The 134,321-nt window shown below is 27.9% G+C and overlaps 7 protein-coding genes across 8 annotated transcripts; 2 read left to right on the top strand and 5 right to left on the bottom strand.

The window, feature by feature from the left end:
• Positions 1-1,297: 1,297 nt before the first annotated feature.
• LOC132939289 (beta-1,4-N-acetylgalactosaminyltransferase bre-4-like) lies at positions 1,298-45,311 on the top strand. Its single transcript, XM_061006376.1, has 7 exons — positions 1,298-1,511; positions 23,938-24,186; positions 25,028-25,106; positions 34,316-34,561; positions 35,938-36,121; positions 39,465-39,683; positions 42,136-45,311. Exons 2-7 carry the CDS (start codon positions 23,986-23,988, stop codon positions 42,269-42,271), a joined length of 1,065 nt encoding a protein of 354 aa, XP_060862359.1. The 5' UTR covers positions 1,298-1,511; positions 23,938-23,985; the 3' UTR covers positions 42,272-45,311.
• Positions 45,312-50,753: 5,442 nt separating this feature from the next.
• On the top strand, positions 50,754-59,718 carry LOC132939064 (heat shock 70 kDa protein cognate 4). Its single transcript, XM_061006076.1, has 4 exons — positions 50,754-50,910; positions 57,430-57,704; positions 57,769-57,917; positions 57,979-59,718. Exons 2-4 carry the CDS (start codon positions 57,497-57,499, stop codon positions 59,593-59,595), a joined length of 1,974 nt encoding a protein of 657 aa, XP_060862059.1. The 5' UTR covers positions 50,754-50,910; positions 57,430-57,496; the 3' UTR covers positions 59,596-59,718.
• LOC132938912 (uncharacterized) lies at positions 51,977-52,825 on the bottom strand. Its single transcript, XM_061005899.1, has 2 exons — positions 52,365-52,825; positions 51,977-52,295 (listed from the first exon to the last, which is right to left on the bottom strand). The coding sequence occupies exons 1-2, from the start codon at positions 52,823-52,825 to the stop codon at positions 51,977-51,979; spliced, it is 780 nt and encodes a 259-aa protein (XP_060861882.1).
• LOC132938913 (zinc finger MYM-type protein 1-like) lies at positions 52,844-55,723 on the bottom strand. Its single transcript, XM_061005900.1, has 6 exons — positions 55,329-55,723; positions 55,028-55,147; positions 54,656-54,757; positions 54,527-54,586; positions 54,254-54,451; positions 52,844-54,087 (listed from the first exon to the last, which is right to left on the bottom strand). Exons 1-6 carry the CDS (start codon positions 55,534-55,536, stop codon positions 52,844-52,846), a joined length of 1,932 nt encoding a protein of 643 aa, XP_060861883.1. The 5' UTR covers positions 55,537-55,723.
• A 7,103-nt stretch (positions 59,719-66,821) lies between the features above and the next one.
• On the bottom strand, positions 66,822-70,353 carry LOC132939383 (elongation factor 1-alpha). The gene is made up of 7 exons (XM_061006519.1): positions 70,194-70,353; positions 68,919-69,069; positions 68,510-68,857; positions 68,193-68,453; positions 67,845-68,120; positions 67,492-67,779; positions 66,822-67,408 (listed from the first exon to the last, which is right to left on the bottom strand). Exons 2-7 carry the CDS (start codon positions 69,060-69,062, stop codon positions 67,337-67,339), a joined length of 1,389 nt encoding a protein of 462 aa, XP_060862502.1. The 5' UTR covers positions 69,063-69,069; positions 70,194-70,353; the 3' UTR covers positions 66,822-67,336.
• Positions 70,354-74,889: 4,536 nt separating this feature from the next.
• On the bottom strand, positions 74,890-84,187 carry LOC132939084 (GRIP and coiled-coil domain-containing protein 2-like). Of its 2 annotated transcripts, none has more exons than XM_061006103.1 (17): positions 83,904-84,187; positions 83,695-83,773; positions 83,527-83,603; positions 81,804-83,238; positions 81,648-81,736; positions 81,441-81,584; positions 79,102-79,292; positions 78,795-79,020; positions 78,563-78,730; positions 78,120-78,326; positions 77,814-78,046; positions 77,572-77,752; positions 76,413-76,592; positions 76,265-76,361; positions 75,999-76,201; positions 75,824-75,932; positions 74,890-75,757 (listed from the first exon to the last, which is right to left on the bottom strand). In XM_061006103.1, exons 1-17 carry the CDS (start codon positions 83,919-83,921, stop codon positions 75,696-75,698), a joined length of 3,699 nt encoding a protein of 1,232 aa, XP_060862086.1. In that variant the 5' UTR covers positions 83,922-84,187; the 3' UTR covers positions 74,890-75,695. The 2 variants fall into 2 exon arrangements, with proteins under 2 accessions (XP_060862086.1, XP_060862085.1); XM_061006102.1 differs by having other exon boundaries at positions 74,906-75,757; positions 83,924-84,187.
• Positions 84,188-92,066: 7,879 nt separating this feature from the next.
• On the bottom strand, positions 92,067-131,446 carry LOC132939262 (uncharacterized). The gene is made up of 9 exons (XM_061006342.1): positions 130,928-131,446; positions 113,861-114,042; positions 99,823-99,927; positions 99,603-99,708; positions 99,364-99,497; positions 98,246-98,404; positions 97,975-98,106; positions 97,755-97,906; positions 92,067-93,186 (listed from the first exon to the last, which is right to left on the bottom strand). The coding sequence occupies exons 1-9, from the start codon at positions 131,155-131,157 to the stop codon at positions 93,061-93,063; spliced, it is 1,326 nt and encodes a 441-aa protein (XP_060862325.1). The 5' UTR covers positions 131,158-131,446; the 3' UTR covers positions 92,067-93,060.
• Positions 131,447-134,321: the final 2,875 nt, after the last annotated feature.

The following is a 134,321-nucleotide window of genomic DNA, read 5'->3' on the forward strand; positions in this document are numbered from 1 at the left end:
AATAAGGCCAATATATGAAATATTAGAATAGAGTCTGTAAATAAGCAATTCACAAATTTTACAAAAAATATTTATGAAAAGCTTATAATATTATGTTCGAAGTACCTCTAGTTAGTTTTTACACTGCTAAAACAACTATCCTGTGAATTATATTATATTATTATATAGTTAGGTAGGTACCTAGTTATATAAGATATTATAATATCATAATATAATATATGTTCCTATAAAGCTAAACAATATTATAAATATTTTCAGACATGAAGTGAAAATATGAGAAAAGAATTATTCATTACAATAGTATGATGGATATTGTATTTACCTTAGATAGTTCTTATTTTTAAAATTACTTCAGTACCTAGATAAAATGTTAATGTATTTTTACAGGTATTAAAATTGTAAAATGTTAACTTTTATTTAAGTAGGTATATACCGTAAATCGTATAAACTTTATTTTCTAGAAAGTCATTGAATACAATATATTTGTTATTGACGACAGAACCAACAATTTGCATGTTGTATTGGGTGTTTGAATAATATTATAGTGGTTTTCACGTAGGCATCAGAGGGCATCTATATGACTATATTCTATATTATGCAATTTCAATAACGTCAATATAACTGAATAACTGTTAATGTATAGCAATAGTACCTATTACTTTTATTTTATATTGTCGTTATTATATCCAACTTATGTAAGTATAGGTACATTTAATATTCTAAAAACGAAATTCTTTACTATGTAGCAATGTACTTACACAGCAAAAAACTAAGCACTGCAAGTCAGTTTACTCAATTGTAATTTTTTGCTCGGTGTTTGATAAAAAGTATTTTTTTTCAAAGGTATAAAATATAGTTTAAATAAAAATTCACGATACATGACAACGAGTAGGTTAACTCTTAAAAATCGTATTCAAAAAGCATTGGAATACCACCCCCCCCCCCCCCCCCCGAGTATATCGTTCACTGACGCAAAACAGCAATAATAGTGTGGTGCAGGCGCTCACTGCAGCAGCCTCGCCGAACGCGCTTTTCCGTGTGTCGTCGTCGTCGTCGCCGCCGCCGTCATCGTCGTTATTATATAGGTACCTACCACGTACATAGCCGGGTACCCCAAACATTAGCGCCGCCGCCGATGACGGCGCTCGATGGGAGGAGAGTGAAACAGAGTGAGAGAGAAAGATACAACCGCGCCGACGCTTATTACCCTTTGGGATTGCTGTGTAGTGTGTGTGTTTTTTTTTTCCGTTCCATGCCGCCGCCGCAGCGCTGTGCCGTTTCAGTGCGAGGCCTTAGCTCGCGTTCGGCCGGTGCGCGTGTACCTCCCTCGACTCTGACGACGGCTCCGACGACTTGCAAAGTCACGACTACGACGACGACGGCGGCGGCGGCGGCGGCGGTGGCGGAGTTAGCGTCATAACAATCATAGCATTATTTTTTTTTCACCCCCTCCGTCGTCATCGAGAATACCACTGTCGTATTGTAGTGGTCGCAATCGTAATAATTCGCAGGTAAGACCATAAAAGCATAATGAGACAATAATGTAATTTTTGTATTTAGCTGTATAAAGTCTTGTCCTTTAAAATCCACTGCAGAGTTTACTATTTATAAGTATCAAAACGTTTATTTACCTGTTTAAAAATGTAAAAAGCGATAATCGAGTACGCTCTAAAAACATTTTATTTATATAACTCATGTATATATCGTGGTTTATTAACGCAACGGAAACGTGCGCGGTGGAGGTATATAGGCGTGCAATATAATATATATATATATAGCACAATATTATACACATGTGGCGTGTTTTTGGGAGGAAATTTATTTCACACGTGGGTGGCTTTGAGACCCCGAGAGATGCCTAGATACGCGTGTATTAAATTGTATTTTGCTGCTGGACGCCGATGATAAGTAGAAAGTCCCACGCCACGAGTGATGCAGACGTGTCGGCGACGGAGATTACGTACCTGCTATTGGCTGCCGGCTGGTACATATTATTTTATAATGTATACTGAATAAAATAGAATAATGTGACGGTGAGAGTACATCGTCACATAGTATGCTGGCAGAGTGGAAAATTGATTTTCTCATCTTTGCGCGTGCTGACGATGGATGATGTGTGGGCGGGTGACCGTGGAGGGCTGATATGGTGAGTCCGCCGTGTGGATTCAAAATAAATTAATCGTTAAAACGGATGAATACGTGCCCGGAATGGGAGTCCACGAGAAAAAAGAAATTATTTCAAATATAAATATTAACCAAAACCCAGTTCTCGAGTAAGTGATATACAATATACTACACTTAGACCTATTAGTTATTATTATATTACATACATCATGAAAAATCAACTCGACGATGTCATAAAACAACATATATATATGCAATATTCTACAACTATATAATGGCATACGTGATGTATGTATAAATATTATAATATGATCATTAATTTATTATGACTTTTATTCATGAAGCCTTTAAAACGTTCTGAACGCTTTATAAATACACAATATTTTAAAAACTATATGCTCGTTGTACACAATTATGAGACCCGGGTATATAATTTAATAAAATATAGTAATAATGTTAATTATTAATCTCTTATCGGTCGTATCATATAAATATGAGTTCATATTAAATTATTGTAGGTAGGTATTTTAAAAAAAAAGGTATGTATGAAGGTATGAAGCTATAATTCTAGGTTCAGAAAACTGGGGACATTCTGTAGAAAATACGTTGAATAATTGATCGAAATATGACCTCGCAATGGCCACTCGAGTGACACATACTATACATACACACTTCACTTTTCTACCGCAGTACTTAAAAATCCTAGCAATATGAAAAAACTTATCTTGTCAAACTACCTGAAATTACATGAACTGTAGGTCAGAAACTTACAAATGTGAAGGTACATTATAGTTTATTTGAAAATCAGAACTAGAGTTTTATATATAAAAACCCTGAACGTTTTTAAATTAAAACTTTTTTAATCGTTTTTTTTAAATTTAACAAAAAGTATTTATAATTTATAGAGAACAAAAATACTAATACACACATATTTAACATTTTAATACCATGTATAATGACTAAACTACCTTCATAAACTCATATATTATATTATGGTTTTACATTGCACAGTTATATTATGCAGTAGGTATGCACACAATGTACCTACCTTTTATTATTTCGAGTAACTAAAATTTTTATGTACCTATTATATATAAATATAACTTCTTTTAATTTTGTAATAAAATGTACAACTTATTCTCAATTTGAAATGTTGAGAAGATTAATAAAGTTATTAATTTTATAATGATTTTAATTATTTTTTTATATGAACACGTTTTTAGTTTTAAAAAGTATTTTAAATGAATTATCTACGCATTTATTATTTATTTAATATTATTGTCTATATTAATTGGAAATTGGCCAAATTTATTGATGGTACATTAAAGAAGTCATTTTTAAAATACCTGTAGTACGTGGTTTTCTATTTGAGAAGGAAATATAAAAGGGTAATTTTTTAAACTGCCTATATAAATTCTGAAAAACACGAAAAATTAGTCATTTTTAAAAAATATATAATTAGTATAAAATATTTAGGCTTTAACATTTAATTAAAGTAACCTAGGTACTATAATATTATAGTTTTAAATTATTTTTTTAATGCAGAGATAAACTGTAAAATTGTCATGCACATTTTTATATTACATTGCTTTAGGAGATCAAAAGTAAAAAAATTCCCAGTAATTTTTCAAAAATCCAGAATTCCGACTAAAAATCAGGGAAAATAGGAATATTTACACAAAACTAGTATTTGACCAAATCAATTTTAGTTATTTTGTATGAATGTAATTCATTAACAATATTAATCGTTCGTAAATATTAAAGCCCTCCAGTGTGAATATTAGACCCTCCAGAATTATAATTAGGTAAGGTGAATATTTTTTCTTAAACAAAAATTTGCAAATTATTGTATACAAATGTATTAATGTATACAAAATTGTTCTTTTTAAATATAAGAATTTCATACATTATTCTTCCTTTAACAAAAAAAATTTCTCGGAAAATAAGATTTTTTATGAGCGTTTGAATTTCAAATTTTTTCGACATTGGATATTCACCATTAGATTAACTATATCTATCCTCAATCAATTTTTGGTATTTTGAAGTAATTCAAAAACAAATCATTGTATATACTTAAAATGTTCATCAAATGTTTATTTTATATAATATAACATTTTTAAAACAAAAAGCTTGAATAACTTAATACAAGGTTACTCTAAGTTGTTATTATAGCAATTTCAAAATATTTTAGATACTAGGCACGATTTTTTGAAAAATAAATGTCATTAACATAAATCATGTAAAGGGGAGTGTGGTGGCCTAGCCCATTATAATATGGGCCCCAATATAATTTATGGTTACGCCTATGTACCTGTTGCATACATACAATTTATAACTTATAATTCTTATAATTTATAAGAATTCAAAACTTCTAATATGTAACAAATGGATAATTAGTCAGTATAATATAGTAGGCTAATAACAATTATGGGCATTAATTTAGTGTGTGACCTAAAAATCAATGCTGACCTACAGATTCATTTGTCATGACCTACACGTAATGAACACAAAATAATAATAAAAAATATTAGGAAGGTACATTTCACATATATTTTAATACTAAATAATACATTTTAATTTTATAAATGAGACATGTTCATAAATAATATCATTCAAAAATCCATAAATGAATCAATATTTTTAGATCAAGTGTCTTTGTAACAATTCTAGAGTGGTGACGTGGGTAATGAATTTAACGTAACATTTTTGTTTTTAAACTGACTTCAATTGTTTGTGTATTTGCGCCTGTGTCAAGATTAACAAAATTTTCTGAATGGTTCACAGTTGATGATGTTATCTTGGGGATTGGGGATTTACATACGATTCCCACTTGTCCGACATACATTATAATTTTACCGGTTAAATTTTCTTTTTGAATTATTGCTAAGAGTGTAGGTCACTATAACGTCGTTAAACTATAAAAAATTATTTTTCATTAATATTATCGTCTTTTCTCCAACTAATATTTTTTATTTTTGACCCCCCCCCCCCCTCCAGTGGTGTATTGGTACGGGTACGCGGGTATACGCCGTATACCCATCAGAAGATTTTCGATTTTCGGCGTATACCCAATGTAAAATCTTATTTATACGCTTCCAAAATAACCAGAAAACCAAATAAGATTTAAAATTTATTTAATATTTCATATAGGAAAAAAAGTTATTCGTATTAATGAATTATTTATCAATTTAAGTAGGTATTGAATATAAGTTATATAACAATATGCGTTGTATTTAATGTATTTTAAGACTTTAAGTTCAATTTAGTAAACCCAATATTGAATTCAAAAAATCTTTGTGGAAAATTCTATAGATTGTACCTATAATAATAATGTTATTATAATTTTAATTTTTTTGACATTCGAGTTGATTTTGTTTTATTTTCTATTGTTACATTATACAAAAATTAATAAAATAATGTTAAAAACTATGTACTAATTGAACTGCAATAACGTTATATAATATATACGATGATATAATTTAATCGTTTAGGTTACATACATATATTATTGGTGCGTATACCCATAAATATATTTACCAATACACCACTGCCCCCCTCCCACAATAAGTACAAATTAAATTCACTTTCCTACCAGAAAAGATTGAAAGCATTTTCTGTCCCAAAAGATGATGACACAAAAAAAGAAAGATCACTTATCAGTTAGCTTTTGCTAAAAACTCTATTGAAAATAATCTAACCTGGCCAAAAAATTACTAATTTCATAATTCTTACATAACAGTGTGGATACCACAAACAATGCCACAAATACCAATAGAATTTATTGAAGAAAAAAAAATTAAATTCTATATTTATTTTTAACATATTATAACGTTCAACAAAAAACGAAAAATTGAAAAAACGTTTAAAAATTTAATAACGTCAAACGGAAAAAATCAAATAACGTTTCAACGTACAATAACGTTAAACATTAAAATTGTATAACGTTAAAATACCCAAAACAGAAAAAACATTTTTTTTTAGAGTTTAAGCCTTGATTTTACATAATATTATGCTTTATACAATATTGTAATACTGACATAAAATTTGCATTTCTTTACTAAAAGTTTTGAACTAGCCTTTATTTTTGAAATATGTATTAATACAGTTTAATAATAGCTTAGCTTAATCAATAAGCATAAAGACGCTGCAGAGCTGTTCTAGATACCTTCCGATGCGTCTAAAACGCATAATTGGTGTTGCGAATTTTTAGCTGAATAAATCAACTATGTTCACCCGCTCAACAGTAAAATTCTAAACATAAAACTAAAAAAAGTAATCCTTTATTTCAAAGAACCGTTTCTGGGTGGTGTATTCTATCATGTCCACATGTCTAATAGTATTTTATAAAATTATAATATTATTACTATCATATAACTTACTGCGTTTATGTAAGTACTTATGTATTTATTCTTTTACAATATTATATATAGTTATGTAAAAAAAATTGTATAATAATACATGTGCACTTTGTTTTATTTTTAAAAAATTGAACATTTATGAGTTATGACTAGTTAAGTTAATTATTTATATTTTGATATATTTAATAGTTTTCTACAAAAGTATACATTTTAAAAATGTTGAATAATTTTATAATATAGACTGATCGAAAAATTCATTGAAACATGTTCTGAATACTATATTTCTATTAAAATACTATTTTCTCATAAATTTTATTTTAATTTAAAAAAAATAGTACCATATTGATATTATTTATAGTAATTTGCCTTATTTCATGTGGTACAGTGGTAGGTACAGGAAGAAAAAAAATAGAAGTTACTAATTATTGATGTTTGAATAACAGCTTAATATGTTTCATAGTTCATAATCAAATTTTCAAAAATTAAATTTAGTAATGTTTCACAAAAAAAAAATCGTATCATTTTTTACAATCGGAAATAAAAAAATTCAGATTCCATAAATAGGTATTATAGTTTTTTTTTTTTATTTAAGGATTTAATCTAACCCTTGTAATGCGCTATTAAGTATTGATTGAGATAATATGTATGCACCAACAATTATTTGTTGATTGGTTAGCTTAACCAGATTACGTAGTATAATATTATATGTTGTACTTAACAGTTTACTACTACTAATTGTATTATCTGGATACGAACATATGCATGCAGTCTAAAAATTGCTTTTAGTAGGTACCATAATAATATGAACGTTGTCCATAAATAACGATTTATAGTCTGTAAGTGTAACCACCTAATAATTCATTCCAATATGCTCAATCCTAGTAAATCCCGGAAAATAATTAAAGGTCCATGTATATTGTATATTTGTATACTGCATAATTTACATATTTAATACAATATATGAAATTATATACAGTCGGGGCTAATCCCATGATTGGTATAGGCTATACTTCTGTAGCACGGATCATTTCTTATAGTTTAAACTTTTATAATAATTCTATTCGATTTCCATGGCTCCTAAATATCAATTTATCACTGTTTTCGATTCTTACCGGAGCGATGAATATAATATTGCCTTATTGGTCTTACAATGATCTGTGCATTTTTTTCCATGGTGTCTGCCAATACTTTTTGGAGTAGAAAATTAGCATTGAGAGTGGTTCCTTGTTTAGTTTTCAATAACGAAAAATAATTAAATGCTTGATAAATATATACAAAATAATAGGATAGGTAATTCATTACCTATTATTAAAAAATATCTAAATAAGGTAGGCTCTTGATATAATGAGTTTTAATATTCTGAATAGTTGAGCACTTCCACATATTATTTCTTATTGAAGAATGAAGATAGTTTTACGAAAATCTAAATTCAAGATTATAGATTAGTACAAAACACGAATTTGATTCATTCATTTTTAGTTACATTTTACATTTATTTAGTCGTTAACAAGCTTGTATTCTATTGTTACAAGTTGTTTTAATTATATCCTTTACTTCGATATTCTAAAATATTTAATTTGTTAAGATATTTTTTTATAATTGTAAAAAAAAAGTAAGTACAGTATTAATACAGTATTTGAAAAACAATTATATTCTCTTAGTCATATAGTGTATGTTATAATAAAAATAATAATAATTGGTAAGACTTATTATTATAATAATATTGTTAAGACATATTATATAGCGCCATCCATTATAATTTATATTTTCTATTGTCATTATAATCCACTAACATAAAATGCCTGTACAGTGTACAGGTTAGGTCACTAGGTAATAGGTATATGTATCAAAAGTGTCAATAAAAAATATAACACTCACTTCTCAAATTCTTTTTCTCTCACAATACTACAACAGTCTCAATAGTTATAATGTGTAAAAAATCAATAACACCTAACATCACACCACGAATAAAAAATATTATATTCAGTTAGTACAATTAACCCTGTACTATAATTTTAAAAGATATTTTTTTTTTATTGATTAAGCTGTGACAACGATGGCCATTAGCTTTTTAAATTACAAATACTTTAAGATCTTATACATTTTTACATTTTTTTGAAAACATTTTATAATTTAAGCATTAATTATCTAAGTAGGAAATTGATCAGTTGTTGCGTGTGTGATTCGGGCGTGGAGTGCTTCCGACAGAAGTTTCCGCATTTTGTCTTTCATTTTCGTCTTTCTTAAGCGCAAAAGTCGGTAAAAACATGTTTCACCGTAGGGGGTACAACAACTGGTACTTATATTAAATAGTATTTTATGTTAAAAATGTATATTATAATATTATTACTTATATTAAGTAATTTTGTTATTTTAAGCTGTGGGTCAACCTAACCTATTTCTAGAAATTGCATATGGGACACCCGTATGGCTTGTAATTCAGTAATTGGTGGTATTTGATTTGATAATTTGTAAAGGGACCATAAAAAAATTTAGTACAGGGGCCAATAATTTATGGTAGGTGGGGGTTGGCTGTTACCACATATCGTTGGAGTTTCCTCCGATTATCGATTTAGTGTCAAGTAAGATGAAATCTGTTAGAATAAAAGCCTCCGAGGATGCAATTACATCACGTGATTTTTTGTCCGTTCCTTTGTTGCCCAATACTTGATTATGGCTAGATATTCATATAAGCTTAATGTACTTAGTGAGTTGCTGAGTATGACCGCTTTGTGTATAATGAGTCTTTTTTTTATAAGGTCCAGAGCATTATAATTGCCACTGCTTTAGCTGTGTAGATAGAACTAACATTTGACAGTCTAAGAACAGTCTTGGAATAATACAACTGTTCCTACACCGTATTATCAATTTTTGATCCGGTCGGTGTACCTATATAGTATATAGGTACTTCAGTGAAATCAGGAAGTTCGGATATGATTGATTGGAGTTGTTGTTTATATATTATGGGTAATGGGTATGGTATTTTTCTTAGTGAGTTCACAACACTTAGTTGACGTAGAATGTAGATGTTTGATAAAGCGCTATATATGCGCCTGAATGGTTTTGTTCTTAATAACATCTAGGACCACTCTGATTTGCTTCATTACTTCGATATTATTTTGCGTACGTCTTGTGGCGAATATCATGAGTTTGGGTTCTTTTCATGTTAAAGGGTGATACACCTGCGACCTGCAATATTAAGAGTTCTGGATATCGAACTGGATTGGAATGCTCCAGTATAAGACCGGTGTATGAACGGTATCGATAATTTAGCATTTGTAAATAAATATGAATATATTGGAGCTTAGATAAAATAAGGGCTTTATATTATATTTTGAGTAAACTTGACGAATGGCTTCTCCATGATATTGCAACAGATCAAAATGTGAAATTATAAATGTAATATTGCCTTCAAAAACTTATTTTTAAATGATATTGAAAAAAACTTTACGGGGGAGGGGGGGATTTGGGTGTAGTATCCCCCTTCCACGACTTTTTTATTTTAAACTTGCGTACCATATTTAAGTACTTATCTTAATATATATATATATTTCTTCTCGTGTGTAAGTATTAAAATTCCTCCTAAACGGCTAGGTTAGATTATAGGAGAAATATTAGTAGAAATTAGTATTTATTTACTATTGGTTATTTGGGCAAATCAGGTACAAGCATGCATCAAATCGAATTTTCACACATTGCATGTCGAGGTGCATGCGAGTTACACCCAAAAGAAATTGAACAATCTCAATTTGTTTAATAGTTGCCATTTTTTACGGGCAACGAAGTGCGCGGGATCTGCTAGTTTAACTATAAATATTATTATATATAGGTACTTATTATTAGATATTTTATAGAAACAATACATAAAAAGCCGAATACTCTATGGCAGCTGTACATAACTAAAATAATATTACTTCGTAATAAACACTAATCAGTAATCATTAATCTATTGCAATTTCACAAATATATTGAAATATGGCTTACAATACAGTTTAACTCAGTCAATTTATCGAAACCTATGTATTTCAGTGAGTTAAGAACAATTTTTCAATCAGAATTTGTTATTAATCTGACGGTCGGACTTATAATTTCAAAGTTATAGGTTTATAACCTTTTGAAGTTTGCAATTTTGAGAATTTTACGCCTACGCAGATTATTTCATGAATCTAATTGAAAAATTAATTAATTTTAATGAATATATATATATTTTAATAATAAGTTTTCAAACTTAATAAATAGGTAGGTAGTATTTATTTTTAAGTAATTATTTATTTTAATGTGTGCATGGCGCATGCATTTATACACGAACCTACTTAGGTACCTTAGTTATTTTTTACATTTATATAGTTTTAAGTACTATTTGTCTAAATTCCAATCAATGAGAAACTGTACGACACTTCCTGTTGAATTAAACTCATCCTCGAGAGTTGTCATATCAATTCAAAATTATTGATACTTCTAAGCTCCTGTCATAAATTATTTAAAACTTTCAATCGTGTTAAAATTATGAACAATTAATATATTTCTTTAGGGTTTTTCTACAGTAGAAATTATTTTCTTGGATAATTTTTATTTTGTATTTAAAAGAGTTACGTAACTCATAATTTAATCGAATTAATATTAATGAATCGTTAACTTCGTATTATACTTTATTGAGACTTATTAAAATATATAATTACTTTTAAATTAATGCACTGTTTTTTTTAATTGAGTGGATATTTGTATTTATAACTTAAATATAAATAATATATATATATATTATACATCTTGAATCTCGTTGAATGTAATAATAATTGTAGATTCTGGGCGTAGCGATTAATGTAGGTATTGTATTTACAACGATGTGTGTTTTTTTCTGTCATCAATATTTGGGGTATTGAAAATGCTCCAAGTTTTTACATCAGCATCATTTCTGATAAAAAATTGAATCTAGTTCACATTCGTACAGAAATTCCCAATAGTTTTCGAAAACGCAAAAAAAAATAAAGGAAAAATAGAAAAAAAATGTATTTTATTTTATTTTAACCATCGTAGATACTTGAAATTTTCACTAAATATATATATTAGCATTTTCCATACATGGAAACATTTTTGAAATATTTTGACTCTTTTTGAGCAATGTATAGCTTTGAGAAATTTTAGAATTTTGTAAATTTTTGTAAATTATTGTTGATAAAAACTTTTGCACTCAGTAAAACAGCTTGAAAAGTTAATAAAATGTTCTTCGTAAACTTCTTCAATAGCATTTAAAAAATACTTAAGATATATAAGCAAGCCTATTTTTTATATGCATTTAAAGTTCAAATGTTGACAAAAATTAATCAAAATAGCCCAAAAATGTACAAATTATTTTTCAGTTGGAAATTCGTAGAGTTTTTTTTCCATAACCAACATTAGAAATTTTAAAAGAAGAATCCCTATAAATTTTTCTACATTTAACAAAAAAAAATGTTTACCTGAAAGTAACATTAATTTTTTATGGGCATTTCAATTTAAAATGTTTACGATATTTGATGTTTTGATGTAAATTAACGAATTCCCGAATTAATCAATTTTTGATATTTTGTTGTAATTCCTAAAAGAATAACAGTAGGGCGTAGACACTTGAAATTTTCACCAAATATTTGTATTAGCATTTTCCATACATAGTAAAATTCAAACTATTTCAAATTATTTTGACACTCTTTTTAAGCTATATGGGCTATTATAGCAATGAGAAATTTTTCAAATTTTGTTAGTTTACAGATAGAAATTCATAAAAGTTTTTTTTATAGCTAACATTAAACATTTAATAATATATTCCCTACAAATTATTCTACCTTTAACGAAAAAAAAATTTACTAGAAAGGTATTTTTAGCCATGAGATATTTTTGATTTGTATTAATTTTTTTTTAATTATTAAAATTAATTATTATTACAAAGATTATTTATAGGAGAATACAACGTCTCCGATCAGAATCGTTTTTCGTATGCACTATGCTATAATTTATCATTGAATTCAAATATAACAAGTCCATTACAAACACATACTCGACAAATACTGTATACTTATAACTTATTGCAAAGCAGTACACACTTGTCCACCTTTTTTTACTTAATCTCTTTTATATTTAAATACAACGTCAGTTATAATATATTGCAACTAAAAATATAAAGTTTTGTATCTATTTTTTTAATTTTTAACTAAAAATATGTTATTCTCAAGTAAAAAAAATAGCAAAAACAAATTAATAGACAGTCATATAATCATATACCTAGTCAAATACATCTATAAAATATATAATGGGACATAGAAAACAGAAAATGCTCTAAAGTTCGTCGATTTTACTCAGTAAAGTGTTTCACTAGGTCGCACGAGTCACGAGACTATATACATTGGTATTGATGTTTATTATTATAAATCTGAACAGTCAGTAGCCGAACCAACAACTTTTATCCAACTAGGAAATCCAGACTATTATTGAAAATACATAACATTATGTTTTTAATAATTTTCTAAATTATTAATTATTTTTATTATTTTTGACAAAACTTGTCCATAATCTGATATATAAAATAGCTAGGATAGTTCATTTAATTGTTGTTAGGTTAGATAGATTATGATCATATTATTTTGGGTTTGAATAGTTTATTGTTTATCATTTACAAAATAAACATGTGATACTACCAAAAAAAAAAGGTGGGTAAGTGGATGTCACTCTGCTGTACAGTAGGTTACAAGTGGGTCACTGTAATGGGTGGTGTTAAATTTGAATTCAATGATATAATATCATTGTATAAGAAAAACGATTCCGAGCGAAGGTCAGTCAGCCTATGATGTTACTAAGTATATTATATTTGATTATATTATTGTGAATAAAGTAATTTATATAGAACCTATTTACGTGGAGCCTTGTTTTAAATTTTCAATCCTTAGCTATAAAAGTTGAACATTTTATACATTTTTAACTACAAAATAATTATTAAATTATAAATTTGATAAATTTTGTCAAGATTTGAACTTTAAATGCTTATAAAAAAAAATTGTGCCTATGTATTTTTAATATTTTTCAACTGTTATTATAATGTTGTATCAGGAGCCTTATATTAAATTGTCACGCTTTGTTACCCAACAAATACAATTTTATTGATATTTAAAGACAAAAAACTAACTACATTTTTACTTTTGACCTCCCAAAGTACCAACTAGATTCACTTTCCTATCAGAAACAGACACAAAAATTAAAATTAAAATTTAAAAAAAAATTTAAAAAAATTTAAAAAAAAAATAAAAAAAAACACACATCATTGTAAAATCAATACATTCATCGCTTCACTCAGAATCTAAAATTAATGATGGAAGCGGACTAAATTATTACTCCTAAAATATTGTTTTGAATCTCACTTTCATAATTTTTAAAACTGTAAAACACATTTTAAATAATAGCTTTTTGGTATATATACAAATAACATATTTGGATTCAAATATAGAAAATACACAATAAATCTGTTAAATAAAATAACATAAATATGTTTTAGGAAAAGATTATTTAAAAATGATTTTATTTTTATTTACTTATACAGTATAATATAAAAGCTTTAAAACTTCGGGAAATGTTAATAATTAAATTTCTTCTGTTTAAGTGAGAAATTATTAATAACTTATGAATAAAAGTTTTGTTTTAGGAGCTGAAAACTTAATTTCTAGTAATTTTCAATAATAAATTTAAATATTTTGTATGGACCTAGAATGCTAAATATCATGACATCAAAATATTGTGAAATGTTGAAACTCTTATCTTAACATGACAATAATATACACAAAAAAGTTAAAAAAAAATGAGTTATAAAAACATGTTTTACAAATTAAAATATATTTCCTTATAAGACTCAAAATAAAAAATAAAAAACTACATATACATATATGATCAAATTAATATGAAACACAAATTATAAACATAAAATATGTTTGCTATTTTTATGAAGGTATATTAAAAACTAAGTAATATCCTAGAAATTCCTTAATATAAATATCTCTTTAACTCAGATGAATTAAAGATAATTTATAAGTGTACAAAGTAAAAACTAGACAGCATGGATATACAATAAAAGAGTGTACTGGAAACTCGATTTACTTCGCTTACTACGGCAACAGATACATATATTGATGCTTCTTATTTTTCTTCTTCGGGTACACGGTTGATAGGACCATCTCGTCAATTGTCAAACACCCATCTCTCCAGCCATCTTTTTCAGATGCTCGTTATTTCAAATCTGAACCTCCACCTACCCATATCGGTTGAAACGTGGATTGAGCGTTTCGTGAGGTATTATTACGGTATATTGGTATACCAATGCATTCGAAAAAAGATTCTTAGTGTGGAACTTGGTTAAAAATGGGCATGCTTAAATTTCTTTCATAGTATTGAATTTTTTTATTTATACTGCAATTAACTACTGAATACATTTAAAAATGGTCTGTTTGAAGTGACAAATTTATTTAATACATAATCGATTGATAACGTTTATAAGTATAATATATACACAACATACAACTTTTGGAAAGCACTGATACTATCATACATTTCGTCACTGTAAACAACAAATAAAAATATAATTTTAAAACCGATTCCATTCTTTGCGTTGAATAACATTTTAGCGATAATAATTTACTTTTAATTTGTGTAATTTGTGACGTTTTATCTATAACTTTTTTTCAATACCATACAACAATATTATAATATAATGTTATTATTTTTCGGTCATTATAATATAATATAAAATGTATACCAATTAGTTTGTTATTGGTAGAGCTCATAACAATAGGTATATTCACAACATAAGTTATTATGACGTATTGAATATCAAATTTAAAATTACCATTATGATAGGATTATTGTAATTATGGATTGTAATTGTAAATTGTAACGGAGCAAGTACCTACCTACCTATAGTATGTTATTAGAAATACTGAAATAAGGGTATTCGTTTGGCAATACGCGCAACCATCAGGGTAGGTAGAAAAATGTGGGGGTGTGCAAATAGTTTTAAGGATAAAACGAGACGTAAGAATATTGGATTCAGTCAGGCAAAAGTTAACCCTAAAATCGACCAGGGACACACAACGGGAAGGGCGAGTCGATCCCTCTGGATATAAGAATTTAGAAAAGAAAATGAGGCTTCCATTTCGTCTCTGATCAACGGTCAGACTAGTTGTGTTTAATATATTTTGGCGAACGAGTGCAGAATATATTATATTATATTTTCGTCACAGGTGGGAGCATAGAACCTAAAATAATGAATTATATTTTTGACGTAAGAAATACATAAATATAATATTATATAACTTTTTTTAGTGTATTTTCGCCATCTTCTTTTCGAAATAATGAGTTACCAATCTACCATCACTGCCACCGGCAAGCGTATACATTTATTTCATACAACACAATATTTCCCTTCCGAAATATCATTACATTCCAAACCGTAATCAATACAGACTTCAAAATAACTATTGTTAGCTACCTAACCAAATAAGTTGACACTTACAATTTATAAACCGAACGGAATAATGAACTAATTTATAATAATAACTAATTAATAATAATAATTAATGTAGGTTTAATCAGACATAGGTACAAGCATTATAATATGGTGATAGTATTAACATTTCCCTGGTTTAAATAATGACAATGCATAATGCTTTTTGTTTTTACTTTTTATACATAAAGGCCATAACGCCCAATGTGCGTTCCTGTAAAGTGTAATAGTTTTAATTATTATTATTTTTATTTACTTTACATCACAATACCACGTTGAGTTGTATGTACATGTTATTTCAAAAAAAACGTCTACATTTGTATTATATTTTATTACGCTAACTTTTGGTAAAAATTTTATATTTCATTAGAAACTAATTTTAGTTAAAAATCGTTATAGCATAGTTGTTCTAAAAAATTTATTTGTTGTAAAATTGAATAATAAAGTTCAAGTGTAAATAATATTTACGAGGATAGGAATATTTTATAAATTTATATTGGGTATTTTTACTAAATATTTGGCCGTATAAATATAGTAACTTCAAATTTAACATGTTTAAATTAAATATGATTAAAAAATTTCCTCTTATAATAAGGATCCACAGTTATAAATTTGTAAATTTGTAGTTGGTTTCCGTCAGAACCTATAACACGCTGCTAAACCAGGGGCCCAAACTTTTTAGTTTTTACGCTACGACCCATTTTGGAAAATTTTTAAATTTTGGCAACCCTTAATAACATACTAAATAATTCATTAAATTAACATTTTTTTGTTGTTGTTGTTACATTGATGATCGCTATCTTTGAGGTGACTTATTTAGTACAACAGCGTTGTGGTGACTCGTTATTCCGTCACTGGTACACTCGTAATCCTCGCGGATCATGATAAAACAATTCAGACCTAAACTGCATTTATATCAAAGTAATAAATTTAGGTACAATAGTTACACGGAAAATATTCGTAAATTGTATACATAAATTATATATTTTATTTTTTTTGTATATTATATTTTATAATAATCTAATATAAAATAATGAATATGGGATATTATAAAAATACATGTATATTTCAAAACTTTCAGCGACCTACCAAACATATAATTGTGACCCACAGTTTGGGAAACTCTGCCATAAACCATTTAAAAATCCAACACCTGAATAACCAACACCCCATATACTTAACCTTTTTACAACACCTGAATTATCCAAAACATCCAAGTTAACCAGACACTTACTAACAAGTAATTTTGACATTTTGTATGTATTTTTTGAGATTTGTTCAATTTTAAAACCGTGATTCGTGGACTGAAGGGTGAGTGTGTAGGATAGTTCTTCAAAAATGAATTAATATTGATGATTATCGCGACAACGATGATCTAAATTGCCATAATGTTATAATAACCATAGTTATCATGGTTTATCAGTAATATTTTACAAGTTGAAATAATAATCTAAGTATTTCCTATAAATTAAAAAAATAGGTAATTCATGTTTTTAAATTAAGTTTGTTCAGAATTGTAGAATGAAAGAAATGCCATTCAATTCTTTAAGCAAAATATACAAATTCTGGATAAACTTATAATACAATTTTTTCATCACTTTAATTATTAGGTATGTCATACAAAAAAACTAATTTTACTGACGTAACTATAAGTACACTAAATTTGTAAATTTCGTTTTACTTAAATACTATAGGTTATAACTTATAATATTTTAAATATATTTTTATTATTTTTATGTTATGTATATTATATAAGTAATACTATGGCTCAGTCACTAAAGCCAAATTTTATTCATGATCAATAAATTAAAAATCAGTTTTGCCTAGATCACTTAACAACCCTATATTAACCCGGACAATCATGTGTGGTTATAAGCACCCAAATGTTTGAATACCTGAATTCATCTGTAGCACCAGAAACCCGAAACTCAAATAAATAATTCTGATGCAAAGCCCTGGTTTCTACGTTTCTTAAAGCGAGCCGTATAGTTAGGAGCTAGCCGATTAATAAAACATATTATGTGAATATTTTGAAAGTTAAATTTATACTTATTTTTTTTTATTATATAAATATTTAATTCATGTTGAAGGAATTTTTTATATTATGTAGGTATAACTAAAATATATGATAGTATTAGTAAAACGATTAAATCGTGGTAAATTAAATGTCAATAATTTTGTCTAAATCCTAAAACAAATAAGATTGACTATAATTAATAGTATAGTTAGATAACCATCTGATTAAATTTGGAAATTATTCAATGGTTGTTAAGTTGAATTTGTAACTAATATAAGATCTGAAAATAATTAAAATTAATATTATTTCTACTAGCATTAAAATCGTTTTTATTTATTTATTGATCCATTAACTTGAATAAAATATTTAAGAAATACTTTCAGCACTCTAACTACAATTTTATACTGTATATTTCAGTAAATACATAAAAATAAATAATATTGATTTTTATAAGTAAATCGCAAATTCATATTTAATAATATACATAATAATATTGAATTATGTAAAGAGACAATTGTTTGTTTGTATGTTATTTAAACAAAACTACAGGTGCTATTGTACTAATATTATAATTTCCACAAAATACTTAGGTACCTATAAGAATTTCAAAATATAGTATCATATGCATAATGCATCTCACCTAATAAATTCTCAAATGTAGGTATAAGTTTTTGATGAGCAACGTTGATGTGACATCAGGGGTGATCCGCTAGGAACGGATAACTAATGCTGGAGAACGAAAAGTCCTTTTCTGGCATTTGTTATGTCCACTGACATATTATAGACACGGAGAGGGACAGACGGACAGTCACGAGATAGAAAGTGAGAGAGTTATGAAGGTTTGTAACATTAACGATGGACATAATGCGGAGGGCACACAGTGAAGCGGGCAAGATAATTCTGACTTACAAATGAGCAAAACACAAGGGTGAGAAATGAAGAGGAAATAATAGTAGGATGACAAGAGGAAGAATATTTTGGTTAATGTATTTCCTCAATTGGTTGTGCTCGTTGAATGAAAATTATTGATCCTGTGTCATTGTCTTTCTTTTTCTAATGACCGACCTATTGGCTATTATTATATTATTGTTTTAATTTCCATAAAATAAAATGTGGTTGTGTTTTTACTTTTTTCTATCTTCTTAACTTGTGAGGTGCTTCCAGGAATGACAATTATAAAGTATGTCTGTCTGATGAACATCTTTTACTCGTGTAATGAAATGTGACAAGACAACGTTAGTCCAATTATTACACATGTATTCCTATGTTACATTTTTTTTAAATCATTATTGTATAGATTTGTTGTTAGCCAAGACGGGTAGGGTGCAAATAGTGTATATAACGAATGACCTTATAATAAATATATGGCACATTATTTTCGAGAATTTATTTCTAACATGTCGCAACCAATACTCACGTGATAAATGAGTCATTTTCCAAAATAAATATTAAGTTATAAAAATGATTAAACAAAACTTAGCATTTATAACAAAAAAAAACTAATACAATTTAACTAAAAATACATATTACACTAGTAAGATTTGATATCAAAACTTTTAAGGTGATACTAAAATAATTAATTAAAAATCAAATTCATAACTTTTTTAGAAACTACATTTAGTTTACTAAGTAACATTTCTTATAAATAACAAAAATATTTTAATAGTAGGTATATAAAACGTTGACAGTTTTTAATATTTTATTTCTATTTCAATATCTTTAGTAGGGGTAGAAACTTTCTTGACTTTTATTGAATTATTAAATTATACGACCTTATTTGCTGTTAACTTCAGATCGAAAAGGAAAAAACTACGAGTTGAATATTTTATAACTGTTATTATCAAAGTAAATATGTAAATATTTTATACTTATTCATGTAAGGATAAATACAAAACATTTTTTTTTTAATACGTTTTGTAATAAATTAATACTTAACATGTGTCATATACTTTGTCGTATAAAGTAGGCCAAAGAATATTGAATTTTTGGCGATGGAAAAAAAGTCCCTTCAGAAATAATAATAAGCCATTCAGATTTATACATTGTTGAATGACCAGCACGAAGAATATAGAAAATATAGGTATTCCACTCGATTTATAATCGATAAGACTGAATGTAAGATTAAACTGATTGTATGCATAATTTAATCTTATATTTTGTATATTAAATTTAAATTATAAAAAAGTCAAACTACAAAATAAAGTTAAATATAAACAAGTTAGGAAATCTCACTCGGCGAGAGTGCTAAATACCTGGTTTTTAAACGTATTTTTATGCAACGCAACAAACAGAGCAATAAACTATAATTTCATATTATACAATTTAAAAATAATTATTCGGTAACTTTTATATTTTGGTACCTATTTTTTTAATATTGGCTACTATGAATCTATATTAAATACCTACTCATACTTTGTTATTTATTAATATTAGCTAGTATGAATTAACATTTAATAGAACCACGGATATAAAATCTTAGTACAAATAATAGTAACAATGTACTAGTTACTAACGGACGGACGGACACAAATGGGATAAAGGCAATTAAAACTTATGTTTATAGAAACCTAAAACGACTGTTATTTTATATTAAACGATAAGGAATTTATTTTCAATAAGTAAATTTTAATCCTGTGCTGTGTTTCAATTGAACATAGTAATGATTAATGATAAAATCATATTTGTTATTATATAATACTAAATTTGTCCGCGTGGCTATATTAAATTATTGTATATAGGTATGTATAATATACATCATTAAATTATGGCAGTTCTCTGATCATAATATTCAAAATTTGTGAAAAATAATAAAATATGTTTCACTAATACCTAGATAAAATGTATATAAAGCAACTATCATCACATGATTTATATACCTTGAATTGTGTAGTGGTATAATAATTGTCTAAACCGGGAAGGGTAGATAAAAAGTGTTCCTTATAATTATGTGTTTGTCTCGATTTAATTATTTAGGTACCTACCTACTTCAATAATTGATGGCAACGAATGTTAATCTTTGAAATGCTACAATACTAGTGCTTATATACAGTTACATATTACTATATTAGGGTAGTGTATGTAGATTGTAACATTTTATAGAATAATATAATCTACTTGGATGGATAAACGTGTCAATGTTGTAGATCAAATTGTATTAATTTAGTTCGGTAAGGTTACCGTACACATTGTCTGGTCACCACTAACTTTTACTATAATATTCTCTAGAAACATTTTAGAAATTCATTATTGATGAAGAAGAACCATAGTATAAAATATGTATAGGGAAGAAAAATAAAATGGGTTTGGGGAATTTTGTATACTCTATTGCCTCGCTTACCCCAACGGAAATCAATGTATTAGACTCTTGGTGGACCAAGGAATATTAAATTAACCTTGAAATATTAATGCATATGTTTTTGATATTAGTTAGTTTATTATGTACCTATGTGATTGATTAGAAGAATGGTTATGAAAGTTACATGATCCTACACTCAGCAATTGATTGGAAATTGGAGTACAATTAATGTTGTTTAAAAAGATTTTTATTTTACTTATTTAGTAGTTTACTAGGAATTAAAACTTTCAATACAATATTAATAATATGTTATTATTGACTTCTTACAAGAAAATCTAAAACTTTAGAGAATTGATTATAGTTTTATGAATTATAACTATATTAGGTAAGTATTATATATTATTGATAAAATATTTACATACCTAGATATTCATTTTGATAAAAATAAATATTTAATTATGGTATTAAAATATAACATTTTTCTTGTCTTGTAAACATATATACCTATTACCTATATAATATATATATTACATGTAAAATTTATTGTATAAGTTGATCAAGATTACTATTAGGAATTAACTATTTTTTTTTTTATTTTTCGTAACAAATAAATAAATTATTTTGGAGGATATGACGAGTGACGACTGATGAGACTATCGCGCGATGAATTCAAATGAGATAAAAGAGTATGGCAATCAATCTCAGTGGAATTCAATTTTATATTGGTACAATTAAACGGAAATAATTTAGTGTCGATTCAAAATGTATAAATTCAGTTTAACGCGAATCTTTGGAGTTCAGGCTACTTCGGGATCAATAAGTTTTTATTACCCCCAATAAATCATCTGAATATATTATCCAGAAATGATCAAAAGTTTCCTTATTGAATTGGAAATTTATCATAATATCAAAACTGATACCAAATAATGTGCAAGTGCTACATGAGATTTATATACCCTTGTATGGAATTATTATGCACATATTTATGTGTGTCCAACTTATACGTTCACCAATATAAGCCCCCTCAAAAGCTTATTTGTTACACTAGTACACTACCTAGTTAACAATGGGATTGCTAATTTTACAAATTCAAAACAATATAGACAAACATTATTAATCATTATAAATTATAATACTTTTATTATTGACATTTGACATCCAATATTTTATATTATTTATTGTTTATAAAATGTTCAAATTTATCAAACGTTGTATTGTAATACTATATAAAGTGGTAGTGGTTCACAATTATATTGAATATAATTTATAAATAAACGTATCTAGGTTTAGATAAAAGGAAAATTAAAGAAGTTATACTTATTGAAACATTTTTTAAAACTACTCAAAATAATTGTGTGGCTAATTTTAAAAAGAAAATGTAGCCTTTAATTAATTCAAAACATTTAATAAAACAAAATATTAGGTGATGATTAGGGAATATTTTTGATATTTTCATTTATAAATTTATTATAAATTATAATATTATAAAGGTAGTATATATGATAAACTTTTAAGAGAAATAAAATTATTCTGTGTCGAATAGTAATGAGTTATTACTTATAAGTAATTATAGCTTTCAACCACTCCATCATCATTCGGCAATGAACTTACATTTGGAAAACAAATTGGAATTATTTGTCGTGTCTAATAAACCTTGTCCTACGTGGTTTTCAACAATCACATTTACCGTTAAAGTATAGATTGTTAAAAAAAAATTAAACGTATTATATTAATTTTTATAAAGTATATTTATTACGTATTCAAAATAATACTAAATAGCAAAAATCTATAAATTGTATATAAGTAGTAGGTACACATTATGAAGAATAAACAGTTGCGTCTGAATGTCAGGTTATTTTATGTGTTTTGTTACCGTTTGAAGTCGACTGCTTAACCATAGTTCTATTTTATCATAATGTGTGTCTAGTATTTATGTTGCATTACTTAAATAAACCTTGTTTTGCAGTTAAACTTGTGGGTCACTTAACATAATGTTTAAATCTCGTACTAGTCTTCTTTTTTTATTCAATTAAAATACATATTATACAACTACCCACCAATTAAATAATCAATAAATCACACCTAGCTTTGCTATATGGGTGGGCCATGTTTTTAGTGTAGCTAGCTTAGAAAATTATAAGTAGAGCATTAACAAAATACATTTTTTTTGTCCATACGAAAGACTCTTTGAGGATTTTGAAATACAAGCTCTAAAAGTACAATTAAATGTGTATTTGATTTTCTACTAAGTATTATATGCATTTTGTGTAAATATGAAACTTAAAAAACAATTTACTTTAAATGTGTTTTCTAAAAGAATGAAAACACGTGACATTACTGACATTCCAAAACTAATAACCTCAGTAACCTCAGTCTGAAAGTAAAAAATAACAAAATATGTGACTTTGTACCTATTGGTTTTTATCAAACTGACAATTTCTTTAATTGTATATAAACCGATCATTTTTCTACATACAACCCCTCAAAAATATTAATTATGTACATTATATAAATATTCACACTGTAACCATTTAAAATTACATTATAAAAAAAAATAAAGCAACAAAATAAACACGCAATATAGAATAATTGTCGTTTAATCATCAAATGTATATTTATGTTTCAGTTATAAAAGGCCACCACATTAGGTTTTATTAATGTTCGCTGAACTATAATGTCCATATTACCACCCTCGCGTGGAAAAATTGTATTCGGACTGGGTATAGCCTATTTACTGGTGCAGTTTTTATATGTCAGCTATTACAACGAAACTCGTCGCTTCGACAATCTGATTACAACAACAACGCAAGAATACTTCCCATCGACCAACCCTGTGCCAATAACTCACCTCAATCTTTCCGGTATTCAGACTATGGTAAGTAAACGAAATATCTCCATGTACTGATATAGATACATTGTATAATAAACTTCACAGTAGCAATACTCGTATTTTTTTTTAATAATATAAAACACATCGAGCGTGTTCATACTATCGTTAGAACTTATCGCAGATTTGTTTATTATATGCCCACGTTACAATGTGTGACATTTAATGTATATTTTCTTTGATAAAAAAAACTTTTAATTACCTAAAATGTATTACACTGCAGTTTAGTGCTTATCTATAAATATTACATTTATTTACTTTGCGCATTACATCATCGTGTCTCCGCAAGTTTTATAATGTTTTGAAATCGGTTTTCAAATTCAATGATCAAATTAACTTTCAATTAAAAAACACTCACTCTGGTAGGCAATAGTCCATCTTATGTATCTTATTTTGTTTTTATGATTTTCCTTAAAATATAATTTGTAATCAAAAATTGCATACAAATAAAATATTGGATTACAAAAATAAAGTTTCTATTCTCAAATAATTTATGATTAAGACAAAATCATAAAGTCACTTTTATATACAGACTTATTATTAAGATGAGAAAGGATCATTAACATAAGCGTTAAAAAGAAACGAAAAAAAATCTAGAAATATTATTCATTCGACCGATATTAAATGCAAATTATACCCTAGAAATACAAAAACCACGAATAATCAGCAAAAAAAAATATTTTTTATAAATGTAACTTTATTCAAAACATATTTTACCTCCTCACTTTAATTACCTATTGCTTTCAATACTGCAAGAACTATGTTTGGTACCTACTCCATCAGACAGTACTCGTATTATTCACTTGTTTTATTTTAAATTATGTTACAGATTTATAATAATATTCAAACTAAAGAGATGAAAGACAAAAATCTTCTCACGCCGTGTCCACAAACTCCACCTGCTTTAAGTAAGTTTATGATTGTAATTTTAGATGCTGAGTGCAGCGATAAATGCATTAATTTTACAATGATTTGCGAGAGTTTTTTGTGTCTATCATTACCTATTGAAGCAGTAAAAATGCATAGATTTTCAACTTCAATGACTTTTTTGGTAGGAAAGTGAAGTGAATCTATTTGAAGTCAAAAGTAAAAATTCCCAGTAGGTACACTTTCCTTAATAATTGGCAAAAACAAAAAAAAAAATTTAGGGAAAAAAAGTATTTTTACACAGAACCAAATTTATTTTCTTATTTTACTGTTATTAAAAACGATTTACCTTAGATACTTTACATTTTCAACAAATTGTATAAACTAAAATAATACTTACCTAGAAATATATGCTGATGGACCGTCTTCACTCATGCTTTTTTTTATGGAATGATTTATCATTGAATTTAAATTTAACACATTCATTACATTCATTTGATCTACTCAATGTTTAGGTACATTCAACTCCTACTGTATAGCAGAGTAGTTACCTACTCCCCCCCCTTATTTTATCTGGCTGCATAGGTATAAAATCTAGATTAGAAAATAACCACATTATACGATTAAATTATGCCAAGAGGTTCAACGATGTAAAATAAGAAGTCTGTTAAAAAATAATGGCAATAGTTTTATTTCCTATGGAATATTATTTAGTTTGTAATTTGTATAAAACATAAACATTTGTTACGTCGGTACGTTTTTAGTCGGTACCTACTATTAAATTTTAATACTATACTCGAACAGCTACACGATTCAGTATGAATTCGTTTGGTATGTTATTAGTTGTTAGGTACATAATATTTTACAATGTCAATCAACTTATTGAATTTTAATAAAACGTCAGATTAATTTTAAATTTTAATTCTTCAGAGAACCTAATTTTTAATGTTACTTTTCATAAAAACTTCAATCCTCGTTTATATTTCTTTGAATCCAGAAAGTTTAATTTATACTTTAAAGGATAATTGGAACCATTTTACCATAATTTATTCATTATTTAAACATTTTAATTCATCTCAAATGATTTGAACAATTTAATTTAAAGTGTTTGCGCTAAATATGAACTCTGAGTATTTTATTTACCTACAAATATTTATTAATACATTTTTTTTAACCATAATTATACCTAATAGTTGTTTTAAATTATGAGTTTAAAATTAAATAAATCATAAATGAACATATTTAATGTTACACATGCGTAGAGTACCTGTATACTTCTCAATATCCATCCAGCCATTGCACCTTATTTATTTTTTTAACTGAGCTTCACAAAAATTATCTACCAACCCAATACTTATTACAAATTTATCTCAATCTATTTATACTAATGGATTTTAAATACTATTTTATGATTGATTTTAGTACTAACCTACTTAATAATTCTTATAAACTAATGAGTTATTTGAATCATATAATTATTAATTATTATCGGTAACTCTGTTTTCATGTTTTGCTTGCAACAATGATACATTTTGAACGTTTATTGTTATATACACAATACACGACACAATACTAACGCACGCAATCGTTTAATCACGTCCCAGTTATTTTGACATTTACATTAGGAAATTATGCAAAATATAGATAGCACATCAACTATCATTCAACAAATATGACGTATCTATAACATTATTTACGAGATTGGAAATCATGGGTCATAATATTATAACTATTTTTTTAACATAATTGCAATAGTAAAATAAAAATTTAACTTTTACTTTTACTATAATATTGTTACAGTAAATCCAATTAATGGGACATTTGTAAAATATAAAATATACTAATAAATATACTTATTCAATATACTTGAACACATTTATTAAAAATATTAAATCATAATATTATATAATTCAACGGTAAATAATCAGAAATGTGTAATATTATAAATAATATTTCAAAGTAACTATAATATATTATTATGGAAAAATAATTTATGAATATATTTTTTGAATGTACCAATTTCCTAGAAGTTGGTACATTTATATTTTACTAATATATTTTGCAATGCAGTGTTCCCTATTATCAATTTTAGCACAAACCATTTTCATCTAATAATTTTTATTAGACTTAATAATCATACTTTACGAATTCATGATACATATAAGATTGTCTATTATTTATTACTGATATTTTTTTACTTCACTTCTAATCAATTTTTTCATAATGTAAATGTAATTGTTATACTCGTGATTCATGGATAGTACTAATTAATGAATTAAAATACCTATAGATATAAAATATTAAAAAAAACGTATTAATACATTGAATGTTCTTATTACAAATTATTTTCTATTATTTTTTTGTAGTTTTTGCTAATACTTGCTATGATAAAGTTATAATTAAAATATTTTAACAAAAGTATAGCCGTATATAGGTAAAACGTCCGCATACGTATACTTTCGTACGATACCTGATAATATTCTTATCGATATTTATTATTTATGTTGAATTTTTATTATATTATACTTTAGTAAAAGATTAATAGAATATGTATAATACATTGTAGTTTTTTTTTGAAAAATAATCATTTAAAAAAACTGTGCGACATCACCAACTTTTTTATTTATTTTTCAGCCAATGTTATATGTTTTAATACCGTAACGTTTAAAAACAAAAATTGCATAATATTTTAATTTTTTCTGATGTTAAGCATATTATGTATACTTATCTTATCAGTTGTTTGTACGAGAGTATAATAATATGTGATTAAGAATTTATTAAATATTAATATTGTCATAAGAGCTGAACAAAAATAAAAAAGACATTCAGTTTAAAATTCGGAATAAACGAAGAATAGGTAATAATTCTAATAAAAGTGTGTAATCATACAAAAAGTACCCAAGGGCCAAAATAAAAATAAGTTAAAATATGAAATTTGTAGTCGTTTGTTATGATATTTATCTATATTCTATACTAATCTCCCATATATAAAGTAGAGACCCGTGTGGCGCTCAGATTCCGACTAGTATAATATAAAGAAGACAAATTGTTTGTTTGTTCGGGGTAATCTCTGGAACTACTTTAGTAACTGATTTTAAAAAGGTTTTTACCATCAGAAACTCAGAAAGCTCTACTACTATCCCAAGTATCTGTACTTTAAGATTCTATAGGATATATTTTATCTCGATAAGTGGCCCTTACTTTTGTGCTGCAAGTTTGAGAATTTTGTATAGATATAATATAAATAATAATATATTTAAGTTTATTATAGGGTTGCTATTGGTTAAAAAAAAAAAATAGTTATATAATCAATTATTGAATATAATTTTAGACCTGTATTTTATAAGACTGTTAAAAATCTTTAATGGAGATTAAGATGGGATAAATCCACGGGAATTTGTCACGGGAAGTTTTGAACATCACTACTCCCGGTATTATATTACGAATTGAACACACATTTTGAATCATATAGAGTTGGTATTGTTAACGAGTAACGAAGTGCACGGGATCAACTAGTTTATAATAAAGTTAAAGTTTAATAAGTATACAATTTGTCTTGAAGTTTCCATAAGCCTTAAACTCTGCTAGAGTGCTAGCACTCCAAATATATAAGGATATAAAATATAATTTCATAATTGATAAATTATACAATATGTAAACATGAAATTATACCTGGAATTTTTAACTATAATCTAAACTATAAACGTTATTTTAAACCTTACATTTGTGACTTGTGTACTTTTTACAATAGAAATTTTTTAAATTTTTATTTCAAGAAACTCTAATAAGTATTACGAAAAAAATAATTACAAATATTTCTAAGAATAGTGTTTCTATATTAAAGGTTGATTCATCTTCCTATTATACTTATTGTGAATTTTCCAACAATTTTTTATAACTGTATACATATACAGTTTAATTATCTTGATGATTTTCCTTTGAAATTTAAATAGAGTACCTAGTACCTACCTATTATTCAATAATTTTGTTTTAAAATTCTGTTTAGTTACTATAATAATATCTTATACTGACGTTTATTCATTAAACAGTGCAAAATGTAATCTTTTGGTTTAATTCCTTATGCCTCTTTTATGTTTTCGTTTATTATTTCTCCAAGTCCTTTCGGGGTTTTAGTTTATTTTAAGTATCATTATTCACGAATACTTATAAAATCAATTTAATAGGTTTCAAATTATTATGAAGATAGATATGTATATATTTCTTAATAATTACCTAAATATTAAAAGTCAAAACTATTCAAACATACATCGATGTATGTATATTTATAAATTAAAAATATAAATAATATATTATTATTCAAAATTTATTTTATCCTTATTAATAAAGAAAATCAACTTCATTAAAACTACTATCATTAAACAAGTTTATTTACAAATAGGTACCTACATAAAATGTTGTAATAATTTTCAAATAAATCGATCAACTCAACTCATAAAATACCTCTAAATAATTAAATTTTTATATAAATTATAATTATATTAGGTACATTATTACAATCTGTTAAACACAAACAATAAGTAATATTAATAAATAACATACAGTTCGATAAATGTGAAACACATGAAAAAGATTCAAATAGAACATTCGGTAATAGAACCTCAAGTCTTTATTATACTAGACTTTTATGATGATAGATCTCTGAAGCAATATATTTTAAGGGTCCCGGTGCCAGTTTTTCAAATTTTCCACAATTCTTTAAAATTTGAAAATTAAATTTTATATTTTAGTTGCCACATCAATTATAAGACTTTTCCACTAATCTACTACCCAATACCTACTTGATAGGGTGTATTATATCGAAAAAAAATTACGTTACGGGAATAACTCTCAAGCTTTGTAGAATTGTTGGATTTTGGTGACTATTTTTTTATCTGAAAGAAGAAGACTTCCTACAGCCCGCATCGATCTTTGATTTTGTATTTTATTTCAAATAATTGTATTAAACAATTTGTAAAAAATGCTTTTTATCTTGTATTTTTTTAGACATATTATAAAGTTTGAGAATAAAATATTGAAAAACAGAGATCGATGCGGGCTATAGAATATTTCCCTCTAACAATTAAAAAAAAAATTTGGTTGATTTTACAAGGCTATATCGATATTCCCGCACTGTGTATCTTTGAGGAAAATATGGCATCGGCACCGGGTGCCTTAAGACAACGGTTAGTGAGAGCCGAGATGTACAACACGTTATCAATGAAAGGGTTGGCGTGATGCCGTGGTTTGATAACTTAGAGTGTAACTTTTTAATGGTTATTGTAATTTTAGATCGGTGTGGAAATCAACATTTGCCCTGTACCAAATGGGTACTTGTATTAAATATATGAACTGAAATCCTTATATATTTATGTATGGTGGATGTTCTCTGGTTTGGTAGAACCCCGTACTTGGATCCCATACTTGGACAGGGGTGCCATTTGGGGTATCGCAGGGTATACATTGGCGGCCCTATTTTTCGCAGTATCATATAGGCCTACCTTAATTTCATGCTGGTGCCGATGTATCAGTTAAATTGAATTAATTGAAATAAATTATATAAGATAAAAATATTTTATAAATAAAGGGATATACATAGATATACTTAGATATTAAAGATATAGAAAGACAATTTACGTTAATGAATAATGATATTATATTTTTATCAGTGTTATCACTTAAAATATTAATTATTTTTCATCCCTAATAGTAACGTTAGAAATAACTCCGACATGGCTACATTTCAATTTTCATTGTTATAACTGTGGCCTGGTGGTAGAAAAATGTGGCTTGGTAAAATATTTGGCAGCCCTATTTTAAAACTGAAATGGCGCCCCTGTACTTGGATGATTATAACTGCTTTGTAAATAACAGTATTTTATTTTTGAGATTTATGATTAATTTTAAAATAGAGTGAAATGTACAGAAACATTAGTTGTATGAGTGTGGATTCACAAGGTTTATCATTTGTTTAGTGTAAAACCTAAACATATTGTCGATTGTTGTAATGCAATTGTGTTGGTACTTAGTTTGAAATTATTGAATAGAGGACATTCATATCTTTTTAGGGTAAAGTTTGACTGGGTAAATTTTTATTTTCCTGTTTTTTTCCCAGGACTCAATTTTTTATAAATGCAATTGAGGCATTATGATGACAGTTTGAATTTAAAGCAAGAAATGCTGTGTTCTCAGCGAATGTAGCCAGAAAAGTTTTATTCAAGTTAGGTATGTCAGAAGTGTATATATACTAAACATGAAGAATTTTCTTTATTTTGATAAACTATAAAGGACCGGTTTTCGAGATTGTATTTAATAATCAGAAAGTATGGTGAGGAGATAAAACATTTAAGCTAGAATAAGTGTCGATCATGCCAAACACAACTTGATATGTATTCAAAAACAGTCCAGGGCAGAATTGATTTATTTCAAAGGAAATTGAGATTTTATCTGTGATTCTAAGGATTTTAAGAAGGATTTTAAGATTTCTAAAGATTTTTTTTTAGAATAGAACCCAAAAGAGATTTTGGTAGCATATTATGTTGATAAATTAGTAGTGTGATTCTATATAAAAAAATACTTGACTGATTTGCTTGCACCCTGTGGTAAACCTATAACATGACTATTTTGTATGACGAAGAATGAGAATTGAGGATCAGTGGAAATCCGATTTAGCCGAACGCAGAGCATTAGTGACAAATGTAGCACGCTACTCGATATTTTTCACTAAGTAACCATGACAACGAAAATGTTACGTTAGTACGAAATCGGTTAGAGTCAGAAAATAAAAATATCTGTACCTAGCCCAAAAACATATTTATGTTAAACTAGTTTTTTGAAGATTTTTCCAAATGTGGGTGACAAACTGATTATACAATAAGAATTTAAGAAAAATGTGGGCTTATTTAGTTTTAAAATAACAATAACTACAATTTTCCATTAGGGAAGTAATAGGATAATCGTCATTGAGTTGAAGATGTAAGTGAGGAACATGATTGACTTTTTATACAATTTATACTATTTTATTAGTGATAAGATCGTGGCCAGGTGCTTTTTTAGGACGGATTTTGTCAATAACAGCATCATTTCTAAGAAGTATTAAGAAAATAGGTTTATCAGGGAGACACGTGGACATAGGAGAAGCTAAGAATAATTCAACTAGCTTATCATGCAATGAAGTAGGACTTAAGTCTTGATGTGGAGCGAATGTTATTAGGTAATTACGAAATAGATTTCATTTATCTAGATTTAGCTAGTTATTTGTCTTTACGAGATGAGTATTTACCAAATGAGTAATTTCGTTGATTTTTCAGTCATTTTCCAGAAAGTACCATTATTTGGTGTCAGAGAACTAAGTTATATATTGAATTCATTGAATCGGTTTAATACTAGTTGGGTTTTTCAGCTACCTCTAAAAATGATTATAGATAGTTTTATGAGTTGACTATTTTGTTTTTGCCACAAAGATCGAGCACGGCATTTTTCTTTTATAAAATTTACTAAGAAAGAAGGAATCGTGATAATATGATTTTTTTGATTGATTAAAAAGAAAGTAATGCTGTACCTATTTTGTTACTTTAAGTAGGTATCAATAAAGCATTTTAGAGTCAGTGATTTTTCTAATTTTTGTTGAATGAATTGTATATGTAAGTTTAATGTATATACATATAATTATATAAATTGATTTCATATCATATCATGGAATACTAATCCATAAACACCTTGTGAAATATAAATTGTATTTTCGTTGTACAAATGTATAAAAATAATTGTATAGGTCGATACTATAGGTATTATTGTATTAAATATATTTTAATTATAAAAACAAATACGCGGAAATAGTTATAAATAACAATTGATTATATAATATGTAAGGTAAGAACTGAGAGATAATTGGAGAAAGTAAATGGAACTCATTGCATTAAATAAACAATATTGAACTTTGAAACTTAATAAATAATAATAACTCAATAATAATATTGTTGTTTGACATTTATTTAGTGATTCATTATAACTTTATAATTGCTTTGTTCGTATGTAATTGATTAGAATTCTTACTATTTTTTTTCAAATATAAAATAATAATTAACCTAGCTTTATTATTTTTTTTTACTTATAGTATCTATAGTTGTACGACTACAAAAAATAGATTGTTTGTTAATAATTTCTGCTGCTCCATAAAAATATTTTAATATTTTTTTGAAAATATTGATACATAAAAATTAATTTTTTTAACGACTCGTTGATATAGTTATATTCAGTTATAGCTTAAGTATTTTTAGTTTAAATGATTGTGGTGAAGTTGCACTGGAGAATCCATCAAAACTTTAGTCCACTTCTCCTCTCACACATAATTTTAAATGCTTATAACAAACATAACTTATTTAAAATTTGATTTTTAGACATAAAAATTCTCAAAATTCTGTTTAGAAAAATGAAATCTTAAATGTATGTTATCTATCAAAAAAGTAAACAACCTATATAACTATTAAAAATATTAAAACATGACATATTTCAAAAATATTGTTATTATGTGTTCAAATAATGTCAAAAACGTAAATAGGTTACTATGTGTGTTAGCCATTAAAAGAATAAATATAGTGGGTATCCATTATTCCATTTTTCTCAAGAGTATATAAGTTATATAGAATATAAATTAATTACACTATGTACACTATTACATGTTACTGTTACACTATTACACTAAATAATTAAATGTAGTGATGTGAAAATAATATCGAAACAATCAAAATGTATATAAACTACTTACAAGTGTGGGAATAAAAGTAAATGAAGTAGACCCGGGAGAGATTACAATGTTCCCGTCAAGTATTACTGGAATAGACCCGGGAGAGTTTATCATCGGGAGAGTTTACAATTTCCCTTATTATAAAAAAAATACATCAATATAACGTCATACCTATTTCATATTCGTTGTAAATACCTTTTGATAAGATATTTTATAATACCTACTACCTATATAAAATAAATAATATATATATAGACAATACTGTACGGCTCTATGATTTAAATATACGAGTACAACTTATAGGTATATTAATATGTTAATGTTTGGAAAGATAAATCTTGTGTGAAATCATGTATTTTTGTAAATATACATTATATTATTATAATATAATAATATATAAATCTACAGCAAAAGTTTTATTTCAACGTTGTACAAGAATTAATCGTATTCCATAGTATAATTCTTGATGACGAACTATCGATTTTTTTTTTCTCTTAATGTTTATAGATGGAACAGTGCGTTTGCTTGTACCTGCTCAGGAAACGTTGGAAGAAGTGGCCCAGCAGTTATCATGGCTGAGATTTTTAGAAGGCGGACACCAAATGCCTTTAGACTGTCAGGCGAGATATAAAATTGCAATTATAGTGCCTTATAGAAACAGACTAGCCAATCTCTGCTCGTTCCTTTTAAATATGCATCCATTTTTAACAAAACAACAGTTGGATTACACTATCTTTATCATAGAACAGTTCGGTAAGTCATTTATTATCTAATCATTTTAATAGGTAGGTATGATAAATATTTAAAAACAATATACACTATCAAAATATTAAAATCAGTGGTTTAAGTGGGTTAATAAGTAGGTCTTATTTACTGTAAAATTATGCATCCCCTTTAATTTAAGTCTCCAAAGTCCGGGGGACGCTACTAAATTTTAGTAATTTATTAAATGGCTTATGCACACACACACACATCGATTAATCACCGAATTTAAGCGTATATTATTTCGCGCCAATAATCTCCACGTTTCTGTAGATAATTTGGCCAATTTTTTAAAAGTTTGTCTGATAATCTAAAACAAAGACTTTTTAGCACACAATCGTCTCATGTATCAGTTTTAGATAAAGCTGATCCTTATAAAGATTTATTTAATAATTGATTTATATATTTAACCATGCTTTCTCCAGATTATTGGCCTGATAATACTTTACTGTGATGTGCAGTTTGATGATATAAATATAAGCCGTTTGTCTAAAATATTTCAAATGGATCAAAGAACCAGTGTACGAGGATTTCGTGAATACAAAGTGTCTTACTCTTCAGTAAATACAGACATTAGGCCATTAATGGCCGCTGTAAAGACTTTGGCTATTTCTTCTGCCGAATGTGAACGGTCATTTAATTCAATGAATGAAATCGTTTCTTCAAAAAGAAGTGTGTTGACTAGTGATCATAATTCATCGTTAGTTTTCATTAATTGTACTGGACCGCCAATTGATAAATTTAATCCTAACATCTATATTAAAACTTGGATATTATTAGGGAAAAGAAGTGCAGATGAACAATGTTGTCCAAAAAAAAAAAGAAACACTTATACATCTTTATGGTTATGTTTAAATAAATAGTTACCTACCTATACTGGTTATACTGTACTGGTTGCAGTGTTGGGTAGTAACGTAAGGAAAGTAACGCGTTACTGTAACGGTGTTACTTTGCTTATAACGCGTTATGTAATTTCATCATAGAATTATTTCCAAGTTACGAAAATGTTTTATTAATGAAATGTTTAAAATTAAAATGTAAACACATACTATTTTTTTTAACATTTCAGACAATGAATTGCGATTTATTTTTTACTTAGCAGGCATTATATGTCTTAAGCTTTTTATGAACAAATTACAAAGGTGTGTGAAAGAAACAAATCATACCTAGTTGGTTAATAGGTTTCTTTAAAAAGTTTAGTTAGATATAGACTTTGGAAGAATTCAGGAGCGCTCCTCAATTTTTGGTTTCTTTAGGGCCCCTCAATATTTGTCCCACTTTAAGCACTGATTAAAATCTAGAAATTAAGTTATTCAATCAATTCACGTTAATATGATTTAATTTTGCTAATTTATTTTTTCAACTAGACGATGGACTGTTCAACCGGGCGATGTTAATGAACGTTGGGTTCACCGAAGCGTTAAAGTTACACGATTTTGACTGTTTCTTTTTCCATGATGTAGACCTTATACCAGAAAATGACAGAAACATATACAGTTGTCCCGATCAACCAAGACACATGTCAGTAGCTATTGACAAGTTTAATTACAGGTAGTTATAATCATATAAGATTGTTTAGTTGTTTTATTTTTGTACATACTGAGACTGAGTGAATCTATTAATTAACAATGAACATTAATTACCTTGATAAATATAGTAAATTATTAAATTAGAATAAAATATTTTTAGTCTATAACAAAACAAAATTTTAATTTCCTATTGTAAAGCCGAATACTTTTCTAAAAAAAACCTATCTATAACTATTAACTATTAACTATCAAATATTTAACAAAATAAATATATTTGTTTTACAATATTGATCTAATCCCCAATCGATCTAACCTCCTATCAGAGTAATAAAGTCTCGAATTATGAAATTAATAATGAAGTTGTCGGTAAAAAGTTTTGGCCCAAAATGAACTGTTTTAAGGAACAGTGTAAAAAGCATTTTTTTTCTAAAACATTATATTTTATCTAAATAATGAACATTTTCAGTTAAAATAACCACTATAATATTATGTATGATAGAAAATAAATTGTACTGCGTTACCGTCTTAATTTAAATAAATTTTATAATCAAAACACAACTTCATATTATATTATTATTATATATTTTATCAGTTTTCAACACAAGGTTTACAAAGTTTATTGTAAGGCCCTTTTAAAATAAATAATAGTGGTTAGGAAAAGGTTCTGCATAAATGTATGATAAACGCAAGGGACAAATTGCCAAAACGTAGAGTTATCAAAATTGCTTATAAAAGAATATATTAAGTATAATATTATTATATACCCCTCGTTGGATAGTTTATTAGAATAATCTCAAATCCTTTTATACGACTAAACGAGTAATAATTATGGACCCAAGTCAAAAAAGGACGTGAAAAACTCTGCTTTAATAGTCATTCATATTATAAACGTGGTGGTTCTTTTATTGAAAAATAAAATATTAAAAATATAAAAATATTAATGTTTTTGAAATTATTTTTTTTACATAATTTTAATTTGTTACAAATCGAAATTTTCGTAAAATAATAATACATTTTATACTATTTGTTATAATTTTTTTAGTTTTATAAATTACAACATATATTTATTATTTCGTGTTCCGAAGCAAAACATAATTTAGAGTAGGTACTTCGATGTATAAAAATCGAATTTTTTCATATTTAATTAGTTATAATAACAAGACATGTTTAGACAAACGGGGTTAAGTGGTATAATACTGTAAGTATTAGGTTTATTGAAAAATACATTTATTTTCTTGTTAAAGAATGAAATTATAAAAAAAATTTAAGAGAACGTCAAAACTTTGTTTACAACAACTTAAAATTAATACTGAACCACCAATTACATACATTATTATATTTATACGTAAAATGAGCCGTTATCGATTAACAGTCATTTACAGTATGAAATATTCCCGTAGGTAATTCATTCATACCACCAATTTCAAAGATAATTATAATTTCCCCTACTCTACGTAATGTGTTCTATATATAAGTTGTTCTCGAATAATGTTTTTATGTTCTAACCATTGAACAAGATAGAGATAGAATAGGTGTTGGGTAATACATTTTAAAATAATAATAATGCATTGTATTCAAAAAAATCTGTTAAGCTTAGTTTTCAATAATGTTTAAAGGACAATTTTTTTAATATATAAGTGTTCTTAAAACTAATTGATGAGGAAAGATTGTCAAATGTATTTATTAGGTATTTGATATTGAATATAATACAGTATTGAAATCTTAATCAATTTTATCATAAAAATGTTATTAACTTCTTAATAGTCAGAATTCTTTAAACTATTATAATATTATACTGAAATTCCGTTACAATTCTGTTAAAATTCAGAAATTAATTTCACCTGCAATAAGCAATAAATATTAATCTAAAATTATATTTCAATTGAGTGTGCTGTAATAAATGTAAATTTTTTTTAATAGCAATTATTATTGGAACATTACTATTTACAATAACATCTTTTTTAATTCCTATTTGCCCGATTTGGTTAGTAAAATATTATTTAATTCAGCTGGTAATAGGTACCTAAAAAAATAAAACGTACCTATCAGTGTAAAACCAATAAGTTTCAATCAAAACCTATCAAAATCCAAAAACTAAACTTTATAATACTATAATAGATTCATATTCAACAATTATTGTACTAATATTAGTACTACTTTTGCTAGAAACAATTATAAAACAGACCACGATAGTGGCGATTTGAACATATATAAGTACCTATAGTTAAGATGAATCGATACAGATTGTTTTTTAACAAAAAGTACTTATCTTTGGTCCATCATCGTTATGATAAAACTAATAATACAATAAAAAAATTGATCAATTATATATTTATTTACCTATTTATTTTTGTAGTTTACCTGAAATCCATTATTTATCAAATTTAAACCCTTAACTTCTACTTATATTTTATTTTGAAATAAGAACATCGAAGAATTATTAAACAGTGATTCCAAAAAAGTGGGATGTTTGGTCTTAAGTAATTTTCTTAACAAATTTAATTATAATTTCAAATTTCTTATCGCATAATAAGTTTTGTCAATACTTTTGGCTGTTAAAAATTAAATGCTTATTGACCACATATAATTGGTGATATGTGTGACACGCGTGTCATAGAGATAAAAAAACAATAATTTTTAGTTATTTAAATTTTTAATGACAACATTACAGAGTTACGGAAAATGTATCTATAATAAATAAAAATCATTCCCTGGATAACTAATATTGTAAAAGTTTCCCCCGACAGCATTCAAGATATTTTAGTTACATTTTAACGAATTGTAAGAAAATATTAAAATTAGATATAATAAAAGATTTGAATTATTTCCATGAAAACCATGAATTGCTAAATTTCTAATTTCTTTAATAAAAGAAATAAATAATTTCTTAAATGAAAATAAACATTATAATTTCATAATTCGAATTAAAAACTTTCTGTCGTTATGTCTAATTTCGTTGAGAAGTTCATTAAGTTACAATTGTTTTGAATTAATATAAAAATAGTTATGATTACTAAGCCAATCATGAGAAAAATTTAAAAGATTCAATTTAGTCAATAAATTCAGAAATACCAGAAACCACCCTCAAATTTGAGAATCAAAGTATTTTTTTCTATTATATTATATATATATATATCTTATCCACATACACACACACACACACACACACACACACACACACACACACATACACACACGCGCGTCATATATCATTAAATATATAATTGTATTGCTTGACAAAAATAAGATAAAGGGGGATATGGCATCCTCATCCCCCGCTCCACCGTTAGCACGCCCATGAAGTCTATTATCATAATATGATTATTATAATAATAACAAAAATTATTTCGACCACGTGTGTTCAGACTGCCATACGTGGACTTATTCGGTGGAGTTATAAGCATGAGCCGAACGCATTTCCAGCTGGTCAACGGATTCAGTAATATGTTCTGGGGATGGGGTGGCGAAGACGACGACATGGCGTCTCGGGTCAAGGCACACGACCTAAACATCACCAGATACCATCCGGACGTGGCACGTTACCATATGTTGACACATGCCCAACAAAAGGCTAACCCAAAAAGGTATAACCAGCTAATGTATTAAGTACACTTTCATTATTATTATTATTATTAGGTATATCTATTATTGTTGTAATTTGTAGGTAAGTATATCAAAATTCATAATCTTTAATCATAATATTATATAAACGCGTATCGTAGAAATAAATATACGCATTTATGTTATTGTTGTATAATATAGGTGTCAACAAAAAAATGTTTTTACAGAGCACATTAATTATAATTTTAGGGAAGGATGATTATAATATGATATAATATAAAGACAAATCACACGTATAATTTTATTTTTGTAAAATAATAATATTGAACCGAGGTTGTTTTCTAGATCCAAATCGCATAACTGATGGCCTGTAATATAGCTGACGTTGTATAATATTTTTATCATCTGTAGTTACTTCAGCCAAGTTCTTACTGTGTTCTTTTAATTTCGATATGATACGTAAGGTACCATTATTATAATTTATGATTTGTTTTTCTCATCCAATAATATCTTCAAGAATTCACTGAACTGATCAATGAAGTCGTTAGAATATAAATAATAGATAATAATAAAGTTGAAACATTTTTAACTTCCGAAAGAATTCTGTTCAGTAACTGTCATAAAATAATATGCACCGTTGGTCTTGTTTAGTTGTGACAAGACTTAAGACTATTATTTTTTTTTTTTAGATTTTATATTTTGAAAATTTATCATTGTCAGACTACTCATTATTTATTTTGCTACATTTTAGTTTTTTACAATTTTTTTTTAATGTTTATAAAAACATATTGAACAATATTTGTGCTTTCATATTCTATAAATTATAATTCTTTATGTAACAACTTACAATACTTAAGTTGTAACACTTGTCAATTATAAATTACACACTATATGATTCACCAAGCATGCTCAAACCCCATTTCTTCTTTAAGACGACGCCACACCCGCATGTGTTGTCTCTGTCTTACAAGTGCGTAACATAGCAAATTTACGCTCAGCCGATCACGTTTAGCTCCGTTAGTTCAAAATTAGAGTGAATCGGCATATCATGAAACTTAATGGTAAGAACATTATTTATGTTCGTTAGTTGGTTAGTTAGTTAGTTCAAATTTTTAGCTATAGTTATGCGTATATAATATAGCGTGAGTTAAAAATGCTTATAACTCACTTAAAGACTGAATAATCGTAAAAAACCAATATACGGAACACAGATAATGTTCTTACCATCAAGTTTCATAATAGGTGTATTCACTATAATGATTAAACTAATCGAGCAAACGTGATCTGCTGAGCGTAAATTTGATATATTACGCACTTGTAAGACGGAGACAACACATGCGGGTGTGGCGACTTCTTAATTATGCATTTATTCAAATATTCTGTTTTTTGGATTTACTACTCAGATTTGTTCGGTCATCTAAGGAGTGTCCTAACTCTCATGGCTATGATGGTAGTACAAACTTCTTTTTTGGCTAGAGTGATAATAAGTAATAACAATATTTTTATATGGTGCACCACATATTTTCCGGCCGCAGTAGCCACAAAAATTTGTTGTGTTTCCGCACTACATAGGTACTTCTCCTGCCCAACATTAGTAAAATACTAAATATTTGTGCTACAAATTGCAATTATTGTTTGATTAGTATTTTTTTAGGTAACTATACACAAAGTGGGCTTATTCTATATTTTTCAAAATTGTGTTATTTATTTCTTCATGCCTTAATTTATACAACAGAACAGTCTATTATAGAGCAGTGGTCTTTAAACTGGGTGCCACGGCTTCTGAAAAATGTCAACTATTCGTCCAATAATTAAAAATATTTGTAAAGTCCATCAAGCACGCCTTTCGCAATTTCGCATTAAATGTATATACCAACTACACTTCTTTTTAGTTTTTAGTGAATACATTTAATAACTAATACAATGTCATTATAATATAATTAATAAAAATGTGTTAGCCCATCAAGCACACATTTCTAATTAAATATAGGTATATAATTATAATTCAAGACAATTTTGTTCATCTAATTATTTAGTGCAAAAAAAAAAGGTCAGTATGCCGTGAACATTTTTTTAAGAGCACGATGTGCCGTATTTAATAGAAGTTTGAAAACCACTGCTATAGAATGTATTATACGTACAGAAAACCGATAATCTATATCAGTTTTCTATTACATCAAGTTTGGAGATAAAAATAAAAATAATATAATTTTGAAGAACATGTAAAAACAAAACCTATCAATATTTCCTGAACAGACAACGACTTATAGTGATTCGCGTTAATATAATCATTCTGTGTAGTGTACTAGTGTGTAGTGTACTGATATTTACGTCTCCGGGGATGGCGGTAATAACAATAGTCACGGTACATTAGCCACGTTCCCGCACACGTTTTATTTACAGTCTTTATGATGATGATAACCATAATATTATAATAATAACAGTGTGTGTTTATGTTCTACGCTTGCCAAACAGGTATGAAAAGTTGTACAGCGGCCGGAAACGTTTCAAAACGGACGGACTTAACAATCTCGAGTACCGGGTAAAAGCATTGAAACAATTGCCGCTGTTCACATACTTGCTGGTCGACTTGACCAGTAGGCGCAGTTGATGGACGATGCTGATGTGGCGCTGGCCGTTCGGTCAGCAAGCCGCTTAATAAAACCGTTTATGCTCTCCCACTCACTCACTCTTTCTCTCTCTCTCTCTCTCTCTCTCTCTCTCTCAATCTCTCTCTCTCTCTCTCCTCTCTCTCTCACCCCCTCTCTCATCCCCTCTCTTATCTGAGAGTCCCGTGGCATATTGTTACTTTCAATCGATTTACAATGTAAAGTACGCATAGGTACGTACTATTTATAAATTATGTAAACTTTTTTTTTCTTTTTATATATTAAAATATTATATTAAACTATCAGGGTTATCGTTCCCTGATTTGGTGCTAAACTAAAACACGTATTGTTATTTGCATACGCTGCACTTGAATTATATATGTATAAAACGGGGAGTTGTGTACGACCGAATAGATATCGCTGCACTCACGAGGAAAAAACCAAAATCCGGGGTCTTTATTATTATTATTATTATTAATATGATCATTATCATTCCTCGATTCGCGGATGATCGACTAGCGACCGATGACAACATTATTCTACAATCAATGTTTTAAATAAATACCATTCCACCAGCAAACATGGAACACCGCGATCGCAACCAAACAGGCGTTTGAATAAAATATAAAAGGCACCGCAAATATAAAATGCACCGTTACCGTTGGTTTACGCAGTATTTCGAAAAAATCTCGTCGATTTATCATTTTCATCGAAAACTGCAAACCAATTTTATAAAATTTGATAACGTAGTAACCGTTACAATTTTTAGCAGTTACAATGGCCTATTAGGTTAGATAGGAACGACCTGTTCACATAACATTTCGTTGTTTTTCAGGATACCGGTCACTTATTAACATCAAACATTGTATAATGATTATACATATATACACACATAGTATAATATTACATTATTACGTGGTTTATATTTACTGATATATAACCATTTTCTAATACCTATAGATATGGGTAGATATTATAGCAATATTTGTTTTTTCTAAAAGATTTTTATCTTATTTCGTATTGTAGATAATACACCAGCTAATGAATTATTGAACGTTTTACACCTTGTACATACAACATACCGTAGGGGTAAGGTTCATTATTATTTCACTAATCTTACTTTCATGTATTCACAACAATACTTTTGACATATTTCATGATTTTGGGATCAACGAATAGGCAATAAGTATTAGGGTAGGCCTATTTTTGGGTCAATATGACTCTGTGATATTTATTAAATATATTATATTGTAATACACACATTCTCTATCTTTTTATTGGTTCAGAAACCGGGCAATTTTATCATTGAACCGCCGTATCTGTTAATTAAGATAAAAGAGACTTGTAGCTTTATAAATTCATTAATTTAAAATGTAACTTATTAATAACTATAATAATAAAAATTATAATATATATATTATGTACGTATAATATCTGTATAGTGATTTATTATTGGGTACCTACGTTTACAGTTAGGTGTGTACCTATTTTTTTTATTGATGTGTTTTTTGAAAATATTTTTATTAGTTTATATAAATTTAATATATTTATTTATATGTGTTATATTATAAAGGAAACAACTTTTTAAAAAATCGACATTTTGTCATCCTATAATATTATATTAAAATTATATAATACCCAACGAATTTTGCGTCCAAAACCCTCATATTTTGAGGCTATCAAATCTTATTAAATCCATACAAGCTGTATATTTATCTGTGCAAATTACTAAAATATTATAAAACAATAATAAATCTATAATATTGCATTAATTTTATAAAATATATTCGAATAATAATAATGTAGAAACTCAACAAAATTGTATTTTAAAATACTTTTGAAATCGAATTCAAACTACCGAGTACTCTCTTTAATCTTTATTATCTACAATAATTTTTATCAAGATAAAATATTTTTGAACGTATTTTATAACTATACAAAATTATATTGTAAAAGTTGTATAAACGTGTTGTATTTGTGAACACCGTATTAGTATTTAGTGCTAACATTTTTTTTTTTATTATGATTAAAAATTTCAATATTTCCTAAATTGAAAATGTAAACCTAAGTATAAGTTGTTATTGCGTACATAAAAATACTATAGATAAAATTAAAATTTGAATTGACGAATTGAATGGGAAGGGTGCTAATTAATTAAAAGTGTAACAGATAAGATAAACTTTTGAATACATATAGTATGATATTATAACGCAATACATTATTCCATTGAACTTTTTAACTTAAACGTTAATAATCTTACATTATGTTAAATATTATTTAATTATCTGACTATGGGTACCTACATTTGAAAAAAATACTTTACATTTATGAAAATACGTTTGAAAATATTTTTAAAATAATTATTACCACAATTCACTCAAAATACTCAAAATTATTAACAACAATTTAAATAAATAATTATAAGAAAAATACTGTCCACAGACTTAAATTGTAATATATTAAATTTTTTATTACTTATAATTTTACATTTTACTTATTATATTTATTGTATTAGATATATTTTGCCACATGGAGTGTACAGACTGACATCAATGTGTATTTTTTTTTAATATTATTTTTTAAATATTAATTTTTAATGATGTTCATAAAATAATTTAGATATCTTATCATATAAGTTGTTATGCCGTTTGGTTTTTTAATTTTTTCTGTAGTTTACATTATAGTAAATTAATTTAGGTTATCTCATTACTCGGCCACTGTTGTAGACCTAGGTTATTATTTGTTATACATATATTTTGTTTTTTAAAACAAAGTTTATAACCTATTTCTCCTAATTATTATATTGAATACCTATGTATATATTATATATTTTTTTTTTGTAACTTTTGAATTCATTTAGGTCATATCACTTCTGTACTAAAACTCTTGAGACTATTCAATAAATTATTTCGTTTTTAAATCACAATAACTGGTTAATAGAATTATTATATCTACTATTTGTACCTGCTAATATTGTGCTGTTTGTTGACGTCAATCTCAAAAGTACCTTTATACTCTATAACTCTACCGTCTAATGTCCATAATTTAACAAGTCGTTAAACAATTACAGTATTTGAATTGACTAAACGTTGTATAGTATTTTTTAATAGTTACACGGCAAAGGTATAGTGGATTGAATGCGGGCCAGAGGGGCCTGCCCCCCACCCATGGCCAATCAGATATGTGTTAGCAAGTGTTTCATGATTGAAAAGTTTCAAATACTCACAAATAATATTTAAATTACAACAAAATAATTAAAATCGTTATTCTATGTTTACATATTTAATTACATCAAAATTTGAACTTCAAATATCTATAAGAAAAATCTTATCTTTAAGATAAATCTGTGTTTATATTATATTCTTTAGATTTTTTAGTTGCATGACTAATTTTTATTTTAAACACTTAAAATATATTTTGACTGTATTTTCAATATTTTTTAAATGGTATATGAACAACTTATGAGCAGAGCTATGAATTAAATGCATTAAAAAGTGTTAAATATGCACTAAAAAATTTAAAATAGAAAAAGTTAACAAAATAATATGCACTTAGAATTTAAAAATATATATGTTACAGTCAAAGTGTATCCATCGGGCGTTGTAGTACAACGTGTGAGGAGTCTTCAGTCTTGTATCAAATTTTCAAGTATTTTGATCAAACGAATACAATTTATTTACATTTATTTAAATAAAATTTTAAATCTCCGTAAAATTTCAAAATATTTTGAAAATTTTATCAAGTATAAAAAATGATAAAATAAACATATGGTGTAAATTTCAAGTATCTATACGGTTATTAGTTGAATAACAACAAAATAAGAAAATCGTATGAGAATTGTTTAATTTGCGGGGAAATATCCGATGTCTAACTACAAACGCTCGTAACAATTTAAATTGACATTCCGATATAGACTTTTTTTTGATAACGGTAGAATAACTTATGTAGAATCTTGTATTATAATTTTTTTTTTTGGTTTTGCAGATCTACTTAATATGATTTATCAAGCACAAAAAGCACAATGTAACTTTTAATAATTGTAACTTGTAACTTGTAACTTGTATAGTTGTATATAAAGTTACAGGAAAATGTGTAACTAGTTAAAGATACAAGTTAAATTGTAAATAAGTAATTTGTTACCAGTTCCAAGTTACAAAAGTAACCGAGTTACATAACTTATAGTTACATGTAACTATGATAGTGTGATATAACCAACCAGCCTGATTACACTGTATACCTACATTTGAACGTATATTGCACATTACTATACCTATTTTTAAATTAAAATATTATACTTACAGCAATGTATACTCTTCGTCATCTCTTGAAATGTCTGAAGTAATGCTCACTTGTAACTAAAAATCAAATTAAGTAAAATATTTTAGAAAAATATTTTAGAAAAAAAAATGTACATACCAGTATACCACATATATTTCAGACAAAAGCTCTTGATAATAATTTTAATTTAAGCCATCACATATTATTGATATGGTTTTCAAAATAACAACAGGTTTGTTTAAAATATTGTTAACTCATTCTATGATACTGAAATTTAAATTAATTATAGAGAGAGCCAAGAGAGGTCTCCCTGAAAGAGCTGGTCAATCTTTAAAAAATCTACTTTAATGTATAAAAAAAATGAAAGGGGAATATGGGCACTCACAGGCAAAAGTATTTTAAGAGGCAAAAAAAATTAAAAGAAATAATTTAACTAAGAGCTAGTTACTGTAGTCAATTTGTACAAAATTAACGAAAAATATGGTCAGAGGTCTATCATTGTCGTTTCGAAGTATTAAAAATTTATAAAAATTATTGAAATTTTTTAACGATGCAAAAAATTAAATACACAGAGGTCTACAGGCTATCATAGTTAAATTAATTTTATGAAGCTAACAATTATATTGTTTTTCAAGCTAGACAATGCAGTCAATTTTAAATTACAATCCAAAAACTAAATAGACTAAATACAACAGCAAAAAATTAGTTATGGTCATTATTATCCGCCGAGAAACGCCGATTAATACAGATAGTAGATAATAATATCATATTATTAATTGTTTTACATTTTTCACACAAACAAAATGTGTTGCCCGGCGAATTGTATAGGCAAAATAGGTACATTACTCAAGTGTTCAGTGTTGTCCATGACTACATATTAGCTCATTGCAAGTATACTCCGTTTGCGACAGAAAGTAGTTGCACACAATCTAAAACGGGTCATACCCCGTCGCAATCCCTCAAATCCACACTTCTTAGATACATTTAAATCCACGTAGTTACCTTCACACACTTATTGTTTAAACATTTTATACAAAATCAAATTAAGTTAAATAAATTAAAATAAAATTGGAAGGAGAACGTGGGAGCCCGGAGGCAAACGCATTTTAAGAAGCAAAAAAAAAAAAAGGTGAGCGACTCTGCTGTACAGTAGGTTACAAATGGGTCACTGTAATGGATGGTGTTAAATTTGAATTCAATGATATAATATCATTGTATAAGAAAAACGATTCTGAGCGAAAACGGTCAGTCAGCCTATAATATTACTAAGTACCTATATTTGGTATTAACGTGAATAAAGTAATTTATATATTATAACATATTTACTTGGGACCTTGTTTAAATTTTCAATCCTTAGATAAAAAAATTGAACATTTTATAAATTTTTAACTACAAAATAATTATTAAATTTTGTCAAAATTTGAACTTTAAATGCTTATAAAAAAATATTGTCCCTATGTATTTTTAATATTCTTCAACTGCTATTGTATCAATATATCCGGAGCCTTGTATTACATTTTCACGCATTTTTACCCAACAAATAAAGTTTTATTGACATTCATAGAAAAAAAGACTAATACAATTGGAAACAGAAAATGTTCCTAAACAGTTCAAAACAAATCAAAATATTTTGAACATTTTATCGTGTATAGAAAATGCAAATATAAACAACCAGTGAAAATGTCATGTATATACGTACATTTGTCTTAGAGTTACACCCATAGGCGAGTCGTGACAATTCCCCCCATGATATTTTGTAAATTAATTTGAAAAATATTATCAAAAAGCCATTTTAGGTTTGTAAGAATTATTTTTTCAAGAAAACTGAAAAATATAATATTTTTAAAAGGTTAACTATAGAAAAAAAAATGAATTGATTAATCAAAATTTATTTATTTATTGCTATTTGCCATATGCGATATGCCATCGTAATACATCATGATAATAAGTAAAAACAAAACCAAACAGCTAATTGCAGCCTGCTGTGTTCCGAAAAAATCATTAAAGTTCGGTAAATTCTCAGTTCATATACTATGGATGGAGCCACAGCGTATTATTTTGTTGCCGATATTAGCGACGAGTCTCCGATTAAGGTGATTGATATGTTCATGCGCGATGCAACTCTTCGCATAATTATCCATAAGTTACTATCACTGAATTATTCTAAATCACAGTTCGTGGTTCGTGGTTAATTATATTATAATAGTAATTATTATATTATCATAGTAATTATTATAGTATTATAGTAGCCATTGCTTATACTATTTTTTCAATATAATATTATATTTAAACATAATATGCTGATTTGATGATAAATTATGTGAGGATAAATATGCAAGAAGTTGCGTCGCGCATGTGCATATCGAATACCTAATTCGGCGACTCGTCGTTGATATTAGCAAAGTTTTTTTGTATAATTATTGTATTGGTATAATACGCTGTACATCCATAGTATAATGATCTAAGATAAAATGAAAGCCTGTTTTCCTATTCGTGATAACTGTTTAACTGTGAACTTCAACTGATAACAATATGGCACATTCTCTTCATCTTGTATTATTCTTCACTATTCATCTTTGAGTTTGACTGTTTGAGCTTTGAGCGTAGTGTTATAGAATTATTACATTAAAATATTACTACAATATAGGCTTCTTCAACGATATATTTTTGAATATCGATATCGTTTTGAATTCGATATTCCGATATCTCTATGACTATCATAAATGACAATACTCAAATACTCAATTACTGGGTACTAGGTAGTAACTATCGGGTATTATATTAACAATTAATTGTTTTGAAATATATTTTTCAAGAGCTTTGGCATGAAAATCAGTTTTCTTGATGTACATAGATTATCGATATATTACGATTATCGATAACTAAATTTCTGAAAAAAAGTTCGCGATATCAATATCGAATCGAAACATCGATATCGTTGAAGAAGCCTACTATAATACTATTTAGTATATACTATTCTAATTTCTAATATCTTTTTTGTACAATTCAAGGTACTTTTTTATCATGTTATATTTGTGTGTATGGCTTTAGTGATTATTAATTGTATAAGCTATAATTAACGTACAGACGCACAGTGTGATGCATTTAAAAATAAATATATATATATACCTAATAACTATAAATTATAAAATTTGGTACCTATATCGTATATTATACATTATATTTTTAACGTTATTACTAATGGTAGACTTTGGAAATAAATTCCGTTTTATGCAAAAATAAAATAATAGGAAAATATAGAAATGCAGAATGTTTTTATTAAATAAACCATCATCTTATCAAGCTTTTGTCCATAATGTCATTTAATTTTACATACTACAATAATAATAGTATGTTATGGTTTCCAGTTTCCACTGATTAAGTATATTTAGTCTCCAAATATCTTTAAGTATACGGTATATCGACACATAATAAAGTTTTCTCCCCCATAAAAGGTAGCCCAAGGTACGCCCATGGTTACACCAAAAACCCACGTTTATTCCAAATAACAGTGGTTCAAATAATCATATTTTGTTCAAAATTTTGAAAATATATTGTGTAATAAAAAATTCGTCGGTACCTAAAATGCAATTTGAAATAAATATAGTTTGGAACAATGAGCCTCATGCCACGAAGAGAGCGATACTCCTATGTCCTATAGTTATAGACACGGTCTTAGAAGATATATTCTGAGACCGTGGTTATAGATAATATGACGTATTATCTATGCCTATAGTACAAAAAATATTGGAAGTATTTTATAGTGGTATGAATATACTGAAGAACAATTAGTCATTGGAATAAATAATTGTCGGAACAAAAATAATATAATATATTGATATTATACATTGATTTGGATATTAACTGTATTTTAAGCAACCTCTGATTAAATTTTAACAAATTAACTTTGGAACAACAACTGCTACCTTATGATTTTATTAATTATTCATAAATCGTAATTCGGTTCATCGAGTTCTGATGCGGCCATACGCACCGATCGACAATTTATTAAAAACAATAACTTATAGTTTCGTTTCCTTTGTATGTGACCGTTTTTACTCCATGAACGAAAACAATAATAAATAAAAACAACAACAATGACCGTTTATAATAATATCTTCTAGAATGTTCTCGAAACGTTGTTTGAGGGGAGGGGACTCGGTGACTCACCCGTTAATCTGGTAACCCAGTAAACCCACCAATCGAAACGTCGACCCGGGGGTGAGTGTTATCGAATATTCCGTATTTTCGTCGTCCGCGCCGCCACCGAAGCTGAAGCCTGAATCAGTCCAGCCATTTCACCGTCGACCGCCGCCGCTGATTGAATAGTTCGTCGTCCGTTGTTCTGATCCTAAGCGTTTTGGTAAGTTTTTAGTTTTCATTCTTCATTAATACACACAATTACGAAAAATATGTTCGTAAATAATATTGTCTCCTCTCGTCCGTCGTGAGACCTAATCACCGCACGGCCTGTGACGATATCGCGTCGCTTTTCCGTGGAAACGACAAACTCGCGTTTTTTTACCGGTAATGACTGGTAAAAATGGCCGCACCGCCTCAACTGCAATTATTGTTACTTGATTTGAAATATCGCGTGATCGATCGTATCCGTACATTTTTTTTTTCATTCAATTTTTTTATTTCCGCTGGCCCTGTGCCCCTGTCAGAATACGAACCGCAATCGCGTCCATATTGATTTTTGTTTTATTCTCATACCTACCCATATAAATACACCTTACGGCTACGGCTACCTTATCCACCTATTGTATTATGCAAAAAACCCAAGTTCCACTTTTACATAGCACATTTTCATACAAAAATCAGGAGTTTTAGTGTTCAAGAGGATTGTATTGACGATTTAAAATTGTTTTAATAATAATTGTTTAGTTATTGATATTTTTTAAGGGTGTCTAAGCGAATGGCTCCTAAACTAAATTTCAGTATACCATATTATATGAATCGCCGACATCTTCCCCAGTACATTTTTGTTTCAGACGTTCCCGCCCCCTCCCATTTTTTTTTTAAATGTATTATTAAATAATATTATTATACAGCTCACTAAGAACACACTATAATTTACAATTTATTTTTTAACAAAATAATCTAAATTAATGAATATTCCAATTTAAAACTAATATTCATTTAGATTTAAACAAATAAAATGGTGAAAAATATTAAGTATTAGAATATTTTTATAAGAATATAGATAAATAAAATATGTTATATATCATCTGATACAGTGAACTATAATAATTACATGCTTATCAAGCCCGGATTAAGATAATTTTGGGCCTGGGGCCAAACAATTTTAGGGGCCCATATCCATAATCAAAATTTTGGTGACCCACAAATAAAAATATTTCAGAAAAAAAAATATATTCATCAATTTATTTCTTATTTTTTTTTTAAATACAAAAATAAAAATTTTATTAAAAATATTTTTTTCTAGATTTTTGGGCAGCAAACTCTTTAATTATATCATCGGTATTAATTACCTCCAAAACATCACTCTCTGAACACAAAACCATAAAACTATTTAAATTTTCTTGAGAAGAGCTTGTTCTATACTTGTTTTTTATTCGAGCTAATTTGGAGAATGCTCTTTCAGCCGAACAATTTGCAATAGGTATGGTTAGATATATTTTAATTGCAGTATACAAATTAGGAAAAGAAAGTAATAGATTTTTTTCATTGAAATGCTTCCAAATATCTAGCAGATAATCTTGTGTGTCATCATATGAAGGTTTACTGATAGACCAATATTTTTTGAATTGTATAATTTCATTTTGTATAGTATTATCAACATCTTTTTTATACAATAAAATAAAATTTTCAAGACTTTTATTAACTTCTTCTTCTTCATCAGTATCTTGTGGTAAAACAACATGTAATTTTGTGATGAACAAAAAATTGTTTTTTAGAAAACTATAAGCTTCAATTCGTTTTTCTAATTGTGAACAAAAACTATCTATAATAACATAATAAGTCTCTACTCTAAACTTGTCATGACCACTTAAAGATACTTGATTACAACCAGAGTCATTTGGAAATTTCTTTTTTTTTATTCTCTCTTGTTCATCGGAGTATTTCTCTTTTATTTTAGGACTAAGTTGATTTATTTTATTTTCATATAATGTACTGCACTTCCTCAAATTTGATACATAATGCTTTAATGATATAAGTAAATTAAGAGCTTTTAAAGGATCACAATTTATTGTTTGCAACTGTATTGAGGTCTTGTTGGATCTTTCTAAAATGTCATTCCATAAAAGTGCCATGTATCCAGTTTCTTTTTTTTAAATTTTTTTTAATAATGGTCTAGCATTTCTTTTAGTATCTTCATTTTCTTTACTATTAGGACTTATTATAGTTTCTAATACTTCAATAATTTTAGTGTAATTATTTATTAATGCTTTACAAGACTCTGTATGACATGACCATCTAGTATCACTTAAAGATTTTAATACTAGTAATCGATTACTATCACTTTTTTCTATAGATGTAGTTAATATATTCCATCTGTGAGTAGCACTACTGAAAAAATTATACAGTGACTGAAGAAACCCAAAAAAATTTACTGCTTCTAAGCAACAATTCACACTGTGAACTCCGACTAGGTTAAGTGAATGAGCAGTGCAAGGTACATAAATAGCTAAATCACACTTTTTTTTTACATATGCTTGTAGTCCTTCATAAGTTCCACTCATATTAGGAGCATTATCATATGACTGACCGCGACAATTTAAAATATCAAGTTTAGAATTTTTAAGAAAATCTTCTAACAATTTAAAGATTGACTCACCTTTGTGACTATCAATAGGTTTAAGCTCTAATAATCTCTCTTGTACATTATGTGATGTACAATATCTTAATACTATTGCCATTTGATCTACCTTAGATAAATCCGGAGTTGAGTCCAAAATTAATGAAAAATATTTACTTTCTCTGATTTCATTTTCAATATAATTAATAACACGTCTCTTTATCAGAGTTATTAATTCGTTCAAAATTGTTGTAGATAGGTATGATGGATGACCTCTCCCTTTATTACCGTGCAATTCAATATGGGTTTTCAAAAATGGATCAAACTCAGAAATTAGTTCAAGAAGTCCTAAGTAATTTCCATTATTTTTTACTCCAAATACTTCATTGTCTCCTCTAAATGGTAAACCACGTGAAGATAAATATTTAATAACTGCTACAACGCGTTTTAAAACATCAATCCAATATTGAGTTTCAGTAGATATTTGCTTACAGATTTGTTGATTTACGGAATTTAATGAGTTTTCTCGAAGTAGCCATGTAGTATTTGCTTCTCTGTGATACATGCTGTTTTCATGGTATGATATTTTTTCAAATTTTTTCCATTGATCAAACCCATTTTTTACAAAAGAGTTTTCACGATTCTTTGAAAAAAGCTTACACATAAAACAAAATACTGAACCCTGACTTGGAGAATACAAAAGCCACAGCCGATCACATATTTGTCCATTAGGTAAAGTTCTTTCAAACATTGCAGGCGTTAAATGTCTTTTATGATCTAAAAATCAAATAAATTAACTTAATTATTAAACATCAATGATATATAAACATAAATAAATTATAATAAGAATGTTTTATTAAAAAAAATTCTTTATTGAAAATTATTAAAAAAATTTAACAAGTAATAACAATAAAAATAAATAATGATTAAGTACTATATTTACCACTAATGCGTGCAGATTGAGTATACGATTTTTGTTTATTTTGAAAAAATGATGGCCCTTTTTTAATACAATAATCCACAAAATCATCATTTATTTTACTTGGCCAAAAATATGGATCTTTAACGGTTAATTCATCAAAGCTGTTATCATCAATATCTGCATGATGTATTGTACCAATATTCGTAGTATCCTTAACAGCTTTAATAATAACAAATATTGAAAATAAAACATTAACCACCAAATATTGTGAAAAAAATTAATTTTTATACTTACAAGTAGAATTAGTATTTTCAAGACCATTATTACTTTGATTTTGTTTGGCCGGTGATAAACCTACAAATAAATAATTTAAAATTTAAACTATAGATACCTATAATTAATTTATATTTGATAGGTACTTACAATGAGTATTGTTTAAGTGATCAGTCTGAACAGTTTCTTTTAAGTCAACATGCAAATTAATTTTATCTTTTAAATTACTGGAAACATTTTTGGCATTATCATCTAAAAAAAATTAATATTTAAATTTAAAATGTATTATATTATTTATATTATAGTCCAGTCTTGTTAAGTATTTGAGTAAATGTATTTAAATATTTTTATTGTATTTAGAATACTTTTTAAATACTTCTCGAATAAAGTATTTGGAAAGTATTTTAAATACGGTCTTGGATGTGTTTGTATTTAAGAATCAAATACTTTTATTTAAATACTTTACCTATTTTAAACTGTATTATACTAATTACTTATTAATATATTATTTTATATACTTACATGACATACATGCAATACTAATAGCATTAACTTCTTCTGGTATATTATAATGATTATTTATATCAATAGTGTCATCAAGTATACCATCCACAATACCATCCACAGTACCATCCACAATACCTAACATAATTATTGAAAATGTTTATTATATTGATATATTATATTTAATTATTTAAATACATTTATTTTTTAACTTAAGTGTTTGAACAATGAACATAACATGGGTTATATAATATGATAAATTATAAATATTATTGTTTGAATGCGTTCATTATTCTAGTTAAAATTCAAAGGTACTTACAATTGATATTAGTTTCATTGTTTATATTTTCCTTTGAGATACTATGATCTATTTCTATAACATTTGAAACTAGTTTATCGTCACTTTCATTAGTTAAAGAAAAAAATCCAGTTATTTTATTGCACTTAACAGCAGATGTCATTAAAAGATCTTCTTTCTTCTTTTTTCTCTTCTGAGCACCGCTTAAATATTTTTTACAGCCACTCATATTCGACTTTTACTTCAAATTTCAATAATATAAGTTATAAGTTGTATTTGTAAAACAAAACACTAACACTAACCACTGTTAAACGTTAAACGTTATTATGACTTCGACTGAAGACTATACAAGAGACAAGACTTGTTTCAGTATTGTTATCGTAGAAAAATAACATAAATAGAATTCGTCTGGTTAATAAATAATAATTATTGAGGAATATGTTTTATCATCAAAAACAGTTTGATAACTAAATCTATTATTAGTAATGATGTTTCAACCGTCGTAAATCGTAATCGACGGTATTCACTGTAGTACAGACTGTACTCGTGATTCCTATAATTCCATTGCATTATCATTATCATCCTGCTAAAAATAGACGATAGTCGATAGCATAATAATAACATAGGTGATATCCATATTCCATATCCATTATCAATATAGTATTTAGCCCACCACAGAGTACTCTATGTATAGGCGTATAGCTTATAGGAAACGTTAATGTATAATAATAATAATGATATAAGTTTATATTATTATTTATTATCATTGCAAATCTTTGTATTTTATCGCATTTAATATATTATATTTTACATGTTTCTTTTGAGTTTTGATTTACGAAATATACTATTATTACTATATCCAAATATTTCTGATTTAATAAAAAAAGTACTATTCGCCAAGGGCCCACTTTTGTTTAATATCCGTGGGCCCAGGGCCATGGCCCCTCCTGGCCCCCCCCTTAATCCGGGCTTGATGCTTATATCCCTAGTTATTTTAATATTATTTTCAGATAGGTACCTATATTTCCTACATGACCTTAAAATTCATATTTATTACTTAAGTTTATCTTTGGATTTTACTAAAACTTTCTGTGTGTACTACTGCTGAACCGCAAACTGAGATTTATAGTCTTAAGTTAGTACCCCTTGGTCAGATCTATGAGGGGTAGAACCAGTTTTTTTCCAGCACAACACAGTGTCATCTTAAAATGACCCGAGTTAATATACAAATAATATTATTGTGGATAAGCTCACAATTACTTAAAAGATTTTAACAAATATTAATTCAAATTAGGTAGGTAGGTACCTACAAAAAAAAAAAATGTATTCAAGAATGACATTTTTGTCTTGATAGTTGTTAGTAAGTTGTTCAATTATAATATAACATAGTAAACTGTAGATGTAATCTAAGTATAAATGTATAATTTACTATTCCTTAGTTATAATATGTAAATCATCATGACCTAAATGCTTTAGCAGCGCCTACTGCAATTAGCTGTGCGATGCAGCTTTAATTTTGTTATTTTTTAATGTATATACCTATATTAAACAAATAGATTGATCTACTTCATTATTTTTTATAATTGTCTATTTACCGGATTCTAATATCCCAAGTTATTTCAAAATAAGTTTGGTACAATATATGTGTAATATACATGGTCTTAAGTATTTTTTTTCTTTTGTAATGCCATGAAGTTTAGTCTTCAAACAAGACTTCTGTCCACTTATAACACGTCCATCACATACCCTGTTGTAGAAATAAATATATAGGTACTAATGACGTAATTATTTATATTAAAAACTCTTATCTTAAACCATAGTTTAAATGACCAAATTCTATTTTTAGTTATGAGTTTACCACTATTGATATAAATACTCATTATAAACGAACAACATAATTATTGTTTGTTAATTGCCTCCCAATTGTATTGTTGCTTCATTAAAAATTAATAGATGCTATTAAATTAAAGTTAAGTCTAATATTGATGTGTTATGTGTCATTGCCTTGGCAGAATAATAAATTATTTAAAATGAAAACTTATCTTATATCCTTGTTCAATAACACATTTTAGCATTAATCACCGCTTACCATTTCGTAATTAACAACTGAATTTTTTTCTAGGACAAGTCAATTATCAAGACTTAATTCATTCCTATAATCATAAAAGAACATCCCATATTAAATTAAAATGGCAGCCAAAACTCCTGCTGTTGGTATTGATTTGGGTACAACTTACTCGTGCGTTGGTGTTTTCCAACATGGCAAAGTAGAGATCATTGCTAATGATCAGGGAAACCGTACTACACCTAGTTATGTTGGTTTCACCGATACTGAACGTCTTATTGGTGATGCTGCTAAAAATCAGGTCGCTATGAACCCCAACAACACAATCTTTGGTAAATAATTAGCACTTAATATTTTTATCATTATACTGTTATAAATATTTTTTTAATATTAAAGACGCTAAGCGATTGATTGGAAGACGTTTTGAAGATGCTACTGTACAAGCTGATATGAAACACTGGCCTTTCGAAGTAATCAGTGATGGTGGTAAACCTAAGATCAAAATTTCCTACAAAGGAGAAAACAAAATCTTCTCACCAGAAGAGGTACCTATTAAATTTTTAAATATAAAATAATTACAAATAATAATTTTTTAATTGTGTATAGGTATCATCTATGGTTTTGACAAAGATGAAAGAAACCGCTGAAGCCTACCTAGGAAAAACTGTAACGAACGCTGTTATCACTGTACCTGCATATTTCAACGACTCTCAACGTCAAGCTACCAAAGATTCTGGTACTATTGCTGGTTTGAATGTAATGCGTATCATCAATGAGCCTACAGCTGCTGCCATTGCATATGGTCTGGACAAAAAAACATCTGGAGAACGCAACGTTCTGATCTTTGATTTGGGTGGTGGTACTTTTGATGTATCCATCTTGACCATCGAAGATGGAATATTTGAAGTCAAATCGACTGCTGGAGACACTCACTTGGGAGGAGAAGATTTTGACAATAGAATGGTCAATCACTTTGTACAAGAGTTCAAACGCAAGTACAAGAAGGATGTAACCACTAACAAGAGAGCCCTGAGACGTTTGAGGACTGCCTGTGAACGTGCAAAGCGTACTCTTTCCTCGTCCACCCAAGCAAGCATTGAAATTGATTCCTTGTTTGAAGGCGTTGACTTCTACACATCCATCACTCGTGCTCGTTTTGAAGAATTGAATGCTGATCTTTTCCGCAGCACCATGGAGCCAGTTGAGAAATCTCTGCGCGACGCCAAGATGGACAAATCTGCCGTTAACGACATTGTATTAGTTGGAGGTTCTACCCGTATCCCCAAAGTACAAAAATTGTTGCAAGACTTCTTCAACGGTAAAGAATTAAACAAATCCATCAACCCCGATGAAGCTGTTGCTTACGGTGCAGCAGTACAAGCCGCCATCTTGCACGGAGACAAATCTGAAGAAGTCCAAGACTTATTGTTGCTTGATGTCACCCCTCTGTCTTTAGGTATTGAAACTGCTGGTGGTGTAATGACCGCTCTCATCAAGCGTAACACAACCATCCCAACTAAACAGACACAAACTTTCACCACCTATTCTGATAACCAACCTGGAGTCTTAATTCAAGTATATGAAGGAGAACGTGCTATGACCAAGGACAATAACTTGTTGGGAAAATTCGAGCTGACTGCTATTCCTCCCGCACCACGTGGAGTCCCTCAGATTGAAGTCACCTTCGACATTGACGCTAATGGTATTTTAAATGTTAGTGCTATTGAAAAGTCCACCAACAAAGAAAATAAGATCACCATCACCAACGATAAAGGACGTTTAAGCAAGGAAGATATTGAGCGCATGGTTAATGACGCCGAGAAATACAAGAATGAAGACGAAAAACAGAAAGGTGTCATTGCAGCCAAGAACGGTTTGGAATCCTACTGCTTCAACATGAAAAGCACAATGGAGGATGAAAAAATCAAAGACAAAATTCCAGATTCTGACAAGACAACAATCATGGACAAAGTCAACGATACTATCAAGTGGTTGGATGCTAACCAACTGGCTGACAAGGAAGAATATGAACACAAGCAAAAGGAATTGGAGGGCATTTGCAACCCAATAATCACAAAATTGTATGCTGGAGCTGGTGGTGGTATGCCCGGTGGTATGCCGGGAGGTTTCCCTGGTGGCATGCCAGGAGGTTTCCCTGGTGGTGATGGTGGTGCTGGAGCTCCTGGTGCAGGTGCTGGCCCAACTATTGAAGAAGTTGATTAGTTAATTAATCTAAAATTATGCACATTCCTTTATTTAAATAAAATGTATTCCTTATCTTATTGAAAAACAGTGGTAACATTTATCCTTTTTGTTATTATCTAATAAATACAATTTTTTACCTTATACCATGCCTTGTTAATGAAAAATCACCCTTAGTTGTTTATTTGATCATATTACTTAACACGTTCATACTTGTCGTGACGCTGAAAAAGTTCTAGTTTTAAAAAAAAAAAATGTCCTAAAAATTGAAAAATTAAAATATCAGTGTACGGTTTGCATTTGATTATGAAACAATGCTTATAGAAGACGCTGACAAAAAAAAAAAACCAAAAGTTAATCGTAACGCTGACCAAATTATAATCCGTTAAATAATAATATACATGATATCAATTGGTGTCATTCGCCATATTATGCGAATTATGTAAAATGACGCCTTTTGGCGTCATCCGCAGTGAACGTGTTAAGAGGATGTCAGCGCACTATTTGTTTTCTCTCTCTGGCCCACGCGCAACATAGACAAAACGCATTTATGCAGAATCATTTTTTCTATTTTTTTAAGTAATCTTAGAGTAAAATCACCCATTACAAAAAATATAGAGAGTAATATTTATGAGGGAATGACACATCAATTTTACATTTTATTGTTATTTGACTTTCAAAATAAACAAATATATGTTGTAAACTTAAATTGTTTTGAGACAAATCACAAATGATTACTTAAAAACATAAGCTTGTGTTGGGAGAGTCAGTTCTTAAAAGAATTTATGTAAGATATAGGTATTCTAGTAGTAAATAATAATTAAAAAATATTAATTTAATAACAGTAAAAGGAAAATTAATTAGACTAAAAAACAAAATATATAAAGATCATAAATTATGTTATGTTTTTAAAGATTTTTTCAGTACAGTTAAGCATTTTAATATCATTGATGAAAAAAAGTCGTCAAATGTTATATTATATATTTAGTTCAGTAAGCAGCCAAAAATTCAAATAAATTGTAAGTATACTAACCGGAAACCTGACTGAATATTTCTGTGATGATATGATGTGGGTAATGCAGAAAAAAAACTGGATTTCATTCAGTAAAAATATTAATATATAATGTATCCTCATTATATAGGCGTGTGGTACAGTGGCAGCCTAAGGGCTACCCTGCAATTTTTCAATTTTTGAAAGGCGCCGTTCGGTCATCCATTGGTTTTTTTTTGTCATTAGCATTTACGACTTTAAAAATGCTTAGATTTTCTTCAACCGCATCTTCTCTGATAGAAAAGCGAATCTAGTTTGTACTTCAGGGGGTCAAAAGTAAATAATTCCAGTATTTAAAAGCGCCGAGAAAAACAAAAAAAAAATTAAGGAAAAACAGGAATTTTTACGCAAATTCGGTTTTTGACAAAATCAATTTTGGTTTTTGGTGTAACTAAAACAAATTACCGTAAATACATGAATATATTAGCATTTTCTACACCATAAAATTTTCAAAATATTTTGACTTGTTTTGAGCTGTTTACGGACATTTTCAGTTTACAATTATTTTGGTTTTTTCCCCTAAATGTCAAGAAAATTGTAGTCGTTAGGTCATAAAGCTTGAAAATTTAATACAAGGCTCCTAATCAATTGTTACAATGGCAATAACAAAATATTAAAAATACATATCCACAATTGTGTTATGTTATGTTGACAACATTTATCAACTTTAAAATTTGAAAATAATTTTGTAGATAATAATTTATAACATTTTCAACTTATATAGCTAAGGATTGAACATTTAAAACAAGGCACCACGTAAGTAGATTATTCTGTAACCAAGCTGTAGCTTATGTAAAATTTGGACAAAATTAAATATTTAAACGAAGAAGAACGATTTTAGTTTTGTGTTGTATTTAAAAAATATTATTCTTGGGTACCTCTTACTTGAAACTTATTCTAAAGTATATTATTATATTATAGGTACAATATAAAATATCCTAGGATGACAAACCGTCTCCGCTCAGAATCGTTTTTCGCATACAATGATACAATTTATATTTTATATTATATCGTTGAATCCAAATTTAACACCATCCATTACAGTGACCCACTTGAAACCTACTGTACGTCTGTACAGCAGAGTGACACCCACTTCCCCGATTTTTTTTTATTTATAGCTAGGTGGTGTAATATAGGGCTGTAGATAAATAATATTTCTGGAGTTAAATTCAAACTTTAAAGGTGTTGAAAATACTGTAGATTATTAATTGTAAATAGATAACACAGACTTTAAAATTATCTAAATACTTCATTGGGGGGAAGGAGGGGCTTTAAAAAAATATGTCCTTGCGTATATAGGGCTTTTTCGCTTCATTAACGTAGCTAGGCCGCGCTGAGGATGAAGTCCAAGCGTCTAGCCTATGATCCTCAACAATATGTTATAGTTTGAATAAAATTATTATATTCTACTTATTAAGTCGCTTTAGTAAAATTTTTTCTTAATAAAGAAATCCCGCAATTCAAATGTCATATTTTAATAAAGCTCTAATGAAATTCAATTATTTTTAATTAATTATAATATACGTATTGCAATTTATTGTGTAGGAATATAAAAAATGATTTCGCTGCAAGTGACTATAACCTCAACAGTTCACAGGACTGGGTTATGGTTATCATAAAAATTAAAATGAGCATAGTATAGTTATGAGTGTATGACTTATAAACATATTATTATAAAGCATTAAAGTATATTGTATTAATGTTTAAAAAATGATTATATTTGAAAGAAAATAAATAGTCCAAAATTCAGTACCTACTACCTATACTGAGTCGAGATCAGTGGCTTTGTTCACCTAATAAATGGTGCAAGTAGGGACAGTTGCCCCCCCCCCCCTTTGTTTTTTGTGGGTTGATTATCATAATTATTATTTATGATTTTAATGTTCTAAAAAAACTTAGAAATGCCCTAACAACTCTAAATATGGTGCACTAAATTATTTTTATTTTTAATATTAAAGATATAAATTCTAAAATAAATTCGGTATAAATTATAATATACATTTTAAACTTATAATGATTGTATAACAGAACTTATCATTAGGACTACTTATTTAATCTAAAAATTAACTATTTTTTTTCTCTACCTATAGATTTAGACTTTAAATCATATATTTTTTGTAGAAATCATGTACAAAAAATTGCAAAATTTAAATTGAGAAAAAACTTAAAATGCTCCAAAAATCTTTAAATGCAAAAAATGACCTTAAAATTTAAAATCGTAAAAAATTTCAATGTAGGTAGGTATGTTATAAAACGAGTATCGCGTAGCTAGATTTGGAAAACAATGCAAAACGTGCATCGTATCCCAACTTCAATCATTACCGTTGTAATATAAAATATCGCAAAATAAACTTTTTTTAAATTAAAAATAAAAACATTTTTACTTTGTTACAAAGTTTTTTTATTACAACCGATTATGAACTATATAACTTACTAAGAACGTTGTTTTTATAGACTATGAGATGTAGTGGTGGGAGTGGTGAGACCAAGACGTGCAATACTGCAGTGTCCACCAAGTTTTTACTTTTTTGATAAAAAAATTAATATTATAAATTCATAGATGGAAAACCCACTACAGTAGTTTCAACTTTTAAAGTTTGTGGTATCAGTGACTGAATAAGCTAGAAGATAAATATTCAATTTCGTAAATTACCAAAATTTATAAAATTAACGATAACATTTTATTTATTAAATTAATTTATTTTAAATTATACATAACAATTAATCAAAAATAATTCTGTAAGATCCAGTTTTAACTAACTATCTACGCATATAATAATTCATAAATATTTTTACACTCCTTGACCCTTGTCCGTGGGAAAGAAAACATGTCACAAAAATACCTAATAACTAATGGGATAGTGAGACAAAGAAGGAAAATATTTTTCCCTCCCCTTGACAAATTCCTGCGGACGCCCTTGGTTTGCCGTATTAACACTTCTTTGATTTTTACCATGTACCCGTATTTTGCAAATGGGTGTACACTACTCTGACATTGACACATTGCTCTGATCGGCTAGAATGTGGATAATCTGACGGGTATCACGCGATTGCCGGCTGTCCACACTCCACTGGTTCCTCGTTGTAGGGATATTTGCTAAGGGCTTTCTGGTGTTGACATTTGCGGATACAGGAGGAGGGGGGGGGCGGGGACAGGGGAAGGGCCCTTACCCCCCCCCCCCCCCCCCCCCCAGACCTCTTCAACAGACTGCTCTTTTTACTTACAGAAATATTTTAAATTGTGTAATGTAATGCATTATAATTAATTACACAATCTATTTATCGAGGTATTTTGGGGTATTTTGGGGCTTAGAAAAAATTTTCTTTGGAGCTCCCCGCCAAAAAAAAAAAAAAAAAATTTAACCCCGTATTCGCCACTCGTTCCATACGTCTTAAAGGTAAATTCAAATAACTTATGAGGGTGCTCCATGACTCCTGTGGTTGTCATCTCTGTCTTGCAAACGATCCAAACGTACAACATGATAAAAACTGTTTCACGCAAACAACAACCACTTGGGCTATAATCCAAGTTAGACAACCCAATTGTCAGTCTTCACGCTTTAAAAATTAAAGACGCTTAGTCTTCACGCTATAGTCCACCGAACTAATCGATAGTTTTTATTATCTAAACCACTTATCGCCTTATCGGTTATGTTAAAAACATTCGAATAGATATTCGATAGTGTCCATCACCAATAGAAGGTAGGTAGGTACCTACTCAGACACTCAGTAGCCCGCTAAAATTTATATATTATTACATTACTGTTCCTAATATGTATGATAAGATTATGCCATCGAAGAACATATTAATATAATTATTCACCTCATAACAAAAATATAGCAATATATTTAAAGACAGGCAAATGTAGACATTATTTTTCATCGAACCACATAATAACAATATGATGGAATATGACTACCTACACGCCAAAGATGTAATGAGAAAGCCTAACTAAGACGCCGTGAGATCACATTTTAGATCGAGCGATTGTAAAAATGTTTCAATCTCCAGATTTGACGATGATTTCCAGTTGAAAATCGGATGTAGTTGGTAATAGGGGAGAGGTAAAAAGTAAAAATCACTTGTAAGTACCTATTTAATAGTTCAAAAAAAGTTACGGGAATTTTTAAACAAACAGTTTTTGACAAAATCAAATTTGTATTTCAGACTTCTGTTGCAAATGAAATGTCTTTAAAGACTTAAACTCTTTTATAATATTATAATACAATTTCCTTGCTGTGGTCAAAATTGACAATGTTTAGGTTAACCCAACGCTCGAAAATGTAATACAATATTCCTCGTACATTTTTGAACTGAATTTAAAAAAAAAATAAACATAAAGCACATAGTATATTTTTATGAGTTGTTTAAAATTCACATTTGGATGGCATTTCATATTAAAACTCCATCAAACCTGTAACAACGATTTATCCTCAAATTATTTGAAATAATATTAATTATAGGAACGTAAAACATTCCACATATAATTTTCAAAACATTTCTACTTTTTTATACTGTATATATTTAATAGATATTCGAATTCGGCTTGGCATTTCTAAATACTTGGCTTATAAATTAACCGTGGTCTACCGTAATAACAATATAAGTATGATATGCGCCATGTGGTCTACAATACAAATTTTAATAAACTGAACGATTGAACACGAAATAAATAATTATGGAAATAAAAATGAAATAATCAAAAAGCAGTCAGAATATTTCGAAAATCTTACTAATTCTGGAAAATGCAAATATAAATATACTTGGTGAAAATGTTGAGTCTACGCGCGGCTATTAATTTTTAATTTACGGCAAATAACTAAAATCGGTTTTTTCAAATTTTTTTGTTTTTCTTGACGCTTCCTATAAAACTACTTGGAATTTACAATTTTTACTTCCCAAAAGTACCAACTAGATTCACTTTTCTATCAGAAAAGATTCTGATCTCAAAAATTGTAACTTTTTTACCTCAGAATCTAAAATATATTAATCGTAATAAATATGTTTTCATTAAAATCGGATACATTGTAAAAATTTAAATAAATCGTCAATGATTAAAAATAATAAAATATATCACTCACAGTATTTTGTGATAGATAGATGTGATAGATTTAAAGTCAATATGTTTACGAAATGTGTAGGATAGATAAGGTTAACCGTTAACTTTACCATACATGATATTATAATTTTCAAAATCTTTTGACTTATTTGGGCGATTTATAAAAAAAAGAAATTTTTTTTTTTATTTTAATCGTTGTCAAAAAACTTGAAAATTGAATACAAGATTATTTAACTTAGATTAGGATTAAGATCATAATAGATATTGTATAAAATACCTAACCTAGTATTTTGTTATTAGAGTATCCAAAAAAATAGTTGTGCGTAAAGCCAAATAATTTCTTATGAGCGTCTGAAACTAGAATTTTGATAAAATATCAATTGCAAATTCTTTTGGAGTAATAAATTCATCAAAAAATTGTTCTCGCAAGATTTTTTAAAGCCAGATAGTCAATTAAATTTTTTATGATCATTTTAAGACAACCAATATAATTTTCAACAATTTTAGATCAATTATAATATGCTATTTCTTATTTAGAGAAGGTACGTATATAATAATATTAAATGAGTATAATTAATAAATAATAGCAGTATATCAATTATATGATTGACAGATAGCCACATAAGCGGAGACCTCTACTAAGAAATTTATCCAGTTTGTAAAAAACCTCGATAATGGAATTCAGACTATCCCAAACGTCAGTGTCACTCTCAACGTTTCTCGGTTGCCACGATGACAAAAAGAAAGCCAGTGGTAGGTACACTGGCAACGCTACCCATGCAGTATAGAGACTACTACATAACGATAAGTGTACATTATCTGTTTCTTTAATATCCAGTTCATTTTTGACCATTGGGTGTACTTTTGAAACACACACATCTACCATAGGCCTTAGTCTGACATGGCTAAGCAACCAAATATATCTTTAAAATACATTTAATACACAATAAGATATTATAAAATCTTATATTAGTATTGATCAGAAACAATTTGTTACAAATGAATAAAAAAAATTATGAAAAACCACTGTATTCCAAAAATTATGTTACGTCAATTAAGGAAAGAGGAATAGAATATCACAAGATCTACCACGATTATAAGTAGGAACCTGAAAATAAATAAATGAAAACATTGAATAAATGGAAAGAAAATAGTTATTAAGTGTTTTATTTGTTGATGTTTTTAGACAAATGTTAACACAAGGTATAGGCGGCGGCTAATGCTTTCAGTTGGGCCAAATGGATTAGTCATAGATGCAGTAATTAAAATCGTATGTAAAAAAAATATGTATAAGATACAAATTATAACTTCATAGAATGATATAAACTAAGTTTAAAAAAAATATTTCTTAAATTATAATGCATTATAAATACATTAATTAAAAAAATATTTTTAAAATTATGTCATCCCTATCACTCAGTTAAACATAACTAAAACAAAATTTAATAAATTCTTGAAAATAAAAAATAAAAACAAAGTTATCATGATATTGAGTAGCACAACACGATTTTTTCCTGCGGAATTCTTTACGATGAAAACAAGGTTGCAACAGCCATTTGGATAGTATTAGAAGTTGGGATGGTTTCCGACACCTATGCCAACTTCCATTTGACCTAACTGAAGGACGTGTGTGCGCTACTGCTACGCCTATTCATTTCTTCTTCTGGGCCTTTTCAGCGGCCTTTGTTACTTTGCCAGCTGACAAATCTTTGAAGTTTACACTCTGCAAGGTTTAAAAAAATTTGTTGTTAATTAATAATATATAAGGTAATGAAAGATACTAAATGTATAAGTGGCGAAATTTACCTTAATGACACCAACAGCAACAGTTTGCCTCATGTCACGCACAGCGAAACGTCCCAAGGGAGGGAATTCTGAGAAAGCCTCAACACACAAAGGCTTGGATGGTACCAAGTTGATGATGGCAGCATCTCCAGACTTGATGGCTTTTGGGTTAGCTTCAGTAGTTTTACCGGTACGACGGTCACATTTCTCTTTGATCTCTGCGAATTTACAAGCAATGTGGGCAGTGTGACAATCCAACACTGGAGTATATCCATTGGAAATTTGACCAGGGTGGTTCAATACAATAACCTAAAAATACAGATATAAGAATTATAATAATTGTTTATACATACTTCAATTTAATAAAAAGTTACCTGGGCAGTGAAATCAGCAGCACCCTTGGGTGGGTTGTTCTTTGTGTCTCCAGCAACGAAACCACGTCTCAATTCCTTGACTGAAACGTTCTTTACGTTGAAACCAACATTGTCTCCTGGGCAAGCTTCTACTAAAGCTTCGTGGTGCATCTCCACGGACTTAACTTCAGTGGTTATGTTTGCTGGTGCGAAAACCACAACCATACCAGGCTTCAAAAGACCAGTTTCTACACGACCTACTGGGACTGTTCCAATACCTCCTATCTTGTAGACATCCTATAGATAAACACAAGTTAGAAGGTGTATAAATAAAAAGATTATTTAAAAAATATTTAAATTTATTTATACCTGGAGTGGGAGACGGAGAGCCTTGTCAGTTGGGCGACTGGGTGGCAGGATAGCGTCTAAAGCTTCAATCAGACATTTACCATCAGCCTTTCCTTCTTTACGTTCAACGGCCCATCCCTTGAACCACGACATCTTTTCGGAAACTTCCAACATGTTGTCTCCATTCCATCCAGAGATGGGCACGAAAGCAACAGCAGCTGGGTTGTAACCGATTTTCTTGATGTAACTGCTTACTTCCTTCTTGATTTCTTCGAAACGGCTCTAAAAATAATCAATTATTAATTTTGATAAATAATCATAATAGTTTAAATACATACTTCGCTGTATGGTGGTTCAGTAGAGTCCATCTTGTTCACACCAACGATCAATTGTTTTACACCCAAAGTGAAAGCCAATAGAGCGTGTTCCCGGGTTTGTCCATTCTTAGAAATACCAGCTTCGAATTCTCCAGTACCAGCAGCGACAATAAGCACAGCACAATCAGCCTGGGAAGTACCAGTGATCATGTTTTTGATGAAATCTCTATGTCCGGGTGCGTCAATGATGGTGACATAGTATCTGGCAGTTTCAAATTTCCATAAAGCAATATCAATGGTGATACCACGTTCACGTTCAGCCTTCAGTTTGTCCAATACCCATGCATATTTGAAAGAACCTTTACCCATCTAAAATTATATTTTAAATTATAACTCGTTCAGTTTTGATTATTTTCCACAAAAGACTTACTTCTTGGGCTTCCTTTTCGAATTTTTCAATTGTACGTTTGTCGATACCACCACATTTGTAGATCAAATGACCAGTTGTGGTTGATTTACCGGAATCGACGTGTCCGATGACAACAATGTTAATATGTACCTTCTCTTTTCCCATGGTTAATCTAAAAAAAATATTTAGTTGTAAAGTTGTAAATACTCAATTACATACACAAGTAATTACTGAAATTAAATAAACAGAAATAAAAAAAAAAAATGGAACACTGGAAATTATTACACAATGGTTGGGAAATTTCAAATGAAATAAATAGATGGTAATTAATAATGATCAGCTTATCTATCAATGACATTAATTAATTTGTTTGGAAAGTCTAGATAAGACAAAAAATGTTTATACCAAAACATGGGTAATACGTATAAACTAGATAAAAAAAATCGAGTCACTTCCACGTGTACATACGTGAATTGCTACTAATTAAAAGTTGATCTTGCGTGGTATGCAATTTAACGTTTATGTCGAAACGGAAATGCAAATATAATATATAATGCAACAAGGTTAATGAACCGAAAAATGACGCATTATCAAGCGGATCACCGAAAATGCATCGTTCTAACCAATATCTCTAGACATGTGTCACGACGACAATGGTACCAACCGATGCCCGGCCGTCGAAATATGCTCGGACCTAAATTTCGAATTTGTACAAAATTCGGGTACCTAACTTAAATGTTTAACGAAATTGTAGTTACTTTCGATCAACAAATTTGTATGGTGTACTTTAAGAGCACGTCAGTCTTAAGTGACCCGACGAGGATTTTGAAACCAGCCTAATAAAAATTGCCACATATACAAAAAAAAAAAGATGATAGTGACCACTGGGATTACAACTTAACGGACTTGGGGAGACTTGCAAAGGGGGTAGTTTACGCGGCTCTTTGAGGGGCAAAAAGTACAAAGGACAGGACATCAACCCATCACGGCGCTATTTACAGGAGGCGGCACGCACAGCAAAAAACGGTAGCAGCCGGAAGATCCTACAAGCCTACGGTTAAGATTCACGACCAAAGTTCTTCTCAAAATCTAGCCAAAAAATTACGGCGTTATTGGGGGATTGGAACGCGTACGTACTAGGAGGACATCGTAGATCAAACAGTTTCTTAAAACGGGGAAAAAAAAAGAGACGAGCGAGGACAAAACGCATTCCGGCCGGCGGATTGCGGTCGCACGATTACCGGGTAAAAAAGGTAAAACCAAAACGTAAAAACTAGATCAAATTGTTTTACTTACCGTTTATGGATGACTTGCAATCAAAATTTTAGATTCGAACGGATGAAAATCCTCCAGAAGACTATGAAGCCGATACGGGCGGTGGAAAAATGTTTAATCGACGAGCGGCACACACGACGATAGCACAGCAGAGTCGGAAAGAGAGCGATCCGAACGTAGCGCACCGGACTAGGGTGGTGGTCAAACGAGAAACATGGCCGCCGGCGCTCCGGTGCCGGCACCGATAAATCCGTTTTGCTTTTTCAGTATCGTTTAAAACCAAAATCTTAATGTTTTCGTTTCGTAGGGTATTTTTAATTATCGAAAATGTCATTTTTTTTGGCAATTCTATAGCTTTTAGGCATTTTTAACGTCCAAAGTTCCGTTTGCTGGCAATGGGTACGAGATTAATTGACCACGGTAAATCGATGTTACTGGCACTGTTACCGTTGCCAACCCAAGGGACACGTAGTTGTAATGGTTTTCAAAATGTTAAAACATTCTCATAATATACCGTGGTTGTAGGATCGCATTATGAAAATATGAACAATGAACATACCTAGGCTATGTGGTACACTGGTACCTACTACGTGGTTTTCACGTGACCGTGATTTACTGATTTTCTAAGTACGAAAACATTATAAATTAATAATTATTTATTATTAGTTATTACTTATTACTATTTTCTCGAATATAATGTTTTGTTATTAAATGTAGCACAATTTCGTCCACAGCTATTTATTCATTTGTTAAGGTGGATATTTCCCTTATTTACGCGTTTCCCCTTAGGCATTTAAAAAAAATGTTGAATTCTAGAAAAATTAAATAAGTATCCAGATATTTCGATATTAATTGTTGTTTAACAGTTTACATATTTATTCATTTCTTTGATTCATTAATAAGTAGTATTGTATTATATAATAATAACTAACAAGTTATGTTTAAATAAATAAAGATAAATAAAAATTTTTAAAAATGTAATAAATGAATGATTTAAAAAAATATATGGATAGATATTCTGCCTTCAAAATTGCATGGTTTCTGATGCTTTTTCATCCCTAAACACAATTCTTTAAGTCCATATTTATTGATTTTTATTATACAATCAACCATATTTGTTTGGATATTTAAAAATGTTATAAATAATAATAGATATTGAATTTGATCTCTGGATTGAAAATTTCAATGAATATTCAAATATTTGGATGCTGCAGGGTTCTACTATGTATATTATTTTAAATTTACTATTGAAACGAGACCTACTCATAATATTTGTCCCACCTGTATTTATTTATTTTTTTGTAGCGTCTACATTTTATTAAACGGGGAGGAAATCTGGAAATGTCTACCTGGAAAATGTACCAGAGGAAACTAAATGTCCTATTCCATCGAAAATAGTCGTAAGGAAATTGTCAAATTTATAATTACCATTATAGGCTACAGCACTACGCTATTACCTAAGCATTATTTACTTTTTAAGTATAAACTAAGAACATAGTGTATTAATGTAGATTTTAGGTTTATTATCGTTAAGACGATGATGATGTTTTTATTTTGTTAAGATATTAAATACATGTAATAATATTGGGTAGGTAGGAAGGTACCTATTTACGTTACCTTATTTTCGTGTTACGTCTCCGTCATTTATTTATAAATACCGAATATTACAGCAACTTGCAACCAATTAATTATTCATATCAGTGGCGCAAATAGGAAGATTGATTAGAAAGGGCTCAAGCTCCAAAAAAAATGTTTTCAAATTATAATATATATTACATTATTTTTTTTTGAGGGGGCTAAGCCCCCTACCCACTTGCGCTCATAGACTATTATAGGTTGTCATAATCTAGACAGACAATTAAAATTTCAGATTATCTACCACGAAATTATAAATAGTTAAAATATATATTTGTAAAATTATGGTGAGTCTTCAACTCTTGACAATATTATATCAACACATGCCCTCGTAAATCATAATAATATATATTTGGGTAATTATTTTACCTATAGGCTATATGGCATTTATTATGGCTATTATAAAATATAATCTACCTAGTGCCTACTATAATACATTAATACGTCCATGCCGATAACCTGTGAGTTATAACAATCAAAAACCTAGGATTAATGCTGAACTGGCTAAAGTCCTATATATAGACTATAACGAAAATTAGATAATAATATATTATACCACATTATCGTAGAACAGTGCGAATAGAACAATTATTAAGTATAACAGTTTTACATTTAAAACAATCTAAATATTTAAAGAATCAAAATTAAAAAAGTGGGTAAATGGATGTCACTCTGCTGTTCAGTAGGTTGCAAGTAGGTCATTGTAATGGATGGTGTTACATTTGAATTCAATGATAATAATATCATTGTATAAGAAAAACGATTCTGAGCGAAAACGGTCAGTCAGCCTATGATATTATTAAGTATGATTGATGATATTATTGTGAATAAAGTAATTAATTTTAGTATTAGGTATTTACTACAGTATAGGCGGAACCTTGTTTTAAATTTTAAATCCTTAACTATAAAACTTGAACATTTTATAAATTTTTATCTACAAAATAATTATTAAATTTTAAATTTGATAAATTTTGTCAAAATTCGAACTTTAAATGCTTATAAAAAAAATTGTGCCTATGTATTTTTTTTCAACTGCTATAGTAACAATATATCAGGAGCCTTGTATTACATTTTCACAATTTTTAACCCAACAAATAAAGTTTAATTAACATTTATAGAAAAAAAAGACTAATAAAATTGAAAACTGACTATGTCTGTAAACAGCCCAAATTGAGTCAAAATATTTTCAAAATTGTATGGTATAAAATGCTAAATCTTAGATTTAAAAAGAAAAATTTTTATGAATTCTCAATCAAAATAATTTGCTAATTTTCGTGATTTTTCCGTATTTTGTCAAAATTTGAACTTTAAATGCTTATAAATAAAAACTGTGACTAAGAATTTTAAATTTTTTTCATCTGCCTTTGAAACAATAACCTAGGAGCCTTCTATTAAATTGTCAAGCTTTGTTACCCAACAGATAAAGTTTTATTGATATTTATATAAAAAAAACTAAAAAAAATGGAAACTGAAAATGTCCGTAAACAGCTCAAAATAAGTCAAAATATTTGGAAAATTTCATGTTCCTACGGTCATTTGTTTTAGAGTTACACCAAAAACCAAAATCGATTTTCTAGAAAACAGATTTTGCGTAAAAATTCCCGGTTTTTCTTAATTTTTCTTTTGTTTTTCACGTCGCTTTTGAAAACTACTGGGAACTGCTTTAACTGCCCCAAAGTACCAACTAGATTCACTTTCCTATCAGAAAAGTTACTGTTGAAGAAAATCCAATCACTTTTACTGTCCTAAAAGGTGATGACAGACACAAAAAACACACATCATTGTAAAATCAATACATTCATTGTTTCACTCAGAATCTAAAAAATAAGTTGCATTTAATATAGTGAAATATTTTATTTTATAAGTATCCACGAATAACATCGTTATTCTTCATTAAATTATCTTATTTCATCCAAATTTCAACTAAAAATGTGTTTATAATAAAAAAATCTGTGTAATATATTTTATTAGAGTTTTTGGTAACAATAATAATTACAAAAACTAAATTTTTAACTACAAAATAATTTGAAAATATTTGTGATTTTAATCAATATTTGTCCAAATTTAAACTTTAAACACTAATAGAAAATCATTCTTGCGTAGCTATACTTAATACTTTTAAACTTCTATTAAAATATCTTAAGACAAACCTTTTATTACATTTTTAAGCAGTTTAACACAGCTAAACATTTTTTATTGGTGTTTATATAAAAAAGAAACTAAAAATTTCTACAATGCCTATAAATATTAAATAGTTTAATAAAAGTAAAAATATTCTTTTAAATCATACACCATGTAACTGAAAACTAAATTTTTGAATTAGAACAATTTTATTTATTCCATGGTATATAATTTATTTTTGAGTGAATATCGAACGTCGAAAAAACCTTATTACAATGGCTCATAAAAAATTAATTTTACTTTCCGGTAGGTAAACTTTTTTTTGTCAAAGGAAAAACCTATGCAGAATCTTTTATTCAATTTTCAAATCTTAGATAGGTATATAAAGAAAATTTTTGACATTTGAAATAAGAAATTTTTAATTTAAGCTTTTGGTTTTAGAGGCCCGTGTGCATTGCACTCCAATTGTTGCGGAACTGTACCCTATAATATAAGTAGATATACTCTTATAGTCATATAATACAAATTGATAAACCATAAACACTCAAAATATTGTAGATAGGTAGCGTACCTACTGAGGATTTAATTACCTAAATATTAATCTTTTTTAACAATAACTATAATATTAATGAGTGGTATTCTTGAATTATCAAAGACAAGTATATATAATTGGATATTGTCATTTGAGTTCCTAAATGTAAATGATTTCAGCACAGCATACAATTTTGTATGTTCTACAGTTTTGTAAAAAATTATACAAAAAGATTTTTAATGATTTACTTGAAAGATTTATAAAAGGACTAAACAGTTTATTTTTCATAATATTTTATTTTATTTATAAAATGTGTTTTAATACTGATACACATTTGCAATTTTTACTGTAGGTATTATGATGAATCTCTATTGTTCTGGAATATAATTTACATTATAACCAACAAAAAGTGTACATTTCTTGGTAAATATCGAAAGGAAGATTATGTGATGTGTCAATGTGTGTTTAATTTACTAAAAACTGATAAGTACCCAATAATATATTTGGAAAAAAATTTGTTTTTATGTAATACAATATTGAGGTTAGATTTCATATATAATACAATAAATTGAGTTTTAATAAACATTTTATAAAAGGAATCAATAAACAATAAGTAGGTACACGTACACGTACATTGTACATAATAGATTAATAAATTACAATTAAAATAATATTTTTTATCGACAATATTAATTATTAACTATATAAGATACTATTTAACTCTTAGGACAAAATTTATAATACCAAACACAAATACTATTATAATACAAAGTATAACAATTGAATTTTAATTTAGGAAAGGCAACAGGGAATGCTCTTAAATACATAAATTTAATTTACAAAAAATTAAACAGTGGTAAGATACAACTTTCATAACTTATTTAGATGTCGAGTTAAATTAAAGTTTGCTAGATGTCAAATTAATTTAAACAAAAATATTTTATTACAAATATAAATAAATACGGATGTTATAACATAAAACTTGGAATATACATTGAAAAAATAAAATTTTTAAAATGAAATTGCAAAATAGTGAGGACTGAGGATGCTTATTGCTTAACAAATAACTTTGTATATTTAAATATGTATAGACACATGTATATCATATTTTTGGAAACATTAAAAAATAATAATACTTAGAATACTTGATAATGTGAAAAATTAGTGGCAATAATATTAAGAACCTACACTCTTCTACAATGATTCATAAAATATTCATTTAATTTAAGTGTAAACTAAGTTCCTTGTGACCAAGTAAATAAACTAGACCAGCTTGAGTTTTGGTCTGCAAGTGATCCTAAATTCACAAACAAATTGTTATTAAAACTTAAATCAAATCAAATTAATTATTTATCATTTTTACCTTTAGCAATAGTCTCTATTTGCTTCTGCTCATCTGGACTAAGTTTGAGCAGTTTGTTTATCACTGGTACTAAGTGATATTTTTCTACTCCACTCGATAAAGTTATAAACTATTTAGAGAATAAACATAGAAAAATAATCATAGTGTAATAAGTAAAGATTAACGTACAAAATACCTTTAAAATTATATTTTTTAAATATTCCATGTTTTGTATTTCAGCGTGTCTGTCAACGCTACGCTGCAATCGTCTAATATCTTCTTTAAGAAATTTATTTTGTTGTTCATATCGAGAACAATTTTTTTCAGCATCATTTAACATCATAGTTAATTGTTTCAATTGTTTCTGACTAGTGTTCAATTCACTAATTGGGTCACTAACTATAATATAAGAAATTTAACGATAAATATTTACAAAATTATGTAAAGCTGATAGTTAATTACCACTATTATTATCAAACGATAACAAATCTGCCAAAGGCATAAGTGTTGATTTGCTGATTTTTCGAACAGATTCATTCGAACTTGCAAAATCTGAAAACTAAATAAATATTTATACTTTTTAATATAATAAATATTTTAATATACTAACCATTTCATCATCATCATGAATATGATTTGAAGAAGTTGATTTTTTAAGTTTATTTTCGATAACAGGTAACACAATGTTTGATTCTGTTTCATTGGAATTTGTTTCTTTAGCTAAAAGGATTTCTTGTTGTAGTCTGTTAATTTCATTTTCATGTGCTAATCGTTCGCTCAATATATTTTCCTATAAATTAGAACAAGTTATTTTTTTTACTTTTCATTATAGTCTAACTTTCTTTTATTAAGACAATCGGCCATGTGTTATTTTATCCCAATAATCAAAAATTAAAATAAAAACTTAAAAATTTGATGGTAGTTATGATTTATTGGTATAAGAATATTGTTAAGTGGACATCACAACCGCATGTGCCGTCTTACAAACATATAACATAGACAAAACATGTTTAAGGAGTCTGAGTAGAACTCACTTAATTTTGGTGTTAGAATAAAAATACCTATTACAAAATTAAAAGATAACAATATTTTAGAGGGCAAGACGTAGTTTTTTTTAAAAAAAATTTAAATTTCGAAAAGTTAAATGTTGACATTTTTGCTATTTCTAAACAGTATAATAAACGTTATACTGGGAATAATGGAAAAAACGCACTGTCTTGCCTTCAGAAATATTGTCACAATGCAATTTTATAATAGCTATTTTTTATTCTAGAACCAAAATTGAGAGTCCTACTCGGACTGCGTAAACACATTTTGTCTATGTCGTACGTGTGTAAGACGGAGACAAAACAAGCAAGATAGGTTAGGTGACATCCTCTTAAAGAAAAAATAATGTAATAATAAACATTAAATATAAAATAATAATAATATATTATAATGTAAAAAAATACCTATTTATGAAAAAAATTACACCGGATGGACAGAATAATACACATTTAACATCAACGCCATAACAGTAGAAAAATTGCTGCACTAACCAAAATAACATTTAGAAACAAATATTTATTATTGGTTATAATTGATATCTACTCGATAAAAATGTTCTATGATTTTATGAACCAGATAAGCAGTAAACATTTATCTATAAAAATATTAGCTTTTTTTGGTGTTTAAAGCATTGTCTCGCCCAAGCGTTTGTCCTAATTATTTGGTATCCCTATTATGAAAAATCTATTGAACAGATAAATATCGGATCATATTTAACTAACGTTTAAAGATGTCTTCTCTTTTTCCAATAAGGATTTAATATTTTCAATTTCATTACTCAAACGATATATTTCTTTGTCTTTTGTTGATACTGTCTTTGTTAAATAACTTAATTTTTTTTCATATTTATCTATTTCGTTTTGTAACAAGATCATCTCTATATTTTTATTAGATAATTCTGACCTAAAAAATTCATTTAAATTATAAAAAAAAAGTTATGATTTTGTTCTCGCTAAGTACTCACGACACATTCTGTAAATTGTTTTTTGAGAGATTTAAAGTTTTGGTAACTTCTTGTAATTGTTCACTTAATTCAGCAACTTTCCCATGAAACACAGTATCTTGTTTGTGTTTTTGAAAAACACTATGAGCTCTTACTTTATATGCTTCAAACTCATCAAGTAAACTTTGATTTTCTTCTGTGTACTTTGAAATAGATTCATTAGCAGTTTTTATTTCCACTTGCAGTCGCCGAATCTAATTTTAATAAAAATTAACATCATAAGCAATCATTATGATAATAATTAGTATGAATTAAAATAATTTTTACTTTTTCAGTTAACTGTGAGTGTTGCAATTGATAATTTTCTTTTTCAGTTTCGTATAGTTTTTGTAACTCATCATATTTACTAGTCAAATTTGTATTTAATATATTTTCTTGATTTAAAGCTACTTGACATTCTATTAAATTATTTTCTTTTTCATTTAATAACGATTCAGCGTTATTCAACCCTATTCTACATACTTCTACTTGATGCTAAAATTAAAAATCATAAGAATGAAAAATATGATTACTTAAATAATATAATTTAAAATTATATCAAGTTAATAAATTATACAATATACAATTCTATAAAATGTTATGAGAAATTTTAGATTTTTGTGTATTAAATAATTATAAATAAGATTTATTATGTATTAATTATTTATGCTTTTTTCAGAATTAATACATTTAATTTAAATTTAAATATAGATCTATGCTTTATAACTTACTAAATTTTGTTTATTTCTTTCTTGTTCAGTAATAATAATATGTTCCAAATGTTTAATTTGTTCATGCAAAGAATCAATAACACTGTTGGCGTTAGAAAGTTCTTGTTCTAGATTCTGACTATGTTGCTTTTCTTCTTTTACTTTTTGTGATAATTCATCTAAAGTTTTCTAAAAAATCAATAAAAAATGTAATTAATTTTTAAAATTATAATATTGTATATATAGTACTAACTTCATAAGAATTTAATTCAAGGTCTCGAATATTAATTTTTTGTTTTTCCGTTTTTAATTTCTCCAATTCAGATTCCATTAATTTAATTTTTTCCTTTGAAACTTTTAAATTATTTGAAAGTTCTTTTATTGATGCTTCTCGATCTGTTTTAAGTATTTCAGCAGCTGATTTTTCTTGCTTAAAAATATCAAGTCTTGAATTTAAAGATTTTTCTACTTCCTTTAAACTAAAATTGAATATAAATAATAATTAAAATTATAATAAATACAATTTATTATTTTATAAAATATATAAATTAGTAAGTTACCTAATTATAGTATTTTGAGCTACTGATAGGTCATTCTTTAAAATTTCAATATCCGATTTTAATATGGTACATAGCTTTGTTTGTTCTAATAGTTGATTTTCTTCTTGTTTACATTTTTTAAATAATTCTTTGATTTCCGTACATTTAATATCATACTCATCACATTTAATATCATATTGTTGTTGTAAACACTTAAAAATTAAAAAATTATATTTAAATCTCAATATCAACTATGTAAATTTGGATTAATCTTGGAAAATTTGTCATAAATGTATATATTTTTGAAATTACTGACTTACTAATTATTTACATATGTTTTCATGAAAATAAGATTATAATAATTAAACTTGACATTGAAATTTAATTTGTATAGTTAATTGGTAATTTGTACTTTATAAGCAATTATCTCGGAAAATCCAACCACTTAACACAATATGAAAATTTGTTTCTTAATATTATTTTATAATTACCAATATTTTAATTATATAATTTTATGATAATTTTTTGTGTCTGTGTAGGTACATGATAAGTAGTCAAAATAATGTTCCGATTTTCAACTTCAGTATCTTCTTTGATGGGAAAATGAATCTAGTTGGTATTTTTAGGTAGGTCAAAATTTAGTAATAAGTTCCCAGTATTTTCCAAAAGTCCCGGGAAAAACAAGAAAAAAATTAAGGAAAAACGGGAATTTTTACGCAAAATTGATTTTGGTTTTTGATGTAACTCTACAACAAATTACCGTAGATATATTAAATCTACACTTAATGTTGATATTAAAATTTTCTATAAACCATGCAATTTTTAAAATATTGTCACTTGTTTTGAGCTGTTAAAGGACATTCAGTTTCCAAATTTTTTAGTTTTTTTTTCTATAAATGTGAATAACATCTTATTCGTTCAGTAAAAAAGGTTGAAAAATTAATACAAGGCTCCTAATCCTTTGTTACTACGGTAGTTGAAAAATATTAAAAATACAGTCACAATTTTTATTTATAAGAAAATTCATAAAAATTTTTCTTTAAATCAAAGCGTCATAAATTTGTCTAATTTTATCAACAAAAAAAAAATGTCTACCGGAAAGTCAAATTAGATTTTTACGAGCGTTAGAAGTTCAAATTTTTACAACAATGGATATTCACTTGATTTCTCATGTAGTGATTTTCTTATTTTGTTGTAATTTAAAAACGAATAACTGTTGATACACAAAAACTTCTCTTTCACTGAATGTTTATACTTTCATTTTCTATACACCATAAAATTTTGAAAATATTTTGATTTGTTTTGAGCTGCTTACCTACTGAAGTTTTCAGTTTACAATATTTTTGGTTCTTTCTTTCTATAATTGTCAATACAATTTTATTTGTTGGGTAAAAAATAGTGAAAATTTAAATTTAATAAAAGGCTCCTGATATATTGTTACTACAGCAGTTGAAAGATATTAAAAATACATAGGCACAATTTTCTTTATAAGCATTTATAGTTCAAATTTTTACATCTATCAAATTTAAAATTTAATAATTATTTCGTAGTTAAAAATTTATAAAATGTTCAACTTTTATAGCTAAGGATTGAAAATTTAAACAAGGTTTCAAGTAAATAGGTTATAGTATATAAATTACTTTATTCATGTTAATACCAAATAAAGGTACTTAGTAACAAGGCCGTATATGAGGGGTGGTTTTGGGGGTTTGAATGTAACCTATTGTACAGCAGATCGACATCCACTTACCATCAAGTCCTGTCCAGACCAAATAAACAAATGTGTTTCCAACATTGTTTCTGATTTTTCATCATAAGTAGCAACCTAAGCATTTGCCAACAACAATGTCAAAAACTTATGTTTCCGACAAATGTTTCTTGGTCTGCACCGGGTTTAATATTAAAAATGATGTATTTGAGGTATTGGCGATTATAAAATAATAATACAAAACAGTTTTCATACGTTCAGTAGGTGGACCCAAAAATTTTTTAAAACTACTCATTTCCATGATTGAAAGGTACAGTCTCGCACCTATTGCAAAATCACTGGGCCGTAAAATTCCCTTTACATAACTGCCGGCAAATGGCATTGTGGTGAGACATGTGCAGCCGATGACCCGTACTTTTTTCTCACAGAAATGAGTATAATATGTCTATTGTCTATACTCTGTTCCACTAGAGATCATGTCACAGCCCGACTAAAATCAGTTTATCTGTATCCATGAGACACCCTGCCATAGGGGAATCGGTTTTGATAGCAGTGACTTGGGGGATCCGGGGGATGCACAGAACCGGAGCGTTCTGCCATGGGACAGAGTATAGATACACAGCATTAATTGTGTTATAATATTAAATCTTACTCGAGCAAGTTTGCTTTGTTCAGCTAAGGCTATGACCTTATTCATTAATTCACTTTTTTCTAAACTATGCTTCTTGATTTCATTTTCAATGGACTGTTTTAAATCGGCAATTTGTTTTTTTTGTTTTATAGCAATGGCTTTTAACTAAAATGAATAATGGAATTAATTATCAATGTTCTCTAAAATTAGTTATAATTTAATATTAACCTTTTGTGAACGGTCTTCTTGACTTTCATCTATTTCACGCATTTTATAAATATTGTCACCTTTACTTATTGATGTAGAGCTTGAATCATCTATAAAAATAAAAATATAAAAAAAGCTTCAAAAAATATTACTATATTAGATTCATTCAAAAGGTACCTAAATTTTCTTTTAAGTTTTGTAATTCCATATCCATCTCATTACACAATGCATCTTTTGCTGTTACTAATTCTCTTAGATTTAATACTTCTGTTTTCAGTTCTTTAATGTTTATATTTTTGCACACTATTTCTTTTTTCAAACTTATAATTTGTATATGTACATTTTCAATAAAACTATTTTTGGAAATGTTTAAAATTTCAATTTCTTCAATTTTTTTCAACATAAATTCCACGCATTCTGATACTAACATTTTTTGTTTTGGCAATATTTCATTCTTAATTGTATAAAGATATTTTATGTTTTTTTCAAGTTCGACATTTATAATTAGTTTACTATTATCTATGTTCTCATTTAGAGTTTGCTTAAGATTTGAGTTCTTCGTAGAGTTCTTTATTTCTGAATAATTAAGGTTAGTAATTTCATTTGCAAAGATTTCCTGTTTGTAGTTATCCATTTTATCTTTTAATGATAAAATGATTTTTTCTTTTTGATTAATTTCATCTTTTAAAGTTTTCTCAGAATTTTCAGACGATAATTTAAATAATTTATATTCTGCTAAAGTGTGTTCAAACAATTCAAATGTTTCATTTAGTAAGGGTCTCATCTTTAAAGGTGATTTATTATTTTCTATTTTTGAATTTTGTTTTACATAATTTTCAAACAATTCATCTAAAAGTTTTAGACAATTGGTGAAGTTTTCCTGTAAAATATTTATATTAGAAGATAATAATAAATTTTTCGAATTTAAAATAGTAGTGTTTTCGGTAAGATTGTTGATTTCATTATTTTTTACATCTATTGCTTGCTTTAAGTCATTTATAATACATTTGAACACATTTTCTTCTTTCTGCATATTTTGTAATCTTTGTACATATACTTCTCGTTCATTTTCATAAGTTTCCATTTGTTTAGAAAATAATTTTATTTGTTTACGTAATTTGTTATTTTCTTCTTCGGTTTCCACATAATTATTTAACTTTTCATTTATTACAGTAATATTGTTTTCCAATTTGTTAATTAAATTTGTTTGACCATCAAATACTTGTTCCCTTTTTTCACAATGATTTTCTAACGAAATATTTTTCTGTAATAATTCATTACATTGTTGTTTAATTTTACTTTGGGCTTCTTCCAATTTTAATTTATCACTTTGTAATTTTTTGTTTTCATTTTCTAAAGATTTATACTTTATTGTATTACATTTTATCTGTTCTTTAAGATTTGTTTTTTCTTGATCGGCACAAATCCTAAATGCTTTTTCATTGTCTAAGGTTTTTTTCATTGCATCTAATGCATGTTTATTACTTTGAAGTGTTTTCTGCAAAGCTTCAATTTCATCTTTTTGTTGAGCATTTAATATGTGAATTTTTTCTTTTTGGTTGATAATTACTGATTCTGCTTCTTGTAATTCTTTATTCTTATTCAGCAATTCCTATAAAAATTGAATATTTAGAGTTAAGAACTTTAAGAGGAAGTTATGCATTTGTTGTCTCTGTCCTACACACGTAGACATGGCAAATATTTCAAGTACCTAACACAGATCAATTTTAGAATTTTACTATAGATATAATAAAAAAAGTCAACAGTGAAGAAATTGCAAGCAAATTATGATTTTTCTTATGCAACATTTTTCTATATACTAGTAACTAATTAGGATTTAATATAAATAATATAAAGATATCAGTTTTATTACTATAATTTAAATATCTTAATTCTTTACCTGTCTTTCTGAATGTTCATATAAGCGCTGCTGGTCAGTAAATTTTTCCTCCCAAATCTTTTCTTTATTAAGTAATTCTAAAAAAAACAATAATTATTTTGTTTTATAAATATTTTTTCTTTAAATAAAAATTGTCATTTAATCAATGAAAACTTAATTGGTAAATACCTTCATTTTCTTTTTTTATTTGAATGATTTCATTTTGGTATTTAGTACAAATTTCTTCCTTTGACAATCTTTGTAAAACCTAAGCATACATTAAAAACAAATTATATACTTATTACATATAAGCAGGAGTCATAAAAGTAAATTAATATTGGAAATTAATATCAACATTTTTTATTATATATATATATTAATAATAGTCATTGTAATACCAATAAATTGTATAACATACATCAACACTATCATCTGAATTACAAATGTCCATAGTAGGTAGGTACCTAAAAATTTTTAACACTCAAAATTTAAAACTAATAAAAGCTCATAACTTTTCTATAAAAACATTATAAATAGTAAATACTGTAAATTAATTAAAATAAATAAATAAAGATTAAGCAAAAAATCATAATGAAATTAAAAAAAAAATTGAAAACGTAGTAGTTTTGTTTTAGTTGTACCTGCTAACAGTGCTAACTAATAACTACTACAACTGTTTATTGGTTATCACTTATATTATCAGTAATATAATATGTAAATCACGGCTTATCTTAAATCGTGTCACGGACTATCACGGCAATGCTGTAGATAGTATGGTTGCAGTACGGTGTATTATTTAACGAATGGATTTTCGCAGGAAAAATCACAAATTATTCCAATATGGCGTCATTACACTCTTATCACAAAATATAATGCTTATCACAAAATAATATTGAATTTTTACCGCCAACTTTTGAAAGCAATAACTTGTTATTAGGCAGTCTTGTTAAGAATACTTTTCAAATGTATTCAAAATACGTATTTTAATACTTGGTGTAATTTGTATTTAAAATACGTATTCAAACACTTTCTTTTAAAAGTATTTAAATATAAATACAAATACTTTTTAAGAGTATTCAAAATACTTACAAAAAATACTTTATTTTAAAATCAATCAATAAATAATTAATAATCAATAATTCAATCAGTTCAATGACTAGTCGACTAAAACCACTACTACCCACGCCAGAAAGTACTATTATTCAATAGTTTCTTTAATAAACCAAACCAAGCCCTCTCATGTATCCCTCCATCTATTGTGCTCATTGTAATATATTTTTTTTATAGTATGGATACTTTGCTTCCTATTTTTATAATAGAATAGAATTTGTGCACAATAGGAAATCCCAAACATAACCAGATAAAGCTTACAATGAGTGACTTCATCAAAGCTATAAATTACAGCAACATATATAGGTACACCCAATTATTACGAGATAAAAGAGAAATATAATTGTATATTATGTCAGTCTTACAGCAGTACATAATACCAATACCATGATTGTTTTAATTTATAATATAATACTAACTACTAAGTGAACGGTTACTTTATTTTTTTTTTAACATTTATTATTATTTATTATTTATTATGAGTTCTAGTAATGTGTGTTTTTACTGTAATTCTAAGTACTCAACAATTTATAATTTGAATAAACATGTGCGGAAAAAACACGTGAATATTGTATTAAAGGTATTTCATTGATATAACATTTTGTTTTCAAAATTTATATTATTCAAAATTTTTTTATTTTTGAAGGAATGTAAAGGAAAAGTTTATACTTGTGGTGAGACATTTAATTCAAAAATTAAAATAATTAAACACATAAATTATCATAATGGTAGTCAATTAGGCCATATTAAATGTTCTTACGAAAATTGTGAACTATTATTCAAAACAATGAAAGCATTTTCAAAACATTTGTCATTTGAACACAATATGAATATTCAAATGGTATCACTTAATTTCAATACTATGGAAGGTTAACTAAAAAATTAATAATGTTGGCAAAAAATTATTACTGAAAATTTTGTTTAGAATTTTTTAAATGGAAAACTGATGTTGAAAATCAAGATAAATGTCAGTATGTACGTAGAACATCAAAAAAACAACATAATGGGGTCGAATATTTATATTATGTTTGTCATCGTTCAAATAACCCAAGATCTTCAAGCACAGTAAATAAATTTATTATATAATAAATTTATTTATTCTTTAAAAAAATTATTTACATGCATAATTAGGGAAAGACATTTACAATTACAGCAAGACGTTTATGTGCCACAAATGTTCTCACGAAATCAGCTGACTTTACCTAAGATTCTGCAGCGCCATCTATCAGTTTGTTTATAAAACCTATTCAAAAAATGCCGCCAAAAATAAAATAATTTCCATAAATCATAATATCAATTTCCGAAATGTGTGGTTATTAATACAGTAGCGTAAATTGAGTTCAATTTCTGGTGGTGCAGAGACATATTCTAAACCTATAATTTCCAACATACCAATAATCCAACTTCCTAAATAAAATCTTTCCCAATAAAAAACTATATATTTCTTTAAATAATTTATTAATTATAATTATAATAATTATTAATTATTTATTAATTATTTTTTCTTTAATTTATTATTATAATATTAATAAAAAAAAGGTGGGCTAATGAGTGTCGCTCTCCTGTATGCCTGTATATTAGAAGTGGGTCACTGTAATGGATGGTTTTAAATTTGAATTCAATGATATAATATCATTGTATAAGAAAAACGATTCTGAGCGAAAACGGTCAGTCAGCCTATAATATTACCAAGTATATTTGATGATATTATTGTGAATAAAGTAATTTATATATAACTTATTTACGTGGAGCCTTGTTTTAAATTTTAAATCCTTAGCCATAAAAGTTAAACATTTTATACATTTTTAACTACAAAATAATTAATAAATTATAAATTTGATAAATGTTGTCAAAATTTGAACATAAAATGCTTATAAAAAAAAATTGTGTCAATGTATTTTTAATATTTTTCAACTGCTATTAGAACGATATATCAGGAGCCTTATATTAAATTTTCATGCTTTTTTACCCAACAAAAAAATTTCATTGATATTTATAGAAAAAAAATACTAAAAAATTGAAAATTGACAATGTCCGTAAACAGCTCAAAAAGAGTCAAATTATTTTCAAAATGTTATTGTGTATAGAAAATGCTAATAGAAACATTCAGTGAAATTTTCAAGTATCTACAGTCTTACGTTTTTTAATTACAACCAAATAAGAAAATCGTTACACGAGAAATCGAGTGAATATCAAATTTTGTAAAAATATGAATTTCAAACGCTCATAAAAATTTAATTTGACTTTCTTGTAGACATTTTTTTTTTTTTTGATAAAGGTAGACAAACTTATGGATAACCTTGTATTACATTTTCAAATCTTAGATTTAAAAAGAAAAATTTTTATGAATTCTCAACTCAAAATAATTTGCTAATTTTCGTAATTTTTCCGTATTTTGTCAAGATTTGAACTTTAAATGCTTATAAATAAGAACTGTGACTAAGGATTTTTAATATTTTTCAAATGTCATTGTAACAATATAGTAGGAGCCTTGTATTAAATTTTTAAGCTTTTTTACCCAACAAATAAAGTTTTATTGACATCCATAGAAAAAATTACTAATAAAATTGGAAACTGAAAATGTTCCTAAACAGTTAAAATTTCATGTAAATACAGACATTTGATTTAGAGTTACACTAAAAACCAAAAAGGATTTTTAATATCTGACTGAAATATAAACTGAAAATGTTAAAAAATAGTTCAAAACAAATCAAAATATTTTAATATTAATAAATTTTGTCATGTTTAGAAAATCCGATTGTAAACAACCAGTGAAAATGTCATAAATATACGTTCATTTGTATTAGAGGTACGCCCAAAACCGAAATCGGTTTCATCGAAAACCGATTTTGCGTAAAAATTCCAATTTTTCTTTTATTTTTATGTTGTTTTTCCCGGCGCTTATTAAAACTGTTGAGAATTTTAAAATTTGATTCAATACGACGTCTTGCTGTCATCTGGATCTGATATTTGACTTTTGTGAATTGAATGAACATTGATCCAGTGATAACACACTATTTTGGCAGTACAATGTTGATAATAATATACTTGTACCATAGAATAACGTCATATTCTGTGATACTGCCATAGTAAAATACAGAATTCTGTGGTTAGTGGTTACCATAGAATATAATAATCTAATTATCAATAGTGGTTGAACTATATTTTAGAATATAGATAGAGTAATAATTTAATAGATAATGTCTAAAATTAGTAAAATTATTATTTTGTACCTGTTTATATATCATATATTTCAATGATTTTCTGGTGGTGCAAAAATATACCTTTTTGCACCACCCAGTTTACGCCACTGGCTCAATATATTGGTAAAATCAAAACTTACCTAACATACTTACTTTTGAAGTTTTTACAGATATTAAAAGTTGCCTAATTTATGAAAAAATTTAATACAGTAAAACAGGTAGTTACAACTACCTTATCTATGTTCTATGCTCGTTGGGCAACCATTTTAATATATTTAATCGTGGCCCATATATTCAACTTTTGACCGTGTGGTCACATTTATGTGCGGATAAGCCGGATTTACCCGGTCAAAAGTTGAATATATTCAACTATGCGGTATCGTTTGGCAGGGCCGTCCCTACAATTTTCGGGGCCCGGGGCATAACTCTTATAGCGGGGCCCACAAAAAAAAATTGATGCATTCCACAGAAAGGCAATTTTTACACTCCCGTAACCTCTCAAATTTTAAAACCAAGGGCTCCCGCAGGGGGTTTCTGGAGGGGGACATGGCCCCCTGCCTATTTTATTTAATAATAATTGTCATAATACTACTTGTAAAAAAAAAAAAAATAGTATGTGCTGTGTTACCAGACTTTTTACATTGGTCCCACGCTCCTGTTTACATTTCTGCTGGTGCCCTTTTTCAGTGTAGGTATAAAGTATTTTTACCTATACAGTATTACCTTTACCAATACCTCACCTAACCATTTTGCACCAATTCATCATACACATTACACATGTATATATTATCTGTGATTAAATTACTGTATATTTTTATAATAGATTAATACAATTATTTACTATAGATAACGACAGAAATAAGAATAATAATTAAAAATTAATTTTTTCTTGATTTGAGATCAGCAAATGTGTCATTAACATCATCAAAGTCCAATCTGTCTATTATTTCATGTTCTTACATTTTATTGCTAAATTTGTAGTTTTCTCTTGACTTAATGTTGTTATTCTTAAGTAATTTTTTACCAACTTTAATTTTGAAAATGATCTTTCTGCTGTTGCTGTTGTAACTGGTAATGTGAGCATAATCCTTAATGCTATAGCAACATTTGGATAAATATCACCAACACCGTTGCAAAGGATTTTTTGTAAGACTCTTAAAGGTGATGTACCTTTATCAATAATTTCTGAAAGAAGGCAAAGTTCATGTGCGTGAGCGCGGGGCCGAAACGAGAAGTCCAAGGCGCGGGGCCCGGGGCGTGGGCCCCGCTCGCACCGGCTTAGGGACGGCCCTGTCGTTTGGCAACTGTGATTATTTTACACGACACGGTGAAATGTGAACCCGGCTTAAGGGCTTATACGGTTTATGAATTATGACACAGATATATTATAAAAGTTATAAAGTTACTTTATATATCTGTGGCTTATGATTATTCTACAGCTATCTACTTATTACTACGCAAATGTATATTATATATTTATATGTATACAACCTACCTACTTATTTTATTTGTTCAGTAGGTAGTTTTGATTCTGAGCAGAGCGATGATGTATTGATTTTAGAATGATGTGTCATGTGTGCAGTACACGTTTTATACATGATCACTGAAAATTAGTCGAAAATAAAGTTTAGATTTTCAGCATATTAGATTCCGAATGGAGCGATTAATGTATTAATGCATTGTTTTGTTTTCACAATGCTTTGTGTTTTTTTTCATTAATTTTTTTTTGTCTGTCATCAATATTTGGGGTAGGTAGTAAAATGTCTCCGAAATTTGGCATCTTTTCAAATAAGAAAGTGAAACTATAACGTCGGAAAAACATGAAGATAAAGTGAGAATTTTTATACCTACGCAAAACTAATTTTTGTGAAAAAAAGAATGAACGTAAATAGTCCAGGCCTTGAAACCGATTTTAGAAACCGGTATAAACTGTTTAAAAACTGAAACCAAAAACAAAATCAAAAACAAAATCGGAAGAAATTGAAAACCGTTATTAAATCCAAAACCAAAATCAAAAAAAATCAAAACCGGTATACAAAATTGAAATCGAAACCGAAATTTTTGCAATCGGTTTCAAGCTCTATAAAAGTGATAACCCAAAATGTATATTTTTCCCTTATTGCATTTATGCTTCCACTAATTTAGAGAATACTTTTATTTTACCATTTACACTCCATTTATTCCTAGTAAAACGTCAACCTTTATAATCAAATAAAACAAATTCTAATTTTAAATTTTAGCCTTTTTTATAACAATATAATAAAATACATTATATATATATTATATATAGAAATGTAAAAACTATAAAAGTATTCCGAATACTTAATATTTTTGATGAACATATGAAACGATACCAGTTATAATTTTGATATTGTATGATATTAATAGATATTATTGATTCCAAATTTCCAACTCATAAAATATAAATTTTGTATTTTTGTTTTAAATCAAATACAAAGGAATAACATGCAAATCAAACAATTAAATTTTCATACTATAAAAGTATTTCGAATAAAGTATTAAGAATAGTTTTAAAAGTATTCAAAATACATCACAAAATACTTTTGAAAGTAGTATTCTAAAAGTATTCGGAATACTATCCAAGACTGGAATATTTTCATATAAAATCATATTTTTGCATATTTCACTAATTAAAAATAAAATATATGTATCGAAATATTTCCAAGAATTAAAAAAATGTGTAATTATTTTCAACCATAGACGATAGACCTGATAATAGATAATCTATCTATCTATGATTTCAACTGCTGCGATAGGACATTACCACAGATTTATACTATAATAGTAGAATAATAGTATATATCTGTGGACATGACTCAAATAATTGGTAATATTTTGTTACCACGTTAATTATCACAACTTTTCCTCCGCAGTGTTAACGAGTTTTCATTTTGTATTCGAAGTCTATTAAAATTTAAAATTAACAAATACCCAACAGTTTTCTATTATTTTGTAACTGTTTAACAATGTTAAACTATTTTGTAACTGTTGTGTTTTTATTTACAAATTTTAATTTATTAAGATGCCGAAACAATGATATAAAAAAAAAAATCAGTTTGTTTAAACAGTGGATTTAACTTTTTAATATAGATGAAGAAGTTTTTACGAGCTGGGCAGTAGTGTGAAACCTTTTTTTCGTATTATCGAGGACCGGGGAGAGAACCGCGATTTGCATTACAGCTCCCCAGTAAATGGTAATAGTATAGTGTGAAGATATTTGAGATCAATAAGAACCTACAAACGAGAGGCTATTAATTATTTGGCTGTTTTAACTATAGAGTCAGATTTAACAAAGACGTTAAATTATGATATTGATACATTTGCCAATGATAAAGCTCGGGGTAAAATTTTTTAATTTAAACATACTTAAGGGAATTCTTTTTTAAGATGTTGTCACTTAACCTATTACATTAAAGTTTTTGGTATAATTAATAATAAATATACTTACTATAAGTATGTTATCAGTGCTTCAACAAATGTATTATTTTATGTATACCTAACCTAAACCTAATATACCTCCAGATTATGACTTATGAGTGTAGCGAATAGAATGCATTGGTTTCACTATCCTGTGTTTTTTTTACAAATACACCTATTGCTGAAGAAATTGAGGTTGGGAAGGGGGCGTTTTTTTCTTACCTAGGGTGCAAGTCGTACGTCGATATGTGGAATTCTCAACTTTATGAAGCTTATTTAAAGTCCCAATCTAATCGCATACGCCTAACTAAATCGATCAGACGTCGTTTTCGTTCCGGACAGGTGCCCCGCCTAAAATCGCCGGCCATAATACATTATAATATTATTAAAGTGGTCCTCGAGGAATGCAATTTTTGTACGCGTGCATCGCTGGCAGACTATAATCCACTGCCATTCCGTTTTTACGTAATGCTACGCTGGCTGATTAAAAAATACACAGTCCTTCGGATCATGTTCTACATAAATTATATGATTATCACCAACCAAAGTTAGTCGTTCAATTATAATATTATGACTACGTAGGTCAGGTATACTTGCTAAATTTTATCATATTTCGTTATTTCGCAGAAACAATTACGAGCAGCGCCGCTAAAATGTCTCATATTTCGTGCTACATTAAATTACACTTATTAACACACAAGTTTTATAAAGATATTATGATATTTTGATTTTAAAATACCAGTAAAGGTATATTTAGACCGGATAACAATTTAGGAGTGTATCGAACAATCCACGAACAACAGCAAAAGTGCACAACTTTGTGTAAAAGGAAGCAAAAGAAAATATATTAACAATATACAAACATAGGGTTATTATGAAATAAAAATAAAAATTTTATAATAAGCATTTTATAATATTAAAATTACATGTTATCTTCAAAACTAAATCTAGGTTGTTAAAAAGAGTTATTTATCAAAACCTTGATTCGCCAATATCAAGAGTGTAAGGGATATATATATATATATATATAGGGTAGAAAAGAGAGAGATAGAGACAGAAAAAGAGAGTGAGAGAGAGAGAGAGAAATATGGCGAATAATCAGAGGAAACATACATAACATTATATATTATAACATGATCAGCAAGGTTATAGGGTTCTGCGAGGAAGAATTGATCACTTCCCCGTCGCACAAATTAATACTGTTAACATAAATATTAAATAATAACTATACACATAGACCGATCGACTTAAACCAATACTAAATAAATTACTAATATCGTACCACTGAAGCCATACACATCGTAATCATAATAACAACAATTATTCACCCTACGTTAAATTTCCGTTCGATTTCGCCGGGAGAAGTTGTCGTCGGTAAATCACGTGTAATCATGCACAAAAACTGCGATAATAAGTAGCACCCATAGGAATCGACAATTATAAAACGCGCGTAAACCTACACTACAAAATATAGTTATATATGAATACATGGATATTGTATATAGCATAATAGCATATATTATATAATGGGATATGTCAGTTGTAAATTGTAATAATAATAATATATTATACTATTATATTATTTATTATCATAACGAAATCAATAATATTATTAGGTAGGTACCTATATAATATTTTATATTAGATTATGTAACAATAATAAATAAATATTTTTGTTTTGATCATGGAATCTCATTCCAAGGTTATATAATGTTTGGTGTGTATAGGAATACTATGTTTCGACAAAATAATATAATCATTATATTATGACATTGACGGCTACCGAACGTTGTTACAATTGTATTTAGATGACTCTCATCAACTTGTTCGAGGTATTTTTGTTTCGCTTTGCGTGATCGTCTCTGCTCAGATCCGCTAGTACCCTGTCACACCATGATTTCGTTGGCGTCACGGGCATATTGGTACAGTCCTGAAACGTGTGACATGAAAATATTAGGTACGTATCATAATAATGTGTGGATTACTTAATGACAATTCTGATGAGTAGATATTTTAGTCGACAATGTTGTAAAGTTTGTACTTTGTAATTTGCATAGGGAGTATTCGTTCTAATTGATAACTATATATTATATTATTAGATTAATTATGAAGTACAAGAAACAAATGTTTGGTTTATCCTTTATCATTTATATTCATTAACAGTAAACAAAACTTGATACCTATCAGACCCAATGCAAATCAGATGGACGATGGTTACTTTCACCATGATCTATAACTCTATAAGTGTTCACAATTTAAATTTAGGAACAAATGTTAATAGTTGTACTAAAACAACTTTAGACTAAGACTAGTTTAGACTTCACTAGTGTACTGTAATACATATTATTAGGTTGTGCCTAATATAATATACTATATAATATACAACTCATAAATATATATAATAACATATATTAATATTACATTGAATGGTAAATAAAAAATGGTAATACTGCAGTATACTACGTTATAGTAGTAATATTATATATCTATCGGTTTTTAAAAGTATTTTATGGAGGGTAGTTATTTAGGTACAGTACCTATTGGGATAAATTTCAAATGAGTGTATCGAAAATCTAAGACACGATTGATAAGTGCCTATACACTAAAGGGATTGGACCGCAACGGAAGCGTAGGTGTGCCAGCCAAATTATAGAAAATGTTTTTCAATATTTGTTATAACGGATATAATTTCTGTTATTACAAATAACTTATTTGTTTTAACGGATATATTTTCTGTTATTAAAAACAATTTATGTGTTATAAGTTATAACAGATACATATATATTAAAAACAAATACGTCATTTTGTAATAACAGAAAATATATCTGTTAAAACAAACAAGTATATAGGTATAACTATATCCGTTATACAGATAAATTATTTGTAATAACAGAAATTATATCCGTTATAACTAGAGCAAGGACTTTCTTTCATTCGCATATTTTTTCTGGTAAACATTATCGTATGCAGAGTAAGTACACAATACGTTTCACAACGTTTGTGACTAAAAGCTCAAAATTTTTAGTGCATATTTGTGCATATTTTGACATTTTAGAGTTTAAAGGACATATTTTTGCTTATAAGAGCATATTTTGAAGGTTTTACAAAAATCGAGTAGGTATTTCGGTGAATATTTTTTACGAATCAAAGACAAACATTATCATATTTAACTATTTCTATATAATTTCTCATAAAGACGACAGAGACTCATTTTATCTTAATTGTGAATGGGTAGATTAGATTACAATAAAGTTATATTAAATTATTTATTACGTTTATTTTTGTATTTTTGTATAACAAATAACAAATTATACGTAGCAAAATAATTATTTAGTACTATAGAACATCGCCGCGTGTGTATTACGTTTTATCGTGTAAATAAAAGTTACTCAACTTATAAAGATAATATAAAATAATTAAAATGAAATATTTAAAGAAAAAATATAATTTTTTGATGCATAAACGCATTTTTTTAAATGTATATTTGATGATTTTTTAGCGCATGAAAGCCCTTGCTCTAGCTTATAACAAATAAATAATTTGTAATAACAAAAATTATTACTAAATATTGAAAATCGTTTTCTATAATTTAGGTTGCATTCCTACGCTTCCGTAGGACCACCGAGCCAGACTGTGATCCTAAACTGAGGTGAGTGGTGTATAGAAAGTTTTAAGCCAGTCACCGAGGTAGGGCTGTAGTAGCTGTAGTCTGGAATGGATTTTTTTGGACCAGGACTAACTACCTCGACGTATTTAGTAGGTATGTGGACCGTGGGCTCAACACACCCGTTCAGCGATCTAATACCTATGTAGTATAGTGTAGACAACTCAATGGTTGCTATATCGTATGATCCGTGTGTTGCATGTCAACGCATATAGCATTTGGTAGGTATGTGAGTAATTGGAAGTTGAGTGATTAATAATTATTTATTATACAATGAATCATTATATATTAGTGTAAAATAGTTTTTAAAAAAATTAGCACTTTAATGAGTATTGTACCTATACAATAAATAATTGTTAATCACCCAATATAACATAAATCAAAAGAAAACTAAAAAAAGTTGAAAATTTAAAATACCTACCTATAAATAACACAAATATAACCGAAATATTTTGAAAATTATTTCGTGTATAGTAATTTAATGTATGAATATTCGGTGAACATTTCGAGTCTCTTCAGTTTGATTCTCATTTTTTAGTTTCAAAAAATCGATCTAGTTTAAAACTGGTTTTGAGTAGAAATTCTAGTTTTTCCCGATTATTTTTAGACGTAGTAATTGGGCAATTTGGAGTTTAAAACCTTGAAATAGGTACCAACTACAGATCAAATTTGCTACAAAGAACTACCTCCGAAATAGAAGTTCGAATATTTTTTCTTCTAATTTTAAAAATTCTTTTTTTTAAATTTAGAAATTATAGATATTGGAATTATCGTGATAACAGATTTTGTAGGAAATTGTATAAACTTTAATTTAATACCGAAACATAATGTTTTTTCGTACCTATGAAAGCACAAAAACAATGGTCTAATTAGCCCATTAACAAAAGCCATTAACAAAAAGCCCATTAGCAAAAAGCCCATTAACAAAATCCCATTAACAATTGTCAAAACTCAAAAGTTAATATATTTGATTTTTGTAGATTATGAAAAATATAAATATACAAGTATATCTATAACTTCACCAAGCATTCTCACTCCCATTTTTCCTTTAATAATTTATTTATTAAAATTCTGATTTTTGGAATTTTTCCTTATACTTAAGAATCATATTTTAAATTATTTATATTTTTATATCGTTATGGTTAGGAGTCGGTATTTTTGTTTTTAAAAGAGAATCACTGACTTTTTATGTAAATTGTTATTTAAATTACTTTTTTAAAAATGTTGTTGTATCTAAATCCTAATTCGAATAAGTCATTATTGAGTTAATTAAGTTTGAATACTAAGGATAATAGGTCCACATTTTAATAACTCGGAAACTGACGTAAACTACTTGTTCACATTTTGATTTAGATTTATCAAAAAACTCATCAAAATTTGAATGAATTTATTATTAAATCAAAAACGGGAGGAGCATGTTTGGTAATCACCCTGTATATAATTATTATTGTACCAACATTTCCCGAGTCCATACATTTATTTATTTATTTATTATAGTTGTAAACGGGTGTGAACCCTTAAATAAAAGATAGAGACATCATAAATAGATACAAGTTAAATCTGACTAATCAAAATATACACAATAAAAATCAATTTTCAAAAATAACAAAAAATAAAATATTTAAATTTAGAATAAATTACAATAAGTATATATAACATTAAATGAATAAATTACGCAATAAAATTTGTTAATGCATAATAAACATTCGATTTAATTATACATAGTGGTTTCACGAGAACATTTCTACAGTTTTTCAAGAACTCAGGTAGCACCCCATCAAGACCCGATCCAGAATGAACATCTAATGAGCTTAAGTGCTCATATATCTCGTATTCACTAATCGACCATTCCGTGCAAATTAAGACTATTTATTTGATAATAAAGTGGGGATAGTAGTATTTAAATTAACCGGTTCATCATACACAGTAGAAAAATAGAAAAATAATTTGCAAAAAACTGAAGTTTTTCTTGGTCATTTGAGGATAAAACTTGATTGTATGAAACAATATCAGGAATATTAGTAATATTTTTTTTTAGAGAATTTACGTATTACTAAAAAAACTTTATACTAATTTCAATATTATCTTCAATGTTAGCCATAAATTGCGAATAAGTTGAGGATATTAATTGTTTACATTGCTTACGGGGATTTGAAAAAATTAAGTAATCAGAATGAAGACAACTAATCTTGTACTTTTTATAAGCACATTTTTTGATAACTATTAAATTTTTAAGATTTTTATCAGCCCTTAAGGGAGAATATTTTTAATTAATAGTAATTTTAGGTATACAAATTGTGAAAGAGTGATTTATTATTTTATAAAATTTCTTTACTGAGTATTTGAGGTGAATTTTTTTCTAAGTTTAGCTCAAAGTGAATTTTAGAGAGAAAATTGGAAATAACATTATAATTGCATTTGTTAAAACTATAGATTGATAGGTTTTTGGAATGATTGATAAAATTAATTCAATATACTAGACAGGTATAGATATTAAGATAAACTATATTATATAGGTTTATTGTTACAGAAGCTGTAAAATGATCTGTATAATCTTGTCTGTTGTGGTCCAGCACTGGTTTTATTATAAATTATAATACAATTAATATAGCTATAGTACATACTACGTTGGGGGAGATTAAATCATATAATGATACATCAAATAGATGTATACCGAAACCAAATGGTTATTAGTTTAATCATTCAACGTTATGTTACTCTAACTAATCTAATATAACCAAACTAACCTATAGAGAGCGCAAACAGTACAAAAAATAAAAACTTTTTGACGTTTATAAGTATATTGATTAATAATTGTTACATGATTTACTTACGATTAAATATTTCCTAGGAGTGACGTTGTCTTGAACAAAAGATGTTTGCGTTGATTTTTTCATCAATGACGATGTAATTTTATCGTCTGAAGATAATAAATATATAGCGAAGTCAAAACATTTAACCAAATCTGTTTGTGTTTTGATTAAGTCTGGAAGAATGAAGTAAATTAAAATAAAATATTATATTATGTATGAAAATGAACGAACAAATGTTTACCTTCATAAAAATCGATGTGACATTTCTTAGTTATATAATTATCACGATGTTCCATATTTTCCACCAAGTATTGGGCATTTTCTTTATTCGCTTCGTCGTAAAATACTATTACATTATGTATAGTCTTCTCCGCTGTAAACATCGTTAATAAAAAACACACACGTAAACATTAAACAACATGTAAATAATTATAGAAATAAAAAAAGTAGTGAAACATATTATATTGTCGTAATATATTGTTCTAATAAATATTGTTTTAAAAAAACCTTACATAGCGCATATTTATCACTTTCTAATTTTTTATTCATCTTTTGATACGTCAAGTAGAACCACCGGCGTTTCCAAATGATCAAAATTAACGCAATCATGACAAAAATGATAAATTTAAGGTCTCTTTGCACTTTTTTAACGGATTGTTCGTAGTTTAACACTAAAAAATAAACAACAAAACATTTATAATTGACAATCAATCCAACTATAATATATAAAATGATGTAATGTTTAAATATTTAAAATTTAAAATTAACCATCATCAGTTTGACGTATTGTGGTTGGAAAAAAATATTGCTTATGTCACATAAACAACAAATACATAATATAATATGTTACCATTTCCCCATATGTTATGTAATAGTCACAGGATACAATATTTGTATATAATATATATATACTTATTACTTATAAGATAAATTATAATACTTATTTTATTTTTTTTTTAAATTCCGAGCGGAGCGATGAATGTATTGATTTTACAATGATGTGTGTTTTTTTTAATTTTTTATTTGTGTCTGTGAAGTGTATACACGATAAGTAGTCGAAATAATGCTTCGATTTTCAACTTTAGTATCTTGTTCGATGGGAAAGTGAATCTAGTTGGTTTATTGGTCAAAATTTAAAATTCCCAGTCATTTTCAAAAAGATCGGGAAAAACAAAAAAAATATGAAGGAAAAACTGGAATTTTTACGCAAAATCGGTTTTCGACAAAATCGATTTTGGTTTTTGGTGTAACTCTTAAACAAATTACCGTAGATATTTGAATTTTCACTGAAAGCTTATATTAGAATTTGCTATACTGACAAACTGTCTCCGCTCAAAATCATTTTTCGTATACAATAATGATACTATTATATCGTTGAATTCAAATTTAACATCACATCTATTACAACCACCCGCTTGTAAATTACTGTACTGCAGAGAGCGACTTCCACTTACCCGATTTTTTCTTTTTTTCATATTTATTAAAAATTAAACAACGGTCCACTGACCGTTTGTACTATACCTATATTAAATTTAGAATATGCTCATGTAATATTATATTAGGTACATACAATTTGGTAGTACTAACTATTAGCTGTAGACAGTCAAATACAAACAATAATACAACTCACCGGGTTTTGTGATGTTAGTAAACTGTTGCACAATTTGGTCATCAGTATTGCTGATGGAGCACATATACTTTCCATAGTCAGTCTCTTGAATTGTGTTTATGAATAGGAATGCTCCCAATATTTGGTCATTTTCCCTATAAGAAAAAAAAATATACAAACATTAAAACCACGCATAGTTTCTGCGAATATTAAGTTTGCTGATTTTGTTTTTAAGTATGATATTTAATATTATATGATACCTAATAACTTCTTCTATTCTATATTTTTCGTTTGAAACAATTGTCTGCTTTTCACCAATTTTCGTCCACGTTATCGTGTTGACGGCATCCGGAAGACCGACTTTACCTGCATCAATCGTATTTCAGAATTTATTAAATTATTTTTGTCACGATAATTTATAAACAGAAGATAATAAACTAGTATGTTGCATACTAGGTGAACAATCGTTGATATATTTACCTACGAAACCCTCGCAGTACAGTCTGACAAATTCTCCTGGTAGTGCATAGTGTATATTAGCCATTTCATATGTTGGCAGAGGGTCTTCCCAATAAGACTTAACATCTATAAAATATAATAATTCATATTATTGTGTTTACATATTATAAGAACACAAATTAAATATATATAAGAATTGTTCCATTGAAAGATTTTAATGAGAAAGTTCGAGACATTCCGATATGTTGTAAATAACAATAAATAATAATCTATTATAGACTAGATACAACAAACAAAGAAGAAAATGTTGTAAAATGTGGATTACTTTATTACTTAAGGCATTCTTTGTTTTTGGAATGGAAGAATAAAATATTGTTGAAAATTGCAATATTTAAATTTTACTTTTAAATTGTAAGAATAAAAATCCCCATACACTATGAATTTGTGAATAATATTGTAGTTAATTACATTTTTTAATTCATTAAAACATTTATAAAATTGTATCTTGATTTCTGTTTGAAATTTATTTAAATCTTAAAGTAAGTATTTTTATTTTATAAATTTTACCGACACCCTTTAATTCTGAGCGGAGAGATAAATGTATCGATTTTACAATGATGTAAGTATTTAGTTTAAAAAAAAGCTCTAATTATAAACTTCAATGGAGTCTTACGTCAGCAAATTGGATCTAGTTTGTACTTTTGGGAGGTCAAAATTTAAAATTCTCAGCACTTTTTAAAACAATTAAGAAAAAAATAAAAAGAATACGAAAATATGTTAAAATTTTAATATTGTTATTAAAATAGAGTTGTTTGGTAACGATAGAATACCAAAAAATTAGATTGTCTTCAATTTTTTCAATTTTTTTCTGTAAATGTCGATAAACATTTGTAGTTCGGTCAAAAAACTAAAACATTTAATACGAGTTTCCTTTTATGTTGTTAAATTGGAATAATAACAACATTTGCGTAAATCATAATATAGCGTAGTCAAAATAATTTTATGAGCATTTAACGAAAGAATTCGTCAAAGAAAATTGAGTTTGCAAAAACTGGTTTTGCGTATAAATTTCAGTTTTTCCCAATATTATTAATTATTATGGAACGTACTGGGAAAAAAATATATAACTTAATGTAGTAAATAATAAATATATACTAATATGCTATTATAATAATTGTTTAAAAGTTGCACCAAAAACCAAAATCGATTTTCTTGAATACAGATTTTGCGTAAAAATTCCTGTTTTTCCTTAATTTTTCTTTTGTTTTTCACGTCGTTTTTGAAAACTACTGGGAAGTTTTTACTTTTGACCCCCAAAGTACCAACTAGATTCACTTTCCCATCAGAAAAGATACTATTGAAGAAAATCTAAGCATTTTCACTATCCTAAAAGGTGATGACAGACACAAAAATATAATAAAAAATAAAAAAAAACACACATCATTGTAAAATCAATACATTTATCGTTCCACTCAGAATCTAAAACATTTTGGGAATTCAGGAAATATACTTAGTAACACAGACCGACAGTTTGTTTTCACTCAGACTCGTGATTTTTCGTATGGAGTGATTTATCATTGAAGTTAAAAAAAAGTTAAAAAGTTAAAAAATAAAAAATAAAAAAAACACATACATAAATAGATTATAGTCACTTTACTCAATAACTGAGACTGTAGAATTTCTGTACTTACTATCTTCCACTCTATTTTAATTTAAACTTAATAAATTATGGACAGTATTTTCATACAATATATTGATTTAATTTTAGATTTCAAAGAACATTTTTAAAAATATATTTTTTTTATTATTAGATTTGCTGTGTATAAGTACTCGCTCAAGCGTTTCATGTTTTTACACGCATACTTTTACATATTATACACAATATCCATAAGTATAGGTATTATTGTTAGGTAGTGTTGCCGAATTCGGTTTCTATTAAGAATCTACAAAAAATGTATCGTATATTTTTAATGAATAATTCAATTTAACACATTTTATAGTGTTATAATTTGATTGTTTTAAAGGCCTATGATGATACCTTTTGAGCATATTTTCATAATTTTTTTAGATTTTAAGATCACATCTTAACCCTAATTTGTATGAATTATGTTTACAATAAATGTTTTTAATTTTTGGTGTAACATATTATAAGTATAGATAGGTAGTATATTTATTTATTTATGTGATGTGTTTTAAAATCAATACTGTTTTAGATTTTAGAATCATTATAGTTTTAATTAAAATCGTTTATACTCTTGACTCTTGAGTAATGAAAAACGGGAACTTTTGATGATTGTTGATATAGCCAATTTATATTCCAAGAATATATTATTATATAATTCCAAAAACGAAATGCTTTAATATTGCCTTTGGGTTGGTGAGTACGGTTTTATCAAATTATCTGTTGGGCCAGAGATTCTTAGTACTCTGACGTTTTCTTATTTATAATAATATCTTGTTCCGAAAAACTTTCTTCCACTTACCATCAGATCAATGAACACGTTTGCTTGAAGTTAAAAAGGGAATACAGAAAATGATGAAAAACTGAGTATATAGATAATTTTTGCTGGAATTGTTTGTTTACAAGATATTTTCTTATCGTCGCTTTCAGAGTAGATAATAAAATATATTATAGAGAATAATTCCAAGAAAATTATATTTTATGGTTCGATATTTTGGTTTTAGAGTTATTCATCAATAATTATTATTCATGTTATTAATATATTATATGTATTCATTTATTACAAAATTATTTTATATTATTCAAAATTAAGTTTTGATAAAGTACATTTTATATATAACCTATAATTTTATAGGACAGCGTACTTTATAAATTATAATAGTATACTACTTACAATTTAAACAACGTAACTAAATAAAATCCTATATGAGAATGTTACAAATTCACAATAGTAATAAAATGGATTAAATATACAAATTTTAACAAACATTTTAAGAGGGTGCTGCCCATGCATTTGTTGTCTCCGTCTTATACACGTACGACATAGACAATTTTCATTCACTAGTTTCCATAGTATCAGTATGTGCTGTTAGTTTTGATGTTACAGTGATTTGACCTATTATCAATTTTTATATAATAACATTATATGTGCTTAAACGTTGGCTTTTATTCGATATTTTAATTTTCAAGCGAGATATGAGCATTTCTAATTTTTGATATTTCACATACTATATTGAAAATGAAAATTTCGAAAATCGAAAATCAACGATTAAGCACAGATAATGTTCTTACCAAAAATTTTTATAATAGGTCAATTTACTCTAGTATCAAAACCAACATCACACTATTGAAACTAGTGAACGACAATTTGCTATGTAAATTTGCTATGTGTGTAAGACGGAGACAACAAATGTATAGGTAGCGTCCTTTTAAGAATTATTTAGTTTAGGTATATAAGCTTGAAATAAAAACTTTAAAATTAAGTTTGAAATGCTGCGACAGCCAACGTCCAAATTAAAGGGCTTATTTATGTAAATATTTCGAGTTTAAATTATTATGTCTATTGAGTATATTTATATAATTTTGAAAGTTATAAAGTTTATTCTGAGGCTGAAGTATAATAGGTAGGTCCAGAGGTACTTAGGTAGAAATGTACATGGACATGGTGAAACACCCTATATGTAAATAGTATGGGTATATATTCCATTATACCAATGTTGCTAGTATAATCACTAATCAGTATATTACATTATATTATTATGTAGTACCTATACTTATTTACATATTATTATGTTTTCATTGTTAAATATTCATTGTATAATTAGGTAAGAGAACATAGGAAAACATTCAAATGTGTATACATTGTTAAGTAAAAAGATATAAAATATTAATAATAATATAATGTAGTTGTAGTATTTTCTTATGTGCTATATTGTACTATGAAACACAAACTAAAAACATGGTAGCCAGTTAAAATTTGTTCAAATCATCAAAAAACCTTGTTAATAGATATTTTTATATATTTATATTTTAGTTATTTTTAATAGATACATTTCAATTAAAATATTTTCATTTTTCGTTGTAAATGAATTAACCACTTATTTTTTCAATAAAATACATTTTATATTAATCCACAATCCTCATTATGAATTATGAACTTAACCATAAGAAGCTTTTTATTGAGTTTAAAACTAAATAGTTTATTTCATGTCTCTATAGTGTCCCCGGGGAATCCATCAATTTATTTAATGTTGTTTCTGCGATTATCTTTCTGATATACATTCAAGTCAGTTCAATTTGTTCACGTATATTATTATGTCACTCAATGTTCAGTGGATAAAAATGTAAAAACGTTTTATTGCATTATCATTTATCACTTCGCTGTATAATTTCAATTTTTATGTCAAAATCGTTATTACTTAAGTAATTTAAAATATTTTAATTGTTTCATGCCAGGTCACATGAAAATTGATTAATTTAACAGTTCACTAAGATTTAATGAACCAATCAGGAGGCCCCCAAATCTTGTTTAAGGAACCATTATTATTAGCTCACTATTGATTTGGTCGATTGTAAATTGCGCCCACAGTGAAGAGGTAATTAAAGTACTATAGTAAATTGCGCCCATCATTTACGATAATTTACGTTTTTATATTTATTCATTAAATGTTTAGTGATTGTTCATGGAACCCGGCATAAGAGTAACATTTCTGTAACTTTGCGAGGAACAATTGACTTAAATATTTTATTTTTTTTTATTTTAAATAGTATATTTACAATTTATACAACAGACAAGGTATTATAAGTAAGTGTGGTGACATAAACTAACATTAGACATAAAATAATATTAATAAGAATAGGAAGGCTCCCAGCAGTGCCACCTGACCAGAAATGGGAAAAAAAATATTTTATAATTTTCAATTTTAATGAAATGTTTGTATATTACTTATAGGCCATTATGTATATAATAATATAATATATATGTTACGATAAAGTATATGGTTCAGACCATTTGACATTTAACATTTTAGCATGTATTTAGAGTGTTTGTATAATTATTTTAAGAATAAACTACTCAAAATAAAGCTGATATCTTGTATTCAAAAATAAGTACAAGCAACAAAATTTATAGCAATATTGCAAATGTACTAAGTACGTCATGCTTACATTACGTTATGAATTGTAAACACTTAAAGATTATTAATTATTTTCTAGGGCAAATAAATAAAAGTACCTATGAAAAGGTCCCTTAGAACCTTAAGTTGATATTTGATCAAGACCATAGACGTACTCCCTCTATAAATATTTAGTGGCTCAATTGTGGTAGGTACCTACCTATACTACCTACTATAGCTACTACATTACTACAGGTATGTAAATGCAAATCACATATTAATTATTAGTCATAAGTCATTACCGTCATGTACACTATTATTGCTCTTATATTAATAAAATAATCATAGGCGAGACTATAGACTTCATTCGCAGCGGCAGCCTATAGTTACCTAATAACCGGCACTAGAGCGATTGTCGAACTATTGGTACGGTCCACAAAATGTAGAATAAAATAAATTAAAAACGCGGAATACCTACTGGTACTCTTCAAAATTTAATTTTTAGGAGTCCTAAAATATTTACAATGTCCATATAGTTTTAAATATTCTGTCAACTAGTTCATTCTTAATTCTTTAATTCTCATTCGTCAATATATATACATATATATTTATACACATATATATATGTTTAAAATAAATAATCATAATTTAGTAATCAAAATTAACACATAATATAAATACATAAAATTAGATAAAATAAAATATATACAGTAAAACTTCGGTAAGACGGACAATTTGTTTAGTCCCGTTCAAGTAACATAATGAATTTGAACCCCGTCAAGTCAGAAACTCCGTTAAGACGGAAAAATTAGACGGCCCCAAGCGATTCTGTCTTAACAAAGTTTTACTGTTTATAATTTATGAACAATTATAATTATTATTATCGCGCACCGTCGCCGGTTTGAATCTCGGTCACGGGCGGCACTTCTCTTCGGGCAGTCACGGTGTCTGGAGAGAGGCCGCCATCCTCCACTAGGGCATAACAAATACCTACGGGCTACGGGTGCCCACTTGAAAATTCTGCCAAACTAAAAACACACGTGTTTAAAACCTACAGTACCCACCCACAGTTAAAAAACTACCCAATGGGAAATGGCTAAAGTTTCCACGGGTTAATTAATGAAAAAAAAAATTATTATTATTTTATACATTATTAAAAAACTGGCCTATTGTAATTTCTTTACTTAAGTAACTCTCACACCCATTGTATAAATTGTGGTGCAATGTATTTTTATTATTTTTAACTTTTAGCCTTTCAAATATCGTAACCTATGTTTGATCTATCAATTTCGTAATTACATCTTACTTACATATGTGAGTATTTTATTTTATACTTTGGGAAACCTTGATTGTTGAGGATCGTACCAGTTTTCCGTTTACCCACTAGAGCATTACCTTATCAATTTACCGAAAAAAGCCCTCCCCAATAAAATATTTATATCATTTTACAAAAAAGTCTGAAATATTTATTTACATTTAATAATGTACAGTTATTGTAGTAATCTTCAGAATTATTATTCATCTACAGCCCTGGATTACACATTTACACTATATAAAATTCAAAAATAATACAACAATAATATCCAATAATAAATGCGTAGGTACCATACCGTCGCGCGTCGTCCTGTCTTAAGTCTTAATAGTAGGGTTTTCTGAAGTCGGGAAGTTAATTTGACAATACATGTTATTAATAAAAACAGTGGCGCAACTAGAAAAAAATTTCGGGGGGATTACAATGTTACCTAAGCTAAAATCCTGCATGGTTAATAATATTACATACCTAAATAATGTTAATATATACACTACTGTATACATTTCTCAATTATTATTGTCATAAATATAAATATATAATATTGTTATATATCACAAGAAATTATTATTATTCATAACATTACTCCTATTTTTTGTCGACTTGTTGTTCTTGGAACACTAACAGTTATACCAAAACTAGAACAGACATCTTTAATTTATAACCCCTTAACCCCTCTAGTTGCACCACAGAATACAAAGATGATACCTAATTTTGTCAAACATATCTTTGTAAGTAAATAGTAATTATAACAATATGTCTATAACGATATAAAGAATTTTTTTTTTTTAAATACAAGTTGTTTGGGCTTAGCTAAACCCGCAAACATTTACCCTATTCAAGCCTTCCAATCAATTACTCATCACCGGTGCTCCAAGGTACATAACAAATGCAGCCCTCCATAATGACCTAAAAATACAAACAGTAAACGAGCTTGCAAAAAGCCACTACAAAAGGTCCATTCAAAATTAACAAACCACAAAAACCCCTTTATTCAAAATATGTCCTCTCTTACATTACCACAAATTCACCATTGATTAAAAAGAAACTGGTCTAGAAATCTTCTAAAATAGGGGAAAAAAATGTTCTGAAGTTCTGTTAATGAACTCCTCTTCACGTTATTCATGTTTGTATATTTTTCTATGTTATCCTTATTACTTATTGTTTTTTATTGTAAACAGATTGAATATATTTAAATAATAAAAAAAAAAAATACAAGTTGTAGGTTACCCATCTGACTTAAAACTCGGTGGACCGGCGTCTTTAAAAATTGCAGGGGCAGCCTAGGCTGGCACCGTAAACACGGCTATGAAAATAATAAATTATAAACTATTATAATTTTTATATGATTAAAAACACAATTTTTTCAGTATTTTAATTTTTATGTTATAATTGTATTGAATAATGCAGGTACCCTGATTGAGTTATTATCCTTCTGATTTATAAGATCATAAACAAAGTTATCGTTCCAAATGTTGACAAATTGAATTGTCTACAGTTACCTACCAAGGCTAAGATCTAAATCATAAATGCTATATAGTTTTACATTTGGCAAAGTCATTATTTATTAATATCATACACGCAAAGAAAACATGATAATTTAAATAATATTGGAATGTTTCAAATTGTTATGATTAATATTTTATGAATTATAACAAAATAATAAAAATTGTAAGAGGAGAAATGATTATTGTAAGTGTGAATATTCAATGTTGTCAAGTGTCGAAATTTGAACTTCAATCATTCGTAAAAATGTACGTGGCTTTATGTTAAGCTTTTATTAAAATTACCAGTAATAATAAACTTATGAAAAATCTTGTACTAAATTGTCAAGCCTGTTATGTATTAAGATTAAAAATGCTATACATTAAATACAAAATAATTTACAATTTTCGATTTTGAATTCAAGCTTTTTTACTCACAAACAACAATGTTATGATACAAAAAATAAATCGAAAACAAAATAAAAAATGTTCAAATGATTATATAGGTAAATAACATAAAAAGATCCAATAAAAAAAATTTATGAACAAAATGGGAATTTTTACGTATAACCAGTTTTTGGCTATATCTATTTAAAAAATCGATGTTTTGTTTTTGGTTTTACTCAACAAAAAAAAATAATAATAACCGATACATGAAATATTCACTGTATGGTTATATTATCATTTTCTGTAAGTTCACGATTATATTTTAAAATTATTTGGTCTATTTTTGAGCTATTTATAGTTATAAAAAATATTATTAGTTTTTTTATATTATGAATAAAAAAAATCGCCTATTGTTTTTCGTAAACAATCATATTATTTCACGACACCTACTGCGTACAGCAGAGCGATACCCACTTCCCCGCTTATTTTGTAGTTGTTTTTCTTAATAATTTTGAAAAGTAATAATAAGACATTTTACTTTTGACCTCCTTAAAAGTACCAACAACATCCAATTTACTACCAGAAACCACTCGTAAAGTTGAAGTTTGAGACATTATCATTGCTTCAAAGTGTCGTGATAGAGACGCACACCCATAAAAAAACATCGTTGTAAAATCAATACATCGCTCCACTCAAAATTTACATCAGGCGTATAGTACTATAGTGGCCTCATATAAGTGCACTTCGTTTATAATTTACTGGAAAGTCGAGGTATATTTACATTTTACACAAGAAATTACACAAACGAATACATGAATATATAAGTATAAGACGTGTATAACCCTTATTTACGTAACTTTGATAATATGTAATAATTTACCTAAAAGTCATAAGTAACAAGTGTTTCATTACTTATTTCGTTGCATCATTATATTATATTATAATTTCCATACAATTTGAGTGATAATTCAGCATGGTTTTGAACTTTTTGTAAAATATCTGAGAATATTGATGTACGCACCTACACAAAATATATTGTTAACTTATAACTTATTAATTATTAGTTTTTTCTTAATAGCACCCTTAATGTACATTGGGTTTATAGGTATACAAAAGTGATGGTTTAGTGATTGAATTCTTTAAAATTTATATAACATATTATAATAATAGTACATATTTTTACATTTGTATGACTTAATTATATAATACTATTATGAGTAGGTGTGTTTTTTTTTTAAATACAAATTAAATGTCCAAGTAGGTATTGATCGGTTTTGAGTATCTTCTACATACACATGTTTAGTATGACTATGTATGATAAGAGTAGGTATATATTATTTTTTAAATACAAAATTTGTATTGATCGAGCTGTAAGTGTTTTAATTTTTTTTTCCTGTAAAGTTATAAATAATAATCAATAATTTAAATTATTAATTTAAGGACTAACAATATTCGAGACTTACAAATCGATATTAAAAATTGTGACAAAACTAAGGTCATGATGCTCACGCTACGGACGGATGTAATGTTGTATTGGGAAAACGAAATTTAACTTCCTGTTCGACCATCTATATTAACAGTTAAGAATCTAAACTTAAGAAAAACTCCGAGAGTTACTACTGTAGTAGGTATATCACATAATTAAACTTACACACATTCAATATACAAAATCTATTATTTGTTAACATTTGTATGAAGGTTTAAAATTGTTTTTATTATTAAAATACACAAAATATTACTATTTGATGAATATTCAAATACCATTAATAAAACCATTATTATATGAAAAAAAAAATTAATTAAATTAAAATTAAAAGGATATTCAATTCTATAAGAATATTGGGTAATAAATGTTTTTTTTGTATACAAATATAAACTGAAAATGTAGTCCTTTATTTTTAAAGATGAATACAAATAAACGCAGAAGGATCTAAAAAAAAGATTAATTCAATTATTTATATTCATGTAAATCCTCAATCTTGAATAAACCATTTGATAAATATTCTCAGAAAAATCTCTGTATGTAGAAATATACATGGGTAGGTAATATATTTAGTATACAGGAACATGATGGTTCAACGAGCATGCACGTCCCTATTTTTTCTTTCAATTATTTTATTCAAATTCTGATATATGACATTTTTAAGTATAATCAAGCACTATATTTTCAAAGAATTATATTTTATTATAATTTATGGCGTGTTCCTGTGGCGTTAAAATTATATATGATATGAATACCTATAGTAGTTTTTTTTACTGAATTAAATGTATGTTTATTTACAGCGTTGAAATAATTTATACACTTATTTCGCAAACAAGCAAATAATAAATAGTAAATACCATCTTATAAATATAGGATTAGTATACTTATTCAGTAGGTACCACTCAAAGTCCTATACTCATATTTTTTTTTTGTCCTAACCAAACATACTTACCCCTTTTATCTTATAATAATGCATCTACACAACCTCTGATTATTGTGATTTTAAAAATACTTTAATAAGGTACCTACCTACCTGTAAACAATTTAAAAATTGTGGCAACTGCTAATACAAACTTATTTATTTTAAATAAGAACCACATATTTTTACAGTAAATTGTAAAACAGGTGAATTTTCTTTAATGTTGATATATTATGATACCCACAATAGAATGAGAAGTTTCTAAGAATTATTAAAATGTACAATATAGGAAAATTTAATACATTAATATATTATACTATACTATACTATAAAAATAATAGCATTTAATAAATGTTTTACACAAAATATAAAATATAATATGCAATGTATAATAGTCTTGTATTTATTATACTAAGAAAATAATTAAAATTTATAAAATATAAATCAATGTTATATCTCACAAATTTATTATCATGGATATTGTACACAATGTTAAATAACTCAAAATTAATAATTATTCACTTGATTTTTAATATCAAGCTTGAGATACATTAACATTTTCTAAAAAATCATGGGCTTAATAATTTACGGTAAAAAAGGATAGTTTTCCTTTGAAAATAAGATGCTTGTATTTGTACAAATTACCGTTTATCCTTCATTTTTGTTCTATTTTTCCTCGAAAACTATTAAGAATTTTAATTTTTACCTCATGAAACACTAACTAGATTCATTTTTCCATCAAACAAGATACTGTTGAAGAAAATCGAAACAATGTCACAGCCCCTTACGCCCAGACAGCATTTTGTAATGATAATATTATTATAGTATTATAATAACGTTATACTAATATTATTCGTTATTACAATGTTATAATAATATTATTAATTATAAAATTCCTGTCTGGGCGGTGATTACAGACACTAAAATTAAAAATTTTAAGAAAACGCACATCATTGTAAAATCAATACATTCATCGACCCGCTCAGAAACTAAAATACAGATTTTAAATATTATAGAATTTTTAGCCTATATAAATTGAAATCAATAGAAAATAATTTCTGTTGATATAATTGTTATCAGTGGCGTAACTGGATAATGGGAAATCTAGGAAGGGGGGAAGGGGCAGTTCCCCCCTCCCCCTTTTTGCCCCCACGCAATTACGCCACTGATTGTTATCATGGTAATGTGGAAGTTTATCAACTATTATATAAAGTGGAGTCAACAAAATTTACAATTTGTATAAATTAATATAGGACTTTATAAAGCCATTTATAAAATGTTTGATAAATCAAAAATATCTAGTAGTTACACACCTACACATAAAGTATTATAGTGAAATATTATAAAATTTAAACCACTTAACACTCTATAGTTTGAATAGAAAGCTTTTGAATTGTATTACATATTTACATCTACATAATGACATAAAAACTTGTCGTACAAATAAATATATTACAATATACGGTTGGAAAATACTAGAGTGCAACCGATGGTTAAAAATTAAAATACCTGATGGTCTGAAAATGTTTTGAGTATTTTAAAATGTTCAAACATTAATAATGAGTGATAACAATGAATAACAATTTTATTGTTAGATAATAATGTAATGCATTTTTTTATTTTACTTTGGATTCCAAGCTGAAAAGTATTTTATTTTATGAATATAAGACGGTTAAAAATATGCGAAACCATAATTCTAGAAGAACAGCGATTTAATACCATAGTGGCATAGCGGTATAACCATGTAGCCCGCGACCCGCTAATTCGCATTTTTTTTTTCAAAACTAGAATAAAATATTAAAAATCAGGAGATTAATGAAACTAAAATGTTGAAACGTCAATATTTTCAGAAAAATGAACTCTACAAAATGGCTATCTTAAAAATATATATTTTAACTTTTTTACCAAAACATTAAAATATGAAATGTTTGTAGTTCTTGTCCCTGTGAGTCTTATTAAAAACCCAGAATTATGATATCTCCTTTATTTCAGGAGATATCGCAATGGGTAAATCCTCACGGGACACCCTGTATATTATCAAAAATTAAAAAAAAATTAAATGTATCTCAGTTTGGTTCATAATATAAAACTGTTTTAAAAATGCTATTATATATATATTATAATTTCTAACATATTACTATACATTATTACATTATTGATTATTCGTAATATTATGGTGCAGGTATTGGAAATCCATCCACCCGAAATGAATATTTAAAATTACATGGAATCTGGATAGACCTGCACTAAACATCGTCATATTAAATATTGACCGGTGACGTTATTACCTATGTTACAATATACACCAGAGGTCATTAGAATATAAAATGCGTTATCAAATAAAAATCAAATATTTATTTTTTTTTTTTTTTACGAAGTCTTCATTATGCTTTATTCATTAGAAAACAATATCGTAAAATCTAAATAAACATACACATCATCGCTGTACAAACATAAGCTGACGTTAATCGCATTACCGAGAATTCGCATTTAGTCGGTAGAACGTATTTTACTATTAATAAATCCTGACCGGATTATTTAGCAGCGTTTTTCATTTTCCCATTAATACTGAGGTGTTATTTTGCTGACACACCATTCATGGCTACGTCATTTACCCGTCCACACTATTAGCCTATAATTTATATTGCTATTAATTATTATCAGATATGTATAATGTATGTACTATGTAAAATACAATATAGGACATATTGTGTGACATCTGCTGAGTCATGAACGCAAAAGATGTATGATTTAATCCGCAGTCTTAGAAGATCCATCTTCTAAGACCGTGATTTAATCCGTAACCGTAACAACACTACGATTATGAATTATCTATAAACATATATAATATTAATACACGAAGATACTACTGTAATATAGATATGTAATCAATAATACTTATCTTCCGTGGACATATTTGACATTCGTCATTTTTTTTTTTTTAATAACCTTATTATTAGATAGAAATTATAGACTATAGTGTCCTATCTTTCAATAAACGAATTAACAGTACATATTATAGGAGACGGACGACCATATTATAGAAATTGTTTTTCTTTTTAATAACTATAGCCTGTAGGAAATATAAAAATTAGCTATAGGCACACGTTAATTAGTAATTAGATTAATTATATTACGTTATCACACATATATCATATTTTAAACGACAAAAACAGACTTACATACCTATAGGTCATTCGTACTACTCAATAGTTAATCTTTAGATGGTTATTTATTTGTTTGACCTTTCGACTATGGTTATTAATCTAAAATTAACTAAATGCGTGGAATTTAAAATTTGATAAAACAAATTGTCAACTCGTACGTCTTTACACGATATAGGTCCGTTCTTACTATTTTGCATTCCTGACTTAATTATATAAGACAAAATAGGTACTAACCAAATGTGACGAGTTTCATTGAATGATTTACAATGTTCGTTTGATTGGCCAGCTGACAAGTATACACGCCATGGTCGGACGATGTCAAACTCCGAGTGTATATGGTTTGATTAGCGCTTTCAGGATTCAATATGAAACTGGAGACGTCACTAGGCCACGGATAGGGTCGACTATCCTTGAACCTGTAAAAATATTTAAATAATGTCATTATTCTATTTCGTGGAATACCATTACATTTTGTGTGTTTGCTTTAGGGGTGATTCAATTAATTTAGTTATTTGTACAAAATACACATTTTAGATAATGTTTTAGTAATGCTAATATAGGTAGTAATATGCTATTTACTTAATATACCTTCTAAACATGTTATTAATGTAGAGAAGCTACAATTAAGTTCAATCAATAGTTTGTCGCCGTTTTCAAGAACACCGAATAAATAAATATGAAACCATTAGAATTAGTTTTGCAAGTTATTAATTTGAACAAACTTTTATGAAAAACAGAATTCAGTTTTTGATGAAGCAAAGGCTTCGTTGATTGTTAACAAGAAGAAGTTGTAAGAAAAACAAGCAGTTTGAAAACCAACGCGAGTTTTAACACTACACAGTACCACTCAGCGACAAAATAATAATTAAAAAAAAGCGGGTAAGTGGATGTCGCTCTGCTGTACAGTAGGTTACAAGTGGGTCACTGTAATGGATGGTGTTAAATTTGAATTCAATGATATAATATCATTGTATAAGGAAAACGATTCTGAGCGAAAACGGTCAGTCAGCCTATGATATTATTACCAAGTATATTTGATGATATTATTGTGAATAAAGTAATTTATATATAACCTATTTACGTGGAGCCTTGTTTTAAATTTTAAATCCTTAGCCATAAAAGTTAAACATTTTATACATTTTTAACTACAAAATAATTAATAAATTATACATTTGATAAATGTTGTCAAAATTTGAACTTTAAATGCTTATAAAAAAAAATTGTGTCTATGTATTTTTAATATTTTTCAACTGCTATTAGAACGATATATCAGGATATTAAATTTTCACGCTTTTTTACCCAACAAATAAAATTTTATTGATATTGATAGAAAAAAAATCTAAAAAATTGAAAACTGACAACGTCCGTAAACAGCTCAAAAAGAGTCAAATTATTTTCAAAATGTTATCGTTTATAGAAAATGCTAATACAAACATTCAGTGAAATTTTCAAGTATCTACAGTCATACGTTTTTTAATTACAACAAAATAAGAAAATGAGATATCGAGTGAATATCAAATGTTGTAAAAATATGAATTTCAAACGCTCATAAATATTTAATTTGACTTTCTTGTAGACATTTTTTTTTTTTGATAAAGGTAGACAAACTTATGGATAATCTTGTATTATATTTTCAAATCTTAGATTTCAAATGAAAAATTTTTATGAATTCTTAACTCAAAATAATTTGTTAATTTTCGTGATTTTTCCGTATTTTGTCAAGATTTGAACTTTAAATGCTTACAAATAAAAACTGTGACTAAAGATTTTTAATGTTTTTCAAATATCATAGTAACAATATAGTAGGAGCCTTGTATTACATTTTCAAGCTAATAAAGTTTTATTGACATCCATAAAAAAAAATACTAATAAAATTAGAAACTCAAAATGTTTCTAAGCAGTTCAAAACAAATCAAAACATTTTTAAAATTTTATCATGTATAGAAAATGCAAATATAAGCAACCAGTGAAAATTTCATGTATATACGTTCATTTGTTTTAAAGTTACACCAAAAACCAAAATCAGATTTTGCGTAAAATTTCCCGTTTTTCCTTAATTTGTTTTTTGTTTTTCACGTCACTTTTGAAAACTACTGGGCATTATTATATTTTGACCCCCCCCCCCCCCAAAGTACCAACTAGATTCACTTTCCTATCAGAAAAGTTACTGTTGAAGAAAATCCAAGCATTTTTACTGTCCTAAAAGGTGATGACAGACACAAAAATAAAAATAATTAAAAAAACACACATCATTATAAAATCAATACATTCATCGCTTCGCTCAGAATCTAAAAGTGTACACAACTTTTGACTATGGCAGCAAGTTGAACAATTTTTTCGTATTTTTCATTAAGTCTGCCGCCCTTCTCGCTTAATGACTAATTAGCAATAAAGTAATAAGAAAACGTTTACAGTTTATTTTCTCTTCTTTGTATTTCTATAATTCCAATCGTATTTTAAACGATGATGACAAATTTGTTACCTACAACGGTTACCCACAATATCCGATGGTCGTAATAAACGATAGGAAATACCTAAACAGCGAAACCGGTCGTTACGTTGTATGCTCGATGACGTGTATGCAACAATAATAATAATATATTATTATAAAAGTGGTACACGATGCGGTGGCGATTGAGACGTACGGCACATCGTCTCGTGCTGTTATAGAGCGATCACCGCCGCCGCAACCGAGCCAGATCGAACCAGTTCGCCCCGAGATATTCGCAGAAACCGCCGCCGCCGCCATCGAACACGTACCTAACAATATACCTATCGGCTATCGCTCGCGTTTAGGTCATTGAATTTGATGGATTGTATACATCACGGGCTGAGTGTCACATGGTGTTTACACGGCGTGGTATTAAGTGCAACAGCCAACAGTGCGATGTTATACGAGAAAAAACCAAAAGACAATATGGTAAAAAAAAAAATAACATAATAAACATTGTCTTAATAATAACAACAATAAATCACGGAATTTAATTAAAAAAATTGTCAACCGTGCCTTACTTAGGGTTTTAAAATATAAACATATACGCTCATACGCTTATATAGCTATAATATAGGTATAGTAATCGTCAAGGTTTTACAAAAAAAAAAAAATAAAACTTAAATTTTACACAAAAAGAGTTGTGTATATTATGTACATAAAATTTATTATCGATTATTGTTTATATTGCTTATTTGTAAAAATTTTTAAAAAAAAATCCAGTTAATGAGAACCTAATAATATTTTAGGGTAGGTACTTAATGGTTATTACATACAACTATAGATTATTATTTCCTATATTCAGTAAAATCGTATAGAATCTATTTGAATAATCCCACAAGTGAATTCAATTTTTCAGTATATTAGCATAAATTAAAATTATAACTTATAACTAATACACAAAGGTGGGCATATATTTTTTAAACTTTTTAACCTAACTAGTTAATTTTCTAATCAACTTATAAACTTAACTAGTTTAAATGCTTAATTGACAGTTGAAATAACTTAACTTACCTAAGTTTATTTAAAAATAATCCATCAAGTTAAAACAATTTTGAAATGATACAATTTTGGTATTATACGTAAATATTAATACTAAAATAAAAATTAAAATAATCCAGTACTATAATAATACTAATATTTCTGTTATTTTTTTTGATAAAAATATTTTGTAAAAAGATATATGTATTTTAGTAGATTAGATAGGCATAATATTATGTGACTTTAAATTGCTATTTGATATAAAAAACGTAATATTTGTTAAATTATTAATTGGGATTTTTTGGTATAGTTTAAATATTTAATAATCAGCTAAAGTAAAATAGGTACACACACCAGTAGCGTACGCAGGATTTTAGTTCAGTTAGGGTTTTACCTGAGTAAATATTTTACATTATTTTTTTCTAAACCATTTTTATATAATTGGTTATAACAAATTATAGTTAGTCTCAAATTTAGTCTACATTTAGAACACTCGAGTGTTCAACCCGGACACCTGGCCATCTATCTGAGCCTCTTCTGGTCGTAATAAACATGGTAATAATCAATGAACGATGATACATGATGATACACCATTTGACGGTTATGGTAGACGTTTAGCAATGTTCTAAACTAACCAAAAAACTGAAACTGTGATTATCGACGTCTTTGTCATATTTAATAATTTATTTTATATCTATTAAAAATGACCAACAATTGATCGACTCTGTATTGAAATTGTGATAAATAAGATTTTTTGTTAAAGGAAGACACTTCAGTTGGGGTCAGAACCCTAGAACCCTACCCCTGCGTACGCCACTGACATATACACTGCACATAACATTGAAAGTTCAATACAAATTGTTATTCTAATTTAGGAAATTAGAAAGACCTCAATCACTCTTTATGTGATCCACACACTATAATTAAAAAAAGTAGACTAACTTTTTTTAAACTAAGTTAAGTTAATATTTTTTTCATATTAATTTTTAACTTATCGAGTTAAATTTGTGATTTGTTAACTGTTAATTTGTAATTTATCGATCTTGTGGTCTCTTAACTTTACTTAACTTGAGTTAATTATTTTCATTAACTAGCCCACGTTTGCCGGAATACATATTGTATGATGCAGCAGTGCAGCCTACAGTATACAACAATAGTTTCTAATAATAAATAGAAATATTGTTGTTTCTCTGCATCATTGTATTTCATAAAAAATGACAATTAACGGAACATGGACCCACGTGCAGGTTTTGCTATGATACAATAAATTATTAGAACGAAGATCGTTCAACTCGATAACATTCATCTCCTCTCTAATTTCATTATTCTATTCAACGGGTGCCATCGCACTCACAGGCTCATCAATCAATGCCAATCATATTAAAAATGATATTTTTTCTTTCTACATTCTAGTCATTCTACTCCGATAATATTATAATGGACGGAAATGAGCAAGGTGTGTGTGTGTATATTATATACTAACATACATCCATAAAATCAATTTTTTTAAATCGGTTTCGCGGTATTGTATCCTTGCTAAATGTGTAAACGTCAGATGAACACAGGATATAGTCAAAGATAGAAAACAAAATAATAACAGTGAAGCGGGTGAAGGGCAAATAAACTTAAAAATGATTAATTACATCCTCATAGAAAAGAACTAGAATTCATATAATGAAATAAAATAATAGACTTTTAATACAGCTTTCAAATTATTGATCATTGCTTTAAAATGTACAATAATAGTACACCACTACCATGGTCCATGGTTCATGATTCCGTGATACGTCGAGGTGATTTTAGGAACGCGTAAACCCTGTGGACAAAATTTATCTGAACACAATAGCTGTTATCCGGGACGTAACTAATTTGTCTCCATGATGTTATGAATAGTGCATGTATCTTGCCTCATAGGCAGAAATCTATTAAAATTTCAGAGGGCTAACATTATTAACATCAATGTGAGCCCCCCGCTCCGATCCTACAAAACTAAAACAGGAGGGGGCTTGACGGACTTTTGGGCCCGATTTCCGCCAATGTCCTGCCTATAAAATTAGAATACTTAAAGCTTCAGAATGCGGTGTGTGTGTGTGTGTATTCTAGATTGTACTAACGATCAAATTCATATATATTGAGTATCTATAAACAAATAGACAGCCAACCACTTCTTCCAATATGCCCTTAAATTACTTTATTTATTAATTGGTGTCAGTTTTTCCACGCTGTAAAAGTAAATTTATTCGTATTTTAATTTTCACACAATTTTACTTTTTTTTTTAGTTTTTCTATATTTATAAAGTCGTAATTTTAGAAATTTAAATTCATGTAAACTTAGTAAAATACACTTATAACTTTTCGGTTTTCACCATTTATTTAGTTGATTTAAAAAGTTTTGTAAAATATTAATAATTGTATCAAAAGTAAAATATAAAGTTTTAGAAATATTCACTGCACGAATTATATTTTCCATTTATTTAAATAATATTTTGAGTACTATTTTATTAAAAAAAGTTATTGGTTATACAATATACGTCATACTTAATAATATAAAATATAGGTACCTAAACAAAATTTCTTTTAAAGATTTTTTTTATAAATATACTATCCAAAATGAAACGAACATTTTTATTATATAGTAATAATATGTTTATTCTTTTTTTTTCAATTGTTATAATAATATAGCTAAATATTTTGGTATCTCAACATAAATTTAATTTATTTCACGTTTATATTTATACACCTAATTAATAAATATCCTAGTACAGTTAAAATCAGGTCTTCCCTTTTCCAACTATTTTTTAGTTAACGAATTCAGTAAACTAAAAAGGATAGTAGGTTGATACCTGTATTAATAACTAAATACATGTCTTACGCGTGAGTGCCGAGTAAATTGTGAAAATCTTGGATATTAGTCTTATTTTCACAGGGAAATGTATATTTATTATTTAATGATCCCAAATAATTGCAAAGTTCAAGATAGTCTGTACACATGTTAATACACCCATTTGGATCCTTGTATTACCATGGTTGAAATGTACAAGGTTATTGCATATATTAATCAAATATTTGACGATGAAAACAAAAATGCAGCGTAAGGGGAGCCAGCCACGGACTAAGATATACGGTCCAGACGTCCAGTATAATGTCTTAGTCAAGCCAGTCAAGCCTTAGTCCAGCTATTTATCATGATAAGAACAATTTATATTTGTGATATCTCTTTACACAGCCATTTCGTATCTGATGATAACAATCCGAGTCCATATGCAATAACCTGTATATTTCAACCACGGTATATACTTAAGTTGGTACCTATATACAATTTTTAGGGATTTTAAAATTGAGTTTAACCAAAAATTAAAACTATTAGGAATCGCGAGGATAGTTACAAACTTACAATACAACCATAATGTACCAGGTTAATTACCCGTGATATAGCATTATACCTAGTTGCACATTCGCACACATATATTGTAAGTGCACGGCTGTATATACGAGTCGGCCATGATACCGAGAACGACGTCATGAGTATACAATACACATTGTGTATTATTAATGCCCAAGAGAGTTAGTTCGCTAATTATTGTCATAGTTGCACATAAATGTCGGCCTATGGGGCAGATGGATCGAGGGGGTAGATATAAATGACAGCTGCAGGCCAAAGAAACTCTACATCGCATTTGTAATGCAATTTATATAAAAAAAAAAAAATAACAAATAACTAAGTCGTAATGTGTATGTATACTATATAGTGCTCGAAAAAAGCGCACGCAAGTGTACGATTTTTCAAAGCGAATAATGGAAATTAGTTCTTATTTCTAATTTGAATGTTTAATTGATAAACAACGAATTATTTGTAAATAGATACAAAACTATTAATTGTTTCACCAACTTATTAATTAAAACCCCGTAACAAAATTAAACACGAAGATTAACACGATTACTGTTACTTTGAAACGAACTAGATTCGTTCAGGCGTATTTGGTTCGATTTATGTTAGTAAATAATAATACCCGCCGTATTTTGTAATCTTAAATTAAATTAATAAACTTCTTATAATTCATTAAAATGAGACAAAAAAATAATAAAATAGAAATGGGTGAGCAGAAATTGCATAATAGTAGGATGATATAGATTACTCGGTATTCAACTATATTTGTAGAAATGTTATGAAATAAAATGTATACATTATCATTAATACAATATGACAGATATTTGTCACAACAGTTTTATTATGTACAGAGTACACATATATGAATGTATTGGATAAACGAGCGATTAATGTTTAGATATATATCACACGTTCTCCAATGAGCAATTGAAAGGTATTGGAAAAGTAGAACGTTTAAATCGCGTGGAAAGTATCTAGACAATAAATCCATAAAAAAAAAGAATTTGCTCAGCTGGAGGAGACGCTAAACACGACAGCCGATCAACTTGTTTTCCGATTGTTTTTTTCTGTTGTACCATATTGGGCTCGTCGGAATAGCATAGACGTTTGATGTCGAATAAAGTTTTTTCTGCGTTTTATACCTGTTCCGACAGACTTAATAGAACACAATAAACAGACACTCGAGTATTCAGCCAGTATAGTGTCGTGGTGGTCAGAATTATGTTTTATATACGTTTAAAAAAAAATGCATACAGAAATTGTTTTTACATTGATTTTTTTATTGATGGTAGGGTTACGTCGTGGGTGGTATTCGGGTTTCATTCAATATTGTATCCTAGTACCTTCCTACCGATTGCAGATAATGACCGGTTCACCTGCAGTCTACACTCTACAGACTAACGAGTAACGAATAAAAACTATGACACATAGTAAAAGTAAATGTCCTTTGTATTGTGTCAGCGTTTGAATATGCCAGATGCGTCACAACAAATTTACCAAAAATCTCACTAGTCATTTTACTTTTTAGTCGTTATCTCGGTCCTGACTCCTGAGGGGGCTTAAAAATTAATATTAAACGAAACCAATATAGATTCAGTAAATAAATATTTAACAGTACATAATTTAATTAATGCAAATACATTGTACAATGAAGAAAAAATTAATAGGTATTTTACTGCTACATAATAGTGTTACATTTTAATGCCTGTTCTTGGGGTTTTAATAAATATATACCTTATATGGCAAAGTATCGACTTTGAAAACAAATCACTAACTTTTAATTTAACCAAATAATTTTTCAAAAATCTTAATTTAGGTTCCTATAAGTTAAATTATGGAAATAAGATGAAAATAACTAATAACTATGACTTTAAAATACATAAGCTATAAAGTAATTTCGGATGGTTGAAATGTAAAATCACACATGATATAGAATAAAGGTATTATATTATATATCCTACAAACAAGCCAATTGTATTACCTAATTAGAAAAACATGTTATTTAATATTATTTAATTTTTAAGTTGAACTAATAGGCAGTCAAATTACAACAACTTTTATTTTACATAAAATAATAAAATGTGTAATGGTTTTATTTGCTGGAAACCATGGAATAAAAGCTAGGTGGGTACTATAAACAATTAACATATAATTAAAAAATGTACGTATAATGAACCCATATAATAATTCAATAATTTAAAAATGTAATTATATACCTAAACATACGTAATGATAATTTAGGAATAAAAAACTCGAATTTAAATATTTCATACAATTTTTTTATTTTTTTCGTCATGACTCATGGATCATGAAATTTTTAAATATATTTTGGTCATAAACATAATATACTGCAGGGTTTTAAAAATCTTTTGTATTGGGAAGGCCCGGAGGGGTCGCATATCATGATATCCTGCTGTCTGCAGATAACGCACTTATGGTCATAAAAGTACTTGCTATTATTAGGAGTTAGGTTGACACTTCACATAAGACTAATTTTGATTTAAAATATTAATTATATATTCAAATCATATTATGTGATCTTCACTATATGAACTTGGTTTTTCAAACACCCTGGATGTAGGTACGCTGAATACTGAATATAGGTACTATATTACTAAATAATATACTTAAAAATGTATTAACACTTTTAATTCATAAGATGTTTATTAATTATGTAGATTATATTGAAAAATCAAGGCTGGGCAAGTCAATTTTTTTTAACTCAGATAAGTTAAGTTCATATGCAACAATAACAAAAAGTTAAAAGTTCATACACAATTTTTGTTTACTTTTTATTAAGTTAAAAAAAAGTTAATTTTTGTATACAACGCTAGCGTACTTAATTTGTTTCCAACCCAAAACTAAATTATAGAATATAGTGTTTATACTTTATACAGTATTTCCATTTAAGTTAGAATTTAAAATATAATATTTTTAACTTTAAACAATTCACGGTAAATATTTTACTTTCTTGATTTTTAATCAAGTAAGTGTGGTAATTGAAATGAAAAAAGTCTAAATTTTGAAAACTTCAAGGATTTGTGTTAAATAGGAAAATAATATAAATGTAACTCAGTAATGATGCGTAGGTGGGTAATTTAGCTAGCTTTAATATAAAATATTAATGTGAGAGATTTGATATCATGCCCAAGCGGTATAACCACTTAAATCCATAAAAATATCAGCGTGAACAGTCCCAAAATTTCTATTTTTTAACTTTTCTCCTAAACTATGATAGCTAGAAAGTTGGCTGATATTTCATTAAAAAGGGATTATAAAGTAGATACTAAATCTGGAATTAAATTTTTTTTTTTAAATTATTTAATTTTTCACAGATAAAAAAAGAGTTTTTTTCGCTAGAGAGGTAGATTTCCGAAACTGGATTTTGTTGTTTGGGATCTTATTAGATTCACATTGACTAGGAGAAGTATAGTGAAGATTTTCAGAACTTTATCTCCAATCGTAAATTCACTACAAAGCTGTAAAGCTGAAAAACATCAAAAAACGCCCAATAAAATTTGTTTTAATTTTTTTTAATGTTCCATAGTGAATTAACTATTAAATATAAAGTCCTGAAAAACTTCACTGCACTTCTCAATGTGAATCTAACAAGACCCCAAACAACGAAATCCACTCTTCGGTTTCGGAGATCTATCTCACTAAATGAAAATGAAAATGAATTTTTGTGGGGCTGTTCACACCGACATTTTTCTGGATTCATATTGTTATACCGCTTGGGTATGATATACGTTAATACATTTCTAAAAATTAAAAATCAAGAAAGTTTACATGCCAATCCCTGATTTGGCAAGCGTTTTTTGACATGAAAACGAAATAGACTAAAATAGTGAAATGTAATAAAATAAAATAAAAATAAAGTAACTTAACTTGCATCTTAAAATGAAAAATGAATAAATTAGTTAATTTTACGTTAATTAAAAAGAAATTTAGTACCTATTAGTTAAGTTAATGAAAATCTAAAAGTAACTAGTTAAGTTAAAAAATTCAAATAAAATAAACTTTTTAACTCGTTAATGTCCAGCCTTGAGAAATTTTCAAGTATCTACAGTCTTACGTTTTTTTAATTACAACAAAATAAGAAAATCGTTTAACGAGAAATCAAGTAAATATCAAATGTTGTAAAAATACGAATTTCAAACGCTCATAAAAATTTAATTTGACTTTCTTGTAGACATTTTTTTTTTTTGATAAAGGTAGACAAACTTATGGATAATCTTGTATTATATTTTCAAATCTTAGATTTAAAATGAAAAATTTTTATGAATTCTCAACTCAAAATAATTTGCTAATTTACGTGATTTTCCGTATTTTGTCAATATTTGAACTTTAAATGCTTATAAATAAAAACTGTGAATAAAGATTTTTAATATTTTTCAAATATCATAGTAACAATATAGTAGGAGCCTTGTATTAAGCTTTTTTACCCAACAAATAAAGTTTTATTGACATTCATAGAAAAAAAAACAAATAAAATTTGAAACCAGAAAATGTTTCTAAACAGTTCAAAACAAATAAAAATATTTTGAACATTTTATCGTGTACAGAAAATGCAAATATTAACAACCAGTGAAAAATGCATGTATATACGTTCATTTGTTTTAAAGTTACATCGAAAACTAAAATTCGATTTCGTCAAAAACTGATTTTGTGTAAATTTCACGTTTTTCCTTAATTCTTATATTGTTTTTCCTGGCGATTTTGAAAACTATTGAAAATTTGAAAATTTTACCTCCCTAATGCACCCATCAAACAAGATACTGTTGAAGAAAATCAGAGCAGTTTTACTGCACCAAATCATGATGATAGACGAAATTAAAAAAAAAAAAAAAACATCATTGTAAAATCAATACATTTATCGCTCCGCTCAGAATCTAAAATATCAAAAATACATACACACGATTTTTAGACAATTTTTTTTATAGCATTTCTAAAAATACCTATAGTTGGTAGCAGGGCAAAGACTTGCAACTTTTACCTTATGTTATTATTAACTATACACAAATCTATTTGTTAACTTTATTATATTTTATAAAGTTAATTTATATCTCAGAAAAACGAGGAAGCTGAAAAAATATTTAAAAAAAATTTGTACCATAATACCTAAATAAGTGGCGTAATAAAAATTCCCGACTTCTTTAACTGAAAAATTGATATCACTCTATAAGAAAACCTTGTAAGAATTAACCATTATTTAATATTTTGATTTTTTGTTAAACTTATCAATAATTCAAAATATTTTTACATACACTTACTTAAGCATATACTGTTTTTCTACGACGAAGTAACTGTTAAATTAATATTTAATACAATTAAATTATTAGGTATAATACAAAAATAAATTAAAATGTTGGGAGACGGAGTGGCCGAGCGGGCTGAGGCGTCGGTTGCGACGGCTGGTTCAAAACCTCGGCCACGGGCGGCATTTTTTCTTCGGGCAAGTCACGGTGTCCGGAGAGAAGTAACCACCCGGGCATGGCAGATTCCTACGGGTGCCCACTAAATTATCTGCCAAACTGTGTAAACGTCTTTAAAATCTACAGTAGGTACCTTCCAACACAGTAAAAACCACCCAATGGCCTAAGTTGCCGCAGGTTAATAAATAAAAGAAAAAAATTAAAATGTATTAAATATTTATTTCCAACATAAAAAATAGCTTGGTTTCTTTAATTTTTAATAACTATGGAACTTCCTCAGTTGTTCTACAATATTTAATTTGATGTATTAATTAACCGCAATCATCTTTCCAGCAATTTATACGAAATACTTGGACCAGTCTTGCCATCACCTGACATATTCGTGTTCTTCCAGGAGACAGGATTGGACAAAATTATTTAATCAGCTGAATACACAACCTTATAATTATGCCCATATAACCTAGTCTAGACATTTGTTGTTATTGAACCTTTATATTTACTATAACACCTATTTGTAAAAAAAAAATGTATCTTATCCCAAATGCCAAGTTTATCCGAGGGTTATTTTTTAAAAAATAAAAAAAAATATTATAATGTTGTTTATTCAACGTTTTCAGCATATTTATTCAATTATTTTCATTTAAAAATACTGTATAACCGGGTGGGCTGCAATACTGTATTTCCGAAATTTCCAATTTTTATTCCAAAATTGGGAAAAATGTAGATATAGATAGGTAGATACTTATAAGTACTTGGGTCATATACTATGGATGGAGTTACAGCGTATGATTTTGTTCCGATATAGCGACGAGTCACCGAAATGTAGATATTAAAAATGTAATTATATTTATGGGCTTATTATCATGGTATATATATATTAAGTCAAGAAAACCTGAACAAACTATTCATTGACCAGGGATGACACAAAACGTTCTTACTTTAATATTAAAAAATATATATATATATTATTCGTCTTACTAGTTATTACATATACTTTAATACGGCAATAAGCCTTACTACACAATAAGAGTATATAATATGACATATATTATTATTTAGTTTCATCGAAAACCACGTCTGTCAGTTTTTGTACCTTGGTGAACAAACACATTAAACACAAAGTATTCTGGGAAAATAATCAGAAATATAATAATATTTTAGTAATTCTATACATGTTGTTTAAAAATATAAAACGTAGTATAAGTATACTATATTATATAAGATGATAAAATTCATTTTTAATATTAAATTTAATATTTTTTGTCAAAGAAATAAAAAAGACGAATATAGACATCCTATGGGCTACATGTATGAACAATCTTCTTAACACGATCAAATAAAGTTTATGATTTGAGTTAAATTGAGAAAATATACACTGCTATAATGTAAACTAGATAACATTACATTTAGTTTATACAATTTAATAAATAATCATCTGTTGTCTCCGTCTTAAAAAGTTACAAACATACAATATGGAAAAATTGTATTTATAGTAAAATTTATTTTGTACTAGCTTTAATATTAAAGTGAAATGACCTACCTACTGTTTCAGGCTTTAAGGTAAGAATATTATTTGTGTTAGAATGTTGTTACTGAGCGGAGCGATGAATGTATTGATTTTACAATGATGCGTGTTTCTTTTAATTATTTTTGTGTCTGTCATCATCTTTTAGGACAGAAAAATGCTTAGATTTTCTTCAATAGTATCTTTTCTGATAGGAAAAGTGAATCTAGTTAGTACTTTTTGTTGAGGTGGAAAGGGGGTCAAAAGTAAAAAAATTCCTTATAGTTTACAAAAGTGCTAGGAAAAACAAAAAAAACTTCATTAAATATGTAATAGTACCTACAAAGTTCCACTTTCCATTCAATAAATAATTATTCGGGAAATCTACCTAACAGCCGAGAGAAACTTAAAAAATTTCCCTCAGGGAACTTAAATTTCATAATTTGGTTCAAAAAAAAATTTTAAATATGTTGAATTACATTATTTTTAATTAAAAGGCCATAACTAGGGGGGGGGGGTCCAGACTCCAGAGGTACAAAATTCTTTGAAAAATATAAATATGTAAGCACCAAACATATTGACAAAAAAATTATGTGCATATAGGCGTATGGTATAAGTATATAGTATATAAAAATATTTTAACCCCCCGCTGAAATTTGTTTTCAGTTACACCAGTTATGGCCTGTAACTCTTGCCCATACAATAATACAAACGAAACACACTACACAGGATACACAAAATTGTTTCAAAATACTTGGGAAGTTTTTTTTTAACCAATTCTAAGAAATTAATATCAAAAGCTAGGATAATAACAGAAATTCTCAGTTCAAAGTAAAAAATTGAGATTTAATATTAAATTTCAAGAACCACGTCCGAATGCATATAACATACATTAATACAATAGCTATTACTTACAGACTACAGTGGAATAACTAAAATAGCATACTGAGTATATTGTAATAAACATTTATACCTATATAATATATTATGTATACTCGCATACCTAGAATGTGGCTTATAGCGATATAATTTGCATATTAAAGCGTATACTCTTAACGAAAGGTACTTAGCAATCAAATTATATCGGATGAACTCATTTTAATATTAAATAAACATGTATATAAAATTAATAAGCATCTGATGTCAACAAAAATTATATATTTTTTTAGTAAAAAATACAATTTTAACAGGAACTGGAAGCAATATATAATTTTATACAAAAACCATTTTGGCCTAAGCTTTTGAAAATTGAAAATTTAAACAAAATCCAAATAATAGCTACTTACAATAATATTATATATATATATTTTTTATTGGTGTTAAGCCCGGCAATTGAGGCCATTAGCTGTAGCATGGTACTGTAGGGTTTTCGGTACAGTGGGGAGTGGTTGGAGGAACACGTTTTTGTGTTTGGTAGAATTTTCTAGTGGGCACGGATGGACACCGTGACTGCCCGAATAAAAAGGCCACCTGTGGCCGGGATCGAACCGTCGTCGGTGCGCATCGCAACCGACGCCTTAGTCCGCTCTGCCACTCCATCCCCCAATATTGTATTCAAATAAATTAACCTACTTTACATTTTTAAATGTCCGTTAATATATTATAATATCCTATAGGTATTATGCATGTGAACATTTTCAATAATATAACTATATTATTATGAATTTTATTCAAATTTTGCACAATTGTATATTATAATATTGGTAAGTAAAACATTAACATATATTATATACATATAATCATTAAATCCATTTTTAGGTGACTTCCTCTTAGTATCTAATAAGTGTATGTCTACTAACCCTAATGATCTCAACAAAAAAATAACTACCTATAATCTATACAGTTATTAGGTAATATTATGTATAGCTCGATAGCTGTTTTTTAGACTGTACTAAATATTCAATACAGTTTACATAGTTTAATACATTAAATAGAGAATTATTTTGGTGAGAACTTCATGCAGCTAATTCTATGTAATCAAGTAAATACCACGAGCCACGTCCACATCGTATTTAGAGAATCAAAATAAATCAATAACTGCATCCACTCCTCACCTGTCCTGTAGATACATACAAATATACAATTGTAACATTTTCGACTAGCGATGAAACATTATCCTTCTTACGGATTAAAAAATTCGTTTTCACATTTTGTCAGACTAAGATAAACAGGATATAAATAATAAAACAATAAGAATAATGTGTAAGTCAAAGTTATGTTCTGAGTTCAGATGAACAATTTAGTTTTTAAATTTGTGATTTAAATGGGTATATAATGTTTGTACCTATAATATGACTGTATGGTTATATATTGTACCGAACAATCTGAAGTCTGTACTTAACAAATTTACAGTACCATCAGACATCAATCAATAACCATACTATACATTTACAGAACTTGTGTAAACCTGCGTGCTGTGTCGGTCGATAAACGCGTAAAGGACATCCGATTTCCGAATAAACACATATATTATATTATGTATTATAAAATATGTATATTTTTTTACGTATTGATTGTATTTCCAATACACGGAATTTCATGAAGGTAACGCCGCACAAGAATAATGTACAAGAATAGAATAAAGGCCATCATTTTTTCCGAGAACAATATCGAATACACAAAAGAGGACACCCAGAAAACAGCTATGTATATAGCAGTTTGTATTCTTCTTTCGCAGAGGTAGTTGCAAATAATGGTCGATTATTATTCCAGCGTAGGTACCTACCAAGAAGCCACAATGCAAGACGCCACTATCGTGTACTTACAAAAACCACAAATAATATTACTCTTCGACGTCCATTCATACTGACTAATTCGAATACACATTATAAATTATAATACCTATATAAGATCAGTCCACGTGGGAATTACTACCGTGTGGGGGTGCTCATAGATTGTACCTATATTACTGCCTATATGGTTATATCTGATGCCTACTAATCTGAAGTCGGTACCTAACAAATTTACAGTACCAATCAATATCCGTTACATTAAATTTAAATAGTCTCGTTTTTATTGATGTGAAACATCTAATGCGGCGGGTGAAACCAGCTGTTGGCACCCGTAAAGTGCAAACTGCAAAGCGCAAACTTGCAAAGCGCGTGTAGCCACACGTTCGAAAACATATAATGCGCCTCTAAAATAAAGAATAATTTTTCTTAAAAAAATCTAAACATTTTGTTTTTGATTATACTTTATATTATATTTATTTACTTCCTTTCGATTTCCATGCATATTTTCTATACTAAATAATAATTCCGATGTGCCCGCGACTGCTCACTTTTTTGTAATTAGTTATTACTTATACACATATATATTACATACATCAATAAATTAGTTCGAATAAGATAATGTGTGAATGACAATTATCAATACCTATAGTTGTAGTAAATTGACATGAATCGGCACTAATTAGTTAGGCATAATATACAATATATTCCACATATGGACCATATGGGGGCACAGGGAAATAATTAATAAGGGTATGTATTTGGATACTTACCATTCGAGACTGAGATACCTCTCACCGCAACAGTGAAGCGTCTTAAATGAGTTGAGGGGCCCGTACTCAGTGGTGCTCAGTTCCTTGGTGAACCGAACGCCGGCGTACAGCTGCTGTGCTTCGTCAACTTCTGGGAACAAGTTTTCATCGCAGTACGCAGCAGAACCACCTCGGACTACGGACGCGGCGGCCAACAACAGGGGAAGCAGCAGGGGACGGCCGACGGACATTTTCGTAAAGCGCAATTACTGCACTAGAATGGAGACGAAGAGTAGCCGGTAAACGCTGTCGCTTCAAACGAAACGCTCAACAGTCATTTCATAATATAATAGTTCGTGACATGCTACGACGGCTTATGACGTTTTTGAGACGCGATAGAATAGCGACAAACACACGGCGAACAACCTTACTGGTACACACCACACTGGTGACTGAACGTAATTCGTAGCCCGTAGGTCCGTCGTCCGTCGACTGTCGTAGTAGCCGTAGACTCCGTCGTGGAAGCCGTCGGCGCGCGATCACACTAAAACCGCTCTCCGATCCGCTCACTTCCTCATCACCAACCAGCCCGTACCAGTAGGTAACTACGGGTGATCACGCTTGAAGAGGCGGGTATTGGTTGGCCGGGTTGCGCGCGCGCGGACCATGTTCCGCCGCCTCTGCCGACCACCAAACAATACACGAACACACACTTTGTATTTTTAATTTTTACTGAGAATTCACCTCCTGCCCACTCATCATCATACATACAAGTCCCACGTTAATAACACCGCTGAGCAATCGTAGGTATGTAAAACTTGTTGACACCGCACTGAAACAAAGGGTTTTCGACTTAAGTTCGGTATTGTGGACCACATCTACATCACGTGCAACCGTCTGCTGTAGGTTGTAGGTATTTCATCTGTAAAAGCAATAAGTATTAACCATTGTTTTAGTTAGTTTAATTTATTTCAAGTATCAACCAGTTTGAACGTCTATATGATTTTAATCAATAATACGCCTATCTAGACAAATATTATTTTTTCATATTTTTAAATTGCATATTAGGAATTCTATATTTTTTCATTAACATTGTTATAATTTTACCTCCTCCTCCTTTATTTTCTTGAAATGGATATCGTTTTTTGATTTTTATGTGGTAACATATAATTTTAATATTCAATTCTCAAAGATTATTTTTCTGAAAATATTGATACGCATAACCATGTAAAGATACTATTAATAAATTATATTGGTTTATTATACGAGACGAGTTACTTAATAGTTAATACTAAGTTTTTGGGAAAGGAGAGTAGTATACGTATCTTATATTATAAATTGTATTTATATAAACAATATTATTGAATCAACTCTATGGTCTAACTCGTTGTAGTTAAATGTACAACAATGTAGTGTAATTGACCATCTATAGTATATATTATACTCTATAGGGATAGCAAATAATATGATGACTGCCGTCATTGAATGTTTCTGAGAAATTAAGAGGATAATACTGTTGTATATCACAATACGATAGCATTATGCTTCTATTCAGAGTTGTCATCCTTCCTGATTACCATAATTGTGGGTGGGCCGGAGGGGGAGTAGTGAGAAGTGACCTATAGTCGATTAACTAAATTACATTGGAAGAAAATGTATTCAAAGTTCAAAACTAACTTATAATACTAAACGTCTATACGTAAACACATCACAACTCCGCAAGGCCTTTGAAATTTGCTAAGTTCCATTATAATAATATATTAAGCCATATTCAGATGGATTCCAAATGATATTAACCTAATTCTAAAGCAAATAGAACCAATTTCACAACGATGTGATTAATATAGTGGTAAATTTGAAAATACTTAAATACCTCTAGGCTCTAACTAGCTTAACTAATATTTTTTTTTTTTTTTTTTTAATATATTAGCTTTTAGTCAAATACTCTTAACTAATATTATACCTACTTAATTTAAGAATATTACTTTAAGATCATTATAAATATCTATGAATTATAAATAAATGTACATACCTATACATATTAAACATATAGCCATATATAGGTAGATAAGCTAAAATCAAATAATTTGGACTATTAAGTCCTGTACTATATGTGTCAGGGACGCCCGTAGGAGGGGGGTGGTAGGTGGTGCAATGCACTACCTGAGAAAATATTTATTTTTTTTAATTATTTAAACTTTTCAAATAAATAATACAATTTGTATTTGTGGCTGATATGGTACACTGACACGGTACTACAGTCATGAAAGGACGGAAATACCATATTTTGGAATTTAATATTATTAACGTTGATATCATATTTAATTAGACAATCGTGATACCTATGTGATAACATAATATTATAATTATTATCTACTTTGTACACCGTAGTTGAGCTTGAGTGGTCACTGGTCGAAATATTTTTTTATTTGATATCATAAGAGAGTCTATATTGTGATCAATAAATTACTGACCAGTGTAATTTTGAACTAATCAAAATTAGCTATGTTTTAATTCCTTGTTTTATATAATATGCTGATCATTGATGTGTAAAGATTTTATATAAATGTGGGCGTATTCGAGTTAAGTCCTAGATAATATTTCTGATAAAGATAAACTACTAATTGGATCCGTCTATAAAAACGGTATCATACTAATTGGGTCCGAATATAAAAACGATAACACATTATAATTAGGTCCGACTATAATACCATAATTACTTAAAAATAAGAGGTGGACAGAACAAACTAAAAATTATTTTGTTAAAATAAAATTGATGAGTTAATAGATAGATTTGACTTTGTAAAAGCTCTTTCATTTAAATGTTTGCCAACCACGTGAATTTTTTTTAATTGTATACCATTTACTAGTGTACAAGTGTACTATTATCAATAGTATAAGTTCAATCAACTATAATAATTATTATATCATATATATATTAGAAACTTAAAAAAAACATTTTTAATCATGCCTGTGTTCTAATTTACGGATCACTGACAGCCCTAAGTCTTGTAAAAATAAGTAAGGAAATGTTTTTTTGACCCAACTAGTAAACGCCGATAAATGTAGTGTTATCAGGGTGTGGGGCCACGAGGGGCTTTGCCCTCCATGTCTTATATTGACACCAAAATAATTTTGTCCTTAGTGAGCTAATTCTCTCCGGGAGTTCATGTTATGTTATCAACTACATAATATTAAATATATCAACGCTAAAAATGGCTAATCTATTAACTGTAAACTGTATTAAATAGTTGGTTATTTTTTGTTCTAGACCTTGACGGCTCGATCCGGTTTTAAAAATATTATGTTTGTAAATTGCAATTTAAACATAAGATACAATTATTTTCTTTAAAATATATCATACTATTTGCAGCATTTGTATTTATGTGGATCTATAAATGTAATTACCAACGGT

The sequence above is a fragment of the Metopolophium dirhodum genome, chromosome 2 (genome assembly GCF_019925205.1).
Source record: "Metopolophium dirhodum isolate CAU chromosome 2, ASM1992520v1, whole genome shotgun sequence".
NCBI classification, from domain to species: Eukaryota; Metazoa; Arthropoda; class Insecta; order Hemiptera; family Aphididae; genus Metopolophium; species Metopolophium dirhodum.

What these genes read in the sequence shown, in the direction of transcription:
- LOC132938913 (XM_061005900.1), bottom strand. Translation starts at nt 55,536, where the DNA reads ATGAGTGGCTGTAAAAAATATTTAAGCGGTGCTCAGAAGAGAAAAAAG. An exon ending in TAGTATTGCATGTATGTCAT is followed by an intron (nt 54,758 to 55,027) that starts GTAAGTATATAA and finishes AATTTTTTTTAG; the next exon opens with ATGATAATGCCAAAAATGTT. An exon ending in TCACTTAAACAATACTCATT is followed by an intron (nt 54,587 to 54,655) that starts GTAAGTACCTAT and finishes ATTTATTTGTAG; the next exon opens with GTTTATCACCGGCCAAACAA.
- LOC132939262 (XM_061006342.1), bottom strand. Translation starts at nt 131,157, where the DNA reads ATGTCCGTCGGCCGTCCCCTGCTGCTTCCCCTGTTGTTGGCCGCCGCG. An exon ending in AGGTATCTCAGTCTCGAATG is followed by an intron (nt 114,043 to 130,927) that starts GTAAGTATCCAA and finishes ATATTTTTACAG; the next exon opens with GTTCAAGGATAGTCGACCCT. An exon ending in TCACATCGATTTTTATGAAG is followed by an intron (nt 97,907 to 97,974) that starts GTAAACATTTGT and finishes TCATTCTTCCAG; the next exon opens with ACTTAATCAAAACACAAACA.
- LOC132938912 (XM_061005899.1), bottom strand. Translation starts at nt 52,825, where the DNA reads ATGGCACTTTTATGGAATGACATTTTAGAAAGATCCAACAAGACCTCA. An exon ending in CTTGAAAATTTTATTTTATT is followed by an intron (nt 52,296 to 52,364) that starts GTATAAAAAAGA and finishes TTGGTCTATCAG; the next exon opens with TAAACCTTCATATGATGACA.
- LOC132939084 (XM_061006102.1), bottom strand. Translation starts at nt 83,956, where the DNA reads ATGGACATTTGTAATTCAGATGATAGTGTTGAT. An exon ending in AACAATTTACAGAATGTGTC is followed by an intron (nt 77,753 to 77,813) that starts GTGAGTACTTAG and finishes TGAATTTTTTAG; the next exon opens with GTCAGAATTATCTAATAAAA. An exon ending in AAGAGAAGACATCTTTAAAC is followed by an intron (nt 76,593 to 77,571) that starts GTTAGTTAAATA and finishes TCTAATTTATAG; the next exon opens with GAAAATATATTGAGCGAACG.
- LOC132939383 (XM_061006519.1), bottom strand. Translation starts at nt 69,062, where the DNA reads ATGGGAAAAGAGAAGGTACATATTAACATTGTTGTCATCGGACACGTC. An exon ending in CTCTCCGTCTCCCACTCCAG is followed by an intron (nt 68,121 to 68,192) that starts GTATAAATAAAT and finishes GTTTATCTATAG; the next exon opens with GATGTCTACAAGATAGGAGG. An exon ending in TTGCTGTTGGTGTCATTAAG is followed by an intron (nt 67,409 to 67,491) that starts GTAAATTTCGCC and finishes TAAACCTTGCAG; the next exon opens with AGTGTAAACTTCAAAGATTT.
- LOC132939064 (XM_061006076.1), top strand. Translation starts at nt 57,497, where the DNA reads ATGGCAGCCAAAACTCCTGCTGTTGGTATTGATTTGGGTACAACTTAC. An exon ending in CCCCAACAACACAATCTTTG is followed by an intron (nt 57,705 to 57,768) that starts GTAAATAATTAG and finishes TTAATATTAAAG; the next exon opens with ACGCTAAGCGATTGATTGGA. An exon ending in AAATCTTCTCACCAGAAGAG is followed by an intron (nt 57,918 to 57,978) that starts GTACCTATTAAA and finishes AATTGTGTATAG; the next exon opens with GTATCATCTATGGTTTTGAC.
- LOC132939289 (XM_061006376.1), top strand. Translation starts at nt 23,986, where the DNA reads ATGTCCATATTACCACCCTCGCGTGGAAAAATTGTATTCGGACTGGGT. An exon ending in CTTTATCATAGAACAGTTCG is followed by an intron (nt 34,562 to 35,937) that starts GTAAGTCATTTA and finishes TTTTTCAACTAG; the next exon opens with ACGATGGACTGTTCAACCGG. An exon ending in ATTGACAAGTTTAATTACAG is followed by an intron (nt 36,122 to 39,464) that starts GTAGTTATAATC and finishes ACGTGTGTTCAG; the next exon opens with ACTGCCATACGTGGACTTAT.